Source organism: Dipodomys merriami, unplaced genomic scaffold, assembly GCF_024711535.1.
Source record: "Dipodomys merriami isolate MVZ:Mamm:240054 unplaced genomic scaffold, mDipMer1.0.p SCAF_485, whole genome shotgun sequence".
Classification (NCBI taxonomy): Eukaryota; Metazoa; Chordata; class Mammalia; order Rodentia; family Heteromyidae; genus Dipodomys; species Dipodomys merriami.
The window spans coordinates 675350-788685 of NW_027206052.1; the positions used below are offsets into that span (position 1 = coordinate 675350).

The following is a 113336-nucleotide window of genomic DNA, read 5'->3' on the forward strand; positions in this document are numbered from 1 at the left end:
CTGACAAAAATAAATTTCAAAAAATTAAAAAAACAAAACACTTTTCTCCAGATTGGCTGGCAGCAAGTGTCCTTATAGCAAGTAGGGATTCTATTAGAGCCTACAGTGCACAGTATTAACCAGGTCCTTTTAAAAAAAGTATTTACATTTCCAATAAGAGGAGAGGATGTCATCCCCTTGGGGATGTGAAGTATGGGTGTTTCTAGCTCTTTCCTCCCATACTAAGGTACAGTTAAATAGCTTCTGCACCTTGTGTGGAGGAACAGAGCCTGGCCTTACTGGAATCTTACTATTACTCTATGTGAGCCCAGAGGAGACAATATTTGAGGTCCTCTAAGACCCTCCTGCTTTTTGGCACAAAATGGAGGGAGTGCCTGGGGCTTTGGTTTTAGGGCTTTAGAGCTGAATGAGGAGCTGTGGAGGGCTACTGGGTGACTGGCAAAGGGAGGAGTGGAAAAGATGCCCTCAGGGCCACCTTCCCATTGAGACGGATAGCTAGAGTGTCTGTCCCATAGCTCTGCTCATTCTAAAGGGATTCAAGACCGTCCCAACCCCAAATCAAATTAATGGTAATTAAACGGGAGGGATACCATCTCTAGTAGGGGCCTGGGAATTTGGTTGCCCAGAACAGCTCATATGAGTTCAGTTCAGGACTCAGGTTGTAAGAGGTGATCCAAGAACTCAGCCATAGGGCACAGGTTGCCCATCCCTGGGTTAGGCCTCAACCTGGGCGCGAGGGAGACAGATTTTAGATGAGGCATTGTGAGTGGAGCTGATAGAGCCCTTGCCTTGCCTCTCCACTCTGGAGGGAGGACCTTTAAAGCGTTAAATCTTTGGGTAGATTCATATTTGGATCAAGGGGTTATGAAGCAGAAGTGATTTGGTTTGGAAGAACTCCCAACTGAACTTGGCTCAGTTTGAGTCATTTGGTATATTGTAGGGGTCACCAGATTTTCCCTGCCCCGCCTGGGAGAGAAACCTCTGGTTTTCTCCTGACTCCGGGCTGACAGGGACTTCTTTGGTAGCATCTGGGAAACAGCCAACTTGGAGGCCTTAAGCTATTGGCAGCTGTTCCAGGGTTACCTGTGGGTGGTGGAGCAGCGAGACTAATATCCCAAGGCCTCAGGTACCACCAGTTCTCCCCACCAACTTTCCACTTGAACCCCCTCACCTGGGTGATAAGCTCCATTTTCTTCCCTGACTTTCCTCCACTCTGAGCCTGGCCTCCATAAGACCCAGCCCTGACTGAGGCAGGCTGAGCTGTGGCCTGGCATTCTCGGGTTCCCTGTCTGCAAAGGGAGCTGCCCGGTCGGAAGATCAGCAACAAGGCCTTCTTGGAGCCTCCACTCCCCAGGGATGGAGGAGGGTGGCCCACTTCTTCCACCTCTGGCCTATGCCTTGGGAGCTCCAGTTCAGTCCACCCTGCTAATCTAGCTCGCCAGGCCTCCTTCCACTCCCCGCAGCTAACACATTCCTAAGGAGAAGTGCTCCTTCCTGCTCTGGCCTTATGATGATACATTGGCCCTTACCTGTGTCTCCAGCCAAGGAAGAAGCAGAACATGCAAGCGATGGCAGCCAGGCCCACGTGGGTGCCCACGACCACCCAGGCAGTGAGTTGCCCTCACCCTGGCTACAAGGGCAGCTAGCCTTGGACCCTAGACACAGCCATCTGTCAGAGGCCTAGGTGGAAAACAAAGCCTGGTCCTGCTATTCCCTTAAGACCAGGAGTCATAGGTCTCAAGGGAGGGGCTTTCTTTGACCACAGCCCTACTACCTTCCTACTGAACCCCACTCTCCAGGGGTGGCCAGGGGTACATCACGCAGAGAGACGAGGTACACTGGTGTTCCCATGCCCCAAACCATTGAACGCCTGAAGCTTGATCTCATGGAATGCAGCCGGCTCCGCAGGGAGCAAGGCAAATGAGGGAACAGGAATCTCGGTGGACAAAGGGTGGAATAAAAAGATGGTACACCTTCCAACAATGGTATAAAAAGACATAGAGGCCAGGTGTCTGTGGCTCATGCCTGTAGTCCTAGCTACTCAAGGGGCAAGGTCTGAGGATTGTGGTCCAAAGCCAGCCTGGGCAGAAAAGTCCATGAGATTGTGTCTCCCATTAATGCCACCAAAAAGCTGGAAGAGGAACTGTGGTTCAAGTGGTAGAGCACTAACCTTGAGTAGAAAATAACTAAGGGACGTTTAAGTATCCATGGTTCTGAATTCAAGCCCCAGGACCAGCCCCCCCCCCAAAAAAAAAAGATGTAAGAATGTTGGCACTTATCTATAAGCCTCAGCCACAGCCATGCAGGAAGTTGAGACAGGAAGACTGCGTGAACCCAGGAATTCAAGAGTAGCCTGGGGAACATAGATCTTGTCTCAAAAAAACAAAAAAGTACAAAGCATCAGGGCTTCACTAGGTCTGTGTAAAGGAAGGAACTGACACTGCTGGCCAGAAGAAGAGGCCCTTCAAAACAGATGGCTGGCAGCTTCCAGTGAGAGAGTTTGAAGCCATGCATGGGCTCCAGCTGGGGTGGCAACTCCCCGGAGGTCTGCACGGAGGTGGCGTTGAGCACCTTGGTGAAGCCCCAGGGCAGCAGGAGCTGCAGAGGAGAGAATGGTCTGATGAACAGCTCCTGCCCACCTGAGACCACAGACACTACAGGACTAGAGCAGCTGTCATTCACTGCTGTCCATGGTGGAGGCAAGGATGGGGACAGAGTCATGACTGGCTCCCTCTGCCCCATAGGTCCGTAAGTAGATGGTGTAGGCCGTGGTGGGCTCCAGGCCGGAGAAGATGTGGTCAAAGGTACCTTGGCTCACAGGCTCTTGGAGCTCCAGGCCAGCTGCCTCAGATGCACAGCAGCTTAGCAAGTCAGCACTCTGTCTCACTAGCCACATAGAGTGGAGATGCAGCCCCTTCAGGGGCCTAGCTGGGCTAATCAGGCTTCCAAGGAGAGCTGGGATGGGGGCAGGACTGGAGATGGGCAGAGAAAAGGGCCTCCAGATCACACTGAGGAGCAGTGGGGAAGCCCAAGGAGACTTGAAGACAGCAGCAGCCATCGCAGACAACCACAGACCCAGGGACTTGGGAAGAGCCCAGAAAGATTCTAGAAGTTAGCAAGGAGGCTGGAGCTCAATGAATAAGAAGGACTTTCCCAGGCAGCTCCAGGAGACCAGTGGCTGTGGATGACCCCTGGCAATGCACTCCAACCCAGCGGTCTGGTGTACCGTGAGTGTCAAGATCTCTGGCTCCTGCAGCAGCTGTGGGGCTCCCACTACTCAGTGGAAAGGGACAGACAGGTAAACAGAGTAGAAAAGAATTCTCTCATCCCTCATGGTCTGATCAAAACCCCTTTCTACACACCCCCATACATGATCAGTCCTTGATGCTGGACTTAGCAATTACTCATCTCGTGTGTGTGTGTGTGTGTGTGTGTGTGTGTGTGTGTGTGTGTGTGTGTGTGAATCCTGGGCTGGAACTCAGGGCCTGGGCACTGTTCTTGACCTTTTTTTTGCTCAAGAGTAATGCTGTACCTTGAGCCATAGCCCCACTTCCAGCATGCATTGTGTGTGTGCATGTGTGTATGTGTGTGCATGTGCACACGTGCATACACATTTAATTGGAGATGAGTGTCCTGCAGGGGCTGTCTTTGAACCTGTTCTCAGATCTCAACCTCCTGAGTAAGTAGGCCACTGGCACCCTGGCCCTGATTCGTTGTTTTACAGATCAAGAAAATGATTTGCCCAAAGTGGCAGGACAGAAATGTAGCTTTCCTGGTTCCAGATCAGAAATAACAGCTTCTCCCTCTCCCTTTCAAGCTCCAATTAAAAAATGATTTATCCCTTTGGGGCTGGGAATGTGGCTCAGTGGTAGCGTGCTTGCCTTGCATGAGTGAAGCCCTGGGTTCGATTCCTCAGTACCACATAAACAGAAAACTCTGGAAATGGCGCTGTGGCTCAAGTGGTAGAGTGCTAGCCTTGAGCAAAAGAAAGAAATAAAGACAGTGCCCAGACCCTGAATTCAAGCCCCAGGGCTGACCAAAAAAAAAAAAAAAATAGGTGTGTGTGTGTGTGTGTGTGTGTGTGTGTGTGTGTGTGTGTGTGTGTGTGTGTGTGTGTGTGTGTGTGTGTGTGTGTGTGTGTGTATCCCAGCTGGGCACGGTGGCTCACGCCTGTAATCCTAGCTACTCAGGAGGCTGAGATCAGAGGATCTTCCAGTTCAAAGCCAGCCTGGGTAGGAAAGTCTATGAGACTCATCTCCAATTAGCCACCAGAAGAACGGAAGTGGTGCTATGGTTTAAGTGGTAGAGTGTTCATGTTGAGCAAGTATCCTTCAGTGGAATTTTGTCAGAGGTTTTTGCAAGTCTGTGACCAGGCTCCAGAACTGTTATTTTTCCCACTACCTGTACTCCATTATTTATGCCCTGGAGTCCCCTAGTGGCTAACTGAAGTATGACTCCCTTCTCAGACTGCGGCAGCATCTCAGATTTAGGCTGCAATCTAACTTGGTTTCTGCTCAGTTTTCAGCACCCAGCTTATGCTTGGCATACTTAATTAAGAAGTCCCTTTCCATCCTTTGTCCAAGTCCAGGCCTGGGTTCCCACTGTAACCCCTCTTCTAGGTGGTGAGCTCCAAAAAGCCCATAATGGAGGGCTTCCCTGTATCTCACTGTTGCATAATACCTAACACAAAGTAGGTACTGAAAATTACAAAATGCAGCCAGAGGGGCTGGGCATGTGGCTCAGTGGTAGAGTGCTTGCCTAGCATGCATGAAGCCCTGGGTTCAATTCCTCAGTACCACATAAACAGAAAAAGCCAGAAGTGGTGCTGTGGTTCAAGTGGTAGAGTGCTAGCCTTGAGCAAAAGAAGCTCAGGTCCAGTACCCAGGACCTGAGTTCAAGCCCCAGGAGTGGCAAAAAAAAAAAAAAAATGCAGCCAGGCACCAGTAGCTCACACCTGTAATCATAGCTACTTAGGAGGCCGAGATCTGAGGATCTGGGTTCGAAGCCAGCCCAGGCAGGAAACCCTGTGAGACTCTTATCTCCAATAAACTGCTCAAGAAAAAACTGGAAATGGTGCTGTGGCTCAAGTGGTAGAGTGCTTGCCTTGAACAAAAGAAGCTCAGGGACAGTACAGAGTTCAAGCCCCTAACAAAAGTTAGAAATGCAGCTGTGGCTCCAATGATAATTTTCAACTAAAAAGCTCAAAGACAGCGCCTAGGCCCTGAGTTCAAACTCCTGAAGTGGCACACACACACACACACACACAAAGTATTCAAAATTACCATGAAAAAGGCCAGCAGCTGCACCCTCCCTCTGCCCAGCCCCCACCCTGGTCCTTGCTTACTGCTTAGGGTTAGCTGGGCATCCACATTTCTTGCCACACAGCGGTAGGTGCCCACATCAGCCTGATTCACACTATTGCTATAGAGGATGCCACCAAGCAGCAGGATGACCCAGAGGATGTACAAGTCACGAATACACAGACAGCATCCAGCTCCCAGCCTCTGCGCAGCGTACTGGTAGTTGGCTAGGGCAGTACCCACCGGGGGTCAGCAGTGTTCAGAGCAGAACCGTTCTGCTCCCAGGAGATGGAGGGCTTGGGCACCTCTCTCTGCCCCCCCCATCAGGCACTGGAAGGGTGCTACGCCAGCCTGCTCCACCTCCACCGACTCTGGAGGTGGGCCGAAGTGGGACAAACCTAGGACACGAAGGCCATATGAACACCCTCTAAGTGGCCTCTGGCCTGTGCCTCATCTTGGTGCTCACACCTGCCACTTCCTGCTACCCTCTTCCCTTTACAGCCCTGCATTCTGCCTGTGCCTTCACCTTCCTCTCTTGACACAGGTGAGGCTGGGGATGTGGCTCTGGAGTTGAACACATGTCTACTGTACAGACGCTCCCAGATTTGATCCCCAGCACTGCAAAAACAAATAAAATTATAGTTTACAATTGTGCGGGTATAAACAAATATAATTGTGTGGCAGTGAGTGACTCACACCTGTAATCCTAGCTACTCAGGAGGCTGAGATCTGAAGATCAAGACTGGAAGCCAGCCTGGGCAGAAAAGACCAGAAGACGCATCTCCAATTAACCACCAAAAAGCTAGAGATTGTGGCTCAAACGGTAGAGCACCAGCCTCAGAGTAGCTAACTAAGCATGCAAAGCCCTGAGTTCAAGCCTCAGTACTGGCACATGTGCATGCATGTGTACTCACACACGCCCCTCCCCCCACATGCACACACAAAGACAAACATATGTTAAGCTGGACTCATTGTTACACATTCCTTCCTTCCTTTCTTTCCTTCCCTCCCTCCCTCCTTCCCTCCCTTTCTCTTTCTCTCATTCTTTCTTCCTTTCTTCTTTTTCTTTTTGCCAGTCCTGGGGCTTGAACTCTGGGCTTGGGCACTGTCCCTCAGCTCTTCAGCTCAAGGCAGGTGCTCTACCACTTGAGCCACAGCACCACTTCTGGCTTTTTCTGCTTATGTGGTACTGAGGAATCAAACCCAGGAACTCATGCATACAAGGCAAGCACTATACCACTGAGCCACCTTCCCAGCCTCTACTTCCAGTTTTTGAGTGGTTAATTGGAGATAAGAGTCTCACGGGAGCCAGGTGCCTAGGTGCCTGTAATCCTAGCTACTCAGGAGGCTGAGATCTGAGGATCATGGTTCAAAGCCAGCCCAGGCAGAAAAGTCTGTGAGACTCTTTTTTGGGGGGGGGGGAGGGCTCGCTCATGGGGCCTGAACTCTGGGCTTGGGCGCTGTCCCTCAGCTCTTCAGCTCAAGGCTAGCGCTCTACCACTTGAGCCACAGCGCAACTTCCGGCTTTTTTTTTAACTTATGTGGTGCTGGGGAATCGAACCCAGGGCCTCAGGCATGCAAGGCTAGCGCTCTACCACTGAGCCACCTTCCCAGCCCGTCTGTGAGACTCTTATCTCCAATAGACCACTCAGAAAACCAGAAGTGGCACTATGGCTCAAGTGGTAGAGCGCTGGCCTTGAGCTGAAGAGCTGAGGGACAGTGCCCAGGCCCAGAGTTCAGGCCCTGACCAACAACAACAAAAAATAAATAAAATAAAATAAAAAATAAAGAGCAAAAAGAGCCTCATGGGGACTTTTCTGTCTGGGCTGGCTTCAAATCATGATCCTCAGATCTCAGCCTCCTGAGTAGCTAGGATTATAGTCATGAGCCACCAGCGCCTGGTTTAGAACTGTTTTGTAGCCCTCTATAAGCATAGATCCAAGACACTGCACCCATGTCTAATGGCCGAGCTGGCACTTTCCAGTCCCACAGTGGGTGCCTCTTTGTCCCATGGGAGCCTTCTGTGGGTACCCCATGCACACTTTTACTCCCGCCCAGGAGCCCAGCCACTTACTTGACAATTGTACTCTGGCCCGCCGGCTCACCAGTTTCCCACAGCAGTTCTGTGCCATGCAGTGGTACTCATGGACTCCAGATAGGGGACTCTGGTGGGATGTTGTGGCTACCAGACGCAGGGAGTCATCTGCTATCAGAGTGGCACCACTGTCATTGACCAGGGCCAGCCCATCCCACTGCCAGGAGATAGCTATGGGCGGTGCCCCGTCCACCTGGCAGGGCAGCAGTAGCAGGTGCCCCCACAATGCCACCATGTCCCCTGGCTCACGCACAAAGGCCAGTTCGGAGCCTGTAGTATGGCCTGTAGGGTAAGCAAACAGACAGGGCCTGTGGCCTCCCGAACCCCACCCTCTGCAAGAGATGATGATGATGAAGAGACAGAACTTGATTTGGGGGAGCGTGGGTGACAGGGGAGGAGCCGGGAGGGAGAGCCTGGCTGACTGTGCAGGGTCAGGCCAGGCAGGCGGTGTGATTGATGGCATCTTTCAACTCCAGGCCCTGGCAATGGAGAGGGGGCAGGACAGGCACAATGGCAAGAGGTCAGGGGCTGAGCCAGGGGCATTGTGCTTCCCTGGGGGGGAGCCCAGCTGCCTGTCTGCCTGAGGGGTCAGCTTCCCAGGACTCCTAGCTCTGAGCCTCCTCCCCCCTTCCCAAATAGGGAAGTGACACACTTAGGTTCTCACACACACTTAGGTAGGATTAGAACTCACAACCTGGAGCCTACCAGCCCTCTAGGGGCTGCACATACCCCTCTCTGGAGGCCACAGGCACAAGTCTCAGGAAACTGTGTCCTTACACACACAGGCCCAGAAAAGCATCGCAGAATTGTGAACTCACATAGACAGACCCCCCTCCCCGGCTCCCCACATCAACACACAGCCCCAGAGGACAAATGTATGGGCAGATAGTGGCCTCTAAGGGACCTTCAAGCCCAGGGCTCGGCCGGGCCCTCCGCAGGGCCTCTCCAGGGCCTCTCCAGGGCTGGCTGCTTGCCCTGTTGCTTTGGAACTGCTCCACACAGGTAACATCCCCTTCTGCTCCACCAGGACGGCCCAAAATGGGGGCCCCAGGAGCCCCCCACCCCTGCAATCCTTCAGGGCCTCTCTCCTCTAGCCCTGCCATCTCTGTCTTCTGTTACCTCCTATCATCTTGCCCCCAGTTCCCCCCACCATGTCTCCCCCTTCTCTTCCATCTACTTCTTCCTGTTCTCTCCCCCGGAGCTTCCCTCATCCCCGGCCCTGCGCCCCCTCCCCTTACCCCAGTCTGGGAGCAGCAGAAGCAGCAGCAGCCCCAGCCCCATGTCCTCCAGGCCAGAGCCCCTCAGTCCTGGGCTACTCCACACATGACTTGGTTCTTCTGCTTTCAGCCTGGAGTCCTCAAGCTGAAGGCATTCCCTACCCCACACTTGGGGGTACAATGGGGGGGCTGACCTTGCTTTGGGGAGCCTAGTATATAGTCCCTGTCCCCTCCTCCCAGGTCCAGGACCCAGACACTGAGACAATTAGGACTGGGGAAAGGGGAAGGGCAGGGGGCTAATGAAATCAGGGCAAAGTTGGGGGATCAGACAGGCCCCTTTCTCAATTCTCCAGAATCTTCTTCAGAGGCCCAGCCTTGCTTCTGCCACCTAATCAGAGTGAAGTTCTAGAGGGAGCTGGTGTCTGCCTCTGCCACTCATCTCTGGGGCTCCAGGGCCTGCATAGGGATGGCTTGGGGTCTGGTTTGGGTCCCTGGGAGCGGGGGAGGAGAGGGGGAGAGGAGATACAGAGCCCTAAGTCTTCTAGCAAACCCCACTCCTAGCAACACTTGGCAAAGCTCTTCTCATTATTCTTGGTGGGACAATGGATTGGGGCCACTAGGGGCATGGGGGTGGGGACCCAGCCTCCAGCCGCCCCATCCTAAAGAAAAGAAAGAGGTCCAGACATCTGCTTGCCAGAATGATTACCTCAAACCCTGGGGCTTCTTCCTCTTACCCACTGAGGCTGGGCGTCAGAAGCATAGACATTGGCTATTTCTGCAGGGTTCCAGCCGCCCCCCTCCCCGCCCCCACCAAAGCAGATCTTCTAGATAGGAAGTGGCTCTTGAAAGTATAGCAGGTATCCATGAGGACTGGGATCTGGGTAGATAGTACAGGGGTTGATCCCTGAATCAAGTCTCTTATCTTTCTTGCATTGGGCTCCATCCTGCCTCTCCTTCCTCCTTCACTCCCTGCACATCTCTGTCTCCTCCCAGGTCATTACCCAGCCTTCTCCAAGACCCCCACCTGGGATCTGCCACAGGAAGAAGTGCAGTCTCTCCCCTGCCTTTCCCCCACTCCCACCCTCAACCTGCCTTCCCCTCCCCTCCCCCTTTGCTCCCCAAGCACTGAGTTTCTCAGTCCAGGGCCTGGGAGGGAGAAGCCCAGGTACTGGGGATTGACTTCCTGCTTGCTAGGTAAGTGCTCTACCACTGGAACTTTGGCTTGGGGCTTCTGATGAGTGTTTCTATCCCTCCCCAAAGAGGCCAAGTGCAAGCAGCTGGACAGGGAAATGGGCATAGGGTCTAAATATTATTTAGGAAGGAAACTCAAAGAATGAGGCATAGCTTAAGTGTTAGAGTAACTGCCTAGTATGCACAGGGCCCTGAGTTCAAACATCACTACCAGTAGTTTAAAAAAAAAAAAAAGCTGGGCGGTGGCTCATGCCTATAATCCTAGCTAGCTACTCAGGAGGCTGAGATCTGAGGATCGAGGTTCCAAGCCAGCCCCTGCAGAAAAGTCCCTGTGAGACTCTTATTCCAATTAACCACTCATAAACCAGAAGTGGCACTGTGGCTCAAAATGGTCTAGCACTAGCCTTGAGCAAAAGAACCCAGGGACAGCACCTAAGCTGAGTTCAAGCCTTACAACCTACCCCCCCAAAAAAAAAATTTTTTTTTATGGACTTTCCTGCCTGGGCTTGGCTTTCAATTCTCAGATTTTTGCTTCCTGAGTAGCTAAGATTACAGGCATGATCCACTGTATCTGACAGTGTTTCTCTTTTTCAGTATCACTCTGAACTGAGATATATATTCCTGTCCCTGAGCTCTTCAGTTCAGGGCACTTCTACCACTTGAGCCACAGTACCACTTGCGGCTTTCTGGTGGTTAATTGGGGATGAGTCTCATGAACTTTCCTGCCCAGGCTGGCTTTGAACCACGATCCTCAGATCTCAGCCTCCTGAGTAGCTAGGGTTACAGGCGTGAGCCACCGGCGCCCAGTTTGATGTATATTTTAGTACACAATGTCTCCGTGCATTCATTAATTTTGCTGATGTTCAGATTGCCCTAGCCTAGCTCTGTGTCCTTTTACTATTACTCATTATTTGTATCTTTGCTTTTTGGTACTGCATGTCACAGACCAATTTGAGTATTTCCTGTCCTTGACCTAGAATCAGTCCTTCTTCCAAGAAGTCAGGGGTTGTCATAGCTCTCTGATTGTTTCTAGACTTTTTCCGCTTTTACAGGATGTCCACCTGCCCCTGCTAACTCCAGGCTGTGCTAGATAAGGATTTTTTTTTGTTGTTCTGGGGCTTGAACTCAGGGCCTAGACACTGTGTCTGACCCTTGTTGCTCAGGACTAGCGCCCTACTACTATAAGCCACAGTTCTACTTCTAGTTTTATGGTGGTAATTGGAGATAAGAGTCTCACAGACTTTCCTGCCTGAGCTGGCTTCCAATGGAAGCTCAGATCTCAGCCTCCTGAATAGCTAGGGTTACAAGCACCTGGCTATTTTTTGTTTATTTATTGCCAGTCGTGGGGCTTCAACTCAGGGCCTGGGCACTGTCCCTGAGCTCTTCAGCTCAAGGCTAGTGCTCTACCACTTGAACCACAGTGCCACTTCTGGTTTTCTGTTGGTTAATTGGAGATGAGTCTCATGGACTTTCCTGCATGGCTGGCTTTAAACTGTGATCCTCTCAGATCACAGCCTCCTGAGTAGGTAGGATTATAGGCATGAACTACCCGTACCAGATGCTTTTTTTGGGGGGCGGGGGGCAGTGGTGGGGCTAAGCGCTGTCGCTCTGCCATTCAATATTTCAGCTCAAGGCTAGCACTCTACCACTTGAGCTACAGCACCATTTTTGGTTTTCTGAGTGGCTTATTGGAGATAAGAGTCTCACAGACTTTCCTGCCTGGGCTGGCTTTGGACCATGATCCTCAGATCTCAGCCTCTGAGTAGCTAGGATTACAAATGTGAGCCATTAGTGCCCGATGGTTATTATAAAGGTGATGTACAGGAGGAGGTAACAAGTCTCGATAGGAAATGTACTCATTACCTTACTCACGTAACTGTAACCCCTCTGTACAGTATTTTAAAATAAAAAACATGGGCTGGGAAGGTGGCTCAGTGGTAGAGTGCTTGCCTTGCATGCATGAGGCTCTGGGTTTGATTCCTTAGCACCACATAAGCAATAAGAAAAAAAGCTGGAAGTGGCGCTGTGGCTCAAGTGGTAGCGTGCTAGCCTTGAGCTGAAGAGCTGAGGGATAGCACCCAGGCCCAGAGGCCCCACGACTGGACCCAAAAAAAAAAAAAAAAAAAGAAATAATAATAATAATAATAATAATAATAATAATAATAATGTGATGTACAAAGGGGTTACAGTTACATAAATCAGGTTAAGAGTACATTTTTTTGGGGGGGGTCCAGTCGTGGGGCCTGAACTCTGGGCCTGGGCGCTGTCCCTCAGCTCTTCAGCTCAAGGCTAGCACTCTACCACTTGAGCCACAGTGCCACTTCCAGCTTTTTTGTGTGTGTTTATGTGGTGCTGAGGAATCAAACCCAGGGCCTCATGCATGCAAGGCAAGCGCTCTACCACTGAGCTACCTTCCCAGCCCCAAAGAGTACATTTTTTTTTTTACAATGTCACCCGTCCCTTGCTCTCTCCCAGTTTCAAAGAACATCTGTCATAAGGAATAAGCCTACAGAATGAAAGTATTTGTCAAGTTCATATCTGACAAGGGACATGTTCCCAAATAAGAAAAAATTCATCCAGGTACAGGTGGCTCATGCCTGTAATCCAAGCTACTCAGGAGGCTGAGATCTGAGGATCATGGTTCAAAGCCAGTCTCCACAGAAAAGTTCCCATAAGATTCTTATCTTCAATTAACCATTCAAAAAACAGGAAGTGGAGCTGTGGCTCAGGAGGTAGCCTTGAGCCCAAAGAGTCTCAGGGACAGTGCCCAGGCCTTGAGTTCAAGCTCCAGGACCTTCAAAAAGAAAAAAGGAGAGAGAGAGACAGAGACAGAGAGAGACAGAGAGAGACAGAGACAGAGACACATAGAGACAGAGAGAGAGGGAGGGGGGAGAGGATGAGAAGGAGAGAGGGAGAGAGCGAGAGCGAGAGAGAGAGCTCTTAGCTGGGCATCCATGGTTTAAGCCTAAAATTCTGTCTACTCAGGAGGCCAAGATCTGAGGATCACAGTTCAAAGCCAGACAGGGCAGAAAAGTCCATAAGACTCCTATCTCTCATTAAACACCAAAAAGTTGGAAAGTGGAGCCCCAACTCAAGTGCTAGAGCACTAGCCTTGAGCAAAAAGCTCAGGGACAGCACCCAGGTCCTAAATTCAAGCCCCAGGACAAGCACAAAACAAGCAAACAAACAACCTCAAAAACTCTCTAAGACTCTGTGGCTCACGCCTGTAATCCTAGCTACTCAGGGGGTTGAGATCTGAGGATGATGGTTCAAAGCCAGCCGGGGCAGGAAAATCTGTGAGACTCTTATCTCTAACCACTAGAAAGCTGGAAGTGGCACTGTGGCTCAAGAGGTAGAGTGCTAGCCTTGAGTTGAAGAGCTCAGGGACAGTGCCCAGGCCCAGAGTTCAAGCCCCATGACTTGAAAAAACAAACAAACAAAAATCAAACAACCCTCTAAGAATTCAATGATTTAACAACAACAACAATAACAAAGCAAATCCCCAGGCTGAGGTTGGTGGAGAATACCTCTAATCCCAGCACTAGAAAAGCTGAGAGTCGGGCTGGGAAGGTGGCTCAGTGGTAGAGCGCTTGCCTTGCATGCATGAGGCCCTGGGTTGGATTCCTCAGCACCACATAAGCAAAAAGAAAAAAAAAGCCGGAAGTTGCGCTGTGGCTCAAGTGGTAGAGCGCTAGCCTTGAGCTGAAGAGCTGAGGGACAGCGCCCAGGCCCAGAGTTCAGGCCCCACGACCGGACCCAAAAAAAAAAAAAAAAGAAAAGCTGAGAGTCCCAGACCTTCCAGGGGCTACATAATAAACTCTGTTTCAAAAATTGTTGTACATGTATGCTGATAGCAGTGCTATTTACATAGCCTACACTGTGGTATAGCCATACACAGGACTATTATTGAGTCATAAAATGGAATGCAGTACTGATACACTCTACAATGTTGTTTAACTTTGAAAATATGTCAAGCTAAAAGAAGACAACACATTGTCTAGAATAGGCAGATCCAAGGAGACACAAAAGATAAATGATTGCCAGGGATAAGTAAGCATAAAGAAGTAATGGGTAGGGGCTGGGAAGGTGGCTCAGTGGTTGAGCGCTTGCCTTGCATGCCTGAGGCCTTGGGTTCAATTCCTCAGCACCACATAAGCAAAAAGAAAAAAGCCGGAAGTGGCGCTGTGGCTCCAGTGGTAGAATGCTAGCCTTGAGCTGAAGAGCTGAGGGACAGCGTCCAGGCCCAGAGTTCAGCCCCACGACTGGACCCGCCCCCCAAAAAAAGAAGAAGTAGTGGGTGGCTGGGAAGGTGGCTCAGTGGTAGAGTGCTTGCCTTGTATGCATGAGGCCCTGGGTTCAATTCCTCAGCACCACCTAAGCAGAAAAAGCTGGAAGTGGTGCTGTGGCTCAAGTGGTAGAGCTTTTGAGCTGAGGAGCTGGGGGACAGCGCCCAGGCTCAGAGTTCAGGCCCCACTACCAAAAAAAAAAGTAATAGGTGGTGGTGACTACTAATGAGTGGGAATTTCTTGCTGGCCTGGTGAAAATGTTCTAGGTGAAAGTAGCCGTGGTGGCACAACTTTGGAAATATACTAAAACAAACAAACAAAAAAACCTTTATTTTACTATTTAAGTAAAATTAATCTTCCTTTGTTTTGTTTTGCGGTGGGGAGTCTTGTTCTATTGTCTAAGTCGGCCTCCTCTGATGCCTGAACTCAAGGATTCTCCTCTGGGCATCCCAGGTACCTGGGGCCACAGGTGCACCACCAGCCCCCCGCTAAAAGGTGAAACTACATCTCAGTTTTAGGAATTTCTTAGGCTGGAGGTGCAGCTCTGTGGTAGAACACTCCAGCCTTTCTGCCGTCTTGGGCGCCATCCCCAAACCTGACAAAAGGAAAAGTCGTTTGCAGCCTAAAGTTTGTGGGAAGGGAATGGTAGGTCCTCCAGGCGCAACCTCCTACTCCGGTGAGCTCGGGTCCCCACCTCTGCGCGCAAGCGCAGGTGCCTTACCTGGGACACCAGCGTGGAGCAGCTCGCCCCGCCCACACAGGGTGGAGCAGCTCGCCCCGCCCATACAGGACTGCCCCTCCCACTTGTGCTTGCCACCTCCCTCCGCCCGGGGAGGGCTGCGCCTGCGCAGTGAAACTCGGCTCTAGCGGGCGGCGGATGTCCCCGCCTGGTGGAGACACCTAGGCGGGTCCTGCTAGGCCTGTCCAGGACGGGCGGGGCCGCTGGCAATTGCCAGCTTCCTCCGCCTGTGTGGCCGCGCCAAGCCCCTCCTCTCCTCCCGCCCCCCACCGGAGAGGTGGCCGGAAGGGTAGGGGACCCGGCGGCCGGGCGGGCCCGGAGGTCTCAGTCCTGACTCGGGGCCCTCCCTCGCCGTGTCCACTGTGTCGGCAAAAGCAGCCTCAGTTACAAAGGAATGGTGTCCCAGTAAAACCCCCCGTATGCACACTGAAGACCTGCCATTTTTCCATCATGAAATCTTTGGGGTTTCCTCAACCCCCTAAACATACAAAAGCCTTCCTCAGCCTGTTGGCTGAGAACGGAACTGGGAAATTGCCCTGATCCGAAGGCCAGTGCGACCGGTGCACGTCCGTGAGCTTTTCCACTGCAGTGTCCCAAAGTGACTGCACCACTTCCAGAGAAAGGGGCTCCCCAACTGAACGAAGCCCAGCCCAGTGCATCTTGGCAGTGCTCCCAGAATCCTATTTAATTCCTGCTCAACTGACTTGGGGGAGGGAGAGGAAGAAAAAAAAAATTTTTTTTTTTTTTTTGCCAGTTCTGGGGTTTGAACTCAGGGCTTGGACACTGACCCTGCGCTTCTTTTGTGCAAGGCTAGCCCTCTACCACTTGAGCCACAGTGCCACTTCTGGCTTTTTCTCTATGTGGTACTGAGGAATAGAACCCAGGGGTTCATGCTAGGCAAGCACTCTGCCACTAAGCCACATTCCCAACCTCCATGATTGACATGGATTAGCCATCAAAAATGTGGAGCTGTGACTCAAGTGGTAAGCTGAAGGACAGTGCCCAGGCCTTAAGTTCAAACCCCAGGACTAGCATACACACACACATATACATAAGCTCATGCCTGTAATTGTGAGTTAGGATGAGATAGATCAGTGCCATTCTGTGGAAATATATGAGCTACGAATATAATTCTAGTAGTCATACGTAAAACAGGCTCTGCAGGAGTGTTTTTGTCAGTTGTAGGACTTGAACTCAGAGCCTGGGTACTGTCCCTGAGTCTTTTTGTGCTCAAGGCTTATGCTCTACCCCTTGAGCCACAGTGCCACTTCCAGGTTTTGAGTGGTTAATTGAAGATAAGTGTCTCATGGGGACTTTTTGGCCCAGGTTGGCTTGGAACCAAGATCCTCAGATCTCAGCCTTCTGAGTAGCTAGGATTACACGTGTGAGCTACCAGCGCCCAGCAATTTTAATATTTTATTTAACTCAATATATCCAAAATAGCATTTAGTATATCAGCATATCAGCAATCTAGCTTTTTGCCTTTTTTTTTTTTTGTTGGTGGTGGGGCTTGAACTCTGGGCCTGAGCGCTGTCCCTCAGCTCTTCAGCTCAAGGCTAGCACTCTACCACTTGAGCTACAGTACCACTTCCAGTTTTTTGGTAGCTAATTGGAGATAAGGGTCTCACGGACTTTGCTGCCTGAGCTGGCTTTGAACTAGGATCCTCAGATCGCAGCCTCCTGAGTAGCTAGGATTCTAGGCGTGAGCCACCAGTACCTGGCTTTTTGCTTGTTTTTGAGACAAGGTCTCACCATTTTCTAAGCTGTCCTCAACTCCTGGGTCAAGTGGTCCTCCTGAGTGGCTGAGACTACACCAGCTCTGTGCCATAGTATAGGCCATAACAATTAGTGAAATATTTTTGTTTTTTTCTCCCCCACAAAGTTCTTTATACTCAGTGTGGATTTTATCTTTATAGCACATCGATCTCACTTTACTGGGGTTTGAACAACTCAGAGCCTCCTTCTTACTTGGCTGGAGGCTACCATTTTTTTATTATTTTTACTAGTTATTTTACTAGTTATTTTGGAGATGGAATCTTTCAGACTTTTCTGTCTGGCTTCGAACCTTGACCCTCCAGATCTCAGCCTTCTGAGTAGCTATTGTAGGAGGGCTATGGGATGAAAGCAACTGCATGAGTGATCCTGCTGCACACTAGCTGGGGAACCTGCCAGCACCCATATGTCACCTCCTTCTCCTCCAGTGGGCCAGGGAGGTGTGTCTTGTGACTTCCGGCATTGCAGAAGAGGGTGGGAAGGGGAAAGTCAACAGAAGGGTAATAGCAGACCATTCTGTGGCCCCACAGCTCAAAACAGAGGGACATTTCTATTTCCAGGAGATCTAAGAATTTCATCATTGAAACCTCTCCGAAGATGAGCATTCTGGACGCCTTATCTTTACTTCTGCCATCCTTCCCACCATCACATGCATGCAGGTGCTCAAAGCCCTGCTTGTATTGCTGCAAGCCGGAGGGCCTCTAGGTCATCACCTCACTCCCCACCCCAATCTAAGGTTTTATTTTTTGGTGCCAGTCCTGGGGCTTGAACTCAGGGTGCTGTCCTTGAGCTTCTGTGCTCAAGGCTAGCACTCTACCACTTGAGCTACAGCTCTATTTCCAGATTTTTTTTTTTTGGTGCTTAATTGAAGATAAGAGTCTCACCAACTTGCCTGCCTGAGCTGGTTCCAAACTGTGATACTCAGATCTTTAGCCTTCTGAATAGCTAGGATTATAAAGTGTGAGCCACCGGCACCCAGCATCCAATCTAAGGTTGGTTTTGCTTGGTTGAGACTTCCCCAGGCCCTGACCTTGACCCCTTGGGCCCTCCAACTCCTCAGATTCACCAGAGCACGAACATGACCGATCAACCATCAAGCTTCCTCCCAAAACCTGGATTAGATGGGGCCCCCTGAGAGGAGAAACATCAAGGTCCAGACGCTGGACTCAAGCCCACATTAGGTCAAGGTAGGGGCCTGAGGCTTCAAGGGAAGGACAACACTACACAGATTCAGGAGGTGGTTAATGCAGATCAGAAAGTCAGGATCAGACCGGCTACAGTCCATTTATTACAAAGTCATGACGATGAGTTGATATATAAAAGATCCCTGCCAGCCTCAGTATCCCCACAATAGCTCCACCCATCACAGCCCCTCCCTCAGGTGCCTTGGATCTGAAAAGTCTCAGATTCGAAGGTCCCCAGCCAGGAGGGCACTGTACCGGGCAGGTGTGAGGGGTAGGTAGGCACCCACACTCTGGTCCAGAATGTAGAGGGGATCAGATAGTGTACTCGGGTCAAAGCCCTCATTTGCCATCCGAACTTTCTGCTGTTTGAAGGTCTCTGTGGTGGCCAAAGCCTCCTGAGGAGGGAAAGGGAGAGGGAATCAAGCTGAAGGCAATCTGCCTGCCCAGCTGCTTCAGATGAGTTGCCTAAAAGTTCTGTTATGAGATTAAATCTGGGGAAAGAGATCATTAGGTAAAGTCAGGAAGGAGGTAGCAGGAAGAGAGGGCCAGGCCTGGAGAAGGAGGAAGGTAAGGAAAGGGAGCCAGGGAATGTGGCTGGGAAAGACAAATTCATTCTCTTCACGGTGTCTTATGTGGGGGTCCCTTTGTGCGTACCTGGAGCCGTAGGAATCGAGGCTGGGCATACGGTGGCAGGTTCTCAGCAACATGAGCGTAGAGCTGCACAAGATCCAAAGCGTGGGGGGGACGAAGAACCAAGGCAGCCATTCCAGCCTTGCCTTCCTGCCCTGGCGGTTGTGGGAGGCAGTGTGAGCAATTCCATGGCTGGCCTGAAGGAAGGCCGCGTACTCCTCTGCACCCAGGCATTGGGGTGGTGGGCTGGGTGCCTCCCCCACCTTCCACGCTTAGGCACCTGGCACAGTGACTCCATAGATGTTCACTTCCTGAAGAAAGTCCAGGGCTTCGAAGACCTTGGCTACCTCAGTGGTGGCCACATTCTCCCCCTTCCACCTGTCAGAAAGCAGAGATCTGAAACTGGGAATCTGGAGTCGAGGGGCATGGGGAAAGAGGTCAGAGGTCAGGATGCCAGCCTGTCCTAGAGGTCAGTGTGAATGAGGCCTAAGAATGAGATGGGATGTGGATCTGGGGTGGAGTGGGAGACTAGTGGGAGACTTGACCCAAGCCTCAAAACCTCTATCTGGAATAAAGAATCGAAAAGGTGGCCTGGGAAGGTGGCTTAGTGGTAGAGTGTTTGCCTTGCATGCATGAAGCCCTGAGTTTGATTCCTCAGCACCACATACATAGAAAAAGCTGTGGCTCAAGTGGTAGAGTGCTAGCCTTGAGCACAGAGAGGTTCAGGGACAGTGCCCAGGCTCTGAGTTCAAGCCTTAGGACTAGCAGAGAAAGAAAGAAAAAGGAAGGAAGGGAGGGAGGGAGGGAGGGAGAGAGGGAGGGAGGGAAGGGAAGGGAAGGGAAGGGAAGGGAAGGGAAGGGAAGGGAAGGGAAGGGAAGGGAAGTAAGGAAAAAAAGAAAGGAGGTGGCTGGGCACCAGTGGCTCAGGCCTGTAATCCTAGCTATTAAGGAGGCTGAGATCCAAGGATTGTGGTTTGAAGCCAGTTTGAAAAGTCTGTGAGACCCTTACCTCTAATTAACCACCAAAAAACTGGCAGTGGTGTTGTGGCTCAAAGGGGTAGAGTGCTAGCCTTGAGCAGAAAAAGCTCAGGGACAGTGCTCAGACCCTGAATTCAAGGCCCCATGCCCAACAAAATTTCAGAACGGTATAGAGAATTACCTGAAAGTGTCTCCAGTACGATCATGGAAGCGAAGAAAGCCTTGGTGATCACAGACCAACAGATCCCCAGTGTTGAAGTAAACATCTCCAGGCTGGAAGATATCCTTCAGCAGCTTTCCCTGGGTCAGCTCTAGGCCCCCAGCATAGCCCAGGAATGGGGACTGCTGGCTCACTGGGGCCACCAGCAGCCCTGGCTCACCTGGCAGAGTCACTGAAGTTAAGAGTGCTTCCATGCTTGCTTAGGCCTCCCCACTGCAACCTGCTGAGCACCAACCTGGAGATGTGGCCACACAGCGCCCCTGGGTATTACGGACTGGCTCCCCTGTGGTGACATCATAGCGGATCAAAGAGAAGGGGAAGAGGCGCTGGGGGGAAAGGAGATCAGCATGGGGGTCACTCCAGCTGCAGAAATGAGCTGCCTTACCCCGCAGCCCTCAGTTCCATGGGATCTGCCTCTCACCTTGTAAAGCCAGGAAGCACGGCCCACAGCGCCCTGCTGTCCTGTGTAGTTCAAAGTGGCCACGTTGCCCTCAGTCAGCCCATATGTCTCCAGCACCCGCAGGGGCCCAAAACGCCGCATGAATCGCTCCCAGGTGTCTGGGCGCAGCCCACTGCCTACTGCAAGCCGGACCTTATGGCCACGTTCTGCTTTGTTCTAAGGTGAGCGGAAGACAGGTAGAGGATTCAACAACATCAGAATCCTGCTACCCAAAATGAAGTCCTACTCCTCATTCCCCAGGACATCTCACACACACCCCCACCTCCGCCCCGGCCATGACCTCCTCTGGGCATCCCAAGCCTCAGATGGCTTATGCCGCCTCAGCCTCCTTGCCATTTTCGTCTCCTGGCTCCCTTTCCCTCCAGCTTGCAGACAATGGACTCAGTGTCTCCCACCATCTGTCCTGCTCTCTGTGACCCAGGCCTGTGTGAGCAGCTCTCCCCACGCACCGGGGGCTGGTTGACAAGGTATCGGCACAACTCCCCGATGTACTGAAACACTGTCACCCTGTGCCTCTGGCAGTCCTCCCAGAACTGGCCAGCTGAGAACTTGGACTTCAGTACCACCGTGGCCCCTGTCAGATGCAGAAAGAGGGGGACAGTGAGGTCAAGAGCTCAACCTTTCCTTCCCACCCAGACACCAGGCTGCCCTGAACGCTGTTCCCTGGGAGTCCCCGAGGCCCATCCTCCGCAGCCCAGGCCCACCTCCTTTTTCACCTGTACCCTCCCTTGCTTTCCAGGCCTAGCTATTCCATACTGGTAGGAGCCCTACTTTCTTCTTTATTTGCTTCTTTCCCTTGCTCTGTCCCTGTGTGGAGTTCTGTGAATTTCATGACCATCCTAGTTGCTCAGTCTGATCAGGTAAGGTTCCCTTCTGTATGCAGGGCCTGCCTACCTTTCCTCTGAAGGACTATCTCCTCTCTACCCTGAAGAACTTAGGTCACATCCCAGTAGATGTTCACTGGATGAATGAATGGGAGTGGGTGAGGGAGACTGACCAATGCCCAGGCAGCCCACAATGCCCAAAAGGGAGCCAGACATGTGGTAGAGCGGAAGGGCAAGGTAGATCACATCCTCCTGGTGGACCCCGCACAGCTGGTAGAACCCTTGGCACCCCAAGATCTTCAGATGACTGATCCGAGCAGCTTTAGGGAGGCCTGTGGGCATGGCAGGAGGGAGGTAATGGGGAAAGGTATGATGAGTTCCAAGTCCTAGCTCTGTTTATCCCCTGCTGGGTTTCCCCAAGGAGAGGCAGAGACAGAAGCGAGGAGTGAGGCCCTGCTGCCCTGGAAATGTGGGCAGTTCGGGGGAAGGTGGGGAAATGATGAGGGGTTGGGAGGGGTGCAGACGGGTAATCTCGAAAGGGGGCTGAGGAGGTCCCAGTTCCGAGTCCCTGGCTTTTCTCTTCTTTAGTTTCTGGTAAGCCGGAACCTCACCCGTAGTGCCAGAGGTGAAGATGTACAGGCACGTGTCCGTCATGTTCTTGGGGGCAGAGAGGTACCCCGGCACGGGCCCATCCACTTGGGCTGCTACCTCGGCCAGCAAGTCGCTGATTCCGGCATGGTGGGTTCCAGGGCCTGTAGCCCACAGGTGGAGTCCCATAGCTCTCAGGGCCGGCAGGTCGGGCTCCAGAGACTCCAGAAACTCTAAAAGGAGGACAAGCACAACTCTGAAGCTCCGCTGCCACCCAAGGAAGCTTTCCTTCCTCACCCCTAATCCAGTTCTCGGCACAGCTCGTGGGTGACGATGGAGAACGTGGACGTCCCATTAAGGGGCTGGGACCTGAAGTCGTACTCTTTGGGGAGCCTGAGTCAGCTTGGTCTCTTCGCAAATCCAGAGACTCACATCAGCACCTTGCGAAGATAGTTGGGACTCCTTGGGGGCAATCGGGGACTGACAGCCCCGCGGGACCCCGGCTCCCGCCCCGGGCCGCCCCGCCCGGGTCCGTGCCGAGCTCCAGCCCTACCCCGCGCCTTACCTGGCGCCAGCACCAGGGCGCGCGCGCCGCAGATGCGGAGACAGTGCAGCAGGGGGCCGCGGCGCAGGGCGGTGGGCACAAAGGCCGTGCGAAGGCCGGCCTTGGCCAGCCCGAACCAGAGCCACAGGAATTCGGGGCTGGCGGGGAGGAGCAGCGCCACGGTCGCTCCGGTTGCTAAAGGGACCGCGGCTCCTCCACCTCTGGCTGCTGCATCTTCTCCACACGCAGCAGGCGCCGCGCCGCTTCCGGTCGTCTCCCCGTCTCCCTCGCCTCGAGCTTCGAGGCTTTTTGTCCCCGCACTCCCCGAGCCCCGGTGGCCTCCAGGTCCCGCGTCCCAGCCCCGCGCACACAGGAAGGCGCGCGCGGCTCGGTTACTCTCGCGCTCCGCCTCCGCGTAGCTAAAGCGCCGCGCACCGTGGATGAGAAAAGTGTGCGCGGGGCGCTGCCGGGCCAGTTGCGCCAGGCGCCAGGCCAGGCTGCAGCCGGCCTCGGGGCTCGCGGGGTCGGCGGCTGCCGCGGCCAGCGCGCGAGCTCGGAGAAGCCTCTTGCAGTGCAGGGCGCGCACCGTGAAGGCCAGGTCTGCCGCGAGCCAGCGCAGTTGAGGCCAGAGGTGCAGCTTCAGTAGCACCAGCGGCAGCAGCAGCAACAGGGGCAGCAAGAGGAGGGTGGCCATGGCACCTCTTCCTCTGCCCTAGCCTCTCGAAAGCACCCCTGGTAGCCCTTCCGAACAACTGGGCCCGTGAGACCGCTCCTCTTCTGGAGAGCGCGTGCGCTGGCACACGCCCCTTCCCACCCAGCTCCGCTCCAGGAACAAGCTGGAGCCCGGGAGAAGGGGGGGGGGTGGCCCGGGGCCTCCGGGCCCTCCCCTCAGCCTACGCCCCGCCCTAGTTGCGCGTCCTCCCCGACTCCCATTGCTCTCCAGCTGCACCCTGTCAGGGCTTAGGCGGTGCTTGCGTCTTCCCTCAGCCCATGTTTGTGCATTCTGGGGCTTGTTTTCTCCTTTGCATGGACTTAGGCCTCTGGCCGGAACTTCTGTGGAGTCTGGATCTGGGAGCTAGAGCGTTTGGGCAGCAGTCCACCTTACTCTCCGTAGTTCCCCACACGTTGTAGATCAGAAGGTACCATTTTCCTCTCCCTAAAGACTGAGGAACTTGCTTGGGGACCCATTCGATTTTTGCAAGTCCGGGCAAGATTGCCAGACCCAGATGTTCCCTCTGATTGCCAACAACGACAGAAACTCCAACCCTGGGATGCATGGACTACCAGATTTTTGGAGGGCCAAAGCATCACCCTTTGGGTGTATTGGGGCCTGCTAGCAAATGCTTTCCACCTAGATTTTAATTGGGGCAGACAAAAATGGGAAGGAGAGAGGAAGGAAGGAGAGGCTTTTTGGTGGTTTATTGTCAAAAGATGTAGCAGAGAAGGAAGAGAACCCAGCTTCTGCTTTTTTGTTGTTGTTGTTATTGGTCGTGGGTCCTGAACTCTGGGCCTGGGAGCTGTCCCTCAGCTCTTCAGTTTAAGGTGAGCACTCTACCACTTGAGCCACAGCGCCACTTCTGGTTTTCTGGTGGTTACCTGGAGATAAGAGTCTCAAGGACTTTCCTGACTGGGCTGGCTTTGAGCCATGATCCTCAGATCTCAGCCTCCTGAGTAGCTAGGATTACAGGCGTGAGCTGCCAGTGCCCGGCTTAGAACCTAAGAGGCACTTCTGTAGAGGCACTTAACAGGCTGAATTGGAAGAGCTGTCTGCAGTGAGCAAAATGTTCATGCTCAGTTTGCCTCATCTCCCTGGCTAGGAGAGAAACAAAGCACAGCTAAGGAACTCTGCTGGTACCTGAGTACCAGCAAGTGGCCAGACTGGAATAGGTTCTCCCATTCCTGAAGTCTGAACTCTCCCCAAGTCAAAACTGTGTCCTTCAAGAAGCAAGGTAAAGCATCCCTTGAAAGTGTGAAGATTTCATGAAGTGGAATGAGCAGGACACTCTTTGGAGGACTGTTATTTTGAGGAGCAATGTGCCAACACAGACCACAGCCTGCATGGAGAGGGTGCCAGATTAGTGCTTGGCATAACCCTCCAGTGACTCCTGGAGGGCAAAGCCAAGTCCCGCCAGCTCTACACAAAAGGTGGGCAGTGGTGAGGCCACAAGCAGAAGTAAAAATTAAATAAGACCACTTACATACAGGATAACAGAAACTTGCACAAAAGACCTTCTGGCTTATTTTACTATCATTTAAAAACAACTTTTAAAATCCGATTATCTCTGCCAACAGGGGAAAAGAAAAAAAGCAAAACCAAAACCAAGGAAATGGGACCATTTGACAGTTCTAAGAAACTTGCCTCTGAGACTTCCCTGGGCTTGGAACAACCCAAGAGTCTCAGGAGCACAGCACATGGGACTTGGGACATCTGTCAGCCAGATTTTTGCCATCTGCACAGATGGGCACTGACGACATCAAGTTAGACGCCCAATCCACACTGGTGTGGATGGTGACTACCTAACACAAGAATGAGCAGAAGGGACACCCACGTACTGCGCATCTGCTGTCATCCAGCTTCTCTGCCCAGCAGCCACTTGGTTATTTCCCTTCTCTTTGGAGTCTGGGGAAGGGGCTAAGGAAGGAGCAAAGGGCTGAAGACTTCCACCGTAGTCTGATTTTGTGCAGCCCCTGGTTCTCCCAAGAGCCCAAGATGGCTGAGAGCAGCAGTGTGGGCCCTGAGGCCCCAGGAGAAGAGAGGCAGGGTGGGAGTTGCATGGCAGCTTTCAGGCTAGATCACAGGAAGTCCGTCTTTCCCCTGGTGAGGAGAGTTGGGGTTTCTCCTGCATTTCCCCAGCCCTGTAACCCTGGGGTCCACCAGGTAAAAGAGTCCAGCTGGGGCAGGACAGGTACAGGGCCTCAGTCACTGTCAGAGCCCACTGCAGAGGATCCTTTTCGTTTCCGTTTGGTGGGCTTTGGTTTTGTGTCTTCTTCCTCCTGGAAGACAAGGGTAGGGCAATTACTAGTGCTGGAGAGCTGTGGCTTCCCCCTTTCCACACCCACAGCTCCTTCTCCAGTGCTGTGGGTGTAGGGCTCACCGAGGCACTGCTGGAGCCTGACTCTTCTTCAGCATTGGGGGGCTGAGTGGCATTCTTTCGACTCCGAGGGCTGGACAGCGCTGCTTTTCGTCGGCTCTTGGGTGGCTTAGTGGAAGAGTCCTCGTACTCCTCTGCCAGGGAGAAGAGATCGCTGAACCTAAGGGGAAGAACAGCAAGCGTGAGCCTGGGCCGCCTCCTGTCCTGTTTCCCTCAGGTCACCATCTGTTTCTCTCCAATCCCAGGGTCTTGCTAGCCATTAAGCTCACTGTCCCCAGCAAGCCTCTCCTCCCTCAGCCCACTCGTGACCCTTTCCCAAGGCTGAAAATGGAAGAAGCCTCACTTCATCTTGTGGGCTTCATCACAGCTCGCCTGGACATGCTGCAATGCCTGGAGGATTGGTGTCTGGCTGAAAACTAGACAGAGAAGGAACAGCAGTTAGATGTCTGGGGGCTCACTAAATGGCACCAAAGGTTATTTCTTCCACAGGTTTAGATTCTGGTCCTGGGTGTCCTGCCCTTGTCCCCGGCTGACTTCAGGGGATCTGAGCCAGGGCAGCGCATGATAGGCCAGAGAGGGGCACATACAGTTTTGCTTGGTATTGGTCAGGTTGAGCCGCAGGTTGTCCAAGTGCTCCAGGATTTGTTCCAGAGTCAACTGGGCCAGCTTGCTGCTAGAACTCCTCAAGCTGTAATGAGGGTCATGATAGTGTATGAGTTAGGGGAGGCCCCTGGGGTTCCAAATACCCTCCACCCACTGGGGTCACTCCTTAGGGCAGAAGGTTTGGGTGGGATGAGGGAAGTTTGCTGCTATGTGGTACTAGGCAGGGAGAGCGGGGACCATAGTGGTCCTGCATGCCACATTTCTTCACACCACTAGATGTCATCCACAAACCAAGCTAGGACAGCATGGGCAATGTGTGTGTGTGGGGGGGGATAGGGAGGGTGCAGGGGAACAGTGGTCACTGCAGACAGCCCTGTTCACACAGCAGGGAACCGGGGAGAGCATCACACCTCTGCCTCTTGCGAGGGAGGCTGTTGTTCTTAATGAGGAGGGACTTGATGTGCTCTGCCAGCAGCTCGTCGTGTTTCATGCACCAGTGCCGCAGGATGCTGGTGGTGAACTGATCGTCCGGATGGCAAGGCCGGCTCAACACCATCTTTACCATTTCCTCACTGGGCCTGAGAGTAAGAAGGGTGCTGAGTGCTGGCCTTGGGAACTGCTGGATGGCTCCTACTTATTACTTCCCAAATCTCTGCCTCCCTGCCTGGCCCCACCCCAGTTCCATGGTGGCTTCCTTCTCTCACATCCCTCTCCTGGTTCATTTTTTTTTTTTGGTTGATCATGAGGCTTGAACTCTGGGCTTGGGCGCTGTCCTGTGCTCTTCAGCTCAAGGCAAGCGCTCTACCCCTTGAGCCACAGAGCCACTTCTGGTTTTCTAGTGGTTTATTGGAGGTAAGAGTCTCACAGACTTTCCTGCCTGAGCTGGCTTTGAACTGTGATCCTCATATCTCAGCCTCCTGAGTAGCTAGAATTACAGGCGTGAACCACCAGTGCCCAGCTTCTCCCATGGTTCTTTTGGGGCCAAGGGATGCCTGGTTTCATCCTCTGCAGAAACCAGGATGTGAGAAGCGAGATTCATCCATTCTGTGGTGGGAGTTGTGCATGTGTATTTTGAGAAGGAAGTCCAAAGCAAATCCTCCACCTTCCTTAGGAACCACCAGGAAAGGGCATGGTTGCCAGAAGATGTGTGGTATGTGGATGGTCCCCACCTGGCCCTGCTGGAGCCGTAGGCCAGCCTGCTATCTAGTTGGAGGGAGGAAAGGTGAGCGAACTAAAACTGTAGTCCTCTTTTATTTTTTTGGGTCTGGTCGTGGGGTCTGAACTCTGGGCCTGGGCGCTGTCCCTCAGCTCTTCAGCTCAAGGCTAGCGCTCTACCACTTGAGCCACAGCGCCATTTTCGGCTTTTTTCTTTTTGCTTATGTGGTGCTGAGGAATCGAACCCAGGGCCTCAGGCATGCAAGGCAAGCGCTCTACCACTGAGCCACCTTCCCAGCCCACTATAGTCCTCTTATGGCCCTCAAAACTTCCCACTTCCTCCAGGGCACTATAACAGTAGTGTCTCAGATAAAAGAAAAGGCTGCTGCCACCTATGTGCTCATGTGTCTGATGGAAGAGGCGTCTCTTTCCTCTCCTCCTGGGCACCATCACTGGCAGGCAGTGCAGTGGGCCCAGCTGCTTCTGCTTTGCACAGGATGAGGGGTAAGGATGGGTGTGACCCCTTTACTCTGACCCTTTCTCCCTTTGGATGAGCCTGTGGTGGCGTGAGGAGGGGCGGGGGAGGAGGGGGAACAGGAGGCACCAGGATTAGAACTGCTGTGGCAGCAGGAAACAGGGATGTCCGGTCCCCACCGCTCCACCTCTGAGGGCAGCTCCCGGTGGGCAGGGGGGTAAAGTCAGAGGAAGCCCAGTCCCAGGGGAGTTGCTTATTTGTAAGGCATGCTGGGGCAGAATAGCAGATGTCGATAGGAAAAAACAGGGCAAAAGGAGCAGAGCAGGAGCCCTTTAAATGAAAGTATCTCTTGGGATGCTGGGACGGGCGCTAAAGAGCATTGAGGTGAAACTTACTTCTCTCTCCGGAGCTGAAGCAGTAGGCAGGACAGGGCTTCTGGATGCTCTGTGGGGAAAGGGGACAGGCTATTCAGGACAGTGTATCATTCCGGGAAGGAATTCAGGCACTCCTCCTATCCCCCAACCAACAGCCAATGGAAGAGCAAGTATCATCTCATCATCAAGACTCAACAAGAATCCACTTGAGCCCCACTGAGCTCACAGTGGGTCTTCAGGGCTCTCTAAGGGGCCCATTCTCTGCCTTGATATTGGGGACCAGGGCTCTGGACCTTCCCAGCCCTCAGCCCTACTCACCCTTGTATTTGAGATGCTGCAGGATGGGGATTATGGTTTCCAGGGGGATGTTGTGGGCCAGGAAAAGTTGCCAGGCACAATACTGTTCAAAGGTTTCCCAGTCCAGGCTCTGGACTAGAAGACACAAAGAAACTTTTGTCTCTCACACATACACACACATATACAGTCATGCACATGTCTCCTCCATTGGTTAACAGCACCCCAAGTGGGTATGGTACAGGGGTAGTGACCCTAAACCTAGATCTTTCTCTTCAACAGCACAGATTTCCAGAGTCTTTGTTTTCTACCAACCTTGAGGTTAGAGGAATAGGCTAAACCTTCCCATTCTACACAGCAAGAAGTAGACCCAGCTCAAGACCCATAGCAGGCCAGGATGCCATTCTACCCCTTAACTTTCCAGTCCCACAACCACTTCCCTATCATTGGAAAAAAATACAAGGCCTGTGCCCTGTCACAGGTATCTAAGAGAACTGGTCCCTTACTGAGAATGTTGAGGACTGAGTCTTTTCGAAACATGACCAGGTTCCCCATCATCACGTGGCAGACGAGCTCCTGGAGCTATGAGGTGGAGGGAAAAGACAGATCCATTAGCTCTATAAGAGGTCAGGGGCCAGTGTGGAACATAAGACATAACAAACAATAAAAGCTCAGTCTCTGAAGATGAAGGGGACTGGTAAAATAGCAATATGCCTGAGTGGGAACCACAAAGCTATTTGGGACAAAAATACTACCCATATCCTAATGTTAGAGGTAGAAAAGACAACCTCTCCACCTGTCTTTATAGTGTGACTCTAAGAGGAGGAGGATGCTAGGGAACTGGGCTCTGGACTTAGGTGGAGGTAAAGAAAGGTCAAAGAAGGAGGACTCTTAGTGATACGTTTCTGTTTTGTGAATGGGAACTGAGTGGACAAGACCAGGCCCAAGACAGATCCAAGCAAAGCTACAATCTCTTAGGGTCCTCTGCAGGGTGGAAAGATCAAGCAGAAATGGCCCAACTGCTTTTACTCTGAGTCAAGAAAAAAGCCAGTTGAGCACTTAAAACAAAACAAAAAACCCCAAACCTCTGTTTCCCACAGCTTTCCCTGTGGAAACAGGAGGTTCCACAAAGAATATGGAGTACAGAAACCTCAGGCAACATCGGCCTCATGCCGGCCTGCCTCCCTCGGACTCCACTCTTCATTCCTACAGTGTACTCAGCCGACCAGAAGGAAGAGTGCCTGCAAAACATAGGTTTTTGACTGCGGGCCTCAATGTTCACCTGTGCAGAGTCAATAACAGCTACGATCATGTTCAGCAGCTCCCCACTCCTCAAGGTTTCATCTGGAAACTAGAAAAAGAGAGTGAACTAGGCAGGAATTCAAGGTGGACCTATCATAACCCAGCCATGCCCCCCTTCTTTATCACAAGCCAGGAGTCTAGCTGGGGCAGTCAAACGTGAATCCCCACACAAATACCTAACCAGAGATCCAAGAGCTATGAAGCTGGGATTCTAACTTGTTAAGGCTCCAAGTTCTGTTACCTGTGTGTGCACATCATGAAGGAGGCATGTGTAGGGAGAGAATGAGAGACTGAGAGCTAACAGGGACTGGACAGGTAGATAGGTTCTGTGTGGGAGAGGTACATCTGTAATCCTGACGGCACAGCAATCCAACCTATCTAGGCTCTCAGCCAGAGAAAGTGAGAGAGCACATGACAGATGTGAGGAGTGTGTAGGGTAGGCAGGTCCCATTTGCAGAGGTAGCAAGTAGGGAGGGAGGCACCCTGTGGTGGCCTTACACCCTTCCTCCCTCCTGGCTTGGCTGAGATCACACTTCCTCCTGTCATGTTTACCACGCCTTGGGTCCTCATTTCCCTCTTCTTGGGAACTTTTATCAAGAGGAAGAAGAGCTGATACCTCTTCCTTATCCCAGTTCTGAAAGACTTGTAATGAAGCAGAGGAAAGGAAAATAAGCTTCTGCTACTTGAACTATGAGAGAATCTACAGGCAAGCCGCTTTCAGATTGTAGGAGGGCTTAGGAGAAATGAACAAGGATCTGGCTTCAGGGAACTGTCCTGGGTCCAGAAGATGGGGCCAAACCCATTAAGTTCAGCTAAAGTTTAACTAGAGTTAAACTGAAGGATAAGAATTCTGTGAGTTTCAGAAGATTTTCAAACTTTAACAAGGAGGTGGAGACTGGGCATTGGTGACTCATACCTGTAATCCTAGCTACTCATGAGGCTGAGATCTAAGGATCAATCTAACAAGCCAGTATGGGCAGACAAACCTTAGAATCTTATGCCCAATTAACTCGCAAAAAGCCAGAAGTCAAGGCACGGCTTAAGTGGCAGGGTGTCAATTGTGAGCAAAAAAAGCTGAGTGTGAGCTGGGCACTGGTGGCTCATGCCTATAATCCTAGCTACTCAGGAGGCTGAGATCTGCAGGTCTCAATTTGATGCCAGGCAGGGTAAGAAAGTCTGTGAGGTTCTTATCTCCAGGAAATCACCAGAAAAATCAGAAGTGGGACTGTGTCTTAAAGTGGTAAAGCATTAGCCTTGAGCAAAAGAGTCTTAAAGTGGTAAAGCATTAGCCTTGAGCAAAAGAGCTCAGGGACAGTGCCTAGGCCCTGAGTTCAAGCCCCATCTCTCTCCTTTCTCTCTCTCTCTCTCTCTCTCTCTCTCTTGCGTGCGTGCACGCACACACACACACACACACACACACAAATAGGAAACAACTGTGGTGAGGGAAGCAATGAGGTCAATGAGGGTTGTGTATCCCACTCTGGGTATATGTTGCCCTTCCCTCAGCACAGGTATAGATGCAAGCACTGACCTCTGTGTAGATAGAGGGTGTGAGATGGCACAGCAGTCGCACATCATCCTCCTGGCAGGCCTTCATGTCCATCATTAGGCACGTGTGAAGATCACCTAGCTGAGTGGCCTGGGCAAATGACTCATAGAGGTTCATCTTCCCTGCGGCGGCTTTGCTGCAAGACCAGCTGGATGTAAGCCAACATTCTGACCCCAGCGTAAGAGCTTGAACATTTTTTTTTTTTTTTTTTTTTTTTGTCGAGGCCTGAACTCTGGGCTTGGGCGCTGTCCCTCAGCTCTTCAGCTCAAGGCTAGCACTCTACCACTTGAGCCACAGCACCACTTCTGGCTTTTTTTTTTCTGCTTATGTGGTGCTGAGGAATTGAACCCAGGGCCTCAGGCATGCAAGGCAAGCGCTCTACCACTGAGCCACCTTCCCAGCCCCTCCTTTGGTTTTTTTCTCTCAAGGTTTAAGCCATTCTACCATTTCTAGCTATTTGCTGATTTATCAGAGATGAGAGTTTCCTCTAATGTGTCTACTTGTGCTGACTTGCAACTTGGATCATCAGATCTCAGCCTCCTAAGTAGCTGGGATTACAGGCACAAGCCAACTGGTGCATGGCTGGTTCTGTTTTTGTTTTTGCCAGTCCTGGGGCTTGAACTCAGGGTCTGGGTACTGTGCTTGAGCTTCAGCCACTGTGGCTTGAGCCACAGCATCACTTTTCTGTGTATGTGGTACTGAGGAATTGAACCCAAGGCAAGCACTCTACCACTAAGCCACATTCTCAGCCCCTGATTCTGGTTTTTTTGAAGTATGATTTTCCTGCGTAGCCTAAGCTGACCCTGAACTCATGATCTTCTTGCCTACACTTCATAAATGCTGAGATTATAGGCACATATCACCATGTTGTCACCTTTTCTTTCTTTTTTACTTTTTTTGGCAGTCATGGGGCTTGAGCTCAGTGCTTGGGTACTATGCCTGAGCTCTTTTGCTTAAAGCTAGCACTCTATCACTTTGAGCCACAGCTCCACTTCTGGTTGTTGAGTGGTTAAATGGAGATAGTCTCACAGACTTTCCTGCCCAGGCTGGCTTTGAACTGGGATCTCTGAACTGAGATGCTCAGATCTCAGCCTCCTGATTAGCTAGGATTACAGATACAAGCCACCAGCTCCTGGCTCACTCTTATGTTTTAAAGGGTGCCACAATAAAAAAAAGTGACAATGCTGGGCACGGTGGCTCATATCTGCAATTCTGGCACTCAGGAGGCTAAGGCAGGAAGATCTTGAGTTTGGGGTCATTCTGGGTTACACAGAGAAATCCTGTCTCTAGCTGGGTGTGGTAGCCCATACCAATAAGTAGTAGGTAATCCCAGTACCTGGGAGACTGAGGCAGAAGGATCATTTGAGCCCAAGAGCCCTAGTTCTAGGTAACATAGGGAGACCCTAACCCTATCTTAAAAAAAAAAAAAAGGGCAGACATTACTAAACTAGGAACCAGGCAAAGAAATATTATTATTATTATTATTATTATTATTATTTTTTGGTCCAGTCGTGGGGCCTGAACTCTGGGCCAGGGTGCTGTCCCTCAGCTCTTCAGATCAAGGCTAGCGCTCTACCATTTGAGCCACAGCGCCACTTCCGGCTTTTTTGTTTTTGCTTATGTGGTGCTGAGGAATCGAACCCAGGGCCTCATGCATGCAAGGCAAGCACTCTACCACTGAGCCACCTTCCCAGCCCCAGAAATATGATTTTTTAATGGGAATGGTGGCACATGCCTATAATCTTAGCTAAATGGGAGAACAGGAAGATCAGTTTGAGGCTAGCCTGGGTAAAAGTTAGGAAGACCCTGTCTTATCTCAAAAAAACAAGTTAGATGGCTGGCATGGTAGCTCACATCTGCCCCTACACAGGCAGAGATGATAACAATTGTAGTTTGACATAGTAAGATCCCATTTCAAGCAATAAGCTTGGTGTACTGGTCCATGTCTGTCATCACAGTTACTCAGGAGGTCATAGGTAGGAGGATCTCAGTCTAAGACTGGCCCTGGACAAAATTATGAGACCCTATCTGAAAGATAAGTAAAGCAAAAACCAAGTAGAGGTGTGGCTTAAGTGGTTGAGGACCTGCCGAGCAAGCATGAAGTCTGAGTTCAAACCCCCAAATAATACTCAAGAATACCTGTAATCCTAGCTAGGCAAAAGGGGGAGATACAAGGAACATTGTCTTGAGACTGACCCAGGCAAAAAGCACGGACCTTATCTGAAAAATAACTAAAGGAAAAGGGCTGGAAATGTGCCTCAAGTGGTAGATCCTTATCTACCACTTGTATTAGTAGGCCTTGAGTTCAAACCCTAGTACTGACAACAAAAAAGGAAATGTAAACTCTCATATATTGGTGGTAGGAGTGTAAAATAGTTGCAGTCCCTTTGAAAAAGTTTGGCAGTTTCTTCCAATGTAAAAAGGGAGTTAATAATATATGACCCTGGCTGGAAATGGGGCTTAGTGGTAGAGTGCATGCCTAGCATACATGAAGCCCTGGGTTTGATTCCTCAGTACCAGATACACAGAAAAAGCCAGAAGTGGCGCTGTGGCTCAAGTGGTAGAATGCTAGTTTTAAGCAAAAGCGGATCAGATACAATGACTAGGCCCTGAGTTCAAGCCTCAGGATTGGCAAAAAGAAAACAAAGAAGAAAAAAAATAAATATATATGACCTCTCAGACTAAGCTGCCATTTGTTGTCTTGTCCTATGATACATGCCCAAGATGCTGAAAATCCAACGATCTCACAAAACCTTACATGAATGTTTACAGAAGCTCCATTTTTTGTTTTTGGGTCCAGTTGTGGGGCCTGAACTCTGGGCCTGGGCACTGTCCCTCAGCAATTCAGCTCAAGGCTAGCACTCTACCACCTGTGCCACAGCGCCACTTCCGGCTTTTTTCTTTTTGCTTATGTGGTGCTGAGGAATCGAACCCAGGGTCCTATGCATGCAAGGCAAGTGCTCTACCTCTGAGCCACCTTCCCAGCCCCAGAAGCTCCATTTACAATAGGCAAAGAGTAGAAACAACTCAAACATCCATCAACAAACAAAATGACTAATATATATATATATATATATACCAAGTCAGGTGCTGGTTGCTCACACCTATAATCCTAGCTACTCAGGAGGTCGAGATCTGAGGATTGTAGTTCAAAGCCAGCCAGGGCAGGAACATACATGAGACTTTTTTATTTTTGTTGTAGGGCCTGAAAACTAGTCCTGGGTACTGTCCCTCAGCTCTTCAGCTCAAGGCTAGCACTCAACCACTTGAGCCACAGAACCACTTCCAGTGTTTTCTGCTTTTGTAGTGCTGAAGAATTGAACCTAGGACCTCATGCATGCAAGGCAAGCACTCTACTACCGAGCCACCTTCCCAACCCCATCCATGAGACTCTTTTTTTTTTTTTTGGGGTCCAGTCGTAGGACCTGAACTCTGGGCCTGGGCGCTGTCCCTCAGCTCTTCAGTTCAAGGCTAGCGCTCTACCACTTGAGCCATAGCGCCACTTCCAGCTTTTTTCTTTTTGCTTAAGTGGTGCTGGGGAATCGAACCCAGGGCCTTAGGCATGCAAGGCAAGCGCTCTACCACTGAGCCACCTTCCCAGCCCCCCATGAGACTCTTATCTCCAATAAAATGCCAGAAAACTGGAAGTGGTGCTGTGGCTCAAGGGGTAGACCACTAACCTTGAGCTGAAGAGCTGAGGGACAGCTCCTAGGCCCAGAGTTCAAGCCCCATGACCGACAAAAAGGAAAAAAGAAAAAAAAATGTATATTGATCATTCAGCAATAAAAAGGATTGAAAAACTGATACGTTACATGATTTTTTAAAACATGTTAGGTGAAAACAGTCACAACAGACCATATAGTCTATGACTCCATTTATATAATATATCCAGAGTAGTGTTCTCTATTAATTGAGACAGAATACCATCCAGGGGTTTCCAGAGCATGGATAAAGGGGAGAATGAAAAAGTGACTGATTCTGAGTATGGGATTTCTTATGGGGATAATGAAGTGTTTTGAATCCAACAGCAGAGTCTTGGAAGGACAGAAGACAAAAAAAAAAAAAAAAAAAAAGAAAGAAAACAAACAACAGGATGATTCTGATCAAGACGCATTGTGTACACAAATGGACCATGTTAATAATAAGGCAGACAGAAGTAGTATTGTATGACTAAATGCCACTAAACTGTATACTTTAAAAGAGTCAATTTTATGGTATATGATAGTATATCTCAACAAAGTGACTTAAAAAAAAATAACTGAGGGCTGGGAAGGTGGCTCAGTGGTAGAGTGCTTGCCTGGCATGCATGAGGCCCTGGGTTTGATTCCTTAGCACCACATAAGTAGAAAAAGCTGGAAGTGGTGCTGTGGCTCAAGCTCAAATGTTAGAGTGCTAGCCTTGAGTGGAAGAGCTGAGGAACAGCGCCCAAGCCCAGAGTTAAGGCCCCATGACCAACAACAACAAAAAAAAGCTCCTGCTTATAATCATAGCTACTCAGGAAGTTCTGAGGATCATGATTTGAAGCTAGCCCAGGCAGACAAAATCTGACTCTCTTATCTCCAATTAACCCCAAACAAACACTTATGATCTTGGCGCCGGTACCTCACCTCAGGCTCAAAGCAAGGGATCCAGTTGACCCTGGACTGAAACCTCTGAAACAGTGAGCCAAAATCAACTTTCCCTCCTTTAAGTTGTTCATCTTAGGTATTTGTTAGAGTAGTGAAAAAAACTAAGATAGCAGCCAGGCACCAGTGGCTCAGACCTGTATTCCTAGCTCCTCAGGAGGCTGAGATCTGAGATCATGGTTCAAAGCCAACCCAGGCAGGAAAGTTCATGAGACTCTTATCTCCAATTAATCACTAGAAAACTTTGGGGGGCCGGGCGCTGGTGGCTCACGCCTGTAATCCTAGCTACTCAGGAGGCTGAGATCTGAGGATCGCGGTTCAAAGCCAGCCTGGGCAGGAGAGACTGTGAGACTCCTATCTCCAATAAACCACCAGAAAACCGGAAGTGGCGCTGTAGCTCAAGTGGTAGAGCGCTCGCCTTGAGCTGAAGAGCTGAGGGACAGCGCCCAGGCCCAGAGTTCAAGCCCCACGACCGACAAAAAAAAAAAAAAAAAGAAAACTTTGGAAGTGGTACTGTGGCTCAAGCGGTAGAGCACACACCTTGAGCTGACAAGCTAAGGGATAGATTTCAAGGCCCACAACCGACAAAAAAAAAAACAAACCAAAAAAACAGAAAAGAAAAGCAAGTTCTCCAGCATGTGCCCTGACACCTTGAGAAAGACAGTCTACACTCACCTGGCCCGCAGGTAGTAGAGCAAGTGATAGCCAATTTTGGGCTGCTTCTGATATAGCTCAGAGAGAAGGTCCAAAAGCAAAGAAAAGCTGCTGTTGTCCTCCTGCATCTGGCACAGGTTCCTGAAGACAGGTGGGAAGAGAGGCATTAGTCAGGGCCAGCTCTCCTAAGGAGTTTCTGGGGCAACAAGGACTGTCTTTCCATTGCATACCTCCTTCCTCCTCCTCCCTGGCAAAGGGAGCCCCATGAGACAGGACAGAGTCCTATGTGTGCTGTTAAGGATGGAGGGCAGAGCAGACTCTTTTTAGCTAGGTGCTTACCTAAATATTAGGTAGAGAGGCTTCCCCACAGACTCCTCCAAGGACCTACAAGAGAGGGTTACATTTGAACATCCATGTGAGGGGAGGATGGCTACGGGCAGGCGATATGGCAAGAGGAGGCATGCTAGCCTGCTCCTTTCCTACCAAAAGGCAAACTTCCTGCTTCCTAGCGGCTTGAAATCACAGAAAACTGTCTCTTAACATGGAACGACCATCTGAGGTTGTCACCTTCAGGGAGAGTCCAGACCAGGATCCAATCTCATTTGAAGCAGCCAAGATTGACTACTGAGCTAGCAGCAGGGCTAGAAACAGAATTGAGATGCTAATCTACTGAACAGTCCACTTTGGATGTAACAGGCAAAAATAAACCCTCATCCTCATTACAATGCAGGAATCAGACCATCATCAATAGAGTATTTTTTTCAAGTCCACAGCAAGGTGCTTCTTGAACTTGGGTTATAAGAGCACTCTTCTGACTCCTGAGGCCCCAGGGATCAGGGAAGATGAGCCTTACTCCTCAGTGACCTCTTCGGGAAGCACCTCCCCTCGGAAGTGGGCCTTGAAGAGCTCCTGCAGACAGGAAGCAAGGACAGACAGCTGCTCCGAGTCAAAGTCTTCCTGGTAGTGAGACAAGGATGAGGAGGGGTTATCAAGACCTAGACCAGAGCCTTACTGCTTTCCTGCCCCTCCCCCAGAGGCTCTGAGTTCATCTTCTGCCACCTCTTGAATTAGCTAGCTCCCCAACCCCCATCAGAGAAGACATCTAGGGAGGACAGGGAATGAGATTTCCCATTTGCATGGAGAGCTCTAAGTTGGACTGGCTGAGTTGCTTCCTCCCTAAGGGACTGGGTTCCTCCTCACCTCCAGGACCTGGTCCACGATTTCCTGCATGACCTCACACTGGGCCTCCGTATCACTGCAGTACAGAAGTGAGAGGAAATCCCAGGGACATAAATGATAGCAGAGGGCAGGACATACATCCACAACAGTGCGCACAAACACACGCACATACACAGAGACAAAACAAAGGAGCTCTGTGCAAAATCCTAGCTTGGGTGGGGGAGGCTAGGGGCATAATCTGTGGCTCTCTGGGCAGGGGCCCAACACAAAGGGAAATCCCCATCCATCCTGCTTCTCAGAGGCTCTTATCCACAGTCTCAGAAGTCGCAACCTGGGGGGTTAGGGAACAGGGCTGCTCATTTCCAGCCTATACTCCCCAACTTAAGTGCTGAAGACACTTCCCATGAAGCTCTAATTACCTCTCCATATACCCAACCCATTTCCCTCCAAGCCCCAGCATCCTGCCACACCCACACAGTAGCTGGGAGAACCTGCACTAGACCTCTTAAGGAGGGGAACAGAATCCATACCCACCTTCCCTTCTGTAGCTGAAGCACTTTGTCCCTTAGAGATTCATCCAACTGGTCAAGGTAAGGGGTAATATCAACTGGCTCCTCCACAACTGTCTCCTTGATGGGGTGGAATCGAAACTCTCTCTTCTTCCCTGAGGGAGTGATTGAGGAAAGAAGTCAATCTTCCCAGACATCAGCACCAGAGAGACTCAAGTGACCATTCGTCCCTTCCCCAGAACCCTCAGTGAGTAGCTGTTCACTCAATGCTGGGAGTACCTGACTGCACAGGTCCCACTTCTTACTGTGGAATGTTCAGGAACCGTGTTTTTTTTCTCACTGTTTAGTGCAGGGCTCTGCACTCCTGCATTTCACCCAGTAACCTTGTTAACACAATTAACCCAGAGGGACAAAGGTGGTATGATAGCAGATAGCAGGTAACTTGTTCCTATAATCTTATAGGGCTGCCACAACCCAACTACACCCCACTACTAGTCTTACCTTTGCTATTGAGATCTTCCTCATCATCACTGAAGGCTGCCTCTGCGTTGTCATAGCAACTCTCATCCTTATCTGACATATGGTTGTCCATTTCCATGGAAACTGGCTCCTCAATTTTGACTTTGGAGTAAAAAGAGAAAGACCCCTAATGGGTCCCTGTGCCCTCCAGTATACCCCATGCTTCTGGGAAGGGAAGACTAGAGGGCAATGGGAGAACATGCAGTTTGTGACCTAAATTAAATACTGATCATAGAGACAAACCTCTTGACCTCAAAATCTGCCATGGTCTGTAGGGAGATAGTGCTAGAAAGAAGAATAGCTCAGGTAATGAATCTATGCTCAGTGAATAGAAAAAGGCTGGGATAGTCTCAGTGCTCCTTTAACTTAAAACCAAGTTGGGATAATGCTTGGCCTTGGCTCTCACCCCAAAACAAAGTATGGGAGGCAAAGTAGGGGTGGAAGTTGGGAATCAGGGGCCTAGCTTAGGGCTAGGAAAACAGAAGAGATAATGTCAAAGGGAGAAAACATCCATGAAAGTGTTCTTCTTACTGAAAAAAGGTTAATAAGAGAAAAAGGCAAGAGTTATGAGAGCAAAAACAATTACTAGGAGGCTGGGAAGGTGGCTCAGTGGTAGAGCGCTTGCCTTGCATGCCTGAGGCCCTGGGTTTGATTCCTCAGCACCACATAAGCAAAAAGAAGAAAAAGCCGGAAGTGGCGCTGTGGCTCAAGTGGTAGAGCGCTAGCCTTGAGCGGAAGAGCTGAGGGACAGCGCCCAGGCCCAGAGTTCAGACCTCATGACAGGACCCAAACAACAACAACAACAAAAAAAAAACCCAAAAATCAAAAAACAATTATTAGGATGTCAAATAGGATTAGATGTTTTCTCTCTACTAATAAGAGAGAAAATAATAATAAAAATGAAGTTGGAGGGCTGGAAGGTGGCTCAGTGGTAGAGCGCTTGCTTTGCATGCATGAGGCCCTGGATTCGATTCCTCAGCACCACATAAGCAGAAAAAAAAAGCTGAAAGTGGCGCTGTGGCTCAAGTGGTAGAGCTCTAGCCTTGAGCTGAAGAGATGAGGGACAGCGCCCAGGCCCAGAGTTCAGGCCCCATGACTGGACCCCCCCCCCCAAAAAAAAATGAAGTTGGAGAAGAACAAACTGAGATGGACAGACACATGGAGTTATGGAAGGGGAAAACTTAAAGGGACAATAGCCTAAGCACACCTCCAGTCTAAATCTTAAGATGCCTCCAGCTCCTTCCTCTCTCCCTCCCTCCTTCCTTCCTCTCTCTTTTCTGTGCTTGTCCTAGGGCTTGAACTCAGGGCTTGGGCGCTGTCCTTGAGCTTTTTTGCTAAAGGTCAACACTTTACCACTTGAGCCACAGCTCCATTTCTAACTTTTTGGTGGTTAACTGGAGCTAAGACTGTCCTATGACAGGTTTTCCTGCCTGAGCTGGCTTCAACCATGATCTTCACATCAGCTGCCTGAGTAGCTAGGATTACAAGCATAAGCCACCAGCAGTTGGCTTTCTCTTTCTCAGGTTCTCTTTGTGTGTGTTAGTACTGGGGCTTGAACTCAGGATCTCACACTTTTACTCAGTATTCTTACTCAAAGCTGCTGTTCTACCACTTGAAACATACCTTCAATCCAGCAATTTGCTGGTTAACTATAGATGGAGTCATACAGACTATTCTGCTTAGGCTGGCTTCGAATTGGAATCCTCTAGTTCTCAGCCTCCAATGTATTATGGGCCTGAGTTACTGGTACCTGGCTTCATTTCTCTTCTGATACAGGTCAAAGAGTGGGAGAGCTTCCATAGGTGGAGAGGGAGAACTGCAGAACTCAGGAAATTTCTTTCGAAGCATACCTTCCACAGGTGGAGAGGGAGAACTGCAGAACTCAGGAAATTTCTCTCGAAGCATAGCTCGCAGCTCTTTATCCAATTTAGGGTTGTCAAATAGGGGGGCCAAGTGTCTAATGGGAAACACAAATAAGGTCAGTAACAGAACTCCTTGTTTCTAATTCAACATGGAGGTAAAGAAAGTTGTCTAAACCCAATCAGTATAATTGGACCACCCTCCAATCCTTCACAGGGGTGCCTGTGGGACAGAAAGCACTTGAAACCCTTTTTAATGATGGCAAAAGACATATTCCTCTACAAGTCAAGAGGACACACTCCTGGCAGAAGGTGAAGCTGTGCTTTTTACACCTGTCAGAGAAAAGGAACAGCAGTGGTATAGCATTACTTGGATACACATGGCCTGGATGGGGCTATACCTAATAATAAGAAATGGAGAATTGTCTCTCCCCAGCCCCAATCCCCTACACAGACATTTCTTACGCCAAAACCCGTTTCTCCACAATGTGGTTGAGGGAAGAAAAGACACCCTGTCGCACATGGCCCTCCAATGGTGGATAGAAGTTGGGAATGATCTGGAAGGGGAAGAAGTAGAAAGAATAAGCATAGGACCCTCTAGTCACAGTTTTCTGAATTTGATCTAAAAAGCTGCTTTGGCTTTGGTCAGGTGACACTGAGACCTATGGTGGCAAAGAGAACCATAGTGTTCTGGACCACTCTAAGCTACAAAGTCAGGACTAGACAGGACACTTACTGGACCCAGCTGCTCCTCGAGGAGACTAAATTCTACCTTGAGTTATCATCCTGCCACTGAGAAACAAGGACCAATCCAGCTGCAGACAGTGGGGAATGAATACATTTGCTAACTTGGGGGTAGAACTCATGACCACTTCTGCTCCCACAATGACCCCTGCAGAGACTCCACTGTTAGTGGAGATACACCTAACTTTGCTTATCCAGCAACCAAGAGGAGAGAGGGCCATACAACTTACACGACACATGAAGTCCAGGAGTGTGGCAGTGATGGCTGGGTGGGGCTTCATGGAGTGATGCATGACCAGGATGGCTGGCTCTAGAAAACGTGGAAGTAAAGGGCCCTCTACATTAGAAACTGTTTCCATGTCCAAAAATGGATGTCTACCTATGAGTGACTCTGGGAAATGTATATGTCTACTCCTCACATTCTTACTGAAAAGACCCAAGAAAATCAACTCCCATTTCGTTTCCCTTCTTGTCCTTAGCATTAAGCTCAGAGAAGTGTGGTAGGAATAGAGGAAAAGCAGAATGTGGCATACTTTTCCTCTACCTAGACCCTCCTCACCATGCCAAAGCCCAAACATAAAGATGTGAGAAGGGGGTGGGATGATTGCTTGGCCCTGTCAAAGCAATTTTCCTTGTAGGTCAAAGGAGAACAGATGAGAACAATGGCACTGCTCCCAGATAAATCAGCTCTCCTCCTCACTGCCTGAGATTTATGACTGTTGTCACTAGGACAAGGCAATGAGGGCTGAGGACATGGGGAAGAGGTGTGCTGACTGGTCTCAAGCACATACCTATGTTCATAATGCTATCCTTGTCTGGACTAAAGAACAGCCAATCGTAAAACAAAGCCAGCTTAGCATTGGAGGCAGCAACATTTGACTGGAAAAGAAGAGGTTAAAAAAGGTTATTTCATCAACCAGCTCCCTTTTTTCACATGCCCAGGACAGATTCCAGGGCCATTTGTCTATTCCCTCCGTAGGTAAGGAAGAACCTAACAATCTGCGTTATCTGTATGTGTTTACACAGTTGTCTTACCAATCTTGGGGATGGGATTTGGCCTTGGTTCTTCACACATCTAGTAGTACACATCTCTAATTCCCATACAGAGAACATTTAGGAGTCCACTGATCATCATGAGTTGAGGCAACACTCACCTATTCTGACTTAAGACTAGATGAGTGTTGTCACAGAAGACTGCCCTTCCAGAAAACACCCACTAGGAGCAACGTGTTCTCATATCTGATTGGCACATTTCAAGGACCCAGGCAGATAGAGGAGACCTTCTCAGAAGAGTTCAGGGGGCTGGCTAGGAAGGTGGCTTAGTGGTAGAGTGCTTGCCTAGCATGTATGAAGCCCTGGTTCGATTCCTCAGTATCACATAAACAGAAAAAGCTGGAAGTAGTGCTGTGGCTCAAGAGGTAGAGTGCTAGCCTTGAGCAAAAGACACGCAGAGACAGTGCCCAGGCCCAGAATTCAAGACCCAAGACTAGCAAAAAAAAATAAAAAAAGAGGTCAGAGGGCAGGTAGATATTAGAAGATGGATAGTCTCTCACCAGGTAAAGAAAGGAAAACAAACACAGTGCCAAAGGCATGGAGGTGAGGGTCTAAAGAATGCAAGCCCTATCCCAACACCCTGGAGGTTGCAGCAGGAAGACTGCAGTTTAAGGCAGTCTGGGTTTCATGGCATGACCCTGTCTCAAAAACAAAACAATACAACCCCCAAATAAGAAACAGTTCAGAGAGCTGGGAAGGTGGTTCAATGGTACAGTGCTTGCCTTGCATGCAAGAGGCCTTGGGTTCAATTCCTCAGTATCACATAAACAAGAAAAGCTGGAAGTGGCAATGTGGCTCAAGTGGTAAAGTCCTAGCCTTGAGCAAAAGAAGCTTGGGGCAGTGCCCAGGCCCTGAGTTCAATCCCCAAGACTGGGGTGCACATACACATACACATACACATATACACACAAAAAAAAAGGAAAGAAAAAAGAAATAGTTCAAGCCTGGTGCCTGTGGTTCATGCCATCTGTAATCCTAGCAACTCAGGTGGCTGAGATCTGAGGATCGAGGTTCAAAGCCAACCTGGGCAGGAACGGCTATGAGACTCTGATCTTCAATTAACCACCAGAAAACCAGAAGTGGCGCTGTGGCTCAAGTGGTAGAGTGCTAGCCTTGAGCCCCATGACCAACCAAAAAAAAAGAAAAAGAAAGAAAAAGTTCAGAGGAATAACTATTTGTGGTTTCTAGAATCTAAAAGAAAAAAGAAAAAAGCTAAAAGAAATCTAAATTTTTGAGAATTGGCAGTAAAAAGGTAGATGAACTTATTAAATCCCAAGAACAGGATTAAGTTCTAGAGACACAATAGGAGTCATTCAGGGGACCACAACAAAGGGCCCTTAGGGTTCAGCTGTACCTGGAGAGTCAGTAAGGAACAGTATGGGAGAGGCATCCTTAGCTACTCAATATTCTCTATCCATTGCCCCAACTGCTTACCGTGCATGTTGTCAGGAGCCAACCAATGATGGCCCATCGGGGCAAGATATCTGAACTTAGTACTTCATTAGAAGGATGAACTACACCACAGATGTAGCGAATGAGGTCACATCGCAGAGACTGACTGTCTGGGGTTGACAGATACTGGCGCTGAAACCAATCTTGGTATCGTTTTTGTTGACCAAACCGTACCTAGAGGAGGAAGAAATTGAAAAAGAAACTTGGAAAAGACAATGGAATTCCTGAGCAGAGGAAAACAGATGGGTGCCAATGGATCATGCCTATAACCCTAGATACTCAGGTGGCTGAGATCTGTTAGATCTGAGAATCTCAGTATGAAGTTGGCCCAGGCAGACAAATCTGGGAGACTCTTAACCTTTAGTACAAGCGAAGAAGAAAGAGAAGAAGGGGAAGAAATAGAGAAAAGGAGAAGAAATAGAGAAAAGAAGAAGAAAAAGGAGGAGATGGAGGAGAAGAAAGAGAAAGAATGAAAAATAAGGATAAAGTGGCACTGTGGCTCAAGCAGTAGAGCGCTTGCCTTGAGCTGAAGAGCACAGAGATAGCGCTCAAGCCCAGAGTTCAAGCCCCACTACCGACAAAACAAAACAAAACAAAACAACAACAACAAAAAAACTACTTATATATCCTGCTAGCAGGGCACCGGTGGCTCATGCCTGTAATCCTAGCTACTCAGGAGGCTGAGATCTGAGGTTCGAGGTTCAAAGCCAGTCCGGGCAGGAAAGACTGTGAGACTCCTATCTCCAATAAGCCACTAGAAAACTGGAAGTGGCGCTGTAGCTCAAGTGGTAGAGCTCTTGCCTTGAGCTGAAGAGCTGAAGAGCTGAGGGATAGTGCCCAGGCCCAGAGAGTTCAAGCCCCATGACCGACAAAAAAAAAAGGGATGAAGACGAAGAAGGAAGAATAAGAAGGGAAAAGGAAGAGGAATAAGAAGAAAGAAGAGGAAGGAGGAGGAGGAGAGCAAGAGAAGAAGGGAGGAGGGGGAGCAGGGAGGGAAGAAGGGGACAATGAGGGGGAGAAAGAAAGAAGGAAAAGAAGAGGCAGAGGGAGGAGAAAAAGGAAGAGGAAAGAAGAAGGAAGAAGGAGAAAGGAGAAGGACAAAAGGGGAAGGAAAAGATGAGTATCACTTAACTGTAAGAAGGAAGAGGTGGAGGAAAAGAAGGAAGAGGAAGAGGAGGAGGAAAAGAAGGAAGAGGAAGAGGAAGAGGTATAAAAAAACTGATGAAAAAAGGTAACTTCTATACAACACCTTAATAATAACAATAAAATTAAAAGAAAAAACTGCTCAAAAGATGGGTGCCAGTGACTCATGCGTATAATCCTACTCAGGAGGCTGAGATATGAGGATGGCAGTTCAAAGCCAGTCCAGGCAATTAACCACTAGAAAACTAGAAATGTGGCTCAAGTGGTAGAGCACTAGCTTTGAGCTGAATAGATGAGGGACAGCGCCCAGGCCCAGAGTTCAAACCCTATGACTGATTAAAAAAAAAAACAAAAACAACTGCTCAGTCTTTCTAGCTCACCTTTCATGTCAGTGATGCATTCATTTTTGCCACCAACTTGATGCCACATTTACCCCCAACAGCAACTACAGTCCATTTTTGACTCCTTACTTCTATACTAGTCTTTGGCTCTCTGGTTATAAACATAATCCTTCCTTATTTTCTTGAATAATTGGCAAGCAGTAAGGAATGTTCCTCAAGAGTAAACCTGTACCTATTAACCACTCTGCACTGAACGAGCACTTCCTTATGCTGACTGATTTAACAGGACCATTATTCAAGGTACAAATTCTTCGAACTTCTTTCCCAAGTCCTTCCCCTAATCAGACACCAAACAGCAACATTAATTGCAGGAGGATCTGGTTTCTCTTCTATTCCCATCAGAAAACTTCAAAAGAGAACAGAAAGGTAAACAAAAGCTACATCTAGATCAACACTATCCAATAGGACTTTTAACAATAATGGTAGCTACTGAGCATTTGAAATGTCATAAGCTTTAGATATCACTAATTTTAACTAACTTGTTAGGTGCTGGTGGCTCTCAGGAGGCTGAGATCTGAGGATCAAAGTTTGAAGCCAGCCCAGGCAGGAAAAGTCCCCCAAGTATCGACTAGAAAACCATCAGTAGCACTGTAGTTCAAGTGGTAGAGCACTAGTCTTGAGCAAAAGAGCTCAGGGACAATGCCTTGGCCCAGAGTTCAAGCCCTATGACTGACCAAAACAAAACAAAACAAAAACACCATTTTTTAAAAAAACTAACTTGAATCTAAATTCCAACACTTAACTACCTTTTAGCTACCGCAAAGGATAGCCCAGTTCTCTGGGATGCCTTGGGAATCTGAACGCTGGCTAGGGCATTAGTTCTCTAGTATTAATCAGGAGGAGCTGCTAAAAACAAGATTCCTCAATCAGATCTCTGGGAGAATGGGACCCCTGAGGTCCATTTGTGCTCCTCAAGCAATTCTATCAGAGTTCAGCCATGTTTGGAAACCATGGCTCTCTTCCTGACTGCTTGTAGTTCTCCAGGAATAACCACTACCAGATTGATATTCTCACGTAACTAGTTATTTTTCCCCTGGCTGTAGGGCTTAAACTCAGGGCTTAGGTGTTGTCCCTGAACCTCTTTGTGCTAAAGATTAGTGCTCTACCTCTTGAGCCACAGCACCACTTCTGGTTTTTGAGTGGTTAACTGGAGATAAGAGTCTCACAGGGACTTTTCTGCTCTGGCTGGCTTCGAACTGTGATCCTCAGTCTCCTGAGCAGCTAGAATTACAGGCATGAGCCACTGGCACCAGGCTCATTTTACTAGTTTTATACCCCAGTTCACACTAGTAAAAGTATCATTTATATGCAACTTGGTATCACTGTTTGAGACAGAACAAAAGCTTCAAAAGAGCTGGAATTCAGGTCAAGAGCCAGTGACACATTAGTTACTTAAGCTGAGAAAGGGAGGATCCTAGCTTAAGGCCAGATCAGGAAGAAAAGTTCACAAGACTTTATAATTCTGCAGCAGGGTGCAATGGTGCTATATAGAAGGCTGAGATTGGGAAGATTCCAGATCCAAGTCAGCCTGAGCAGAAAACTCCATGAGACTCCCTCCCCATGGAGGAAAGCTGGATTGAGGCACCTATGATCCTAGCAACTATGATGCACCTATGATCCTAGCAACAAAGGGAACCCTAAAGTAGGTAGATTACAGCTCTGGCAGGCACATGCTGGTGTGAAAAGTGAGACCCTAACTCAAAAATAACAAGTGAAAAACAGAGCTGACTTAAGTGTAGAGCACTATCCTAGCAAGCTTGAGTACAAGTTCAAACACCCCAAAAAGGAAAAAAAAAATTAGCTAGAATCCCAACTATTTATTCAGCAATGTACCCCCAATCCTCAGCACCATGCACAATGTTGTAAGTTTAGAATGATTAGAGGAAAGAGCCAGCAGCCATGTGGTAAGGGGCATTTACTCAGTCACTGGTAACACCAGAACTCAATGGTAACAGATCTGCTGACAGACAAGAAGCCCAACAAAGACGTGCAATTCCTCTTGCTGCTGTAATACTCACCCGGGAAGTCATGAAAAGGAGCTTAGTCTCCATGTCAGGAGTTAGGCGACATGCTAGGAATTTTCGGGATGTTCTTGACTGAAGAAGTTGTAGGATACCTAAACCAAGTTGAAAGGGAAGAGAAAACAGAGAGGTCTGAGGATCAGACAGGTCCAAAAGGTAGAGGGGGAACCTGAGCTAGGTACTAATGGCCAGTGGTTTTGTTCATGGGACAATTCCAAGATAAGATCAAGGGAGGACAAGCATACTTACAGAGATTTCAACCACATCCCAGCTACACTGATCCCTTCTGCTGGCCTTTCAGAGCCTCATATTCACATAAGTGCAGTTGCAATGGGTGGGAAAATATGAGAAGCCTATCTTACTTTTCCTGATGGTCTGACTGTTGGATTCTGGGATTTTTTTTTTTTCTTTGCAAGTCCTGGGGCTTGAACTCTGGACCCTGGCCTTGTCCTTGAGCTCTTTTGCACAAGGCTAGTGCTCTACCACTTGAGCCATAACACCACTTCTAGCTTTTTCTGTGTTTAATCAGAGACTAGAATCTCACAGACTTTCTTGTCAGGGCTGTCTCCAAACTGTGATTCTCAGATACCAGCCTCCTGAGTAGCTAGGATTATAGGCGTATGCCACCAGCACCTGGATTGTAGAATTATTCTTTAGACCTCAGCAGGACACTGGGAAAGGGACAGAGTGAAACACAGAGATTCTTTCCTTTCCCTAAAGAGGATTTTGATCAGACTGGATCCTCAGAAATAAAAGCCAGATTGTTCCCAGAGAGACTTTTTTTTTTCTTTCCTCTCAAGGGCAAGGGATTGAACCTAGAGCCTTGGGCAAGCTAGATGGGCACTCTACCACAGAGTTATATCCACAGTGCAGGGGCACCTCCTCTTCTGATTCAGTTTTAGGGGTTGACCACTGAGTCCCTGACAGACTCAATGAAACTGGAAAACTGGTCATCTGGCTTATATCCTAAGCCAAGAAAATGACAGGAGGGGAAGATCAGTTCACAGTCTTTTTTTTTTTTTCTGTCAATTGTGGGGCTTGAACTCTGGGCCTGGGTGCTGTCCCTGTGCTTTTCAGCTCAAGGCTAGTGCTCTATCACTTAAGCCACAGTACCACTTCCCGTTTTCTGGTGGTTAACTGGAGATCAGAGTCTCATGGCCATTCCTGCCCAGGTTGGTTTTGAACTGTGATCCTCAGATCTTAGCCTCCTGAGTAGCTAGGTGTGAGCGACTGGTGCCTGCCTGGGTATCTTTTTTTTTTTTTCTTCAAGGAACTAGAGACAGCCTAGTAGGAGCTATCTAGAAACCACGTGAATTTTTCCATTTCCAGTTAAAGCCTAGCTAGTCCCGTGTCTTCTGTTAGATGGTCCCTTTCTAATCTCTGCCCTCTCAATTCATACAGGACATATACACTGCCACCTCTCAAGGATAGACTGTTCTTGCACTTACTTACCTGTGAACTGAGGACTCAAGGCTTGAGGGTTATGGATAATATCTTTCCAAAGCAGTTCAAATTCTGGTATTCTAGCAACATTCTGAAGTAGTCTCACCAGGTCTCGGCCAATCATCAAACACTCCATAAACTTGATGGGATGGAGGTGGGGGGAGTGATAGGAGGGGGCAGGAAGAGAATAAAAACATGGATTGTTTACTTTCTGGAGTGAGGACAAAGGAACAACATGTTCTACAGGGGGAGGAAAGAGTGGTGGAGTCAAAGGATGTGCTTCTAGCTGTTTGTTTAAGAAGAAGAGCTAGAAGTTGAGAACTACTACCAAGGATGAGAAGTTACTGGGAAGTGCAGAAGCCCTGCTCACTTTCACATTAATTTTACTCCCCTCTCCACCTAAAACTGTTTTAAAATTCTAAAAGAATCAGACTCTCACATCAAGCCCTAACAGCTTACCCCAAAACTCTTTTGTCTAACAGGTCCTATTTCACCAATGATTTTCTTCTATTCCCTTACCCGTTCCCGAAGCAGTGAGATGCAGAAGTCTACTTCTTTCTGCCGCAGGGCCTGGAGCTGGGCAGTCCCGTGGTGATCAACAATGAGACGGAGGTATGTGTAAACAGCCATGGCAATGAGGATGCTGCTCTTTAGTACCCACTCTCTGCAGGGAGGAAAGACACTGAACTATACCCTGTCTAGACCTATTCACTCTTCCAATTCATCTGTCTGGACTTGGGTCCCATGCCTCAGAAATATTTGATGATCAGACACTGGGAGAAGGTTTTTTGCTTACTTGCTTGCTCAGCCCACTATTTACCTTCCACTATCAACCAGCAAAGGAAAGGATAACTTACTAAGTTTCTCTAAGTGCCCAATAAAGACAGGTGACTGACGGGTAGAGGTATGCCTCAAGTGGTAGAGCACTTGCTTAGCATGTGCAAGGTCCTGGATTCAATCCCTAGAAGCTTGGAGGAAAGAAGGTATCCTTTCTTTTGTTTATTTTTTTTTTCTTTTTTGTGTGCTGGTCCTGGGGCTTGAACTCAGGGCCCTGGGCCCTGTCTTGGAACATTTTTGATCAAGACTAGTACCTGAGCCACATCTCCACTTCCAGGGTTTTTTTTTGGTGGTTAATTAGAGATAAAGAATCCCAGTACTGGTCAGGTGCCAGTGGCTCACGCCTATAATCCTAGGTACTCAGGAGGCTAAGATTTGAGGATTACCATTTGAAGCCAGCTGGGGCAAAAAAGTCCCCAGGACTCTCATCTAACTAACCACCCAAAAAGAAAAAAAAAAAAAAAAACACCAAAAAACCCCCACAAAAAAAACCAGAAGTGAGGCTGTGGCTCCAAGTAGTAGAGTACTAGCCTTGAGAAAAAGAAATCAAGCCCTGAGTTCAAGCCCCATAACGAAAAAAAAAAAAAAGTCTCAGTACTTTCCTGCCTATGTTGGCTTCAAACCATCATTCTCAGATCTCATCCTCCTCAGTAACTAGGATTAGACACTCTTAATTACTTACATAGCTTCTAATAAAATAACTATTTGTTGATGCATTCAACTCAAACATTTACAAGGTACCTATAATGTGCCAAGCAATGGTGAGGTACCAGGGATAGGGATAAGTTATAGCTTCTGTCCAGGTCTTCTATGGGGAAAGGAATTATAAGTCAATAGCTCTTAAGGGTAGTCAAAGGACCTCTAAGGTTGTCCAAGACCTTTCAGGACCTAGAGTTCTTAGAACACATTGTGCTAGCTCTTCTCTCAGGCTGGCCATTAGCAGCCTACCCTGCTATAAACCTTTCCCTGGTGCTCTCTCTAGCCAGTGACCCCACCCTCAGACAATGAGTCACCTGCCCCTAAATCACAATCTGAAAAAAAAGAACTTGGTTCTGGATGGCAAAACCCATTTCCTAGGAGTTTCAGAATTTCCCAAGGGAAAACAGTGCAATAGAATTATTTGTCCCCTGTTGCTTAAAAGGGGTGTCTTTACATAGTGGAGAGATTCCTAAAATTCTGATGCTATCTCCAAATGCCAAAATTGGGGAGCAGTCTCACTCAAGCAAATATCTTCTGATAGTTTTGGCTACTCCCTGCTGGAAAGCAGGGAACTGGAAGAAGACAGGGAGTTTAATTAATCCAGCCAGACCACATCCTGATTCCGGAAAACTGCTCAAGCCACCTAATTAAGACTCTGGCCTTTTCCTTTCACAACAAAATGAAAACACTAGCCAAGGACACTGGGCAGATCCCCATCCCCCACTTGCTTTTTTTTTTTTTTTTTTTTTATTGCCACAGCCCTGAAAACACATGGGAGGGGGTTAAAAGGAGGGTGTGGAGAGGACACAGTTTAAAATTTCAATGCTTTCACTTTCACCAAAAGAGGTGAATTTGAGGTTGGGGGTGCAGGGAATGGGTGAGGAAGCTAGTTGGCTATTTGACATTTGTAATGAAAAATTCGGCTTTAGGGGAAAGAGCTATATGGCAGCAAGAACAAAAGAAGAAAAAAAAACATCACTTTTTAAGATTGCTAGCTAGCAGAACAAATCTGAACCCTGCAATGGCATAATGAAAAGAGACAGGGTAATATCCTGTAACATCTAGGGTAGTAGAAAGATACAGACACCTAAGAAAAGGATGTAGAATCACTCATGTTGGTGTGATGGTACTTAGGCCCAGTGTAACTGCACAGATGTACCCAGGGCACTAGGTGGCACTACACAGCAGGCTGTGTAGTTCTCAGAGCAGAACACAGCACACACAGCAGGCTCTTTTACAAGTGTGAATTATGGGAGGAGGTCCACTTTTCTAAAATGAAGATAATATAGATACTATTTTCCCTCTAGATCACTTGGTTAGATTTCCTCACCTAGAAAGAGATTAAAATTAATCAATACAAAGATTTGGGTTATAGGACCAAGGGGAAGGCTCTCTCCCCAAATTCATATATAGAGCTAGCCCATACCATGCCTGGTTCTTTGAGGGAGAAGGGAAAAAACCAACTACAAAGTCTCATATATCCTCTATGTGTTCCCTACCATTGGAGCCTCCGAGCCCTATATATAGAGTCTAAGCAGGACTTGCTGATCTCTATCATTTCCTTGCTCCCACCATCGCTGTGCCATTCCAAAAAAGAGCATGTGTTGGACTGAGATGCTTGGAGGGAAGAAGGGGTACCTGCCAGGCCTATGTGGTTGGCTGGCCCTACTCTGCTGAGCTCATTCTCCTCCCACCTCCCCCCAAGGATAAACATTCCAAGGAGGTCTAGCTCAAAAATAAACCCTTATCAGATAAAACCAGTTTTTCCTGGGTTCAGAGATATTTTAGCAAGGACCCTGTCTCCCACTACTTCATTCCTTGGGGCACACTATAGCATTAATTATTTCATTTCCAGCTAATACATTTGCCTCTTCCTCCCTCTCTGTAACTTAAGGAGTTCTTGGGCCACACAATCCTTTCTTCCCCATTTCCCATACTCACATCCCTCATAGTCATATCTGGCTCTTGCCCCACCCTTAATGATGGACTCTACCTCTGCTCCGTCAGGATATCCAGAACACTTTCTGCCAACCAGATATTTTTGGCTGTGACATCTCCACCTGATTTCAAAGGAAGGGACAGAATCAGAATACAGTAGCTTTGATTAGCAGCTCAGCTAAATCCAATACATCTTCTCACTCCATCTTGCTGGTCCTATTTCTGCTGCTCAGAATGCTAGGATAAACTGCCTTCTCTTCTGTCAGACTTTAAAGTTTTCCTCTCTGCCTCCAGACAGAAATGAGGAGAATCTTCTGGATTATTTTCCCATACTCTAGGCATTGGAATAGGAACAATTTGGCCCCTGAAAAGGCAAGTTTACAAGCTGATTGCTGGTGGCTCACACTTGTAATCCTAGCTACTTAAGAGGCTAAGATCTGAGGATCACGGTTTGAAGGCAGCCTGGGCAGGAAAGTCTCTATGAGACTCATCTCCAATTAATCACAGAAAAAGCCAGAAGTGGTGTTATAGCTCAAGGAGTAGAGTTCTAGCCTTTGCAAAAGGAGCTCAGGGTCAGCACGCAGACCCAAAGTTCAAGGCCCAGGCCCAGCAAATAAAAAGAAAAGGCAAGATGAAAAGCAAGGATAGTATCTCAAACAGGGCCTGAGAGGTGCAAGTAGCTGGCAATAGCTTCAGCCCAGCATCTGGATGTCCTGAGTCAGGTGCTCAGGCTCACATCAGGCCAAGGGTTTCTAGACACCAGTCTTCAGTTTTTGCTATGAAACTTCTTGGGATAGAATTAATAATGGTGACAGGCCAAAGTCTTGGGATAAGAAGTGGGAGCTGTGTTAAATGGGGAAAAAAGTGTCAGAGTGCCAGGAGAGAAGACAAAAATATCCAGCACAACAATGCTATGCCTTTCCTCAAGTCCATCTAAAAAGATTCAGTGTTCACATAGTCACACAGCACAAAGATTAGTACTCACATACACCAAAGGGGGGGGATGGCAAAGCACCATTGGGCAAATAGTGAGATAAAACAGCAAGACTATTTAAATTTTATTTAATTTCATGTATTTACTTTTTGTTTTTAGCAGGGTAATTTTTAAACAAACACATGTAATCTCAAGAATATAAAAGGTAGTTTGAGCAGATCTCTTTCATATTCAGTTGCTAAGACAGATGTCACAGACACTAAGATAATAAAACCTAAATGTCAGGGTCTGTTCTGTGATATCGTTTGTCCCTCAGACTGGCTCCAATCAGATGTCAAAATTAAGGGAGCAAATATACAAAACATAGAGTTAGAGCCAGGGAGGATGTCTAGGTTTCTGAAAGCATAATGACATGAGAACAAATTACTTCCTGTATTTCTCTCCTCATTCCTTCCAGATCCAGAATACCACTAAGCCCAGGTCTGGATTTGACAGGAAAAGTAAGATTTATTGCTACAAATGACTTCTGTGGTTTTGTTCATTTCTTTCTAAAACATATATGGGCAGATGTCTGCATCAGATCAAGTCTAAGTAACCTAAGAATCATATTCCTTAGGAGTTTAATCATTTTCTATTGCCTAGACTTAGTCTCTAGGCTCCTTTCTTTTCTTCTTTATACCTGTCATCAAACTCACCTGCAATCTGCTTCATAAATGTCATGCAAACACCATCAGCTCCCAAAACTCCACTCTTCACTAGTTCTCTTACCAACCACACCAACTAGAGAGAAGACAAGAAATAAACAGCAGGGCCTATAAATTTGAAAAAGGAGCTAATATAGTCATGTTACAATTTAGTTACACAATGGTAAGATGTACTGACCCTAACTCTTCCTTCCCTTCACTGTAAGAAAACCACAATAATAGTTCTGATTTTGAACGGAATATACTACCCCTACCCTCTTTAGAACTGGAGATCAAACCCAGGGCCTTGTGCATGCAGAGCACATACTACTTATGAGCTAACTCCCCCTCCCAGGATCGTCTTCTAATCTTACCTGAGTACGGCAAGTATCCTGCAACTTCAGGTACTTCTCCATAAGTATCTGGTTGATTTTATTCAGGACAATATTCATGCCATCACGACTCACCAGAGCCAAGTCCCGGTAACACTATAAGAAGCAGGTTTGTAAGCAGCCAATAAACTAAGTTAAGGCTCTTGACCCAACCCTTAGTCAACCCCTATCCTCCTGTCTCTTAAACAAAACACTACCAATCAGATGATACTAAATAGCAAAATGGGAAATACAGTTTCCATGCTGAATAATTTCCCTCCACAGGGCACCTCCATCACAAACCTATGTTCTATCTTACAGGGTAGGAAAAAAGGACTGAACTCTCTAATAAGGAAAGAAAGCCTGCTGAGCAGAGCTCTTAGTCCTAACCTTGTCCCCCTACCTCCCTTCTAAGGAAATGTCATACTGTTTGATGCTACAAGCTGAGCAAAACCAGGTGGAGGCCATCTGCTTTTCAACTCCTAGTAAAAGGTCACTGCAGAATGGATTTGATTGAACAAGTCAAAAAGGAACCCAGAGGGTTTTCGACCTGCTGTGACCCAACTAGATGCAGCAAGGGGAGTTTAAGGGATCAGGGTCCTGGAGAGAAAGGACAGAACCCAAATTGAGGTTTCTTAGCTGGGTATGTTAGTGGATGCCTATAACTTGAGCATTTAAGAGGCTGAAACAGAAGGATCAGCTAGCCTGAGTTATACAGTAAAATCTTTTCTCAAAAACAGAAAATGAAATTTTAAAATTCAATGTCTTAAACTGGACACTGGTATCTTATGCCTGTAATTCTAGATACTCAGGAAGCTGAGATCTGAGGATTGTGTTTCAAAGCCAGCCTGGGCAGGAAAGTCCATGAGATTTTTTTTCTTTTCGCCTGGTCCTGGGGCTTAAATTCAATGACTGGGTACTGTCCCTGAGCTTCTATGTGTTCTACCACTTGAGCATCAGCGCCACTTCCGGCTTTTTCTGAATAGTTTATTAGAGATAAGTGTCTCACTGAATTTTCTGCCCTGGCTGGCTTCAATTGCAACCTCCGGAGTAGCTAGGATTATAGGCGTGTGCCACCAGTGCCAGCTCCATGTGACTCATCTCCAATTAACTACCAGAAAACCAGAAGCAGAGCTGCTGTTCAAAGTGGTAGTGTGCTAGCCTTAAGTGAAAAAGCTCAGAGACAGCACCCAGACCCTGAGTTCAAACACCAAGACTGACAAAATAAATAAATAAATAAATATGTCTTTCTTCTTTGTGTGGTGCTAGAGGATTAAGCCATGGATCTGTGATAATTGCTCTACCACTGACTGAGCTACCTCAGTTACCCTAAATGTCTTTCTTTTCTCTGGGATGCCTTTTACTTTTGCTAAGTATTGAAAAAGGAAAGAGGTGTATGCCTGTAATCCCAGCAGTTGGGAAGCTGAAACAGGAAAGCTTTGTGTTTGCGGACAGCTTAGGATACATAGTGATGTAGTGAGTTCAAGGCTAAACTGAGATACTTAACAAGAACTTGGCTCAAAACAAGATAGAATAACAACTATGGTGCTCTACCACTTGAGCCACATCTCCTATTTTGGTTGTTAACTGAAGATGAGAGTCTCATGTACTTTGTTGCCTGGGCAAGATTCAAGTTGCTATCCTCAGATCTCACTCTCCTGAGTAGTTAGAATTATAGGCATGAGCCACCAGTGCTCAACAACTCTGCTCTTTCTGATTTACATCTTCCCTCTTGGAAGCTTGCTAAGGTTTTTTCCTCCCATTTTTCTCCTTGCTGGTCAGCAAACTGTTACAGGTTGGTAAAACAGCATCAGAGATGAGATACTTTTTGTTCCCAGCTGCAATGTATGTTACCAGCACTTATTCTTGTTAAGGTTCCTGGCAGGGCATGGAATTAGGCAAACAGTATCTTCTCTTTCTTCATTCAACCCTATTATCTTCAGAGAGGTTTGTCCTCTTTCCCTGCCCTGGCCACATTTCTGGAATTTGTTTTCATTTAAATAGGCAATGTTCCTCTATGGTTAAAGTTGTCTCTGTATCTGACTTGACAGATTTTCCTTTTATCTTGACTTCCCTCATCTTCTTTAACCATTCTGTGACTAACCTGGGGAGGCTTCAGACATAACTACCAGCACATTGGTAGTAGTTTGTTGGAACCTCTTATCCCAATGTGGTGTTTGTTCCCTGTTTTTAATTTCTCAATCATCCTCTCTGCAGTGTTGCCTTCTTTCATGGGACTTGCAAAGTGCAAAAGGAAGTGGGTATGGATGGTCAAATTCTTGATACAGCATTTACAATGCAGAGTCTTGTGGCCTTCCACTGCTAAGCCAGGCAAAGAGCAAGAAATACTACACAAACCCTGCCCCCTTCACTTACTCTGTTCATTTCTCACATTAAACCAACAAATATGCCTTTCCAGCAGGCAAGACTAAATTGCACTGAAACAGCTAAATAAGATTCTGATGTTTTGTTTATTCTATTTGTGGTACTGGGAATTGAACCTCAAGGCCAGGGCCTGTTGCTGTTCAAGCACTCTACCAATGAGTTGCATTTGTAAGCCCTTAAATTGGATTTTAAAGTATTTATAAAAATTGATGTATGGGCTGGGAAGGTGGCTCAGTGGTAGAGCGCTTGCCTTGCATGCATGAGGCCCTGGGTTCCATTCCTCAGCACCACATAAGCAAAAAGAAAAAAGCCGGAAGTGGTGGTGTGGCTCAAGTGGTAGAGCACTAGCCTTGAGCTGAAGAGCTGAGGGACAGTGCCCAGACGCAGAGTTCAGGCCCCATGACCAGACCCCCCCAAAAAAAAAAAAAGATGTAAAGCTGGCCACCAGTGGTTCATGGCTGTAATCCTAGCTACTCAGGAGGCTAAGATCTGAGGATCATGGTTTGAAGCCAGCCTGGGCAGGAAACTGTGAGTCTTTTTTTTTTTTTTGGTAGGTCATGGGGCTAGAACTCTGGGCCTGGGCACTGTTCCTCAGCTCTTCAGCTCAAAGCTAGCATTCTACCACTTGAGCCACAGTGCCTCTTCTGGTTTTCTGGTTATTTATTGGAGATAATTGTCTCATGGACTTTCCTGCCCGGGCTAGCTTTGAACTGTGATCCTCAGATCTCAGCCTCCTGAGTCGCTAGGATCACAGACGTGAGCCATCAGTGCCCAGCTGTGAGACTCTTATCTCCAATAAACTTCTCAAAAAAGCCAGAAGTGGCACTGTGGCTTGAGTGGTAGAACACTCGCTTTGAGCAAAAGAAGCCCAGGCCACAGTTCAAGTCCCTGGACTGGCAATAAATAAAAAAATAAATAATGAATTCAAGCAAGAGAAAAAAATGCCTTAACCTCAACCTACACACTTTCATCTTTGTCAATAATTTCTTTAAGATTCAATGGGATCATATCAATATTTAACAACAGCAAAATGGAGACATCTTTATTCCCAAGTATCTTAATGATAAGATAAAAACAAAACAGCCTAAGTTCCAGCTACTTAGTAAATGGAGATTGGGAAAATGATGGTTTGAAAGCATGAAGTCAGCAAGACATTTTGACCAAAAGATGCTGGATGTAGCTGCACACTTTTGTTATCCCAACTATACCAGAGGCCTAACAAAAACAAAAAGCCACAAAAATAACTAAAAGTAAAAAGGGTTGAGGGCAAGGCACAAGCAATAAACTAAACAGCTAAGAAAAGAGAAGAGAAATGAGAAAGAAAAAACAATCTCCCACAACTCAAGAGATGCTTTAAAAAAATTAAGTTTGCCAGGCACTGGTGGCTCATGCCTGTAATCCTAGCTACTCAGGAGGCTGAGATCTGAGGATCATGGTTCAAAGCCAGCCCAGAAGGAAAGTCCATGAGACTCTTATCTCAATAAACAACCAGAAAACCGGAAGTGACACTGTGTTTCAAGTGGAAGAGCACTAGCTTTGAGCTGAAGAGCTGAGGGACACCTCCCAGGCCTTGAGTTAAAGCCCCATTACCGACAAAAAAAAAAGTTTGGGCACTGGTGGCTCATGCCTCTAATTCCAAGCTCATCAGGAAGCTGAGATCTAAGATTAAAGTTCAAAGCCAGCCTGACTGGCAAAGTTCATTACTCACCAAACAGCTGGAAGTAGAGAAGTGGCTCAAATAGTAGAGCTCTGAGTGAAAGTTGAGAGCATGAAGCTGAGTTTAAGCTGCAATACTGGTGTGTGTGTGTGCATGCACGCGCATGCACATAAACACACAATGAGTTAAAAAAAAATTTGCAATAAAGAAATTACAGGGGGCCGGGTGCTAGTGGCTCACACCTGTAATCCTAGCTACTCAGGAGGCTGAGATCTGAGGATCGTGGTTCAAAGCCAGCCAGGGCAGGAGAGACCGTGAGACTCCTATCTCCAATAAACCACCAGAAAACCAGAAATGGCGCTGTAGCTCAAGTGGTAGAGCGCTCGCCTTGAGCTGAAGAGCTGAGGGACAGCGCCCAGGCCCAGAGTTCAAGCCCCACGACTGACAAAAAAAAAAAAAAAAAAGAAATTACAGGGGCTAGGAAGGTGGCTCAATGGTAGAGTGCTTGCCTTTCATGCACGAGGCCCTGGGTTCAATTCCTCAGAACCACATAAGCAGAAAAAGCTGGAAGTAGCACTGTGGCTCAAGTGGTAGAGCACTAGCTTTGAGCTGAAGAGCTGAGGGACAGCGCCCACGCCCAAAGTTCAGGCCCCAGGAATGACCAAAAAAAAAAAAGAAATTGTAACTGGAGCACAAGGTGATTCAGCTTTAGTCAAAGGATCTGCTAAACCCAAGTTAGACAGTAAACTCCACCATATTCCCGGATTATGTCTTTAAAGGGTCCAGACCAGGTATCTTACTTTTTGGGCTTGGGAAGGTTCAGTAAGGACAAGAGTAAACAAGCCCAGGCAGATTTCTTCATGTTGAGGAGGTCCTTTGCATACCTGTAAAATAAAGAAAAGAAAAAACAAATAGCTACCTGTTATTCACAGGCAGAAAATTTTAGCAGTTTCTCCTAGAATACCTATGACTCTTGGATAACACACAATGAATGACAAATGACCAACTCTTAAATCTAGTAATTTCTTCTATTAAAACAGAGGAGGGGGGCTGGGAAGGTGGCTTTTGCCTTGCATGCAAGAGGCCCTGGCTTCGATTCCTCAGCACCACATAAGCAAAAAGAAAAAAGCGGCAAGTGGCGCTGTGGCTGAAGTGGTAGAGTGCTAGCCTTGAGCTGAATTGCTGAGGGACAGCGCCCAGGCCCAGAGTTCAGGCCCCACGACTGGACCCCCTCCCCCAAAAACAAAAACAAAAACAAAAACAGATGAGGTACATTTTACAAGCAAGGTAGAAGAAGAGCTAAACCCTTTTTGCTTTCACCAACCAATGGGGGTAGAATTCTTTTTCACAACCATGGGCTGGGAAGGTGGCTCAGTGGTAGAGCGCTTGCCTTGCAGGCCTGAGGCCCTGAGTTCGATTCCTCAGCACCACATAAGCAAAAACAAAAAAGCCGGAAGTGGCGCTGTGGCTCAAGAATTCTTTTTCACAACTTTTATCAGACCATAACCTTAACCAGCCTTTGGTAGAGGGAGCTGTGAATAACAAGCATACTTTCCCCAAGCTATGAGCAAATCATAGAAATTTCTATGATTTCTAAAGTGAAAACAGAGTAAAAATAATAGTGCTGCGTGCCAGTGGCTCATGCCTGAATACTAGGGACTTGGGAGTCAAGAGATCTGAGAGTGGTAGTTAGAAGTCAGCCCAGGCAGAACAGTCCAGAGATTCTTAGGTAACCAGTGTAACTCTTTTTTCTTTTCTTTTTTTGTTGGTCATGGGGCTTGAACTCTGGGCTTGGGCAGCTCAAGGCTAGTGCTCTACCACTTGAGCCACAGTGCCACTTCCAGTTTTCTGAGTGGTTTATTGGAGCTAAGAGTCTCATAGACTTTTCCTGCTCGGGCTGGCTTTGAACCGCAATCCTCAGATCTCAGCTTCCTGAGGAAGTGTAACTCTTAAGCAAAAAAGCCAAGTGAAAGTATGAGGGCCTGAGTTCAAGTCCTGGAGAATAATCTATGATAATAAACAGGCAAAACTTGGAGATAGTTACAATGTAACCAAGATTACTCTTACATTTATGCGCTATTTAAAATCATTTTGAAGCTGGGCACTGGTGGCTTACCTGTAATCCTGCTTCTCAGTATGCTGAGATCTGAGATCATTATTCAAGCAAGCCCAAGCAAGAAAGTCTATGATCTCCAATTAACAACCAAAAAGCCCAAAGTGGATCTGTGGCTCAAGTGGCAGAACGCTAGCCTTGAGCACAAAAACTCAGGTACAGCATCCTGAATGGCCTTCAGTTTAAGCCCCAGAACCAGCATAAAAAGTAAATAAATAAAATCATCTCCATCACACAGATTGATAGAAATATAAAAACATTTGTGTGAGAATTGCTTACAAAGAAAAAAAAACTCAGGCAAGAAAGTCTGTGAGACTCTTATCTCCAATAAACCACCAGAAAACTGGAAGTGGTGGTGTGGCTCACGTGGTAGAGCGCTAGTCTTGAGCTGAAGAGCTGAGGGACAGCACCCAAGCCCAGAGTTCAAGTCCCATGACCGACAAAAAAAAAAGAAAAAGAAAAAGAAATAAAAGTAAAAGAAAGACCCCCCCACCCCCCAATCCCCCCACCCCCGCCTCAAAATCAGGCAAAAGCTGAACTGTAGACAGGGCTCATATACTAGAATACCAGCCAAGCTAGCAAGCTGAACAAGACCAAGTTCAAACTCTGGGACTAGCAAAATAAAATAAAAATAATAATAAAATTGCTATTTAACTGAAATTGGTGGTATAAGCCTATAAATCTAGCATTTGGGAGGCTGAAGCAGATGGATTTGTAAATTTGAGGTCAGCATGGGCTACATACCAAATTAAATACTAATCGAGGCTATAAAGCAAGACCCTCTAAAAAAGGCAACGAGAAGCCAGGTCCTGGTGGCTCATGCCTAAAACCCTAGCTACCCAGGAGGCTGAGATCTGAGGATCATGGTTTGAAGCCAGCCCAGGCAGGAAAGTCTATTAGATTATCTCCAATAAACTACTCAGAAAAATTTGGAAGTGGCACTGTGGCTCAAGTGGTAGACCACTAGCCTTGAGGAAAAGAATCTCAGGGACAGCATCTAGGCCCTGAGTTCAAACCCCAGGACTTGTACAAAAGAGAAAGGGTGGAGAGTGAGAGAGAGAGAGAGAGAGAGAGAGAGACAGCAGCAACAACAAAAGCAAGCAAAGTTGTGACTTAAAGATGCATAAGAATCCAAGAGCTAATTTCCTAAAGTAAGAGAAAACAGTTTGGAAATTAAGATGGAAACCTAACATAAACTTCAGTCCCATGGTTAGGTCTTAATACTTTCCCAGAAGTGAACTGGATGTGAGGGAAACACAATACTTACATACGCATTGAGGGCATCGTTGGCCTCTCTCTCGGAGACACCAGTAGTCATTGACGTCACAATACTCATACACCTTTCCAACCTCTGGGGAGGGGTGAGAACAAATTAAATGTGTAGTATTTCTGGCCCCAAAACAATTTTTTTAAAAAATTCTAATCTGGAGGATGAGGACAGAGGAGGTAAAACTAATCAAGGTACATTGTATACATATATGGACATGGCAAAATGAAACCCCTTGGTACAACTAATTGATGCAACAAAAAATGTAGGGGAGGGGCTGGGAAGGTGGCTCAGTGGTAGAGTGCTTGCCTTGCATACATGAGTCCCTGGGTTCGATTCCTCAGCACCACATAAGAAAAAAGAAAAAAGCCGGAAGTGGTGCTGTGGCTCAAGTGGTAGAGCACTAGCCTTGAGCTGAAGAGCTGAGGGACAGTGCCCAGGCCCAGAGTTCAGGCCCCACGACCGGACCCCCCCCCAAAAAAAATGTAGGGGAGAAACTTAAGAAGAAAAAATCCCAACCTGATCATCTTTCTAAGCCCAGACAGGAAAAAAAAAAAAGGAAAGAAAAAAAAAAGGAAAGATAAAGAGCCGGGTATTGGTGGCTCTTGCCTAAAATCCCATCTATTCAGGAGGCTAAGATCTCAGGATAGCAGTTCAAAGCCAACTAAGGCAGAAAAGCCTGTTAGATTCTTATCTCCAATTAACTAGCAAAAGGCCAGAAGTGAGGGTGTTGCTCAAGTGGTAGAGCACCAGCCCTGCATCAAAAAGCCAAACGAAAGCATGAAGTTGGGCTGGGAAGGTGGCTCAGTGGTAGAGCACTTGCCTTGCAAAAGCATGAAGCTGAGTTCAAGCTCCAAAATGGGCATGTGCTTTTCTTCTTCTTTTTTTTTGATCTGTGTGTCATGGGGTTTAAACTCTGGGCCTGGGTGCTGTCCCTCAGTTCTTCAGCTCAGGGCTAGCCCTCTACCACTTGAGCCACACCACCACTTCCAGTTTTCTGGTTTATTGGAGATAAGAGCCTCTCAGACTTTACTGCCTGAGCTGGCTTTGAACTCTGATCCTCAGATCTCAGCCTCCTGAGTAGCTAAGATTACAGGTGTGAGCCACTGGCTCCTGGCTACAAACGTGTTCCTTTATAATAGAATGATAACTAAAAAATGCGGTTCTACTAAGTATTATGATGTATGCTAAAACCAGTAGTAAAACTTGCAAAAGAAATTATATATTTACATAGGCTTAAAATACCTATTAATTTCAAAAAGAAAATGATAAATGTAAGAAAACCTAAAGAGGGGCTGGGAAGGTGGCTCAGTGGTAGAGCACTTGCCTTGCATGCCTGAGGCCCTGGGTTCGATTCCTCAGCACCACATAAGCAAAAAGAAAAAAGCCGGAAGTGGGGCTGTGGCTCAAGTGGTAGAGCGCTAGCCTTGAGCTGAAGAGCTGAGGGACAGCACCCAGGCCCAGAGTTCAGGCCCCACGACCGGACCCAAAAAAAAAGAAAACCTAAAGACACATCGTTAGCTAAGTAACTATCACCAGTGGTGAGACAAACTGGTACCACGTGCCTCTAAGATGCTTTGAAGTGAGCCAGATAAGCTTGTGTACCCATAAAACCAGATACTCAGGAGGTTAAGGTGGAAAGATCACTTGAAGCCAGAGTTTGACCACAACCTGAACCACATGGTATGATCTCCATCTCAAAATAAAATATCCACATGTGGTGGCACACACCTGTGATCCCAACACTCAGGAGTCTAAGGCAGGAAGATCTCAAATTAAAGGCCATCTGGGCTACACAGCGAGACCCTGTATAATTTTTCTTTACATTTGAAATTATTTTAGTTATTAAAAATTAACGAATCAAGAGCCAGGCGCCGGTGGCTCACGCCTATAATCTTAGCTACTCAGGAGGCTGAGATCTGAGGATCACAGTTCAAAGCTAGCCCAGGCAGGAAAGTTTGTGAAACTCTTACTTCCAATAAACTACCAGAAAACCGGAAGTAGCGCTGTGGCTCAAGTGGTAGAGTGCTAGCCTTGAGCTGAAGAGCTGAGGGACAGCACTCAGGCCCAGAGTTCAAGCACCACGAACAAAAATAAATAAATAAGTAATAAAAAATAAATAAGAATAAAAATAAAAATTAATGAACCAAAACAAAATTAAAGCATCATATCAATTATTAACTTGAACAATAAAGAATTTAGGATACAATCAACAATCTGAGCTGAGTACCAGTGGCTCATACCTGTAATCCTAGCTACCTAGGAAACTGAGATCTGAAGATCTTGGTTGAAGCCAGCCTAGGCAGGAAAGTTGTGAGATTCTGATCTCCAATTAACCACCGAAAATACACTCTGGCTTAAAGTGGTAGAGCACTAGCCTTGTGTGAAAGGAGTTTAGGGACAGTGTCCAGGCCCTGAGTTCAAGCCCCATGACCAACAACAATAAAAAGAACAGTTTGAATAGTGACCTAATATTGATTATATCGAAGAATTAATAGTGAGTCAGGTGCTGGTGGCTCACACCTGTAATCCTAGCTACTCAGGAGGCTGAGATCTGAGGATTGTGGTTCAAAGCCAGCCAGGGGAGAAAAGTCTATGAGACTCTTATTTTTCTTTTGTGCCAGTCCTGGGGCTTGAACTCAGGGTCTGGGCACTGTCCCTGAGCTCTTTTTGCTCAAGACTAGCACTCTTTGAGTCACAGCACCACTTCTGGCTTTTTCTGTTTGTGGTACTGAGGGGTCAAACCCAGGGCTTCATGCATGCTAGGCAAACAACTCTACCACTAAGTCACATTCTCAGCCCAAGTCTGTGAGACTCTTATCTCCAATTAACCATCAGAACACCAGATGTGGCACTATGACTCCAGTGGTAGTGGGCTTGCCTTGAGCTGAAGAGCTCAGAGACAGAACCCAGGCCCATAGTTCAAGACCCACGACCAACAACAACAACAACAAAAAGGAACCTGAGCTTCTAGAAAACCCTACAGGGGACAGAAGTGAGGCCATAAGGTAGCTTGAAGAAGAGTATTATTAATGTTTGTAGATGTGAGAGTAACACTCAGACTATGATTTTTTTTAAAAAGCCTTAAGCTATACAATCATATGAAGTATTTAAAGATGAAATGACATTTTAGACTTGCTTCAAAATAATCTAGAAGGAGTTGGAGGGAATAAAACAAGATTGCCATGTACTGCTAGGTAATAGAAACAGAAAGATAAGCTACATGGAAATAATATTCTACTTTTTCACAGTTGAATTGCTCCCTCTGACCCATCCCCACCACACTGCTAAATCAAAAAGTATGAGGAAAGGAGAGACAGAGAACAAAAGGCCAAACTAAAACCTGCCAACTTCTCCAGTTAAACAAAGCTGCATTAAAGCCAATCCAAGGGTCACTTATTTCAAAGGTAGCTGCCTAATATTCTGTAGAGATTCAGACAGTGGGGCCTATTCTAAAGCATTTATACTGAAAAAATGCTACATATTGATACAATATTGAGAAAATATACCTCATGTTAAGACAGAGAACTCTCTTTATCAATACCTAAACTATTTCCTGAGGCTTTTAAAACTTTATGATGAAGATTAATCTAAAAACTGTTTTAAGAAAGCCAATTCCCAATGATTATAATGCTGACAAAACCAGGATAAAAGTAGACTGGTTTACTTGTTTGATTTTAGAGGCTACCACAGAACTTTGTTGAAACTGTGGGGGTACATGCCTATAATACCTCAACTTGTGAAGAAAGGGTAGGTAGTTCAAAGCCAACCTGGGGAATTTAGTGAGAGACCCTGTCTCAAAATACTTTATAAATGGAGGTGGGGGGAGGAAGAGGTTAGCAGTGTAATAGTAGAACATGAGTAGCAGAACATAGGCCTAAACAAGAGGCCCCAGGCTCATGCCCTGGAAATACAAAAACAAAACAAACTTGCTGAGAGATGCTTAAGGTATTTCTTTAACTGTGTTTTGAGAAACAAACAAGTAAGGAGGATGGAAAAGCTGTCTTGGCCTGAAAGATAACTATGTTTCTCCTTGGATCTTTACAATGAGATTGTCAATGTCTATCCTATGTAAGAACATAAGGTATCAGAGACTTGTCTTAAGACAAAAAGTTCTGATAGCTACAAAACTTCAGCCTAAAATAAGACCAGGGTTAAAGGTATTACAAGTTTACACTAACATCAGTTCAATCTCCCAAATTAGGTCAGATCAGCAAGCTCAGCTTTAATAAACAGCACCTGTGTACTTGTGAAAAGAAGCTGTGAGATCACATGAAAACTGAGCTGTGACTCTCATTACCTGGGAGTTCTGATATTCCTCATTACCTAGTCCAATCTCCCCTGAGGAAGGGGGAAAAAACTCAGGCTGGGTTTCTCTTTTTTGAAATCTCACTCCTTTCTATCCAAGTCAGTTATTACAGACTGATGGGTCAGTTATTCCAGTTGCTTGGTCTAGACCTTCTTGCTAAGACCCCAAACCAAGCAGTTTCAAAATCAGGAAGATAGTAAATGAGCAAAATGGGGGGGGGGGGAGAGGGCAGGGGGAGTGGAATTCTAGATATTGCTTCCTACCAGGGAAAATCTCTATGGAATCAACATAGAGAGATAAGAGAAATCAAGCAGCAGCTAACCAATGCAAACCAGAAAGCATGGAATAGAAAAAACCCACCAGTGCTAATTACCTAGCCTTAGGCTCATCTTGTATGAGTTAATGTCTATCCCGAGAATGTTCTGAAGCTTAAATAACCTGTGAAAACACAAGGCACCCATCCTGCTTAATCAGAATCTATTCAACTGGTAGGGAAATTGAACAATTGTACACATCTAATCCATAGGGACCAGACTCTCTAGCCCCTTGTCACTACTTCAGCATGTCCTCAAAGATTCCTGAAAACCAACCACCCACTGCAGGACATGGATAAGTGCCTAACCAGGCTGAAAAGCTTCCTCTCCTACTGACCCTCTGTAAACCTTTGCCTTCTAAGAGAGGAGGAAAAGGGAGGGGATAAGGAAGAGGCCTAACTGATGACCCTATATTGAGATCTTGGCAAAGCTGGCTACACAGCTTTATGAGCTGGCAGTGTCTGGATGTGATTTAACACTCACGAGACTTTGGATTGAACACAGTTTCTCTAGGCTCCTCCCTGATGTTTGAAGCTCTGCTCAGAGGCATGAGTCAATTGTATCAGATACTGCCCAGTCAAGGAGAAAAGTGGCCTCTTGAAACAGGGAGGCCCCGCTAAGGATGCAGAAAGTAGGAGAGTCCAGAATTTGGATGAGCAGATAAACTCAATGAAGAAAAAAATGTGATATCCATTCCAGGCAACAGAAGTAGATACTATGCTTCCTATAGAAATTACTTGTCCAAACAGGATGGAAAAATTAATTAAAAATCATTCAGGGCCACAAAAGAACTATGCGCCCTCAAAGAGAATCACAGAAAGCTAGATCTCTACAACTGAGTAACAGAACCCTTCTTCCCCATTCCTTCCTCTGGAGGCCCTTAATAAAAATGAAATCACACATACAGCTGCCAACAATTGCTGGCAGAACAGCTGTTTGGAATAAGCCTTCTATGACAGCACCTCAGAAGACTGAGTAAATATTTATCATCCCTAGGAGCTCCTGAACTAATTTTTCTGAGACTACCTGACTATGACAACAGCATTAGATACAAAGAAAGAAACCTTCCTATATGCTAGTATGTGCCTGAAGTTAACAGGAGAGACTCCAGTTAGAAAGATCTCTCTCTCTTTCCATTACTACTCCTCAGCCAGGTGAAATATTCTGTTCCCTTATGAGGAGTGACCTTGAACTAAATTCTATCATCTACTGAACAAGAAGATATGGTCCAACCTGCACAATCCCCAAGGACTCATATCATGAAGGAATTATTGAATATGTTGGATTCCAAGTATAGCCAACCTTCCTATGCTCCTATATGGGAAGCTAACTTAAGAAACCTAAGTCAGGGGCTGGGAAAGTAGCTCAGAGGTAGAGTGCATGCCTTGCAAGCATGAGGCCCTGGGTTCGATTCCTCAGCACCACATAAACAGAAAAAGCCGGAAGTGGCGCTGTGGCTCCAGTGGTAGAGCGCTAGCCTTGAGCTGAAGAGCTGGGCCCAGAGTTCAGGCCTCATGGCTGGCAAAAAAAAAAAAAAAAAAAGAGAGAAACCTAAGTCAAGGGTTGGGAAGGTGGCTCAATGGTAGAGTGCTTGCCTTGCATGCATGAGGCCCTGGGTTCCATTCCTCAGCACCCCATAAGCAGAAAAAGCCGGAAGTGGGACTGATGCTCAAGTGGTAGAGTGCTAGCCTTCAGCTGAAGAGCTGAGGGACAGCGCCCAGGCCCAGAGTTCAGGCCCCATGACTGACTAAAAAAAAAAAAAAAAAAAAAAAGAAACCTAAGTCAGATTCTGGTGTTCTCTAGCAGACCTGGAGCTCCTGCAATTCTGAGGGATGACCTATGTTCCACAACTAAGAGTCACTTGTATGTGAAATAATGATTTAAGGGGGAAAAATGACTCAAAGCCCATTCCTTGAGAACATTATCAATTATTCCTTGGGGAAAAAGCTGGCAGGAACATAGCCTGAACAAATGTTAACTCTCTTATCCATAGCTTCAAGTTCTACTTCAGCCAGGCACTGGAGGCTCATGTCTGTCATCCTAGATACTCAGGGGACTGAGATCTGAAGACTGAGGTTCAAAGCCAGTCTGGGCAGAAAAGTCCACCAGACTTTTCCCCCCACTAGTCATGGGCCTTAAACTAGGGGCCTGGGCACTGTCCCTGAGCTCTTTCTGCTAAAGGCTAGCACTTGAGCCACAGCGTCACTTCCAGTTTTCTGGTGATCAATTGGAGATGAGTCTCATGAACTTGCCTGCCTGTGCTGTCTTTGAACCAGGATCCTCAGATCTCAGCCCCCAATGCCTGGCCATGAGACTCTTCAATTAATCAGCAAAAATGCTGGATTAGAGGCCTGGCTTAAGTGATGAGTGGAAAAATTAAACTTCAGTTAATCATCAAAAAAGCTGGATTACAGGCATGGCCAGCCATAAGTAGAAAAGGCAGAGTGACAGCATATAGCCCTGAGTTCAAACCTTGGTACCACAAAAATCTGGCTTTCAGCCTGATCTCAAAGTGGTGACTGGTCCTTCCTTGGCAAAGGAATAACAGAGAGCTATGAATGCTCATGAGAGTAGGAACTACATGTTCTAAACTTCTCCAATCTCTGGAACTATTTTTATCTCATTCCCTCTCCAAAATGGATGAAGATGGGCAAGAAGAATTCTGCCTTCAAAGGAAGAATGGGGCCAAAGAGAAGAAAGGATACAACAAACAGTCCCTTGGGCCTAAGAGTCACAGACCCTGTCAGGGATGCTCTTGACCAATGAATGCTTTATACTCCAGGCCTCTAAAGGACCTTTCTTAATCACACCCAACTAGAATAACCCCTGCTCTTCACAGGGTGGCCCTAATCTGTTTTTCTAAGCCTCCTTGTGGGAGTGGTAATTTAAGACTGCAGATGATAAGCTCTGGAAAGCAGACCTTGGATCTGCCCCGTCCTATTTTCCTATCACTCAACACACAGCAAGTGTATGTAGTCAAAAAGCTACCTCTGTTACCTCTGCAATAAGGAGTCCTATGATGGAAAATTACCAAGCCAGAACAAGCAGATGCCAGTCAGTCAATATCAGGGTTTGATAATTTGTATACAGAGATCTGTAAGGAGACTCAAAGGACTCAAGTCTTGCCCTTAAGACACATCTTGGACTAATGGGGAAGACATCCTGTACTAATGAGGATAACAAAACTATACCTTTTAGGGGAAAAAATAATATGGTGAAGTTTGTAGGAAAGTTCAAATGCAAGGAACAAACGGCAAAGAAGGAAAGTGGGGGCAGGAAAGTTGGGAAATAGTTACACCATGGAGATCAGCAAAGAGAGACAGCAAGATCCTTCTTCCCTCTTCTTCCTGGAAATCCTTCTAAGTTCATGTTCAAAGTCTAAAAAAGTATTTTTTAATGTTTCCTCTCTTTGTAGTCTCCTCTTGTCACATCATTTCATTTACTGCTTAGAAAAAAAAAGGTGCCATACTACTCTCAGCCATGATGACCCTTATAGGAATCAGGATATGGGCTGGGAAGGTGGCTCAGTGGTAGAGCGCTTGCCTTGTATGCATGAGGCCTTGGGTTTGATTCCTCAGCACCACATAAGCAGAAAAAATAAAAAAGCCAGAAGTGGTAGAGTGCTAGCCTTGAGCTGAAGAGCTGAGGGACAGCACTCAGGCCCAGAGTTCAGGACCCATGACTGGGCCCCCCCCCAAAAAAAAAGGAAACAGGATAGGGAATAAACAGATTTTCATCAATATCTGGTCTTTTCCATCCAAATTGGTAAAGGGATCAAGGCTGTAAAACATTGACTTTGTAGAACCCTACAGCTCCAATGCTAGAACACGGGGCTCAATACTTCTGACAACCAAAGTGGCCATTTCTATTAAAAAAAAAAAAAAAAGTTAAACTGGTCATGCCTGTAAACCTAGCTACTCAGGGGGCTGAGACCTAAGGCTCACAGTTCAAAGCCAGACTAGACAGGAAAGTCTGTCCAGGAAGTAGCGCTGTGGCTCAAAGTAGGAGTGCGTTAGCCTTGAGCAAAAAGAGCTCAAGAGCAGTGCTGGGGCCCTGAGTTCAATCCCGATACCCACCAAAAAAATTTTTAAAAAGGTTAATTGGCCTCAAACTCCTGCTCCTTTGCCTCAGTCTTCTGAATGCTGGGATTACAAGCGTGGATCAATATATTTAGCAAATTGTTTTTAGTATTGTTTATATTCCTAATGATATCTACCCTTAGGTGATAAAACAGAAAAAGCAAAGTGTCCAGTGCAGTGGCTCATACTTGTAATCCCAGTTCCTCAGGAGGCAGAAATTAGGAGGCCAGCAGTCCAAAAGATAGCCAGCTTTGGGAAAAGTTATTTAGATACCATCTCACCCCAGGGAAAATTTGATCTAAAAAAAATTCAAGAAAAAGCAAAATGAGTTGGAGGCATGGTTCAAGTGGCAGAGCACTTGCCTAGGAAGTGCAAGGCTCTGAACTGAAACCCCAGCACTGGGGAAGAGGGGAAGACAAAAGGCAAACACACACACCAAAAAAAAAAAAAAAAAAAAGAAGACCTTTAAATGCATAGATTTACACAACCACCTATATATGTATGGTTTATGTCAAAGAGGCAGAGAAGGGCTATGGCCTGCTCATCCTGAACCAGGAAACCAGAGTTGAGTGGCTTTCTCTTTTTTCTTTGGGCTGGAGACCAGGACTCAAATTCTGTCCCTAACGATTTTGCTCATGGGCTGACACTCTACCACCTGAGCCACACCTCTAACTCAGCTTTCTCAACAGTTCTTTAACCATGTCTCAGTTCTGGAGTCTCCTTGAATGTGAGCAGTGACAAGGGCTACATGATTAACTCTAGGAGGTCAGGGACAACAAAAGTGAAGGAAGGAGTGCTAGCCTTGAGCACAAAGAGGCTCAGAGACAGCGCCCAGGCCCTGACTTCAAGCCCTAGGGCCAGGGGGGAAAAAAATCACTGGCCAAGTCAAAGATGCCATCTAACAGGAGGGGGCCAAAGTCTACTATCAGTTGTCAACCCTCACACACCAGCACACACACACTCAGACACTATACATTACTTCTCAACTGATTACTTGAGCTGAGTATGAAAGTTATTGTTTAAGATACCTTGTGGTGTGTATGTGGAAAGAAATAAAAATGCATACTCGGCAAATCTAGATGCTATCTATCCCTTAGGAAACCAACACCTCCCCTTCCCCATCTATTTTCATGCTAGCGGCTGCTGTTACTATGACAACCTGTCCAGGAAATTGACCCACACTTCTTCCTTCAGGAGCAGGAAGCTAAAGAGTGTTTTTGCGTTGCGGGAGGGAGGGAGGGGGGGGAAGCGAAAACAAACTTGCAGGCCTCTTCTCCCCACCCCCACCCCGTCTCCGCTCCGGTATCCCTCCTCGGCCCAATTCCTTAACTCCCTTGCCCACCCCCCACACCTACCTCCTCTAACTCATCCTTGGCATCCAAACTGGTTGAAAGTAGCAGCCTCCCCCCTCCTGGGGATCCTGCTCCCGCTCCTCCTCCTCCACCTCCCGCTGCTCCTGAAGCAGCAGCTGCTGCTGCCCCCTTTCCCTTCTGTAAGTCCATGGCTGCAACCAGGAGACGGGAAAGGGTCAGGGAGTGGATGGATAGAAAAGTCCTAGAAATGGGAAACTCCGGATGGGCCAGGGACCAGGAGGCAAGAGAGAAGCGGCGGAGGAGGGGAAGGCTCGGGCCCGGGCTCCGGGCCTCCGCGCTCCTCCCGCCTCCCCAAGGCCGCTCCTGCCGAGGGGCGCAGGCGGCGGGTCCTGTAGGGCTGCTGCCTGCGGGAAAGCCGTTAGCTCTCCAGGACGGTGAAAGGTCTGTCTGTGCCTCTGAGGGAAACGCAGGCGAGGCTGCCGCCCCGGCAGCAATGGAGGGGGACCCTCTCTCTGGCTTCGGACCCTACCAGAAGGAGGGAAAGCCCTAAGTTTCTGCCTCCAGAGGTGGGGGGTGGGGTGGGCGAAGAGTCCTGCTCCTGAGGCCGGGGTAGGAAACCTTCCCGGCTGGGGCCTCAAGGACTCGGGGAGCGAGGCTCCTTTGGATCCAGGCCCTACGGGGGGGGGGGTGAAGGTGAAGCCGTAGCGCTACAGGAGGACACCGAGGACCAGCTTCTTCCCACACCACACTGAGGCGGCCATGGTGGAAGAGCGGGGGTGGGGGCGGGAAGGCTGAGGCCGACCGAGGGGGGCGGGGGAGAATCGTTGAGCCTCGCGCCGGAAGCGAGCAGTCGCAGTCCGGGGTTTCAGCCAATAGCAGCTTCCGCGGTGGCGCCGGCTGGACGAGGAATAAGCCGACCACGGAGGAATGGTCTTTTCCCGGGCTACCAATAGCATTGAGCAAAAGCAAGCTCCGGATGATGGGCAGCCAGGTGTCCCAATCGCATCTCTCTTCTGCTCCTAAGGGGCGGGACAGCCTACACCGGGGGTGGGAATACATGGCTACCAGGAAGAAGATAGGCTGCGCCTGCGCGCGCTGGAGAGCATGCGCAACGTCTTTTTCTCCTAGAGCTTGGGTTGGTGCAGAAATGGGCGGCAGAGCCGGGCGCCGGTGGGTTACACGCCTGTAATCCTAGCTACTCAGGAAGATGAGAGCTGAGGATCGCGGTTCAAAGCCAACCCGGGCAGTAAAATCCGTGAGACTCTTATCTCCAGTAAACCACCAGAAAAACCGGAAGTGGCGCTGTGGTTCAAGTGGTAGAGCGTTCGCCTTGAGCTAAAGAGCTGAGTGACAGCGCCCAGGCCCAGAGTTCAAACCCCGCAACCGAGCCCACCCCCCAAAAAAGAAAGAATGAATGAATTAATTAATGAAATGGGAGGCTATCTCAGTACAGCCTCGGGAGATCCGAAACTTAACCCACAAAGTAGCAAGCAGAACTCCATCTGGCAGTATGGAGCCAGCTTCTGGACTGAGAGTGCATCACTTTTAGGCAAGTGCAGTTATTTTGCACACGCGTGTGCACACACGGTTCATTGACCTACTTCTGCATACCAAATCATGAAAATCGTGAGGGCAATGACTATAACAAAAAATTGTTTAACGATCAACTTTCCTTCCTTTTGAATCTCACTTGAGGTCATTACCCACAACCCAATGAGGAGTCACTTATCTGTTGGGAACATAGACCATGGTTGTATGTGAGTCAATTTTTTTTTTTTTTTTGGCCAGTTTTGGGCCTTGATCTCGGGGCCTGGGCACTGTCCCTGAGCTTCTTTTGCTCAAGGCTAGCACTCTACTACTTGAGCCACAGTGCCACTTCCGGCTTTTTCTGTGTATGTGGTACTGAGGGAGGAATCGAACGCAGAGCTTCATGCATGCTAGGCAAGTACTCTACCACTAAGCCACATTCCTAGCCCTTGTGAGTCGATTTTTTTTTTTTTCTGGTACTAGGACTTGAACTCAGGGTCTGGGCATAGCATAACATTTTCCTGCAAGGCTAGTACTTTGTCACTTGATCCACACATCCATTTAGACCTCAATGGTTAATTGGAGATGAAAATCTTATGGACTGTATTACCCAGGCCAACTTTGAACCCCTATCTCCTCCTGAGTAGCTAGGATTACAGGTGTGAACTACGGTGAAGTCAGGCTCCATTTTTATTTTCTTATATCTTATTTCTCCATTTGGTTGTCAGTAGCATCCATTTTTAGGAATACAAAAGGATTACCACACACAGATCCAAAAACATCAAGTTGGTGCTTTTTTTTCCCTCACCACTGTATATGGACTCTATTCTCGAATACCATCCCATTTTCAGGCCTGGTCATTGGGCAGGTGAGTTATATGCTCCTTAAAGGATTTCAACTACCATGGCCACTCTTTTGCTAGACAAGTTATTTTAAATTAACGTATGTTAATTATTCTTAAAGTAAGACCTGGACACAGGGGTCTATAAATACCATTTTAGCATTTGTTTTGCAGTTGTACCAAGTATGCTTTGGTGAAAACACTGCTTCAGCTACTGATGAAAACATTAACATTACACTGTATAGACAGAAACAGAAACATTGTTACAAAGCATTGATTACTCACAACTATAATCCTGGCTATTCAGAAGACTGAGAATCTGAGGCTTGTGGTTCAAAGCCAGCATATACAAAGAAAGTCCTTGAGACTGTTTGTTTGTTTGTTTTTTTCTTGGTCCTGGGGCTTGAACTCTGGGCCTGGGCACTGTTCCTCAGCTCTTCAGCTCAAGGCTAGCGCTCTACCACGAGAGCCACAGCACCACTTCTGATTTTCTCATGGTTAACTGGAGATAAGAGTCTCACAGAACTCGGGTGCCAGTGGCTCACGCCTATAATCCTAGCTACTCAGGAGGCTGAGATCTGAGGATCTCGGTTCAAAGCCAGCAAGGGCAGGAAAGTCTGAAAGACTCTTATCTCCAATAAACCACGAGAAAACTGGAAGTGGCGCTGTAGCTCCAGCAGTAGAGCGCCTGCCTTGAGCTGATCTCAGCCTTCTGAGTAGCTAGGACTACAGGTGTGAACTACCACTCCTGGCTCTTTGATTTTGTTTTGATTTTGGGTTTTTTTTGTTGTTGCTTTTTTTTTGGCCAGTCCTGGGGCTTGAACCCTGGGCCTGGGCACTGTCCTTGACCCTCTTTTTGCTCAAGCCTAGTGCTCTACCACTAGTGCCACAGCACTACTTCCAGCCTTTTCTGATTAGTTTATTCAAGATAAGAGTCTCCAGGGGACTTTTCTGCCCAGGCTGGCTTAGAACCGTGATCTTCAGATCTCAGCCTCGTGGATAGCTAGGATTATAGGTGTGAGCCATCAGTGCCAGGCTTTTTCTTTCTTTCTTTTTTTAAATTGTAACAACGTTTACTTTCCCCTTCTCTAAAACAACAGTTTAGCAGGATGCTGGTGGCTCATGCGTATAATCTTAGTTACTCAGGAGACTGAGATCTGAGGATTGCAGTTTGAAGCCAGCCCTGGCAGAAAAGTCCCAGTGAGACTCTTGTCTCCAATTAATCACTCAAAATCCAGAAGTGGGAGCTCTGGCTCAGTGGTAAAGCACTAGCCTTGAGCAAAAGAGCTCAGCTACAGCACCTATGCCCTGAGTTCAGGCCCCACAACTAATAGAAAAAGAAAAGAAACAGGGGCTGGGAAGGTGGCTCAGTGATAGAGTGCTTGCCTAGCATGCATGAAGCCCTGGGTTCGATTCCTCAGTACCACGTACATAGAAAACCAGAAGTGGTGCTGTGGCTCAAGTAGTAGAGTGCTAGCCTTGAGCAAAAGAAGCTCAGGAACAGTGCCCAGGCCCTGAGTTCAAGTCCCAGGAAGGGCAAAAAAAAAAGAAGAAGAAAACAACAGTTTACATTTAGCAAGTGCTAGCTACATGCCAGGAAATATTCCACGTTTGTTTTATGCCAATCCCTCCACTTTCTCACTCTAAGACTGGCTCTTTACAACTTGAGCCACACCTCCAATCCAGAATTTTTTTTTTTTTGGTCCGTCTGGGGCTTGAGTTCTGGGCTTAGGCACAGTCCCTGTGCTCTTCAGCTCAAGGCGAGCGCTCTACCGCTTGAGCCACAGCACCACTTCCAGTTTTCTAGTGGTTTATTGGAGATAGTCTCATTGACTTTTCTGCCTGGGCTGGCTTTGAACTGAGATCCTCAGATTTCAGCCTCCTGAGTAGCTAGGATTACAGGCATGAGCCACTGGCGCCCGGACTCCAATCCAGAATTTTGTTGGACTTTTTGGCCCAGGCTGACTGGGAACTATGATCCTCATATCTCAGCCCCATGAGTAGCTAGGATTACAGATGTGAGCCTGCAGCTCCAAACAACATGTTTTAATTGTTATACTTTGGGTGAAGTGTTATCTTCCCTGCCTTACAGATAATGAAATTGAGACAGAAAAAAAAATCATTGATTTGTACAAGTCTTGTGGCTTAGGAGATGTCAGAGCTAGGCTCCAAGAAGTCTAGTTCCTAAACATGCACATTTTGCCCCAACTTCATTCTTCCTTTTTGTCAATAAAAATAGGAAATGGAGAAAAAAGAAAATGAAAGAAAAAAAGGATTTTAAAACAAAATGACGTAGTGATTTGGATAATTCTTGTATATGTTTTTTGGCCTTTTTTGTTTGTTTTTGTTTTTGTACTGGTACTGGGGCTTGAACTCAGACCCTGGCTGCTGTCTTTTAGCTTTTTCTTCTCAAGGCTGATACAACACTTCTACTTCCTTTGTTGGTCTTTTAAAAGACAAATTTCAACTGTGATGTGGTGGTTTACTCCTATACTTTCAGCACTTGGGAGACTGGGGCTTATCAGTTCAAAACTAGCCTTGGCTACATATTGAGATCCCATCCCAAAATAAAATTTGCAAAAAAAGAGGAACAACAACAAAGAAGGAGGAGGAGGAAAAGAAAGAAGAGTAGGAGGTGGTGGTAGTGAGCTAGGTGCTGATGGCTTGTGCCTGTAATCCTAGCTACTCAGGAGGCTGAAATCTGAGGATCCCGGTTCAAATCCAGCGTTGGCAGGAAAGTACATGAGACTCATCTCCAATTAATGACCAGAAAACTGTAAGCAGCACTGTAGCTCAAAGTGGTAGAGTGCTAACCTTGAGTGAAAAAAACTCAGGGACAGTGCCCGGGCCTTGAGTTTAAGCCCCATGACTGAAACACACACAAAAAGTAAAGCTGGCACATTAGTTGTATAAGCTACTCAATAAGCTGAAGCAGAATTACTTGAGTGGAGCATAGTGAGATACCATGACAGTGGGATTGGGGAGTGGTAGACCAGGGGTAGAGGTCTTGCTTAGCAAGATCAAGTCTAGGAATTCCTCAAAAAGAAGTTAGGACCAGGTGCTGGTGGCTAACACCTATAATCCTAGCTACTCAGAAGGCTGAGACCTGAGTATTGTCATTCAAAGCCAGCTCAGGAAGGGAAAGTCAATGAGACTCTTACCTCTAATTAAACACCAAAAGGGACTGACTTGGAGCTTTAGCTCAAGTAGTAAAGTGCTAGCCATGAGCATAAAAGCTCAAGGTCAGGACCAGGTTCTGGAGTTCAAGCCCCAGGACTGGTACAATAAAAAGAGTTATGGATAAATAAAAGTAAAAGAAAGAATGATAGCCACTGGGCCCAGTGGCTCAAGCCTGTAATTGTAATTACTTGGGAGTCAGAGACAAGGAGGAAAGTGGTTCAGGACATCCCAGGTCAAAAGTTTTAGAGACCCTATCTCAATAATAATAGCCAGGAGCTAGTGGCTCATACCTGTAATCCTAGCTCCTCAGGAGGCTGAGATCTGAGGATCATGGTTCAAAGCCAGCCTGGGCTTTGAGACTCTTCAATTAATCACAAAAAAAGCTGGAAGTGGTGCTGTAGTTCAAATGGTAGACTATTAGCCTTTAGCAAAAGGAGCTTAGGGGGCTGGGAATGTGGCTTAGTGGTAGAGTGCTTGCCTAGTATGCATGAAGCTCTGGATTCCATTCCTTAGTACCACATACACAGAAAAACCCAGAAGTGACACTGTGGCTCAAATAGTAGAGCACTAGCCTTAAGCAAAAGAAGCTCAGGGAGTGCTTAGGCCCTGATTTCAAGCCCCAGAACTAGCAAAAAAAAAAAAAAACGAGTTGTAGCTCAGTAATAAAGGGCTTGCTCAACATGCACAAGGCTCTGAGTTCTACCCTAAAACCACACACACACACACACACACACACACACACACACACACACACACACAGCACGCTTAGAGACACCCAGAGATCAAGTTCTACCCTAAAACCACACACACACACACACACACACATACACACACACACACACACACACACACACAGCGCGCTTAGAGACACCCAGAGATCAAGGCCCAGGATCAACAACAGCAACAAAAATAACAATAGCTACAACACAGAACACAAAAGTTGAGTGTGGTTGCCCATTCCTGTCATCTCAGCTACATAGAGAAGCATAAATAGGAGGATCTCAGTCTAGTCTTACCCAGGCAAAAAAATCTTGAGGGCTGGGAAGGTGGCTCAGTGGTAGAGTGCCTGCCTTGCATGCATGAGGCCCTGGGTTCGATTCCTCAGCACCACATAAGCAAAAAAGAAAAAAACCAGAAGTGGTGCTGTGGCTCAAGTGGTAGAGCGCTAGCCTTGAACTGAAGAGCTGAGGGACAGCGCCCAGGCCCAGAGTTCAGGCCCCACGTCCGGACCAAAACAAACAAACAAAAAAAATCTTGAGACCTTATCTCAAAAATAACCAGAGTAGCCGGGCGCTGGTGGCTCACGCCTGTAATCCTAGCTACTCAGGAGGCTGAGATCTGAGGATCGCGGTTCAAAGCCAGCCCGGGCAGGAGAGACCGTGAGACTCCTATCTCCAATAAACCACCAGAAAACCGGAAGTGGCGCTGTAGCTCAAGTGGTAGAGCGCTCGCCTTGAGCTGAAGAGCTGAGGGACAGGGCCCAGGCCCAGAGTTCAAGCCCCACGGCCGACAAAAAAAAAAAAAAAAAAAAAAAAAAAAAAAAAACAGAGTGCAGCAGCTTATAAGGTGGTTCAAGTGGTATATCACCTGCCTAGCAAGTACATTACCCTGAGTTCAAACTCCAGTACCACACCAAAAAAAGCAGTGTCACTATAAGCATCAAAAAGCTAGTAACATCTTTCTCTAACTGAAAGTACCTATTCCTGAAATACATGTGAAACTTTAAACAATCTAATAGATTATTAATTAAAATTGATAGGCATTTTTGGATGGTTGATTCACAGAGTCATTAATAGAAAAGCTCTGGAAACTACACTGTCCTCAAAATTAAATTTACCTATGTTAGTGTCAGCATTAGCTCCAATAACATGAAGGAAATCAAATTAGACCACCACAAAAAACACTTCTTTAGTGTATTTCAAGATGGTTATTCAGAGAGACTGCAGACCTAGGAGAGCTCTGGAAAGCTGTCTTTTTGTGGGGAATATTTATATATTAGTAGAATAAACAACAAAGCAGGGCTGAGAATGTGGCTTAGTGGTAGAGTGTTTGCTTAGGATGAAGCCCTAGGTTTGATTCCTCAGTACCACATAAACAGAAAAGGCTGGAAGTGGTATTGTGGCTCAAGTGGTAGAGTGCTAGCCTTGAGCAAAAGAAGCTCAGGGACAGTGCTCAGACCTGAGTTCAAGCCCCAGGACTGGCAAACAACAACAACAAAAAAAACCCAGCAAGGCAAGCAATCTTTCTCTGAGATCCTCCCTTTTTCTGTTTAGAAAATATCTTTCAACAGGAAATGGAGATTTGTATCTGACCCCTGACCAGACAGAGATTACCACAGGCAGCCTTCTGGTGACAGTTACCTGGGAGACTTTTAATCTATAACCTTTCAATACAAACTTTGTTTCATGCATTTTCCAACTCTCACATTCCCATAAGGTGGCCACCTCACTCTAGGAACCCAAAATTTACTTCTGTAGGGTTTATAAGCTTCAATTACGTAGCTTTCATTGAATTTCCTATTGTGCCTATGGCTCCTATGTTTCTCTTTTTATTATCTGTCTATTGCCAGTACTGGGGTTTAAAATCAGGGCTTTGTGCTCTCACTGGACATCTTTGCTCACCCTGGTGCTCTACCACTTCAGCCATACCTCTAATTCTGGCTTTTTGCTCATTAATTGGAGATGAGTCTCATGGACTTTCCTGCCCAGGCTGCCTTGAATCCCAAGCTTCAGATCTCAGCCTCCTGAATGATGAAGATTATAGACATAAACCACTGGTGCCAAGTTTCTTTCTTGCTTTTCCTTCTTTCATTTGTATTGGTACTGATACTTTAACTCACGACTTTTTTTGTTCATTGATGCTCTACCACTTGAACCACACTTCTAGTCTAGATTTTATGGTGGTTGAGTTAGAGTCTCATGGGCTTTTCTGCATAGCTGGCTTTGAACTTTGATCCTCAGATCTCAGCCTGCTGAGTAGCTAGGATTACATGTGTGAACCACTGGTTCCTGGCTGTTGTTTGGGGTCAGGGTGTGGCTCAAGTGGTAAATCACTTGTGCCTGGCAAGTGAAGGACCCTAAGTTCAGACCCCAGTATTGCTAATATATACATATATATGTATCTATATACAAATCACATATATACACTTATATACATATATGTATATGTGTATGTGTATCTATTGAGTTACAAATTTATATAGATAGATATTGCACATTTCCATTCTCATGGAAGGCCAACATGCCAAAATATTCTACCTCTGCTAGACATTGGTGGTTCATACCTGTAATCCTAGCTACTCAGGAGGCTGAGATCTGAGGTTTGAAGCCAGATCTTGGTTTGAAGCCAGCCCAGGCAGGAAAGTCCTTAAGACTCTTATCTCCAATTACCCAGCAAAAAGCCCAAAGCGGAGGTGTGACTCAAAAGCACCAGACTTGCAATAAATACATAAAAGGTCATCTCGGAGAGGCTGGGGGCAGGGCTTTGGTGATCATGTACCTGTCTACTAAGCATAAGACCTGATGTTCAAGCCCTAGAGCTGCCAAAAACAAACAAAAAATAAAACATCTCCAAGTTCAACAAACCAAAGGATTCTCCCATCCAAAAAGACCTATCTTTTCAGTAAACAAGAGGATTCCCCTCAAAAGGAATTGTGATGACTGAAATATCTCCATCATCTTATATCAGGAAGAATATTCTAATTACAGCAGTTTATAAATAGCATGGTCTTAGTTCCAAGGCCCTGAAAAATTTCCAAGAGAACACGAAAGATCACAGCTATTTTAAAAAAGATTTCAGTCCTGGGTGTAAAATTGGACTGCATATGTCTATTTTTTTCCCTAACTCTAAAATTTTTAGGTCTTCCTAATGGGCCCCTATCTAATTGAGGGCCCAATTATATGCTGTCTTTCACTTGTAATTTTTCTCTGAATATCAGAACTCCTTGCATTTAACATTATAGTTTTCATAATATAGACTCTATTAATGCTAATGTTTGTCTAGTTGTGGATGTCTGTGGTTGTGCATGTATGTATGTGTGTTGGTTCTGAGGTTTGAACTCAGGTCTTAAGCATTGTCCCTTAGTTTTTTTTTTTTTTGTTGGTCATGGTGCCTGAACTCTGGGAATAGGCCCTGTCCCTCAACTCTTCAGCTCAGGGGTAGTGCTCTACCACTTGAGTCACAGTGTCACTTGTAGCTTTTTCTGCTTATGTGGTGCTGAGAAATCAAACCCAGGGCCTCATGCATGCAAGGCAAGCACTCTACCACTGAGCCACCTTCCCAGCCCCTCATTTAGCTTTCTTGCTCAAGGCTGGCACTCTGCCACTTGAGCCACAGCTTCACTTGGCTTTTTGTTTTGTTTTGTTTTTTGGCTAATTGGAGTTAAGAGTCTCAGGAACTTTCCTGTCCAGTTGGCTTCAAACTGTGATCCTTGTATCTCAGCCTTCTCAGTGGCTAGAATTGCAAGTGTAAGCCACTGGTACTTGTCAACTTGTCTACTTCTTACTCCTTGCCAGTATATAAGGATATAAAAGTATGTAAGGCCCATCAGCTACACTGGACATACCAAAATGAACTAAGCAACTCAATGGCAGCGATGGGAGGGAGGGAACAAGTGGGAAAGAGGGAACAGCTGACGCTATGCAAAACAAAAGAAATGTACATATTACCCAGTGTGGAAGAAATAACTGTATTGCAAAGTTCAGAGAACTCATAAATGTTATAGACCATGATTTAAAAAAAAAAGAGTTGAACACATTTGTAATTACAAGAGAATGCTCAGAGAAAGATCCAAGCAAGTCTCTGTGTAAGCTGTCATACAATTGAAATTCTTATTTAAAACAACAACAACAATAATAATAATTCCTTAAAAAAAAGTATGTAAGGGCTGGGAAGGTGGCTCAGTGGTAGAGTGCTTGCCTTGCATGCATGAGGCTCTGGGTTTGATTCCTCAGCACCACATAAGCAGAAAAAGCCAGAGTGGCAGTGTGGCTCAAGTGGTAGAGTGCTAGCCATGAGCTGAGGAGCTGAGGGACAGCACCCAGGCCCAGAGATCAGGCCCCACAACTGACCAAAAAAAAAAAAAAGTATATAAGTATATATATATACATATATATATATATATGGAAGTTATATAATGGAGTGTAAAAGTATAATATATCCAATTATATCCTTATACTCTATCATATATTATATATAGTATACAATAGAGTTTAATAGGAAGTATCTAATAGACTATAAGTATATAACAGGAGTATAAGCATATATGTATGTATATATATATTTTAAACTTTTTAATGTAGGGAATTTCATTTTTTTATTGCATTTTCTCCATAGTCCTTTATACTTTCTGAAAACCATGTATTTTATTTTATTTTATTTTTTGGTCAGTCGTGGGGCTTGAACTCTGGGCTTGGGCCCGTCCCTGTGCTCTTAAGCTCAAGGTGAGCGCTCTACTGCTTGAGCCACAACGCCATAAATTTATTTATTTATTTATTTTGCCAGTCCTGGGGCTTGAGCTCAAGATCTGGGCACTGTACCTGAGCTTCTTTTGCTCAAGGCTAGCACTCTACTACTTGAGCCACAGCACCACTTCTGATTTTCTGTGTATGTGGTACTGAGGAATTGAACCCAGGGCTTCATGCATGCTAGGCAAGCACTCTACCACTAAGCCACATTCCCAGTCCCAGTATAAGCATATAATAGAAGAATTAACTCCTCCAAGCAAATCTATTTGGCAGGTTTTATTATTATTATTTCCTTGTTTTAGAAAATTGAGAGCATTGAAAATATGATTCGTTTGCCCAGGTTTATCTGTATATGGATCATAAGTGGCAGGGTGGAGAGTTGAACCCATGTAAACTGTCTCCAGAGTCCATCTCTTTAATTAACATACTGCTGTCACTTGTTAGGTATGTGTGGTTGTGCTGTTTTATCTCTGGAATTTGAACTCAGGGCCTAGCTTTTGCTAGGCAGACACTCCATCACTTGATCACACTCCCACAGTCTCTAATTATGCCATTTCTGAACACCAAGATCTACATGGTACTTTGGCCTAGTTTTTGCCTGCTGGGAGTTAGGCTGAGAATGGACAAGCTAATTTGATCATAGAACATACAACAACCAAGACATACCATATGCTGTCCATATTTGGGAGCCAAGGCAGTTGGTAACTGGGATAGTCACATTATGAGCAGGGAGAGAGAGGCCCTGCAGTGATAACAGATGTATTTGATTATGGAATCTTGCTTTGTAAATATTTTTTTTCTTTTTTCTTTCTTTCTTTTTTTTTTTTTGCCAGTCCTGGAGCTTGAAATCAGAGCCTGGGCACTGTCCCTAAGCTTCTTTTGCTCACGGCTAGCACTCTACCACTTCAACCACAGCGCCACTTCAGCTTTTTCTGTTTATGTGGTACTGAAGAATCGAACCCAGGGCTTCATGCATGTGAGGCAAGCACTCTACCACTAAGCCACATTCCTAGCCCCTTTGCAAATGTTCTTTTCTTTTTTTGTCAGTCTGGGCCTAGGCTCTGTCCCTCAGCTCTTCAGCTCAAGGCTAGTGCTCTACCACTTGAGCCACGACGCCACTTCCAGCTTTTTTTTCTATTATGTGGTGCTAAGGAATTGAACCCATGGCCTCATGCATGCAAGGAAAGCACTCTACCACTGAACCCCCTTTCCAACCCCTGCAAATGTTCTTTTTTTTTTTTTTTTTTGTCGGTCATGGGGCTTGAACTCTGGGCCTGGGCGCTATCCCTCAGCTCTTCAGCTCAACTCTACCACTTGAGCTACAGCGCCACTTCCGGTTTTCTAGTGGTTTATTGGAGATAGGAGTCTCACGGTCTTTCCTGCCCGGGCTGGCTTTGAACCGCAATTCTCAGATCTCAGCCTCCTGAGTAGCTAGGATTACAGGCGTGAGCCACCGGCGCCCGGCCCTGCAAATGTTCTTAATGAGCATCCAGCCCAACCACTTACTCACTGAAGCTAATGTGTGTGATATGGAAGTAGGTGGGTGGGTTTATTTTCCTATCTAGACCCTCTCACTTCTCTTAACTTTGGATGTGAGCCACAATCCAATGGGTTCCTGCCTCCCACCTCCGCTTTTCCTGGTGGAAATGGGTCTGGGACATGCACAGGTGTGGCTTTAAGAGCATCCTGGCCCTCTGCTTTGTGTAATACCAAATTTATCAACATCCCAACTCTTCATCTTGGTAATAAACACCTCGCCTGGAATCTTACTTGGGTTCCAACCCAAGGAGGTTAAATCTCTCTGAGCAGCATTATTTTTTAATAGTTAATTTCAAGAATATTTTTATAGCGCCTGTAATTTAATTAAAAGATGACTTTCAGGCTGTAAAACTGGCCTTGGCTGCTAATTAGATTCTATGAATCTGTCCTGAAAGGTATAAATCACTTTTTTGAAAAAAAAAGATCACTAAATGTACTGCTGTGATAGATTACCCAAGTCCTTTGACGTAGAGAAAACAGGAGTTGGGGGTGAGGAGGATGTTTGTCGGCTTCCATCAGCTCTCTTTATTTTTCTAGGTCCTGCTTTGCATGGGCCAGTTGGGCTGGGTTCTTTTTGTGCAGTCTCCACTGAGCCCTCCTGCCCACCACAGCTGGATCTTTGCTGGGTCCTCCTACCTACCACTGGACAGCTAGTTCAGTCTGTCTGGCTCTTCCAGGGTGTCACATGGGCTGGTGAGATAATGTATATGAAAGCCTTTGTCAACTGAATGCCAATTATTCCTGTGGTTATTACTCTTATCACACTCTAGGGGAAACCCTTGATGTCCCCCGCCCTCAATCTATGAGGTCCGACTGCTCCTCCCACATGGGCGGAGGCTCCTGGCACCAGTTGGCCTCCCCTGCTTGGGGGAGGGGCCTAGTGTTTCCCTCCCCTCCAGAGTAATGACTTTCCCAGTTCTTCCTGGCTTCTGGGGCCTAAATCCGGAAGGAAGTCTCAGTTCCAGTGAAAGTTCTGGAGCTGGTGAAATGACTGCAAAGGCATCTCCTCGGGCCCACCTCCCAGCCCCCTCCCCTCCTAATGCCCGACGTGGAGCCTGGCTGCCCCGGAAGGATCTGACCGGCAATTTCCTAGAATTGTCTAGCTGGAGCTCCTCAGTCTTCCAGCTTCCCCCCCCCCCCCCCCCCCCCCCCCCGGTCCCCACCTCATCTCAGTATCCCTTCTCCAAAGCCCAAGTCTGGGTAGATGTCACCCCCCCCCTCCCCGCCCTGTTCTAACTCCTTAGGATCCATGGTTCTCTTGGTCAGGGCTACCCTCTTCTGAGCCTCTGTACAACTCCTGGAAGGAGTAATTGGACATGGGAGTCAACATGGCCACTAGGGCCCACAGGAAGTTGAATATGCTGTGGTTACCAGGACAACCATTTTTCCTTAGTCCTTCCCAGTATTTTTTCATCCAAAGCCTGGGCGGTGAGGACTTGACCACGCAAGTTCCTTCTCTCAATAAATCAAGGCTGACTGAGGCAAAAAAAAAAAAAAGGGGGGGGGGGGTAGAAAGCACAGAACATCCAGAAGAGTGACTGGACAAGAGGAAGAACAAATTATCCTCCTCATCCCCAAATCACCTCTTGTGTTATCAGGGAACACTGCTTTGTAGCCAGACCTCCAAGCTCCTGGTGAGCCCACCCATACCTCTAGGTCCCACTTGGCTTTGTCCCCAGGAAAAGGCCTGGGGAGGTCAAGGGAGGCCTCTGTCGGCATTTGATGGATGGTACTGAAGAAATGTCTGGCACTCTCCTTCCCAGTGGGGGAGGTGAAGCTGTGGCTACTTCTCCCCTACATTCCTGCCTGCCTGCCTAGGAAGGGGGTGGGGCAGCTGGAGCAGGGCTAGGAGGGTCCTTAGTGAACTTGAGAGGCATTGGATAGACAATCTCCAAATCACAAAAAGGATTCACACTTCCTAACTCCTGGGCCTCTTCAATTCAGTCCAAACCAATTATATTATTCCTCCTATAAGCAACCACTGGACAATATAACAGTTTTTTGTTTTCTGTCGGTTGTGGGGCTCGAACTCTGGGTGTGGGCGCTGTCCCTCAGCTGTTCAGCTCAATGCTAGTACTCTACCACTTGAGCCACGGTGTCACTTCGGGTTTTTCTGGTGGTTTATTGGAGATAAGAGTCTCACGGACTTTCTTGCCTGCGCTGGCTTTGAACCATGATCCTCAGATCCTAGCCTCCTGACTAGCTAGGATTACAGGCGTGAGCCACCAGTGCTCCAAAATATAGCCCTTCTTAAGTCCCAAGACTTTCAAGGGATACATGGTGTCAAATCATATATCAAAATCATTTACAGTGTTTTGTTTTGAGCGGTACTGTGATTTGAATTCAGGGCCTATGTTTGATAGACAAGTGTTCTGCCACTTGAGTCAAATTCTCAGGCTTTTTATTGCTTTAAATATTTTGTTGATAGGGTCTTTTTTTTAATTAATAAAAGATATTAGCTGGACACTGATGGCTCATGCCTGCAATCCTAGCTACTCAGGAGGCTGAGATCTGAGGATCATGGTTAGAAGCCAGCCCAGGCAGGAAAATCTGGAGACTCCTCTCCAAGTAACTACCAGAAAACCCGAAGTGGCAGGAACTGTGGCTTAAGTGGTAGAACTCTAGCCTTGAGCTGAAGAGCTCAGGGACAGTGCCCAGGCCCAGAGTTCAAGGCTCACGACTGACAAAAAAAAAAAAAAAAAAAAAGGTATTAGCCAGGTACTGGTGGCTCATGCCTATGATCTCAACTACTCGAGGCTAATATCTGAGGTTCATGGTTCGAAGCCAGCCTGGGCAGGAAATTCATGAGACTCTTATCTCCAATTAAACATAAAAAAACTCAAAGTGGAGCTATGGCTCAAGTGGTAGAGCATTAGCCTTGAGTAAAACACTAAGAGATAGTACCCAGAAGTGGCACAAAAATTATTGTGTGTGTATGTGTGTCAGTCCTGAGACTTAAACTCAGGGCGTGGGAGTTCTCTCTGAGCTTTTTTGTTCAAGGCTAGTGCTCTACCACTTGAGCCACAGCTCTACTTAGAGCTTTTTGGTGCTTAATTGGAGAAAGAGTCTCATAAACTTTCCAACCATAATCATCAGATCTCAGTCTCCTGAGTAGCTGAGTAGGATTACAGGTATGAACCACCAGTGGTTGGTTTCTTCTTTGTGTGTGTGTGTGTGTGTGTGTGTGTGTGTGTGTGTATGTTTGTGTGTGGTGTGTGTGTGTGTGTGACAGCACTAAGGCTGGGCCTACTCTCAATTAGCTTTTTCACTCAAGACTGGTACTTTACCACTTGAGCCACAGCTCCATGTCTAGCTTTTTGCTGGTAATTAAAGTTTCATGAACTTTTCTGATCAAGCTGGCTTTGAACCAAAATCCTCAGATCCCAGCCTTCTGAATAGCTAGGATTATATTGTTGAACCACCGGTGCCCAGCTGACATCTGTGTTTTTATCTGGAGCTATGTTAGATCATGATTCTCCTGCCTGTGATCCCCTACCCTTAGCCTGTTCCTGGGATCATAGGTTTGAGCCACTGCACCAGACATTTGCCTTTTTCACTGAGTTCCCATCAGCATCAGACATGCAAAAGCAATGGGAATAAACTCACCCATGCCTTGGGAGGAGCATAATTCAGAGAAATGGTACCAAACTAGTCCTGTTCTCCAGTATCATACAATGTGAAGGCTAGTTTCTTTTGAAAATGTCTTTGATAAAACTAAAAAAAAAATTATTAACATGTAAAGGGTTTATTATCCTAATAAATAAGGATCTAAGTTATTTTTTGTTGTTTTAATTTCTAATATGACCAATAGTGATAAATATAACCCATATAAACATGAGCTCTTATTGGCTGTCAATACAATTTCAGTACTACTAGGAAATGCATCAGCTGTCCCATGATCTCTTCAAGGTTGAAGGTGGCTGCAGCCTGTTCAGACCCCACATTCCTAGAGCTTGAGAAATGAGTCTTTTTGAAGTAGAGGCTGTTTTTCCTCTCTCCCTCAAGAAGAGACAGTCACTGGAAGAACGATTTTAATGGTTTCCACTCGCAGGAGGAGCAAGGCATACAGGCAGTAATCCCTTCTTGTTCCCTGGACACTATGTCTACTATTAGCTAGGGGGTGATAGTTTGCCCACTATTAGCTAGGGGGTGATAATTGGCCCTTATGGATTAGACCAAGTTCTGGATTCTCAGACTCCCTAATTCACTTAGAATCTCTTTTCTTCCTGATAAAAGTTATGGTGTAGCAAAGTAGAGGGTTAAGAAATCCATATCTAGTAGTGGTATGTGGTGTGTGTGTGTGTGTGTGCATACATGTGCATGTGCACCACTTTGTGTGACTATTTGCTTCAGTGAGTCCTGTGAGCTTGAGGTTCCTCACACCGATCCACTCTCAGAGGTCACATCTTATATCTCCACTGGGAGACAGCTTAGGTCTGCACACGTAAGCTGTTCAGAATGCTTCTCCAATCCTTGATCTTTCCACAATGGTAGAGCTGCTGTGCACATGAGACGGCCTGGCACCTGCAGTGTCTCTAGCCCAGGTAAGGGAGGTGCAGAAGGACAGCGGAGGAGACAGGTCAGCCTCGGGTGCTACTCCCACGCTCTCCTAGGAGCCAGTATGTTCGAACCTTGCCCTTGCCCTGGAGGGAATAAGAAGAGGAGGCTGGAGTGGGGAGTGACATACTCACGTGCCCAAACCACAGGACAGGCTTAGGATGGGAGCCTTGGGACCCTCTAGAACCCAAGGAGTAGTGAAGGCAGAGGGTTCTTTCTTCCTTACCTTCATTTCCACATCCCCTCGAAGCTCCAATTCAAAACCATCAAACTCTTCCAGGACAGCCTTGGTCTCAGAAGACAAGTGGATCTTCAGGGCTGGGTAGGACAAGGGAGAAAGAAGATAGTGAGTACAAGAGACCAGAGGAGGAAGGTGAAGGCAGAGACATCAGGGATTGAAAGTGGTGTAGATTGTGGCTTTCCTACCTTACTTTAGCCCTGGAAATCTCTTAATTCAGAGAAGTCCCACCCCTTTCATGCTATGTCTGGTCCTGGGGATTGAACTCAAGTGCCAGTGGCTCCTATCTGTAATCCTAGCTACTCAGGAGGCTGAGATCTGAGGATTATGGTTCAAAGCCAAGCTGGGCAAGAAAGTCCATGATACTCTTCATTATTTATTTATTTATTTTGGGGGTCAGAGTCTAGCACTGTCCCTGAGCTCTTCTGCTTAAGGCTAATGCTCTACCACTTTAAGCCACAGTGCCACTTCTGGTTTTCACATGGTTAAGTGAAGATAAGAGTCTCACTGGGCTGGGAATGTGGCTTAGTGATAGAGTGCTTGCTTAGCATGTAAGAAGCCTTGAGTTTGATTCCTCAGTAATATATAAACAGAAAAAGCTGGAAGTGGTACTATGGCTGTGGAAGAGCACTAGCCTTGAGCACAGAGAGGCTCACGGACAGTGCTCAGACACTGAGTTCAAGCCCCAGGACTGGTGGGGGAAAAAAAATTCTCCTCACAGACTTTCCTGCTCAGGCTGGCTTCCAAACATGGATCTTCATACCTCAGCCTCTTGAGTAGCTAGGATTATAGGTATAAGTCAGCAGCACCCAGCTTCATGATACTCTTATCTTAATCACCAAAAAGCCAGAAGTGAGTTGTGGTTCAAGTGGTAGAGTGGTAATTTTTAGCACAAAAGTTCAGGGACAGTGCCCAGGCATCTCCTGAGCCTCAAGCCCAAGACCAGCAAGAAAACAAAACAAAACAAAAACCCTGTTCTTTGGATTTGGATCCCTTTTGGGGGACTGGTGATGTATAGTACAGTAATGTCTTGTGATTCTGGGCAGTATCAGCAGCAAGTGAGCCAAATCTCCCAATCTACAGTGCAGGGAAATAATTGTACTCTGAATGTACTGTGTGTCAGCATATTTTGGATGTTGTATTTGCTTTCTACACATCATGTGTATAACACACTCATCTGTGTTTATACACTCAACACTTTAGTTTGTTTTTTTGTGCCGTACTGGGACTTGAACTCAGAGTCTTGCACTGTTGCTTTGCTTTTTCACTCAAGGCTGGTGCTTACTTGAACCATGCCTTCGCTTCTGGCTTTTACTGGCTTTTTACTGGAGATAAGTTTCTTCGACTTTTCTGCTTGTGATGGCTTCAAACTATGATCCTCATGTTGCAGCCTCCAGAATAGCCAGGATTACAATCATGAGCCACCAACGCTCAGCTTAACACTTTTTTAATTTTAATTTTTGCCAGTCCTGGGGCTTGAACTCAGGGCCTGGGCACTGTCCCTGGGCTTCTTTTGCTCAAGGCTAGCACTCTACCACTTAAGCCACAGCAACACTTCCGGCTTTTTCTGTTTATTTGGTACTGAGGAATCTAATCTAGGGCCTCATGCATACTAGGCAAGCACTCTACCACTGAGCCACATTCCTAGCCAGTTTAGCACATTTTGTTTTTGGTGGGTTGTGGGGCTTGAACTCTGGGCTTAGGCACTGTCCCTGAACTCTTCAGCTTAAAGCGAGCGCTCTACCACTTGAGCCACAGCACTACTTCGGTTTTCTAGTGGTTTATTGGAGATAAGAGTCTCACCGACTTTCCTGCTCAGGCTGGCTTTGAACCAAGATCCTCAGATCTCAGCCTCCTGAGTAGCTAGGATTACAGGCGTGAGCCACTGGCGCCTGGCTCAGTTTAACACTTTTATAGGGCTTGAACTCTGGGCCTGGGCGCTGTCCCTCAGCTCTTCAGCTCAAGGCTAGTGCTCTACCACTTGAGCCACAGCGCGCCACTTCCGGTTTTCTGAGTATTTTATTGGAGATAAAAGTCTCACGGCCTTTCCTGCCCAGGCTGGCTTTGAATTGTGATCCTCAAATCTCATTTTTCTAAGTAGCTAAGATTACTGGTGTGAGCCATTGGCGCCCGGCTAAAATAGGTTTTGTAGTAGTTTTGCCTAGCTGTAGACTAAGATTACTGGTGTGAGCCATTGGTGCCCGGCTAAAATAGGTTTTGTAGTAGTTTTGCCTAGCTGTAGACTAATGAAAATGCCCTGAGCAAGCTTAAAGTAGGTGAGAATAAGCTATGAGGTTAGTGGTATTAAACACATTTCTACTATAATATTTTCTACCTAACAACTGTAATTCCATCTAGAGTAGAGGAGCATCTGTATTAGGAGAAAAACTTGGAAGAAGAGCTAAGAGCGTGCACAGAGTGGCCCTTGGTGAGCCCTCCTTCCTCATTCTTCCTCCGAGGGGCACTGTACCTTCTCCATTAGACTCCATTCTTGAAGCTGTGTTGACTGTGTCCCCAAAGAGGCAGTAACGGGGCATCTTCAACCCTACCACACCAGCACATACCGGGCCTGGGAGGGGCAAGGAAGGAACAGAACTGGTCAGTTGTATTGTTCTAAGGGAGAAAAGACGATCAAGGTAGGAGGTAAGATAGGAGGTCCCAGTTTTGTGTGAGTGTGTGAGTGTGAGCATGTGTTATAAGGGGATGAAGTGAATGACTGGGCCCAGGGGTAACTTCCCAGCCCCTTTCCTTCCCCAAGTCCCTGGCAGCCTCACCTGTGTGGATGCCAATCCGCAAGCGCAGCTGCTCCTGGGGCCTGTGACGGATGCGGAAGGAGCGCACGGCATCCAGCAGGGCCAGCGCCATGCGAGCCACCTCGCGAGCATGCAGACGCCCATTACGTACTGGGAGCCCAGACACCACCATGTAGGCATCGCCGATGGTCTCCACCTGTGTGTGTGTGTGTGCGTGTATGTGTGTGTAGAAAAGAACACAGGACAGGAGTTCTGGAATTCTCTTCTCTGGGTCACTGGTCTGCTACCCCATGAGCACTGTCTTTCTGTTGCCCACCCACCTGCAAGGTGCTGTCTGTCCTCTTCCCCCATCTCCAGGGTTTGCTGTTCCTGGGTGCCCCTGTCACTTTCTGCCCATGTCCCTTGGTCTCCTCTCACATTCTGTCGGCCTCTTGGGACTATTTCCCTACCTGGAGTCAGTGTCTAACTGTCTGCCCCTTCCCATCCCTAGCATACCCTCACCTTGTACACATCAAAGTTGTCAATGACAGCATCAAAGCAAGTGTACAAGTCATTGAGCAGTGTCACCACCTGGAAGGTAACAAGAAGCCAAAAGGAATAGGGAGTTAGGGCCTCCACTTGGGCAGGCTGGGCAAAGCAAGTCAGGAGACAGAGCAAGGGATGGAAAATGAATGCCAAACTGACTCACCTGGTCTGCCACCTGTGGCTGAACCCTAGCTTACCTGCATGGGTGTGCTCTCTGCCGACAGGGCTGTGAACCCCACGATGTCGCTGAAGTAGATGGTTACGCTGTCAAAGGCCTCTGCCTGAACTGTCTCCCCACGTTTCAGCTGCTCAGCCACAGAGCTGATGGGACAGGGCAGGCGCAGACCAGAGGGTGAGGTGCTGTGAGAATGAGCTTCGTATGGAAGTGGGGAGAGGGGAAGCAGAGGTACTCACTGAGGCAGAATCTGGTAGAGCAGGGCCTCAGCCTTGCGCTTCTCCTCCAGATAGGCCTGTGTCCGTTCCTCCACCAGCTCCTCCAGGTTGTTGGCATACTGCTCCATGCGGGAGAGCAGGTTATCCAGAATGTTGCTGCTGTTCTCCCTGAGGACCACAGGGTGGAGATGAAGCTGGTGAGGGAGAAGTGGACCTGGAGTGCCCACTTTGCAGACATTGGCTCTACCCAGGCTTAAATGTCAGCCTAACCCCAGCTGTGGATCCCTTGAGAGCATCTGGGCTTGGGATACAGAGGGAGAGCAAAGGAAAAAAGTCATCTCTGATGAAGCTTTAAACATTCATGTCTTGTTCTTTGTGTGTGTGTGTGTGCTAGTCCTGGAGCCCTGACACTGTTCCTCAGCTTTTGTGCTCAAGTCTAATACTGGCACTTGAGCCACAGCTCCACTTCTGGCTTTTTGGTAGTTAACCGAAGAGAGTCTCATAGACTTTCTTGCCTTGGCAGGCTTTGAACTCAATGATCAGATCTCAGCCTAAGGTTACAGGTGTGAGTTACAGTGCCCAGCTTTTTTGTTGTTGTTGTTGGTCATGAGGCTTGAACTCTGAGCCTGGGTACTGTTTCTCAGCTCTTCAGCTCAAGGTTAATGCTCTACCACTTGAGCCACAGTGCCATTTCCAGTTTTCTGAGTGGTTTATTGAAGATAATAGTCTCATGGACTTTTGTGTCCAGGCTGGCTTTGAACCGTGATCCTCAGATCTCAGCCTCCTGAATAGCTAGTATTACAGGTCTGAGCCACCGGCACCCGGCTTTTTTTTTTTTTTTTTTTTTTTTTTTTTAGTATACTCATAATGGACTTGAACTCAGGACCTAGAGTTCTCCCTTAGTTTTTCTCTCAAGGCTTGAGCCATACCACCATTTCTGGCTACTTGCTGATTTATTGGAGATAAAGAGTTTCTCTGAAAACCACACGCCTACAGTCAGCTGATATTTGACCAAGGAGCCAAAGACATACAGTGGAAGAAACACAGCCTCTTCAACTACTGGTGCTGGGAAAACTGGGCGGCCACATGCAGAAAACTAAAAGTGGACCCCAGCCTATCACCATGCACCAACATCAACTCAAAATGGATTAAAGACCTTAACATCAAACCTGAAACTACTGCAGGACAGAGTAGGAGAGACACTTGAACTTATAGGCACAGGAAGGAACTTCCTGAACAGAGTCCCAGGGTCACAACAAATTGGAGAAAGACTTGACAAATGGGACTTCCTTAAAATAAAAAGTTTCTGCACAGCTAAAGCTATAGCAACCAAGCTAGAAAGACAACCAACTAATTGGGAAAAAATATTTGCCAGCAGTATATCAGACAAGGAGTTAATATCCAGTATATACAGGGAACTCAAGAAACTAATCCCTCCCAAACCTAACAAACCAATTACTAAATGGGCAAGGGAACTAAAGAGGGACTTCTCAGATGAAGAAATAAAAATGGCAAAGAAACACATGAGGAAATGTTCACCATCCCTGGTAGTGAAGGAAATGCAAATAAAGACAACCCTGAGATACCACCTTATCCCAGTCAGAATGGCCCACATCCTCAAGTCAGCCAACAACAAATGCTGGAGGGGATGCGGAGAAAGAGGAACCCTATTACACTGCTGGTGGGAATGTACACTTATACAACCACTTTGGAAAGCAGTCTGGAGGGTTCTCAGAAAGCTAAATATTGACCACCCTTATGACCCAGTCATACCACTTCTAGGCATCTATCCTGAGCAACAGGAACCAGTATACAAGGACACATGCACCTCCATGTTCACTGCAGCACTGTTCACAATAGCCAGGATATAGAAACAACTCAGCTGTCCCACCACAGATGAATGGATCCAAAAATTGTGGTATCGATACACAATGGAATGTTATGCAGCCATTAGAAAGAACAAAATAATGGCATATTCAGGGAAATGGATGGAGCTAGAAGAAATCATGTTGAGCGAGGTAAGCCAAGAGCAAAGAGACAAACGGCACATGGTCTCCCTGATAAGTGGATGTTAAATCCAAAATGTAAGATGATACAACAAAATTAACAAGACTTAAGAAACAAAGAAAGTCGGGCGCTGGTGTCTATGCTTTCAATAGATCTGAGGATTGAGGTTCAAAGCCAGTCTGGGCAGGAAAGTCCGTGAGACTCATCTCCAATAAACCACTAGAAAACCAGAAGTGGCGCTGTAGTCTGCTTGCCTTGAGCTGAAGAGTGCAAGGACAGCACCCAAGCCCAGAGTTCAAGCCCCATGACTGACAAAAAAAAAAAAAAAAAAGGAAAAGAAAAGAAAAGAAACAAAGGACTTCCACTCATCTGGTCGAGTCACTACTAAATAACCCCACGCTGCTGATCACATATATTGTATATATGTGCACACCGGAGGGAAACCAGGAGGACGACACAGAACTAGAGGGAATCAAGGAAAAAACAACAGCGGAATCCATCAGCTGCACTAGACATTGACAAAAATGAACTAAGCAACTCAATGGCAGCGATGGGAGGGAGGGAACAAGTGGGAAAGAGGGAACAGCTGATGCTATGCAAAACAAAAGAAATGTACATATCACCCAGTGTGGAAGAAATAACTATTGCAAAGCTCATAGAATTCATAAATGTTATAGATCATGATAGACAATTTGCCCCATAAAAGTTAGAATGTGTTTGTAACTTTAACTAAGCATCACTATAATACTGTGAAATTTGGGAAATGATGTAACCACTTAATCACAATAAAAAATTTTGAAAAGATCTGAAAAAAAAAAAAAAGAGTTTCTCTGACTCATCTACCTGGGCTGACTTGTCAACCTGGACCCTCAGATCTGTTTCCTGAGTAACTAGGATTACAGGTGTGCGATTTTTGTTGAATACAAGATAGATTGGCTGAGGACTAAAGAGGCAGATGCGTGTGTCTGAGAGTACTGGCCCCAGTGAGTCCCCTGGAAAGGGAGACTGAAGGACTGGGGCTGGAGCTTTGAGGAGAGAGGTGGGCAAGGCTATGGGAAGGACGTAGGAGGCCAGGAGAATATGGTCTATTTATTCTGCACACCACTTAAAAGTCTGCGGCCAGTGTGGAGGGTGGACAGGAAAGGATGTGGGCTGATGGTGGTAGAGGAAAGGGGTATGAATCCTAGGAGACTTTGGGGACAGCTAAGTCATTTAGCACTTGCAGAGTGTTGGGGCTCCCTCTGAGGCTGCAGGAACAGGCTTAAGTGTGAGGTTTAGGAGGGCTGGTGTGGCTATATGGGGAACCAACACTAATATTAGTGACCTGTTAAACTTGCGCAGCGTCAGGCGGATCTGCTGGAAGGGTGGCCGCTCCTGTGGGTCCTCAGCCCAGCACCTCTGCATCAGATGTCCTATCTCTTCCAGATGGCTCTGCAGTGTCAGGGAAGGCCGGAAGGGGGGCTTCTCACCCCGAGTCACACGCTCGATGATCTCTGTATTGGGAGGAGAGGAACTAAGAGGTAGGGATGAGCCAAGGACTCAGTCAGAGTTGGGACAAGCAGCTAAGGTAGTTTGGGGATACTCAGGACCAGGGCATGGGGGCAGAGGCTGGCAGGAGACTAGTCATCAGGGCAAAGTGTGGTGGCTAGAACCCACTCCACAAGGAATGGTTTGGCGTCTTTCCAGAGGTCCTTCTCCCTGAGGGTAGAACTAACTGAGACTGGTAGGGGTAAGGGGCAATATGGTCCTCTCACCTTTTGGGCTGAGGTCCAGACCTTCTACGTGGAAGACCCCACACCTAAGGGCAATCTCCTGGAGGATGATCCCAAAGCTGTACACATCACCAGCCTGGGAGCCCCGGGCAGGGGGTGAAGCCATTCGCAGGAGCTCTGGGGCTGTCCATAACTTTTCTGTGGGTCAGAGGTCGGGAGTCACGGGGCAAGGGGGCCCCCAAGCTAAAAGATAAGGGACTTTACATTCCAGTGGGAAAAGAAAAACTAACACATGAATATGGGGAAACAATGCAATGATAAAAGTAAAACAGAAGAGTGTGGTAAAGCTGGGAAAGGAGCTTCAGAGGGGGAGCAGGATTAAGTAAAGCTTTGAGCTGGTCCTGGTAGTGCATGCCTGGAATCCCAACTACTCAGGAGGATTGTGGTTGGAGGTCATTTTTTGAGGCCCTATCTGAAAAAATAAACTAAACAAGGACTGGAGGAAGGGGCGGGGGCAGTTTCCAAGTGATAGGGTGCCCCCCTAGCAAGCGTGAGGCCCTAAGTTCAAACTTTAGCACCACCAAGGGGAAAAAAATGCTTTGAACCAGGCTGTGGTTGGGATTGGTCTGGATATACTGCAGATGTTGAGATCTAGAAGACGCCTAAACACAACTTAAATCTGACTGGCCTCTTTTGTGGTTTTATTTAGTTAGCTATTTTTATGGTGCTGGGGATCAAATCCAGGGCCTCACACACATGCTAGGCAAGCACTCTACTACTAAGCTACCATTCCAGCCCACCTCCCCCTTTTTATTGATGAGAATTTGGTCCAGAGGTAGGAGAGGCACACTTAAACCCAACTAAGGCCAGGCCTCAGTGTCTTTACTGGGCTAGGCCAGCAGTAGATGCTAGGGGTCAAGACTTAGGCTCACTGGCAAACAGGATGTGTCCTTGCTCTGGCTCTGGGTCTCTGAAGCTCTCCAGCCCGTAGTCGGTGATCTTAAGCACAAAGCGACCGTCTACCACGCAGTTGGATGACTTGAGGTTCCCATGGGAGCAAATGGCTCCATTGTGGAGAAACAGCATTCCCTGGGAAAGTTGGGGAGGCAAAAGTCATGAGCCTGGTCAAGAGGAGAAGCATACCTTTTCTCCCCTGTCCCCATCTGATAGGCTCTTCTGGGCTTACTTTGACAATGTCATTGGTGAGTGAGTACCGGAACATCCAGTCCAAGGTGATGCTCTCATTCTCCAAGATGTCCTACTGGGGCAGTGAGAGTCAGACCTGTACCCTGCAGACCTCCTGGGAGCAGGGGGAGGGTACCAGGGTCCTATCAACCTAAGCTGGTAGAAAAGACAGGCCTTTGGATTTCCTCTAAGGTCATCATCCTCCCTCGACTCCATTTAGTAGATGGGGGCCAATAAAAGCCAGAAAAACAGGCCTGCCTGGGGTCATATGACTAGTCAAGAGCAAACCCAGGAGAGCTGGGTGTTGGTGGCTTATGCCTGTAATCTAACCACTCAAGAGGCTAAGATCTGAGTTCAAAGCCAACCTGGAAAAGGAAGCTCAGAGAGAAGAGACTTTTATCTCTAATGAACAGAAAAAGGTTAGAAATGGAGCTGTGGGTCGAGTGGTTGAGTGCCAGCCTCGAGAGGGAAAGTCAAGAGTGTGAGGCCTTGAGTTCAAGCCCCAGTCCTGGCACACAAAAAAAGAAAAGAGCAAGGGTTAGAACTCAGGCTTCCTGACCATCCCCCTGGTTCTTACCTGCAGGCTCCCACGGGGACAGTACTCTGTGAGGATGCAGATGTTGGGGGGATCTGTACAGGCACCCACAAATCTAGTCAGGTGTTCATTCTGCACATCCCGCATCTGCAGGGGAGGGACAGCATCAGGGGTGTGGTAAAACCCTCACTCCTCACCAAGTTTCCAGCTGGCTTCAGGGATCCCTCACTCTTCCTCACTCTCGAATCATTTTCTGTAGACACGGCTGAGACCTTCCCGTGATTCCCACCTGTTAGTCAGCCCGTCCTCCCCCAGAATCTGCCTCCTCCTCCCTCTGCAAGCATGTCCTCCACTCCCACAGGGCCATCAAGTGTGATCCCTCAAGAAGCTTTCCTGGCATCCAGTGATCTCTCTTCTTATGACTGATTCTCGTGCTTACCAAGATGCAAGACCCATCCCAGACTACAGTCCCTAGCTTTGCTAGGCCGGGTCCCTGCGTAACAGTTCTGCTGGTCCACCCTCTTGGGTCCCCATGGAACCTTCCCCAGGCCACTGGCTCATTCCCCCATATTACATGCTTCAGTTCAAACAGGACTTTTCGTGTCAGCTCAATACGTTTACGGTTCACGTGTTTCACAGCCACGAGGTTACCCTGGGTAAGGAATAGAGACCGTTGCTGTGCAGGGCATGGCCTGATTCCCTGGGAATGCCACCTGCTCCCGACAACCCACATCTGCCCCCATGACTCCCTCAGGACCCTCCCTCAGCCCTCAAAGCATACTTCCCCCCCCCCCACAATGAACCAGAAAAAGATTGGAAATGAAGCTTGCCTCCCTACCCCCTCCCCCAGACCCACCTTATAGTATGCTGTCTTGGCAAAGACTTGGAACTGGCCCTCTGTGGTTAGCAAGGAACCATAATTGGAGCCTCTCTATAGGGTTGGAGAGTAGAAGTGTGGTTAGCTCAGGGGCAGTCTGTATCTTGGGTACCCTGCCTTAATTTTTGTGTTACCCTTCCTTACATCCCTCATGAGGATTAATTTGTGTATACACACAGACAGACAGACAGACAGATAGACAGACAGACACACACACACACACATACACACACACACACACACACGAGCAACTTGCTTGGCTGGTATTTTACCATTTGAACCGTATCTCCAGCCTGCTGAGTTTTTTTTCTTCCTTCCTCTCTCTTTCTTACTTCTCCTCCCTTCCCCGACCTTCTCCTCCTTTCCTTTCCCGTGTGCCAATACTGGAGTTTGATGGAGTTTGAACTCAGGGACCTGAGAGCAGTCCCTTAGCTTTTCTTTCTTCCTTCCTTCCTTCCTTCCATTCGCTCTTTCCTTTTTTTTTTTGCCAGTCCTGAGGCTTGAACTTAGGGCCTGGGCACTGTCTAGGCAAGCACTCTACCACTGAGCCACACTCCCAGACCAACCTTAGCTTTTTATTTGAACCATAGCTCTACGACTACCTTTTTGGTGGTTAATTAGAGATAAGAGTCTCAAGGACTTTCTTGCCTGGGCTGGCTTTGAACCTTGGTCCTCAGATCTCAGCCTCCTGAGTTGTTAGGATTACAGGAGTGAGGGCTGGGAACGTGGCTTAAGTGCTAGAGTACTTGCCTAACAGGCATGAAGCCCTGGGTTTGATTCCTCAGTATCACGTAAACAGAAAGGGCCAGAAGTGGCGCTATGGCTCAAGTTGTAGAGTGCTAGCCTTGAGCAAAAGAAGTCCGGGGACAGTGCCTAGGCCCTGAGTTCAAGCCCCAGGACTGGCCAAAAAAAAAAAAAAAAAAAAAGATTACAGAAATGAGCCACTGACACTAGGCTATTGCTAGTTATTTTGTAGATAAAATCTCTTGGATTTTTCAGCCCAGTCTGGCTCTGAACTTTGATCCTCTGAATCTCAGCTTCCTGAGTTACTAGGATTACAGGCTTACACTACCAGCACCTGGCCAACTTGTTTATATTTGTGTGTTCACACGCTATCTCTTTTTACCTTCGTGGCTCTTTTGCTGTAATCTTGTCTTAAGACTGTCTCTGAGACAGAAGGTGACTTACTCAAGGTCACACAGCAAGGAAGGCATAGCTTAGTGTAAAACCTTGTTTTTTTACTTTACCCATCAGGCATTGCTTTCAGTACCCAGCTTCCCCACAGTCACCAGCATTCCTCGAACCCAGCCCCCAATGCCAGTGTTCTCACCCCACTCAGGGTCAGCCGGCTGCCCGCGCTCCGGAGATGCCTCTCAAGGCTGCTGGGCTGCAGGTCCTCCCAGCGTACGCGCCACAGCTCTGAAGCCAGCTCCTTCTCCAGCTGCATCTTCCTGGGGCATGATGCCTGCACCTGAGCCCCTGACCTGGTAGGGGTGCTCAGCAGCCCTTCCTCAGAGCCCTACGAGGTCTCCATGTGCTAAGACATTGGTGGGAGAATTCTCTGTCCTGGGTCAGGAGGTATGGGTAAAATTCTGCCTCCCTGGGGATGCCGGGGTACTCAATCTCAATGTCCTCCTTTAGCAACTGGGGGAGCCTTCATATTTGCTTCAACTTTAATCGTGTGTATGATTAAAGCCTAACACACAATACTCGCTTAATCACCATTGATTTTCTTCCTCCTCTTTCCTGCCCAATTAACTTCCCCTGGGCTTTCATTTCCGCCTCCACTGGAAGGCAGGAACAGGGCTCATTCATCCCTCACCTCCCTTGTCTCCACCCCAGGTTGGGCACCTGGTACCCAGCATAGCCCAGCATCTTAGCTCAACGAACATGGGCCCAATTCCTAGAGGATTGGAATCACTGCCTTTTCCATCAGGCCTCAGGGCAGCAAGGAAAACCAGAATCCACTCTGCTGTGATGACAAGCCCCAACTTCTCCGCTCCTTCTTACATCCAGACCCTCCCAAACCATGCCTATCCTTCCCCTCTTCTGCTGTCTTCAGTCCCACCTTCCTCCTGACCTTCTGCTGTTCTCCATTCACCTCTTCCTCATTCCCTCTGGGTTCCTCCCATCTCCCCAGCCTCAGCCAGCATCCCCCCCACCCCACCCCGCCACAGCTCACCTGTAGATGAAGAAGGAGACTATCAGGATGCTGAGCAGGGAGAGGCTGCCCACCAAAGCCAGCACCTCCAGGGTGGAAAAGTGGTCTGCGTGAGAGTCCAAGAGAGATTTGGGTTAGACAGCAGGAGGAAGAACCTTCAACTAGTCCATCAGTGAACTGAGATGACAGATGAAAGGAAGAAAATGGAAGAGGATGCCCTGGCCCCAGAAAAGCCTCAGGTGGGGAGGAGACAACATCTCCAGAATGGAGGCTGGAGAACTAAGGCCAGTCACCTTGGTTGCAGGCTGGGTCCTCATTGTCGAAGCCACATTTAGGGATGTCAGGGGGAGGGTATCCCAGGGGCCAGTAGAGTTGGCGCCCTGACACAGCCACCAGCTCTTGGGAAGTGCCATTGTAGTTCAGTACAACCTATGGAAAAGCAGCAGTGGTGGGTGGCAAGCACCTGACATGTGGCCTCCAGTAGTGGAATCCTGTCTCCCACCTGTTTTCAGGGCCTGCATCTGGGCTGCCAAACTCTTCACGGAACCCCTGCTGCTGTGACTCTGTACAGAGACCTCAGACCCATGTTCTTTTTTTTTTTTTTTTTTTTTTTGGTCGGTCGTGGGGGGTTGAACTTGGCTTGGGCGCTGTCCCTCAGCTCTTCAGCTCAAGGTGAGCACTGGAGCCAAGCGCCACTTCCAGTTTTCTGAGTGGTTTATTGGAGATAAGAGTCTCATGGAGTCAGGCACCGGTGGCTCCTTGTAATCCTAGCTACTCAGGAGGCTGAGATCTGAGGATTGCGGTTCAAAGCCAGCCTGTGCAGGAAAGCCCGTGAAACTCTTATCTCCAATAAACCACCAGAAAACCAGAAGGGGCATTGTAGCTCAAGTGGTAGAGCACTAGCCTTGAGCTGAAGAGCTGAGGGACAGAGCTCAGGCCCAGAGTTCAGGCCCCATGACCAACACAAAAAGAATCTCATGGACTTTCGTGACCGAGCTGGCTTTGACATGAACTTTCGTGCCTGAGCTGGCTTTGAACTTCGATCCTCAGATCTCAGCCTCGTGAGTAGCTAGGATTACTGGTGTGAGCCACTGGTGCCTGGCATAGAGCCATATTTTTGCCAAGCAAGAGCACACCATGCCCTAACTAAGTTCAAGCCCCAGTGTCAGCCACAAAAACAGAGGAGCCAGGTGCCAGTAGCTCAAGCCTGTAATCCTAGCTTCTCAGGGGGCTGAGATCTGAAGATGGAGGTTCAAAGTCAGTCCAGGCAGAAAAATCCATGAGACTCTTTTCTCCAAATAATCACGAAAAACCCAAAAAACAACAACAACAAAAAAGAACTTTATAGGGAAACCTCCACACAGAGCCTTACTCTTACATTCACAGGGTTTATGATTTTGCTCGAAGCACAGAAACAACCTTTTATCCTCCTTCCCAAATTTCCATGTCCCCTTCTCCCAAAAGCCTTCCCTGGATGAGCTGATCCTTGTGCTTTTGGCCTGGGCCAATCCCTGTCCACTGTACTTCCAGAGCTGTTCATATGCATGTTTCTTGGCCCAGAGTCCCTGTCTCTGCAGGGTAGGAGTCCCACCCACCTTATGAGTGCCCTAAGAGAAGACTGTGCTCACTCCTCCAGCACAGTTCCCTGAGGACAATGCCTGAGTCCCTGTCATTCTGATTGTTCCCCCAGACTGGAGCTGGTCTGTCTTATCCAGGGCTCTGGTAGGTGTCTGGACCTGTGACCACAGAATAGACCGGTGCCCTGGTAGGGATATAGAAGGAATGTAGGAGGACGAGATGGCACTGTTTTCTGGGTGAACAAACTTACTCTGAAGGCACCAGTATCAGGATCCATATCCCAGAGGGAGAAGTCTGTCTCCCGGTCTCCACGGCTGTCGATCTTGAGGTATCCCATCACACCTGTGGACATGGGGGAAGATGGCTGTCCTAAGAGAATGGAAAGTTAGAGAGATCCCACTCCATCTCTCATTCTCTGCTCTTTAATGGGCATTCATGCGTGTGTGCACACACACAGAGTAACAACAAAAGAGAATGTTGTGGGCTGGAAATGTGGCTTAGTGGTAGAGTGCTTGCCTAGCATGCAGGAAGCCTTGGGTTCAATTCCTCAGCACCACGTACACAGAAAAGGCTAGAAGTGGTGCTGTGGCTCAAGTGGTAGAGCGCTATCCTTGAGCACAGGGAGGCTCAGGGACAGTGCCTCGGCCCACTGGTTGGGGACAGCTGTCAACCTATGTTCAGTAGCTTTAGGCTTCTTGTAGCCTCCTGCTGGGGCATCTGGGTCTCCTCTCCACCCCCGAAGGTAGCCCCTTCCAGCCACCTCCAGGCCCTGACCTTGGAAACTTCGGTTCCACATCCGCTGAGTGATGTCCTCCCCGTCAGTGACAGTTCCCCCTTGTGCCAGAGTCTCTGTCACTGCCTGGATATAGAGCAGAAGCCCATCATGGAAGGATGCTGGGATGATGTTCTCCTGTGGGGCAAACAGAGTTTAGTCAGGATAGCATAGATGAAGGGCACAGAGTACGGTGCTAAGGCAGTGCCTGGGGATGGGAGCAGGATGCACTGGCAGCTTGGAAGGAGGTACAGAAGACAACAACCGTATCACAGAGAGCTGTGACTACTTTACAAATGCCATCACACCGAGTGCTGGTGGCTCACACGTGTACTCCTAGCTACTCAGGAGGCTGAGATCTGAGGATCACGGTTCGAAGCCACCTTGGGCAGGGAAGTCTGTGAGACTCTTACCTCCAATTAATCACTAGAAAACCAGAAGTGGCCCTGTGGCTCAAAGTGGTAGAATGCTAGCCTTGAGTAAAAGAGCTCAGGGACAGCTCCCAGGCCCAGAGTTCAAGCTCTATGACAGAGAGAAAGGGGGGGGAGAAGAAGAAGAAGAAGAAGAAGAAGAAGAAGAAGAAGAAGAAGAAGAAGAAGAAGAAGAGGAAGAGGAGGAGGAGGAGGAGGAGGAGGAGGAGGAGGAGGAGGAAGAGGAGGAGGAGGAGGAGGAGGAAGAAGAGGAGGAGGAGGAAGAAGAGGAAGGAATGGAGGGAGGGAAGAAGGGAGGGAGGGAGGGAAGGAGGGAAGAATGGAGGGAGGGAGAGAGAAAAAGATGTCATCACTGACCACTGCTCTCTGAATCTCACTAGGCAGGTGGGGGAAGACACGTCATCCTTCTGGTTTTGATGAAGACTCTGCCCCTCCAACAAAGATGAGATTCAGAAACAACAGGAAAGGAGAGAAAAGGGAGGCCAGGGACTCCTGGGAAGGTTGAGAACCAGGATGGAGACTTCCAGAGCACCACGAAGTAGGAGCCAGAGATCCACACTGAAGGGCCCCAGTACCCACTCCTACCAGACCATCCTCCAGGGTGAAGTTGAATTGTTCCTGAGCCAAGCGTTTTAGCTGCATCAGAAATTCCAAGTACTCAGGATTATCTGGGTCTTTATAAGCGATGATTTTGGCAGCCTAAGGAAGAGGTAAATGGAGAAGAGAGAGCTAGGAGCTGACTCCATCCTCCAATACCCCTGGGGCCCCAGTTGTCTGTGATCCAGCACGTAGACCTGCCTCTATGCTTAGGTCAAGGTCAAGCTGGACTCTGTCCTGCATGAGGTGATGCTTGCCCTTAAGCAAGTTATTCAAGTCCCTCCCATTTCAAAGTTGTTTTCTTATTTAGTTTTCTGGCTCTGTCCTCCCACATATTTCATTGCCTAACTCTCTATGAATATCAAAAACCTCTTTTCAGGGTGGGGAAGGTGGCTCAGTGATAGAGCGCTTGCCTTGCATGCATGAGACCTTGGGTTTGATTCCTCAGCACCACATAAGCAGAAAAATAAAAGCTGGAAGTGGTGCTGTGGCTCAAGTGGTAGAGCGCTAGCCTTGAGCTGAAGAGCTGAGGGACAGCGCCCAGGCCCAGAGTTCAGGCCCCATGACCGACTGAAACACAACAACAACAACAACAACAACAACAAACCGCTCTTTTCTAGCTGGACACAGTGGGGCACATCTGTAATCTTAGCACTCAGGAAGCTGACTGGGTTCTTTTACCAAGCTGGGTGTGGATGGCTCGTGCCTGTAGTCCTAAGTACTCAGGAGACTGAGATTTGAGGATCATGGTTGAAAGCCAGTCTGGGCAGGAAAGTTCATTGATACTTTGTTTTTTCCCTTTTGTCAGTCAGTGGAGCTTGAATTCAGGGCCTGGGCACTGTCCCTGAGCTTTTTCACTCAAGTCTAGTACTCTACCACTTTGAGCCACAGTGCCACTTCTGGTTTACTCTAGTGGTTATTTGGAGATAAGAGTCTCATGGACTTTCCCATTCGGGTTGGCTTTGAACTGCAATCCTCAGATCTTAGCCTCCTCCTGAGTACCTAAGATTACAGATGTGAGCCACCAGCTCCTGGCTCATTGAGACTCTTATTTCCAATTAACCACCCAAAAATTGGAAGTGGAGCTGTGGCTCAAGTGGTAGAGTATCAGCCTTAAGGGGAAAAAGCTGAGAGAGATAGCACTTAGGGTCTGAGTTCAAGCCCTAGTACTAGCACAAGAAGAAAAAAAAAAGTTCTATCAGGCTTGGGTATCCTGTCTAAAACAACAAGAAACCAACCAAACGAACAAACAAACTCCCTGTTTTCTGAAATCCTTTTAGATTATGTTGGAGCCCAGTGTTCCAGATTTTGTGCCCCTAGCTCAGAGACTCACAGCTTCGGTTTCAAAAGGCAAGTTCTCACCTGGAAGGCCTGGCGGGCACTGGCATCCTGCCCGTCTCCTCTCTCCCAGGGCCTGCGTGGAGCAGCACCCTGTGTCCCTTGCAGGCTTTGCCCAAAGATATCAAGGTGGAAGAAAACATAGTCCTCCCCAGTGAGGCCAATGTCCAGGGCCAGCAGCATCAGGGTCCTGAAGGTGTCTGGGGGGCTGCAGATGTAGATGACTGGAGGGGAAGAGAGTCAGAGAGGGAGAGGGGCAGCTTGCTGGGTGGGGGGGAGGGGAGGAGACATTCTCAGCTGGTGGCAGTTAAATGGCAACTCCAGGCCCAGTCATAGGCAAGGCCAGGAGAAAGATGAAGAAAAGTAGGAGGAGGTGTGGAGGGTGGAAGGAAAAGGAGCAGAGCCGAGGGGAGAAGGGAAGAGAGGACGGATTGAAAGGCCTAGGGACAGAAGGGTGGGCTGGAGAACGAATGCGGAGAAGGTGCGGGTGAGCCAGGCAGGGAGAGGCTGGAGGAGGGGAGAAGGCCGCAACACGCAGGGAAGAGAAAGCAGCCGAGAAAAAAAAGGCGGATGGAACATGCTAAGAGTGCTAAATCCAGGCTCTCTCTCCCTTCTATTTAACTCGGCAGGGTGCGTGGGGGCAGGGGGAGGGGAGGCCGGGATGGGACAGAGGGTAGGAACATACATGGGGGCGTTGGTGGGGGAGACGGAGAGAAGGAACTGCAGAGTCGGATAGGAAGTTACTGGACAGACTGGGGCAGGAATGAAAATCAGACCGGCCTAGAGAAGGGAGGGGAACGCTGGTGCCTAGGCCAGATGAAAGAGAAGGGCCTAGCGGCCTCTCACCTCGGCCCTTGCGCCGCACGGTGCGCAGCAGCAGGGTGTAGTGGTCGCGGTCGCCCTCGGCGAACCCCAGATGGTCGATGGTGATGTTGAGGCGGTCCTGGACGCGCATGTACAGCCCCTCCACCACGAAGAAGCAGTGTTGGTCGTCGCCGGGCCGGTAGGCGTAGAGCACCAGCGCCTGGCGCTCCCAGCCCAGCCGTCGGTGCAGCGCCGCCACGAAGTCGCCCAGCTTGGCGTGGCTGGGCCCCGCGCGGGTGGTCAGTGCGAACTCTTCCTTGACCCCGAAGCCCACCGCCGGGGCCCCCGCGGTCAGCAACGGCACCCGCCAGTGCGCCGTGAAGCGGCCCACCGGAGCGGCGGCGTACACGCAGCCGGGGCCCAGGAACACGGCCGGGTGGTGTTCCCACTCGAGATCCACCGCGGCCAGGGGGGCGGCGGTGTCGGAGCAGACGCCCAGCGCGTTCTCGCTGCTCCCCAACACGGTGCGGACCGTCCAGCCCGGCAGCAGATCGGGGCGCGCCTTCACCCGGGCGAGTGCCAGCTGCACGGCCGGTCCCACGCGCGCCCAGGACCACGGGTACGAGGTGTTGGCCAGAGGCAGCACCACGGCTACCGTCAGGGTGTCTGCATGGCTGCCCGGGAGCAGCAGCAGCAGGGGCAGGGGCAGCAGCAGCGGTACCAGGCAGCGCGCGCGGGCGCAGGCAGGGCGCGGGGGGTCCGGCATGGCCTCAGTGGGCATCGCAGCTGGCGAGCGCTGTCACCATGGTCTCCGACGCCGGTGTCGGACTCAGCGGCCCATCCCGGGCTCCGTTGGGGGGGTTGGGAGGGTTCGGGTGCTGGAAGGAGCGGATCGGATCGAGGGTGCTTCCACAGGGCGCGCTTTTCCTCCTGCGACGGTCCGGGTGGAGAAGCGCGAGAGGCTGGGCGCGCGCGGAGGGCGTCGCCCAGCAGGTGGGAGCGAGAAGGAGAGCGCCCCGCGGGAGGCGATTCCCCCCCCCCCCACGATGTGAGCGAGCGACGGAGCGAGCGAGCCAGAGCTAGGAAGCCAAAGAAGCCAGCGCTCGGTGGAGCAGGGCGGGCGCGGCGGGCGCGCGGGACGGCAGGGGAGTTGGTGTCGGTCGACGCGCGTGAGCGCCTGGCCCGGACAGTGTGCCAGAGGGGGCGTCCGGCCGGCCCGAGTCTGTGCCTTGCGGCGGGAGGGGGGGTACGTTGGAGGGGCGACGAGGACCGCAGCCAAGCTCCGAAACCCTCCCTCCCGGCGCCTTCCCCTCCCAGCCTGGGAGCCCGCGGAGCCCGCAGAGCCGATCCTGGCTCTTTTAACTCCTTCCTCGCCGTCCCAAGTCTGTGGGGCTCGTCTCTCCGCGTCAGCCCGCGCGCGCTTTCAGTAGCCCGGGCTTCCCGCCGCTCCGCTGCCCGACGGTTTCCTCTCCCGCCCGCAGGGCGCCCTCACCGGGATGGGCGTCTGGAGAAGGGTGGAGTGGGGGAGGGCTGAACCCCGGAGGAGTGTGGAAGCTGCGTGCGGGAGGCCAGGGGAGGGACCGATCGGCCCGGTGGAGCCCCACGGCTCATCCGGTTCCCGCTGGGGAAGAGGGCAGGAGGTGCTAGGTTGGAGGTCTTGACAGGAAAAGGTGCACGGACGCGTGTGTCTGGGGGTTGGGAGGGAGGGGTGATGGATTTCTAGAACAACGCAGGGAAGTTAAGGCGAGCCAGGGTCCTGGGTACCCAGTCCACCCACGATTTCCTTTCCTTTTCCTTTTCGCGGCTTAAGAGGCGGAAAAAGCGGCAGGTGTGCGTGCGTGCGCGTGCGTGTGTGTGTGTGTGTGTGTGTGTGTGTGTGTGTGGTGGGCGGGGGGGGGGGGCCGCAATGAACTCTTTCGTTCTGAAAGATTGTGGGAAGAAGGTGGCCAGAGCGGTGGCTGCCTGGCGGGGTGAGGAAGAGGTGTAAACTCACATAGGTGTGCTCTCTGCAGGAGGGCTGTGAAAGCGGCTTCTGTGATGCCAGTGGGAGGTGGTGTTGGAAATGATCTTCCCAGGCGTCGAAGGTCTTTGGAGGGTTTAGGGGCACTTGACCCCCCTGGCCCCTGGTCTACAGCTCTGTGGAACCACACTGCCCTCTAATGGTCAGCAGGAGTTCCTGACGCTGTTGCACCTCCTGGCTCGCGCGCAAAGCTGGCCCCAACCTCCGCAAACTTGTGCGCGCAGGATGGGAAATGAGTGGACTCCGGGAGGAGTCTTGTGACTCATTTCCAGGCCTGCCCTTTCTGCCCTCTGTCCTCTTCCTTCCCCTGCACCTCGTGGCTTTTAGAGGCCTCTGATGTTTTCCATTTGCTTCCAGGCTTTTTTTTTTTTTTTTTAAGGCTAGGCTGATCAAACTTGAGTGAAATTCCACACGATTCTATGAAAGCATCTACTCGTGTGTTAAAAGACTTTGCAGCATGAGTTGCTGCATTTAGCTCATCTCTAGGAAGTAGTCACAGCAGGCCTCCAGCTACTCATCTTACACTCAGGTTGCTAGGCTTCCACATTAGACTTCGCAAAGGGTGCAAAGTAAATTTTGAATTAGTCTGTCAAGAAGTGGTATTCATAATCTCTCATACCTGGGTTACAGTGTCATCGTTCAGCTTAGATTTACCTGCTTCTTATTCTGGAATGGTGGGTAAGTTCTGTCCTGGATAGTAATGATTCACATAGTCTAACGTTTCCTTCCCCAACTTGAGTGTTTGATTTTCCTCTTGCTAACCTAACCCACTTGTGACCTTAAGGTAACTTGAATTGTTTAGCAATCAGCAAGTGGGCTTCTGGGGTTCTTCATGGCTTTTCCAAAGAAACAAAGAAAACAAACAATATTTCCAGATAACCTTCAGTGTGTCAAGTTTCTGCTACATGCCAAGGGCATAAGGATGAATATATGTAGTTTGTGCGTTTGAGGACACATAGCCATAATGCAATCTACATTAAGTACCAGTAGAAAGATATGGGTAAGGTGCTAAGAGGCCCAATATGAGGGCTAACAATTCTGCCTAGATTGGGGCTAGGAAGATCTCCAAGGAGAAATAATTCAAAAAGGATAAAAGGACAAGAAAGTTATTTTGTGGGGGTTTTGTTGTTGTTGTTGTTATTGGTCATAGGGATTGAACTCTGGGCCTGGGCGCTGTCCCTCTGCTCTTCAGCTCAAGGCTAGCACTCTACCACAGTGCCACTTCCGGCTTTTTAGCTTATGTGGTGCTGAGGAATCAAACCCAGGGCCTCATGCATGTAAGGCAAACACTCTACCGCTGAGCCACCTTCCCAGCCCTGAGAAAAGAATATGAAGTGTACTTTCTATGTATGGAGTTTAGGAGAACTTTGACTGTTCCGGTTGTTTAGAGCTGGTGGCCTCATGGCTGATTTCACATGGCAGGCACGCTCTGTTTGGCTTTCATTTTTTTCTATATATCTTCTTTTATTTATTTATTTTTTTTGTCGGTCGTGGGGCCTGAACTCTGGGCCTGGGTGCTGTCCCTCAGCTCTTCAGCTCAAGGCTAGCGCTCTACCGTTTGACCCACAGCTATCATGTACTTTTTTAAAAAACAGGAAAGAATAGCATTTTTTTTTTCAGAGAAGGAAAATTAAAATTCAAAGAAGCTGAGGGATATACAAGTCATACAGCTGGCAAATGCCAGACCCAAGGAGTGAGACATCCAGCAAAGACGCCTCACCTCCCACCCAGTATCACGCCTCCTATGTCATCCATCACTGGCTCTGCGAGACCACCAGGAAGGCAGCACACACAGCGGAGTCGGCAGTTCCTCCAGCCTGGGTTCATAGATGCAGATAGAAACCCAGGGTTTGCTCCTTCATACTTTGTGGCTTTGGACAAGCTACATGATCATTCAAACCTGTTTCCTACTCTGAAAAATGTAATGATATGACAACTTCCTGAATAACTTGAAGATTGAAAGACCAAGCATCTGAGACATAAGACGTGCTCAGCAAATCCTGGGAGTTAGGGACAAAGTGACTGGGGAAGCAGGGAACTAGTCAAGTGCAAAGAGGAGTTACCATGGGTCTAAACACTGGGCTTCAGATCTCTGTTAGATCACACAGACAAGTTATCTTACTAAGCATCAAAGTGAACAGTCTGGCATTTAGCCCCAAGGTCTAGGGAGTCTCCATGACTTGAATCCTTGAGATAGTGTCCTGGAAAATTTTGTGGTTTTTTTTTTTTCCCCGTGGTCTTGGGCTTGAACTCTGGGCCTGATCGCTGTTTCTGAGCAACATTAGCTCTCTACCCCTTGAGCCACAGTGCCACTTCCGGTTTGTGTATGTGTATGTGTGTGGGGGGGGGGATCGTGGTGCTTGGACTACTGGGCCTGGGCACTGTCCCTCAGCTCTTCAGCTCAAGGTGAGCACTCTACCACTTGAGCCATAGCACCACTTCTGGTTTTCTGGTGATTTATTGGAAATAAGAGTCTCACAGATTTTCTGGGCTGGCTTTGAACCATGATCCTCAGATCTCAGCCTCCTGAGTAGCTGGGATTACAGGTGTGAGCCATTGGCACCTGGCTCCGTGAGACTCTTATGTCCAATAAACCACCAGAAAACTAGAAGTGGCGCTGTGGCTCAAGTGGTACAGCGCTAGCCTTGAGCTGAAGAGCTGAGGGACAGTGCCCAGGCCCAGAAAGTAATAAGCCAGTGGCTTGTGTAATCCTAGCTATTCAGAAGACTGAGATCATGATTCCAAGACAGCCCTAGCAGGAAGTCCATGAAATTCTTACCTATAATTAACCACCAAAAAGCTGGAAATGAAGCTGTGGCTCAAATGTTAGAGTGCTAGCCTTGAGCAATAAAGCTCAGGGATAGTGCCCAGGCCCTGAGTTCAAGCTCCAGGACCTGTATACACACATACAAATACCAAACCAACCAACCAAATAAGTAAATAAAAAACAGTCCTATTTAGACAAACAAAAACTAAGGAGTACTAAATTCTCAAATAGAAGTAGCAAAATTCCGTATGAAATTTTAGAAATACAGGAAAGAAGAATATTAAAATAATAAAGTGGCTAATCTATATGATTAATGAACATTAATATTTTTTGTGGAATTCTTTTTCACTGGAGAGAACAATAGAAGGACTGAGTTTGATTGGGATATATTGTATGCAGTTATGGAAATGTCATAAAACCTTCCCATATACAACTAACGTATACTAATTCAAATTATTTTTTTCTTTTCTTTTCTTTTTTTTTTTTGTCGGTTGTGGGGCCTGAAGTCTGGGCCTGGGCGATGTCCTTCAGCTCTTCAGCTCAAGGCTAGTGCTCTTATAAATAGAGCCACAGCTCCACTTCTGGCTTTTTCTGCTTATGTGGTGCTGAGGGATCAAAACCAGGGCCTCATGCATGAGGGGCAAACATTCTACCACTGAGCCACCTTCCCAGCCCCTGCTAATACAAGTTCTAAAAGAGGGCTGGGATGTAGCTCAGTGACAAATGACTTGCCTAGCAAGTGTAATGTCCTGAGTTCAAACCCCAGTGCCAAAAAAGAAAAGACAAAAAAATTCTAGAATAAAAAGATGTGGAGAATTTAATTTCTGCACACATATACACCTTTGCCTACCGAAGAGAAGTAAATGCATCTGGTCACAAACTACAAAAATGTTCAAAGTAGCTTTATTTTAAAATGCTGTATGGGCGGGGCTGGAAGGTGGCTCAGTGGTAGAGCGCTTGCCTTGCATGCCTGAGGCCCTAGGTTCGATTCCTTAGCACCATATAAGCAAAAAGAAAAAAGCCAGAAATGGCGCTGTGGCTCAAGTGGTAGAGCGCTAGCCTTGAGCTGAAGAGCTGAGGGACAGCACCCAGAGAGCTGAGTTCAGGCCCCACGACCGGACCTTAAAAAAAATGCCCTATGGGCTGAATGTGGCTTAGAGGTAGAGTGCTTGCCTAACAGGCATGAAGGCCTGGGTTCGATTCCTTAGTACCACATAAACAGAAAAATCTGGAAGTGGTATTGTGGCTCAAGTGGTAGAATGAGCAAAAGATGCTCAGGGATAGTGCCCAAGCCCTGAGTTCAAGCCCCAGGACTGGCTAAATAAATAAATAAATGGCCCTAAACTGGAAAACCCTGGTGTGTATGCCTGTGCTTCAGCAAGTGGTACATACTGAATTCATCAACAGGAAAATGAATAAACAAAGTGATGTATTTACATAATGGAAAGCCATCATAAAAAAGAACAGATTCTTGCCTGGCACTGGTGGCTCATGCCTGTAATCACTAAGGAGGCTGAGATCTGAAAATCATAGTTCAAAGCCAGCCCAGGCAAGAAAGTCCCTGAGACTCTTATCTCCAATTAACCACCAGGAAACTGGAAGTGGCACTGTGGCTCAAGTGGTAGAGTGCTAGCTTCGAGCTGAAAAGCTCAGGGACAGCACCCAGGCTGAGTTCAATCCCCATGACTGACAAAAAACAAACAAAACAACAGCAACTTTGTTTATGAATTCCAAAACAAGGAAGAATCTCAAAATGGACAAGTGAAAGAAGCTAGACAAAAATGAAAACATCCAATTGGGCACTGGTGACGCACACCTGTGATCTAGTAGCTACTCAGGAGGCTGAGATCTGAGGATCGTGGTTCAAAGCAAGCCTGTGGGGCAGGGAGGATTGGGGGGGGGGCAGAGGGGAAGGAGGATGGGAAGGGATGGGAAGGGGAAACAAAGGAGGAGGCTACAATGCTTGATAAGAAATATACTCAATGGGACTGGGAAGGTGGCTCAGTGGTAGAGCGCTTACCTTGCATGCATGAGGCCCTGGGTTCGATTCCTCAGCACCACATAAGCAAAAAGAAAAAGCGGGAAGTGGCGCTGTGGTTCAAGTGGTAGAGAGCTAGCCTTGAGCTGAAGAGCTGAGGGACAGCGTCCAGGCCTAGAGTT

General features: G+C 47.9%; 3 protein-coding genes across 5 annotated transcripts; all 3 read right to left on the reverse strand.

The window, feature by feature from the left end:
- Positions 1 to 17866: 17866 nt before the first annotated feature.
- On the reverse strand, positions 17867 to 22859 carry LOC138809118 (long-chain fatty acid transport protein 3). The gene is made up of 10 exons (XM_069995539.1): positions 22051 to 22859; positions 21509 to 21718; positions 21071 to 21229; positions 20523 to 20647; positions 20035 to 20229; positions 19849 to 19939; positions 19575 to 19773; positions 18696 to 18793; positions 18440 to 18570; positions 17867 to 18180 (listed from the first exon to the last, which is right to left on the reverse strand). The coding sequence occupies exons 1-10, from the start codon at positions 22721 to 22723 to the stop codon at positions 18004 to 18006; spliced, it is 2058 nt and encodes a 685-aa protein (XP_069851640.1). The 5' UTR covers positions 22724 to 22859; the 3' UTR covers positions 17867 to 18003.
- Positions 22860 to 24245: 1386 nt separating this feature from the next.
- On the reverse strand, positions 24246 to 72161 carry LOC138809119 (integrator complex subunit 3). Its single transcript, XM_069995540.1, has 30 exons — positions 71417 to 72161; positions 61360 to 61443; positions 58780 to 58863; positions 53941 to 54054; positions 53579 to 53663; positions 52005 to 52071; positions 48995 to 49139; positions 48485 to 48614; positions 47030 to 47127; positions 43450 to 43641; positions 41754 to 41841; positions 41193 to 41272; positions 40684 to 40775; positions 40210 to 40316; positions 38342 to 38461; positions 37866 to 37995; positions 37353 to 37407; positions 37006 to 37109; positions 36492 to 36536; positions 36174 to 36293; positions 30856 to 31009; positions 29305 to 29373; positions 28529 to 28604; positions 28047 to 28160; positions 27750 to 27798; positions 26135 to 26302; positions 25709 to 25809; positions 25465 to 25537; positions 25125 to 25281; positions 24246 to 25023 (listed from the first exon to the last, which is right to left on the reverse strand). Exons 1-30 carry the CDS (start codon positions 71561 to 71563, stop codon positions 24946 to 24948), a joined length of 3126 nt encoding a protein of 1041 aa, XP_069851641.1. The 5' UTR covers positions 71564 to 72161; the 3' UTR covers positions 24246 to 24945.
- Positions 72162 to 87699: 15538 nt separating this feature from the next.
- LOC138809120 (atrial natriuretic peptide receptor 1) lies at positions 87700 to 107410 on the reverse strand. Of its 3 annotated transcripts, none has more exons than XM_069995542.1 (22): positions 106432 to 107410; positions 105610 to 105809; positions 104236 to 104349; positions 103222 to 103357; positions 102698 to 102789; positions 101163 to 101298; positions 100891 to 100975; positions 100039 to 100159; positions 98688 to 98762; positions 98406 to 98483; positions 97874 to 97978; positions 97298 to 97369; positions 97044 to 97200; positions 96154 to 96309; positions 95724 to 95892; positions 92414 to 92551; positions 92197 to 92320; positions 91976 to 92044; positions 91496 to 91670; positions 91192 to 91290; positions 88710 to 88801; positions 87700 to 88569 (listed from the first exon to the last, which is right to left on the reverse strand). In XM_069995542.1, the coding sequence occupies exons 1-22, from the start codon at positions 107168 to 107170 to the stop codon at positions 88507 to 88509; spliced, it is 3195 nt and encodes a 1064-aa protein (XP_069851643.1). In that variant the 5' UTR covers positions 107171 to 107410; the 3' UTR covers positions 87700 to 88506. The 3 variants fall into 3 exon arrangements, with proteins under 3 accessions (XP_069851643.1, XP_069851642.1, XP_069851644.1); XM_069995541.1 differs by having other exon boundaries at positions 92414 to 92560; positions 106432 to 107409; XM_069995543.1 differs by lacking the exon at positions 96154 to 96309 and having other exon boundaries at positions 92414 to 92560; positions 106432 to 107409.
- Positions 107411 to 113336: the final 5926 nt, after the last annotated feature.

Coding starts and splice junctions, on each gene's coding strand:
- LOC138809118 (XM_069995539.1), bottom strand. CDS start 22,723: ATGGCCACCCTCCTCTTGCTGCCCCTGTTGCTGCTGCTGCCGCTGGTG. Junction 20,648..21,070: donor TGTGGGCTGCCTGGGCATTG/GTCAGTCTCCCT, acceptor TGCATCTGACAG/GGGCCACGGTGGTACTGAAG. Junction 19,940..20,034: donor GTGCTTCCTGGCTTTACAAG/GTGAGAGGCAGA, acceptor CTTTCCCCCCAG/CGCCTCTTCCCCTTCTCTTT.
- LOC138809119 (XM_069995540.1), bottom strand. CDS start 71,563: ATGGACTTACAGAAGGGAAAGGGGGCAGCAGCAGCTGCTGCTTCAGGA. Junction 37,408..37,865: donor CTTCAGCTACAGAAGGGAAG/GTGGGTATGGAT, acceptor TCTGTACTGCAG/TGATACGGAGGCCCAGTGTG. Junction 26,303..27,749: donor CTTCAGCTCCGGAGAGAGAA/GTAAGTTTCACC, acceptor TCTTACTCTCAG/GCCCAGTGAGGAAATGGTAA.
- LOC138809120 (XM_069995541.1), bottom strand. CDS start 107,170: ATGCCCACTGAGGCCATGCCGGACCCCCCGCGCCCTGCCTGCGCCCGC. Junction 105,810..106,431: donor CGTGCGGCGCAAGGGCCGAG/GTGAGAGGCCGC, acceptor CTTCCCCTCCAG/TCATCTACATCTGCAGCCCC. Junction 91,291..91,495: donor GCGGATTGGCATCCACACAG/GTGAGGCTGCCA, acceptor TGCCCCTCCCAG/GCCCGGTATGTGCTGGTGTG.